The 143,466-nt window shown below is 47.6% G+C and overlaps 1 protein-coding gene and 3 long non-coding RNA genes across 7 annotated transcripts; 1 reads left to right on the forward strand and 3 right to left on the reverse strand.

The window, feature by feature from the left end:
• The first annotated feature begins 24,101 nt into the window (after window positions 1–24,101).
• LOC128341865 (uncharacterized) lies at window positions 24,102–37,842 on the forward strand. The gene is made up of 5 exons (XR_008314624.1): window positions 24,102–24,222; window positions 36,788–36,965; window positions 37,112–37,149; window positions 37,423–37,539; window positions 37,765–37,842. It is a non-coding gene; the product is annotated as an uncharacterized LOC128341865 (long non-coding RNA).
• Window positions 37,843–49,863: 12,021 nt separating this feature from the next.
• LOC128341906 (uncharacterized) lies at window positions 49,864–61,977 on the reverse strand. 2 transcript variants are annotated; one of them, XR_008314654.1, is made up of 8 exons: window positions 61,748–61,977; window positions 60,969–61,083; window positions 59,995–60,121; window positions 59,761–59,841; window positions 58,730–58,815; window positions 58,537–58,606; window positions 53,299–53,367; window positions 49,864–49,960 (listed from the first exon to the last, which is right to left on the reverse strand). It is a non-coding gene; the product is annotated as an uncharacterized LOC128341906 (long non-coding RNA). The 2 variants fall into 2 exon arrangements; XR_008314653.1 differs by having other exon boundaries at window positions 59,995–60,124.
• A 4,975-nt stretch (window positions 61,978–66,952) lies between these two features.
• Window positions 66,953–81,424, reverse strand: LOC128343705 (rap1 GTPase-activating protein 1-like). Its single transcript, XM_053293141.1, has 7 exons — window positions 81,405–81,424; window positions 80,138–80,267; window positions 79,735–79,890; window positions 71,418–71,573; window positions 67,258–67,361; window positions 67,109–67,116; window positions 66,953–67,005 (listed from the first exon to the last, which is right to left on the reverse strand). Exons 1-7 carry the CDS (start codon window positions 81,422–81,424, stop codon window positions 66,953–66,955), a joined length of 627 nt encoding a protein of 208 aa, XP_053149116.1.
• A 12,896-nt stretch (window positions 81,425–94,320) lies between these two features.
• Window positions 94,321–110,191, reverse strand: LOC128346660 (uncharacterized). 3 transcript variants are annotated; one of them, XR_008317112.1, is made up of 4 exons: window positions 109,927–110,191; window positions 108,168–108,327; window positions 98,903–98,945; window positions 94,321–95,248 (listed from the first exon to the last, which is right to left on the reverse strand). It is a non-coding gene; the product is annotated as an uncharacterized LOC128346660 (long non-coding RNA). The 3 variants fall into 3 exon arrangements; XR_008317113.1 differs by lacking the exon at window positions 109,927–110,191 and adding an exon at window positions 108,612–108,897; XR_008317111.1 differs by lacking the exon at window positions 109,927–110,191 and having other exon boundaries at window positions 108,168–108,559.
• Between the last annotated feature and the right edge of the window lie 33,275 nt (window positions 110,192–143,466).

The following is a 143,466-nucleotide window of genomic DNA, read 5'->3' on the forward strand; positions in this document are numbered from 1 at the left end:
AACTTTCGCTCTCCACCTGGAAGAGACATCCCAGTTCTCAGAGAAGTTGAAGGTCACCCCTTCAAACCTGCACATACACTTCACTCAAGCCATTTCCAGACTTCTCTTCCTTGGGTGTGCACCCAAACAGACCAACTCCAGTATCCATGAACTCATTCTTCTACCTGAATATTGGCCCCTCTAGATGCATTGCCTCCAAGCAGGTTCTGGAGTACAAGTCCTCCTGGCCCAGCCCCTGCTCTTGGGATCAGAACTGAATCCGAATCTATACGGATCTTTTGCATACTGGTTCTCAAGCTTGTGAATGGTAGCTGTATGTCACGTGTCATTCCTTCTTCCTGCTTTTCTGCTGCCTTCCACCTGTGAGGAGACGTGCTCAGCACCAATAGACCAGGTTCAGTACTACCCTCCTGCCCCTCTACATCTCCTCACCCCCTTCCATTTCTTCTCATTTCTGCATTGCAAGGTAGACAACTGGAGCACAAGTGGAGTAAGACTCACCTCAAGTCCTATACATTGCAATCTCTCAGACCCCACAATTACTCCCATGTCTGATACAGAGCTTTCCAGTGACTCCTCTTATGTGATTCGGCTGATGAGTTTCAGTTTGTGACTCCTGAGGATGTGGACACGCTGCTTGAAACGGTGCAGCTACCACCTCTTCTTCTGACCCTTGTTCGGCAAGGCTTATACTATCTCCAGCCAGTCATATATTTTTGTAAATCTATTTTTAAATGTATATACCACCTTTCATTCAAACAATCCCAAGGCGGTTCACACAGAAACATTAAAACAAGACTATACAAGTAAACAATTAAAATATTAAGCTAAAATATAAAAACATAAATATGATTTAAAATACAAGTATAAAATAACCATACAAAATACAAAGAAGCAGCAGTAGAGACAATTATATAAAAGCCTGGGTAAAAAGCCCAGATTTGACATGCTTTCTAAAAAATGTGATCAAGACTGAGGAGCGAATAGCCACAGGGAGAGCATTCCAGAGTCTGGGAGCAGCCACAGAGAAGGCCCTGTCCCGCGTGCAAGACAGCCGAGCCTCCCTCCTTGTCGGCAGCCCCAGAACAGAGTTTTGGAAGAAACTGATTATCTAGACCCATTTCAAACTGGCTTTGGGGAAGGCTATGGGGTGGAGAATGCCTTGGTCTGCCTAATGGATGATCTCCAATTGAGAATTGACAAAGGGAGTGTAACTCTGTTGATCCTTTCGGATCTCTTGGCGGCTTTTGATACGATCGACCACAGTATCCTTCTAGAGTGTCTGAGGGGGGTGGGCGTGGGATGCACTGCTTTGCAGTGGTTCCGTTCCGACCTCACAGGCAGATTCCACATGGTGTCCCTCAGAGACTGTTGCTTTTCAAAAACTGAACTTTCATATGGTGTTCCTCAGGGCTCCATATTAGATTAGGGATACAAGAAAGGCCCTGTTTTTTTCCCCTGCTGATCGCTGCTGGCTCTTTGCATGGGGCACCTGGTGAGAGGCAGCATGGAGAAGACAAGCGGCTGCCTCTCTGTGGTTGACTGCTGCACTATTCCGTCAGTAGCCTCCTCCCTCCTTCACTTCCACGGGGTCTCCTCCTCTCCAAGCATGGGAAGGAGAGCCCTGCTGTTCCCCAACAAGAGGTCCAGAGGGAAGCCAGGCAGCTGTTCAGAGCTTCCTTCCACTTGGGGCATCAGCTCTTGGCTTTGAGACTCAGAGGGAGGGAGGGAGGGAGGGAGGGAGAATCCTGCTGCTGCCTCTTCCGCCACCCTCTGCTGAATAATGCCACAGAATGCCACAGTCAGCGATGAAGAGGCAGAGTGAAGGCTAAGCAGCCACCGACCTGCTCCACGCTGCCTCCTGGCAGGCAAGTGACAGCATCGCCACACTCTGGAAAGAGCAGAGAGCAGTGGCCAGAGGGCAGAGCCAGCAAAGTGATGTGTGTCCCCTCAGGTGAGAATCAGTGTCAGGATTGCGCTGAAGGAAGGAGTCCCCGTGTCGGGCTGAAACAAGAGCACATCCCAGCAACCAAGGTGGCTCTCGGGATGAATGGCAGTGGGCGGAGGTGGAGGGGTCTGCTCTGAGGGTCCTGTGGTGGTTTTGCTTTCAACATGGTGGGGAAGAGAGTCCTCTGATTTCTCAGATCAACAGACATATGCACAGGAAGGGTGAGGTGTGGAGGAACTTCTATTACTACTACTATTGATATACCGCTTTTCGACACAAGTTTCCAAAGCAGTTTACGTGGAGTAAGAATAAAGGAATAAAGATGGCTCCCTGCCCCCAAAGGCTCACAGTCTACAGAGAAACCTAAGATTGACACCAGCCACCGCCACTGGAGGGTTACTGGGCAGGGGGTGGGCAGGGCCAACTGCTCCCCCGTGCAGCCTCTGCTCAATAAAGAGAATCAGCCCTTTGAAAAGGTGGCTCTTTGCTTGGTTGGCAGGGGAAGCCTCCAAGTCCTGAAGCAAGTCCAGTCAGCTTTTAGTAAGAGGAGGGATAGTTAGTCAGGGGGGAAGAGTTAGACAGGGAGGGAAATGGGGGAGAAGATGAGGAAAGACTTCTTCGCAATGTAAGTAGGATCTCATCACAGCTCTGCCTTTCTCCTTCTGTTCCTGGGCCAGGTCTGACTTGGGTCCCCTGCCCACCCAATTAGGACGGGCAACAGCTGTGAACACGCCTATTGTGACCTGCTTCACAGATGTCCCAATTATAAGGGAGAATTTGAATCCACTCCTCATTTAGCAGTTGGATGAGCTCAGAGAAGAAGTCTGGAGATGAGTGTTTTTTAAAGTCTAAGACAGCAAGGGTTTGTTTTAAAGAAGTTATAAACTTAGATAGAAAACCTGCACCCTGTACTAACTAGCTCATGGGGAGGGAGGGAGGGAGGGGAGGAAGGAACAGAGAGAACAAGGAAGAAGGGAGTGTACCAGGAGTGTCAGCCCATCAGATGAAACTCAGAGTAGAAATGGACAGAGCGAGAGAACAAGGGGACAGTCCTACTCTCTCTGCCTCTATTCCTAATCTATGAGTGCTGAGAATCCATGGTTATGGAGTCTCCAACACTCCTCCTCATCAATCTATGGGTCCCATCATCTCTCATCAAGTGTGAAGACGGTCTCTTGGCAGTGGCTTGGTTAGTCTATCTGCCACCACATTATCTGCTGGACAATCTTTTAGCTCCACAAACCCTTTCTCTTGGACTTCCTACCATCTTTCTTCCTGGAGGCAGCTCTCTGAGTGTCCATGTATTATTTTTGTGTAAAGAATCAATTTCTTCTTTTGCAGCTTCTCTCCAATTGTGACCTTCACTTACTGGTATTTCATCAATGTCATCAAACATGCAAGATTCTTGTGTCTTTCCTTTTTAGCAATATATGAGTCTATTCAATGGAATCCCTAAATTTCGTGGCCTCATTAAGTGCCTCATTTCTTGTTGAGTTACAATGTCTCCTTGTTCGAAACCCTTCATTGGCACAAAACTCACAATGAACTCTTCCTTTGGTTTGTCCTGTAGGGATGTGCATTAGGGGTGTGCAATTCGGGAATTCAGTGATTCAGTTCGGGACCCGAACCGAATCACCCCTGTTCTGTTTTGTGCCCGAATATGGGCCACCCGAATCACCCTTGATTGGGTTCGGATTTGGATTTAATCTGAATCTGAATCTGAATTGATTCGGGGGTAAAAAATGGTCCCGGGGGCAAAATTTTTGGGTGGGGTGGTAGTGCCCAATGGATGGAGTCTACCACCCCAATTTCAGGGGAATTGGGCAAAGGGCTGATTTTTGGGGAATTTTTGAAGTTTTAGTGACTTTGGGGCAGTTTGGGGGCATAGCATGGATTCTGGGCAAAAGGAGTGGGGTGGGGTGGTAGTGCCTAATGGGTGCAGGCTACCACCCCAATTTCAGGGGGATTGGGCAAAGGGGTGATTTTTGGGGAATTTCTGAAGTTTTCATGTCTTTGGGGCAGATTGGGGCAGAAAGTGGGGCCTGGGGCATAATAGTGGGGTGGGGTGGTATTGCCTAATGTTTGGAGGCTGCCACCCCAATTTCAGGGGGATTGGACAAAGGGCTGATTTTTTGGGAATATTTGAAGTTTTGGTGTCTTTGGGGCAGATTTGGGGCAGAAAGTGGATCTGCCCCAAAGGAGTGGGGTGGGCTGGTAGATAGTGCCTAATGGGTGGAGGCTACCACCCATCCCCAATTTGAGAGTGATTGGGCAGAGGGGTGAATTTTGGTGAATTTCTGAGGTTTGTCTTCATAAGGTGAAGTGTGCTAAATTGATTACTTCCTCATATTCATAGTAGTAGAGAGTGTGAAAAAGTGAAAGTGGGGTCATGAGAGTTGTCTAATTGAAAAAAATCTCATTTGCTATGATAGAATGAGAATTCACACCTCAGAAGCGGTGAGTGGGATCTTTAAAAGAGAGGAGAGCAGGTCCCTTCCTGCTTTCCGCTGCCACATGCAGCTTCCTGCTGTGAATCAAATCACTATTGGCCTCAGTGGTGCTTTTTGAGGTCCAATCGAATGGACTCTGATTTGAATCCAATCGATTTGTTGATTTGTGTTGTCATTTTGTTTGCCTATCATCACAAAATCTGATTGGTCTTCTGGCAGTGATTTCCGATTGGCTGGTGATCTCCTTGCTTCTTGGTTGGCTAGTTATGATTCCAATCCATTGTTGGCATGGGTAACTGTGCCCCCATTGGCTGGTGGGAGGGAATATTAGGCAGGTACTAGGACTGTCAGGAAAGTTGGGAGCAGAGGTGCTCTTCCCTCCCACCTTCCGCTGCCTGCATTTTAACTTCTTCTTCTTCTTGCCACTGCTCTATTTGGAAGATGCTGTTTAACTCTCGTCTTCCGGGGATCACTTTCGGTTTTGCATGTCTTTAAAGTTAGGGTCTCCCTCTCCTCACAGCTTCAGCTCCTCTCCAGCTTTGCATATGTGTAAGATTTGTTTCTGAGCTGATGTATTTACAATACAACCATCTGCTGAAGTTGTGAGAGCAGAGCCCGTGTTTCCCTCTTCTTTCTGGTGGTGTGAATTTGCGGGTGGGCTTTAAGCCCAAGGAAATAACAAGAGACACCACTCAGGACACCACTCATGGTGTAAAAATTCTCATCAGTTTGTTTAGAGGAAAGTGCAGGGAGCGGGGAGGAAAATGCCAAACAAGCAGGAAGAATAGATGCTTCTTTCTATGTTGACTCTGATCTCCCTTTGCTTCTCAGTTCTTTTTTTCAGCCTCTGTTTCTGCTGTGTGTGTGCAGCTTCTCCTTTTCAAATGAGGAAATTATTTTAGGGGTGGAGGGTGTAAAAACAATTGCATTCAGCTAATTTAAGTGCCAGGACTCTCAGTGCAAAATATGGTATGTGCAGGTCAGTGGGAAGTATCGTCTTCATAATTTTTTTCTTTAAAAACAACAACAACCCTTTGGTTTAGTCACATTTATTGCAACACTGCAAGAGAAGAGTGAAGCATCTCGAACTTCTTGCCTGCATTTCTGAATGGTGGGTCTGCTTTCCCACCCAGCCCCCCAAGCTGCATGAAAACACAATTAAAAATCCCACGCTCTTCTCCATCCGCCCTCCAAAAACACACAAAAACACAGCCTTTTTTTTTACATCTTTACATTCTTGCAAATTCAGTTGCTTAAATATTGGATTCTTTAGAGACGGGGGCGGGGGGAGTGCGTAAAGAAATATGTGAGACGGGACTATGTTATGTTGTGTGTTGAAATGTCTCTGCTAATGCATATTTGCATAAATATACTTGTTTTATTTTATTACATTCTTGTGAGTTCAGTTGCTATTTGTGCCCTCAAGACCCCATGTGTTAAAAATACCGTGTGTGTCTCTCTGTGTGTGTGTCTGTGTCTGTGTGTGCGTGTGTAAGGGGATGATGCTTAACTTCCAGAGGGGGAGGGCTCCAAAGGCCTTTAATTCAAAATTATCCAAAGGTGCAGCACTGGTTGGGAGGTTATCTCAGGGAGATGATCAAAATATCAATATGATCAAAAGCTGAGTTGGTGCATACGCTGTAGCACCAAACCCAGTGTGAGTCCCAGAGACTGGACTGCAATCCCTGTGTGATCTGGCAGTTAAGCTGGGCACTGAGTAGCATTTGGGGCTTCATGGTCTGAAAGGCAGATGTTGAAAGACCTCCTTTCTTTGCCTTGGAAGATTCTCACTGCTCAACTCATCATAGGAACTTTCCAGATATTTACTTCAATTCCTTTACGTAACATTTCTGCATGGCTGAGCATCCATCCATCTTTCTGTTTCCTTTCCACTTGACCAATCTTTTTCCAAACAAAAAAGTGGGTTTTCACTTCATCACCTCATCACCAAAGGCCCAAATGCAGGGATAGAAAAAGACCAGGAGCCTTGACCACCATGCATTTATCTACCATTAGAAGTAGCAAGAGAAGGGTACCTCCCTTACAAATACAAATAAATAAAAGGAGAATGATATGGAGATGAGGAGACAGGGGGCGTGTCCACTGACTGTGGGGCAGCCATCTCAGTGGTGGTGGGAAACCGAAGAAGTAATGTTGGCAGGTCAATGGGTCGTTACAGGGGATGAAAGCGCTGGGAGAGATCCTCAGGAGATTTGGTGCAGGGTGCTATCAGTATGCTGATGACACCCAAATCTATATCTCCATGTTGGCATCATTGGGAGAGGGCATAACCTCCCTAAATGCCTGTCTGGAGTCGGTAATGGGCTGGATGAGGGATAACAAACTGAGACTGAATCCAGATAAGATGGAGGTACTCATTGTGTGGGGTCAAAATTTGAGAGACGATTTTGATCTGCCTGTTCTGGATGGGGTCACACTTCCTTAGAAGGAACAGGTACACAGTCTAGGGGTGCTTCTGAATCCAAGTCTCTCTCTGGCGTCCCAGGTTGAGGCAGCGGCCAGAAGTGCCTTCTGTCAGCTTCAGGTGATACGCCAGCTGCGCCCATTTCTTGAGATAGACGACCTCAAAACAGTGGTACATCTGCTGGTAACCTCCAGACTGGATTATTGCAATGCACTCTATGTGGGGCTGCCCTTGTACGTAGTCCGGAAACTACAGTTGGTCCAGAATGTGGCAGCCAGGCTCATCTCTGGGTCATCTAGGAGAGACCATATTACTCCTGTATTGAAGGAGTTATACTGGCTGCCAATATGTTTCCAGGCAAAATACAAGGTGCTGGTCATAACCTATAAAGCCCTAAACAGCTTGGGCCCTGGGTATTTAAGAGAACATCTTCTTCGTCATGAAGCCCACCACCCATTGAGATTATCAGGAGAGGTCTGTCTGCTTTTGCCACCGGCTCGTCTGGTGGCTATTCAGGGACGGGCATTCTCTGTTGCTGCCCCGAGGCTTTGGAATGCATTCCCTAGTGAAATAGGAGCATCCCCATCTCTGACAATTTTTAAAAAGTTTTTAAAGACACATCTGTCCAACCAGGCATTTAACTGATATTGTTTTAATTGTTTTAATGTTGTCTTTAGAATATTCTTTTAAAATTTGTTTTTCAATTGCTGTGTTTTAAATTTTGTTTTGTTTTCTTTTGTTCTTTGTTTTGTTTTTTTTAAACTAATGTTTTATCTTTGTTTTTAATCTGGTTGTAAACCGCCCAGAGACGTAAGTTTTGGGCGGTATAGAAATATGTTAAATAAAAACAAACAAACAAACACATATATATAAGACCCTAGGTTCAGGTGAGTACCTAGCTTACATCATAGGAATGCAGGAATGCTGGGCCCAGGTCATGTGATACATCTCTGAAATTGCCCGACATGCCCAGTATGAGTTTTAAATTGGTTTAGCATTGGTATGTGATAGTAGAGTATCATGTATCATGTATCATGTATCATGTATAGGTTGCACACCCTTAATTGCTCCAAGGGTGCAATCATACAGAGCAGCCGTAGTGCACATTTGGAGGGGGCAGAAATGGGGTGTGTGACCACTCTACAAACATGCCCCACCATCCTTGACCAGCTGGAATTAGTTTCATTGCTCTGAATTGCTCCGTCTTGCTTCTGTGAAAAAAATGCCATCTTGTGCCTTTTTCAGGACACAGACTGGCCAGTGTGACCTCTTTAAGAAGATGAATAGGAAAGAGTTTTGTGAACACACGACACGTTATTGTGATGAACTAAGATATTATTCTCTTATCAACAGACCACAAGTTTTAAGAAAAAATTCTTCAAAGTCAGAATTTTTATGCATACATGATAAATTGAAAGCATTACCCCCCCCCCCCGCCATGCACGAAGCTGACGGCAAACATGCTGGGAAGCGGGGGAGGGCGAGGAAGCTGGGAGGATGGCTGCCCATGACTGGGCCAGAATGGCCTGACAAGCCATTGCCTGGCTGCAGCCAGGAGCTAGTGGATAGAGATGTGCACAGAAACTCCAGGCCCGGTTCGGTTGGAGTCCGACTCGAACCTGACTGGACCAGTTCAGTCCAGCACCCCCTCGAACCCCCCCCCCCCGTTCGGTCTGGCCCGGCGGGGTTCTTTTCTTTTTTTTTAAGTGGGGGAAAAATGTTTTGGGCCCATAGTTTGGGATGTTGCCCAAAATTGTGGCGGCTGCACATGCACAAATGGTCTCTGTGAGTCCCTGGGCTATGCTAGGCCCCACAGAGGCCATTTTCGCATGTGTGGCAGCCACCATTTTCACCACCACGCCAAACTACAGAGGCTCGAATGGGCTCAAGAACCAGGTGAATGGGTCGGAGAGGGAGGAGGCCAGCGGGGGAAGGGGGAACCTCCGTGGACACTGCCCCCCAACAGTGCCCCAAAGAACTCCCCCAAAGGGTAAAAAGATTTAAAAAAGGGGGAGTTCACTTTTTTAAAAAAATCACGAACCCCTCGAACTGTCGGGGTTTGGTCTGATGTTAGACCGAAGGGGGGTGATTCGGTTCGACCCCAAACTGTCAAACTGAACAGGTTCGACATCGAACTGGTTCAGGGTCGAACCTGTTTGCACATCCCTACTAGTTGGCCCTTCCCCTCTGCAGAGACCCTGGGGGATGATAGAGAAAGAGGAAATGGAGTCCTGTAAGGCAGCCCCTTTAAGGACTAACAGGCAGGATGGGAATGGAAGGAAGGGGAGGGGCTAAGAGGGGTGGCGGCTGACCCTGGGAACAGCTATAATGGGCTTGAAGCCAGTGATGAGGAAGCCAGGGGAGATGGAGGGTGGCTTCCTGTATGGGCTCCCGGGGAAGAGCAAGGCCTTTCCTCTCCCTGGCAGATGGAGGAGAAACAGGGTGCTTGGAAGCCCCTCCCCATCCCTCTGAGGCCTGGATGCCCAGGGATGGTGATGCTAGTGAGGAGGAAATGCCACAATTGGATTTGCCTTTTTCACACCTGCTGCACACTGAGCTGACACTTTCCATTTCACAAAACACCCAGGATCCCTCTCCTGTTCATTCACCAACAGATAAGACCCCCAGCAGGGTATATGTCAAGCTGGAGTGTTTTGCCCATAAATACCTATTCAGGATAAAAGATGAAAGCATTTGATGCCGGATATTTCACCTGCTGGTACTGATGTGAATTCGATTCGTCCCTGGGTCCGCCTTTTTGCCAATCAAACAGACCCAGTGGGAATACATTAGAGGCAATTTTATTGCACTGCAGTTGCAACAGGTAATCAGAGGGCTTTACGCTCTCAAACTAATTACAAATTGGTTATAGGTGCATCTTACATTTATACAGACAATCTGAATGATGCTGACACCCCAGACATAGTATACATGGCAACAAAATGGTGGACTAAGTATCTAGTACATAAGAACATAAGAACATAAGAACAGCTCTGCTGGATCAGGTTCAAGGCCCATCTAGTCCAGCATCCTGTTTCGCACAGTGGCCCACCAGATGCCGCTGGAAGCCACAGGCAGGAGTTGAGGGCGTGCCCTCTCTCCTGCCATTACTCCCCTGCAACTGGTACTCAGAGGCACACTCTTGAGGCTGGAGGTGGCCCACAGCCCTCGGACTAGTAGCCATTGATAGACCTCTCCTCCATGAAGGCATCCAAACCCCTCTTAAAGCCATCCAGGTTGTTGGCCATCACCACATCCTGTGGCAGAGAGTTCCACAAGTGGATCACGCGTTGTGTGAAAAAGTACTTCCATTTGTTGGTCCTAGACCTCCTGGCAATCAATTTCATAGAGTGACCCCTGGTTCTAGTGTTGTGTGAGAGGGAAAAGAATCTCTCTCTCTCTCCACTTTCTCCACGCCATGCATGATTTTATAGACCTCTATCATGTCTCACCGCAGTCGTCTTTTTTCTAAACTAAAAAGCCCCAGGTGTTGTAGCCTTGCCTCGTAAGAAAGGTGCTCTAGGCCCCTGATCATCTTGGTTGCCCTCTTCTGTACCTTCTCCAGTTCAACAATGTCCTTTTGAAGATGTGGTGACCAGAATTGCACGCAGTACTCCAAGTGTGGTCGCACCATAGTTTTGTATAAGGGCATTATAATGTTAGCTGTTTTATTTTCAGTCCCCTTCCTAATGATCCCTAGCATGGAATTTGCCTTTTTCACAGCTGCCGCACATTGAATAGACATTTTCAACGAGCTGTCAACCACAACCCCAAGATCCCTTTCCTGGTCCGTCACCGACAGCTCAGATCCCATCAGCATATACTTGAAGTTGGGGTTTTTCGTCCCAATGTGCATCACTTTACACTTGCTAACATTGAACCGCATTTGCCATTTTGTCGCCCACTCCCCCAGTTTGGAGAGATCTAGTGATGTGCGGTTCGGTCCGGATCCGGATCGGTTCGTCCCGAACCGGTCCGGATCCGGCGGTTCGATCCCGGACCGAATCGGGCCCTTCTGGGACCGATCCGGACCGAATCCGAGTCGGTTCGGCTCCGAACCGGCTCGGGTTTCCCGAACCGGTTCGGGAGTTCAATTGAGTCTCTGGAGTGTCCCTTTAAAGTTTGAAGTGTGTCCTCCATTTTGTGGCTCATTCCTGAAACTTTTGCTCCTAGCATCCATTTTGTGATGCTATTTTCAGGCATTGTATTGGCTGCGCTATTGATCCTTTGATTGGCCAGAATGAGTCCTTTGGTCTGGTAGGCTGCTTGGCTGTTGCACTGTTGAGAGCTGGCACCCTGTTGGCCGTGGGGGAGTGCAAAGGTGGGGGCTCCCAAAGGAGGGAATTTCAAACCTATATAAACCCAAGCCTCTTCTCTGGAAACTTCTCTTGGCTGCAGTTGTGGGATCATCTCTGAGACCTTGCTTGCTCTTTTGCTGCTGGTGTCTGCTGTGAGTCCCTGCTGACTGTGTGTCACATTAGTGTGTGTCTGTCTCTCTGCTCTCTGTGTGTGTTGTTGTGTGCCACCTTGTCCATCTGCCCTCTGTCTGTCTCTGTCCAAACCTCTTTAATACTTTCCCCTCAACTTTTTCCAACTTTTCCTGTTGTGTGTTTTCTGTTCTCTTCACCCTTTCTCTCTCAACCCTTCTTCCAAAGTTTTGGCTTTCCCTCCTTCCCCCCCCCCCCACCCCCCTCTTCTGCATTGCTTTCCTGTTTTTGTGCCTTGCCTGACTTTTGTTCCACTTTTTGAGTTGCATTCAATTATTGCTTCTGTGTAAATTTATATATTTGCTGATTTTGGTTTTTAATTAATAGCTATTGTTATTGCTGGCTGCCTGTCTGAGTTGTGTTTCTGAGGATTTAGTTTATATTATTGCTGCAATTTGATTCCTTGTGTTCTGATTTTGATTGTTAATTTGTTCCCCTCTGGCCCTGCTCCTAGCTTCCCCCCTCCCTCCCTCCCTCCCACCCAGATAAGATTGTTTCCCTCCTGTGCTGCTGCCTGTTGAGCCTTGCATTCTTTGGATTTCTTTGTGGAATTAGGTTCTGGTTTTGGTTTTGCTCCCTGTGTGTGTCACCCACTCCCCCAGTCCCTCCCCCTGGTAGTTGTAAACCCCCCCCCCCCCACCCTGAGACTTTCTGGCTGCCCTTTGGTTTCCTTTTTTTTACTTTGTGTATAGATTGTTTGGATTCAAATTTGATTGTTCCCCTGTGGTCCTGCTCCTAGCTTCCCCCCTCCCTCCCCTCCAGAAACCCACTCCCCCCACTGCCACCTCCTCCTCCACTCCTGCCCTGCCTGCCCCCCTCCCACCCAGACTGAGTGTTGTTCCCCATCCTCCCTGGTGCTGCTGCTGCTGCCTGTTGAGTCCTGTCTTAGTTACTTTGGTTTTTTGTGTGAAATCAATTAGCTTCTTTTGGTTCTGGTTTTGCTGTGTGTGTGTCCCATTCCTCCCTGCTGGTTGTTGTTGGTTCCTCTCCCCCCCCCCCCAGACTTTCTGCCCATTGTTCCCAGGTGTTGTTTTTTTTTTTTACCCCAGGCCCCCTGCCACAGACTAGCCCCCAACCACACACACCCTCTCTGCTCCCCCCACCCCACCTCTTTTCCTCCTTGCCCCCGACTCTCTCCACTCACCCCAGGCCCCCTGCCACACACTAGCCCCAACCACACACACCCTCTCTGCTCCCCCACCCCACCTCTTTTCCTCCTTGCCCCCGACTCTCTCCACTTACCCCAGGCCCCCTGCCACACACTAGCCCCCAACCACACACACCCTCTCTGCTCCCCCCACCCCACCTCTTTTCCTCCTTGCCCCCGACTCTCTCCACTTACCCCAGGCCCCCTGCCACACACTAGCCCCCAACCACACACACCCTCTCTGCTCCCCCCACCCCACCTCTTTTCCTCCTTGCCCCTGACTCTCTCCACTTACCCCAGGCCCCCTACCACACACTAGCCCCCAACCACACACACCCTCTCTGCTCCCCCCACCCCACCTCTTTTTCTCCTTGCCCCCGACTCTCTCCACTTACCCCAGGCCCCCTGCCACACACTAGCCCCAACCACACACACCCTCTCTGCTCCCCCCACCCCACCTCTTTTCCTCCTTGCCCCCGACTCTCTCCACTTACCCCAGGCCCCCTGCCACACACTAGCCCCAACCACACACACCCTCTCTGCTCCCCCCACCCCACCTCTTTTCCTCCTTGCCCCCGACTCTCTCCACTTACCCCAGGCCCCCTGCCACACACTAGCCCCAACCACACACACCCTCTCTGCTCCCCCCACCTCTTTGGACCGCTGCTACTGCTGTGTCCTCCCCCCACACCTGAATCCCCCCTCCCTGCTGCGCTGCGCTTCTCCTCTCTCCTCTTTCTCTCTATCATCTCTCTTTCTCCTCTCTCTCTCTTTCTTTTCTCTCTCTCTCCTCTCTTTCTCTTTGTCCCTGCCCCCCCTCTCTTTTCTCTCTCTCTTAGTCTTTTCTCTCTCTGCTCCCCTTCACTTTCCACCTCCTCTCCCACAGCTGCAGCCACACACAGTAGCCTACCCACCTGGCGGCTGCCATCGGTTTTTTTTTCTTTTTATAGTTTTTGGTTGATTTTGTCTCTGCTTGGGGGTGAGTTGAGCGACACAAACAGTGTTGTCTCCTCACTTCTGCCCCTCCATCGTTGTTGAACTACCCCGGTTGCCTGTGTGCCTCGTGCGGCCGCCCTGCTGTGTCTCAGCCCAGGGTGGCTGGCTGGCGGCGGCGAATCCGTGACCAGCAGTGAGCGGCAGGAGAAGGACCGGAAGAAGAGGGGTTAGTGCGTGTGCGATTGTGCACCTTTTGTTGCCCCTTTCTCTCCCTAGCTGGCGGTTTTAAATAGGGACACCCCTATTCTGAAATGCATTTGGGTGTGGGGAGGAGGGAGGGAACCTTGGAGAGGAGATGTACTGTTGTAAAACTTGTGTCTTCATGCCCATGCCCAGTAAAGAAATTGCTGCTGTGTGTTGCGTTGCATTGCATGCGTCTTGCAGGTGGTTTTTGAACAGGTGCCTTCCAGAGTGCTTCCTTGCCTCTGGGGCAGTCTGAGTGGGGTCCAGGGTTCTGATGCGATGCTGCCACTGCTGGGCCCATGCCATGCCAGAGTGCTTCCTTGCCTCTGGGGCAGTCTGAGTGGGGTCCTGGCTGGTCTCTGATGCTGCCACTACATGCTGGGCCCATGCCATGCCAGAGTGCTTCCTTGCCTCTGGGGCAGTCTGAGTGGGGTCCTGGCTGGGCTCTGATGCTGCCACTACATGCTGGGCCCATGCCATGCCAGAGTGCTTCCTTGCCTCTGGGGCAGTCTGAGTGGGGTCCTGGCTGGGCTCTGATGCTGCCACTACATGCTGGGCCAATACACACGCATGATGATGATCATGATGTTCAATCCATGAGGCTGCCATCAAGTGTTTGCTGCTGCTTGCTTGCCATGGCATTGGGCAGGCAGAGTCACAGAGTGGGTGGGTTCAACCTCTGTGTTGGTGTGACTGGGTTCTGGTTTTGGTTGTGTGCAATTTAGAGTCACTAAATAGGCTGCATTGAGTTTGAACCACCCCCCAGAACCCACACTTTGTGTTCCAGTTCACTAAATAAGGGTTTCCTCCTTTGATCTGCAGGTTCCCAAGCGTTGACTGCATCCCTCCCCCACCCCCGGTAGGTGCTGTGCCCTCCCCCCATCCACTCCCCCCCCCAAAAAAGCTAAAAACTTGCCACCCACACCACAACTACTCCACCCAACTGCCCGTGCCACCCTCCCACACCGGGGTTCCACCCTTTAACCCCCTATTTTTCTAAAAAAAACCCCTCCCAGACCCATCTCCCCAATTGGCTTGGTGGTTGACTCCCAAATTCAAAAAGGACACCCTCCCCCTCACTTCGATTGGCTTCCCCCCCCATATCAAAAAGTCTTCCTTTCCCCCCCATTGGCTTCCTTTTTTCAAAACAAACTTCCCCCCCGCCGCCTCCAAATCAGCTGCCTTTTTTTTGGCCCCTAAGCCCCTCCAATTTATTTTTTTGACCCTGTCTGGCCTTCCTCCTAAAGTCTCCCTCCTTCTGACCTAGCAGCATGTCTGAGCGCCGTGTGGCGGGCAGGGCTCGCTCAAGGCTGGCAGGCAGAGGTGGGAGAGGCCAGGTGCGGGGTGCGCCTGCGGCACGGGGAGGGAGAGGACGCGGGGAGCCTGAGGACACCCCAGTTCTCCCCATTGGAGAATTCTTTGCTCCGGCCCCATCTTTGGTGCGCAGGATTCAGTTCCCCACGCCTGCTGCCGCCAATCGCGGCAGAGGCAGAGGCACCGTTAGGGCTGTGGCGGGTCCCTCCTCGCCGGCGGCACCAGGTGCTGCTGAGCTACCGCCAGTTGTTGAGGTGGAGGAGACTGTGGAGTTGGAAGAGCAGGTAGAGGGCGGTGAGGACCGTGCGGCTGGCAGCGATGCAGCCAGGTTCTCCCTCCCTCTGGGGCCCCTTCCCCCTATCCTTTCGCCGCTCAGTGGGGCCCCCCCTCGTGAAGCCCGACACTCTGGTGGGGAGCGGTCTGGCGAGGTGGTGGAGGAGAGGCCTGCCTCTCCGATGCCAGTTCAGCCGGGCCCTTCCTCCGCTGTGGAGGGCGGAAGGGGCGGGTTGGGTGGCAGCAGTGGGCAGGCAGCGGCGGCCGCCCCCCCCCCTAGGACTGCAGCCACCCTGCGAGAAACGGCCTAGGACGGCGCCCAGGGCGCAGGAGGCCAAGGGCAGTGGTGCATGGGTGCATTTTGAGGTTCCTCAAGATGACCCATTCCACGCCCGCTGTGTCCACTGCAGGATGCTTGTCAGCCGTGGAAGGGACCCTGCGCACCTGGGTACGACGCCTATGTGGAGACACCTAGAGCGTCACCACCCAGGTCTCAGGGGACAGGCTGGCAGCGCTAGTGCGCCTTGTGCATCTGCCACTAGGGCGGGCAGCGGCAGTGTGCCAGCCAGCAGGCAGGCTACACTGCCCGTCCAGCGGTGGACGCAGTCCTCGGGCAGCCAGCGTATTGTTCGCGTGGACCATCATCACCTCACCCGCCTCATAGGGGAGATGATTTCCACCGATGACCAGCCGTTTCAGGTGGTCGAGAACAACGGCTTCCGCCGTATTCTCCAATACCTGGCTCCCGAATACGTCATCCCCTCAAGGACGACGTTCAGCCGGAACGTGGTCCCCTCCCTGTACCGCCGGTGCAGGGAGCTCGTGTCGGCCGAGCTGCGTGCAGCTCCGGCCGGGACAAGCGTGCATTTCACGACTGACCTCTGGACCAGTGTCAGTGGGATGCACGCTTCTTTCCTGGCCCTCACTGCCCACTGGTGGGGACCGGAGAGTGAGGGGACCTCCGCGGGCGATGCTTCCGGGTCCGGCGCGGCTCCCGATGCACTACGGCACAGGTGGGCCGTCCTGCACGTGGAGACGATGGACACGAGGCACACCGCGGAGGAGGTGGCGGCCGTACTCGACCGCCAGATAGAGGAGTGGATTGGCGGGTGTCCACACCTCTCCCGCGGCTTCATTGTCACCGACAATGGAGCCAACGTTACCGCCGCTGTCGAGACAGTCATGGACTGTGTGAACATACGGTGTATGGCACACACGCTCCATCTGACCGTCAGGGACGCCCTTGGCCTTAAGGAGCTGAGGGCGTCCCAGGAGAAGGGGGCCCGCCCCATCGCAGGTGCTGTTGCTGCCACGGCCACGCTTGTGGATAAGTCCCGCAAGCTGGCCGCCCACTTCCACCGCAGCGAGAAGTCCAGGAGACTGCTTCGCCAGAAGCAGGATGACCTTGGCCTTCCTCGCCATCTCATCCCTACGGATGTGGAGACGCGGTGGAACTCCACCTTCCTCCTGTTCCAGCGCCTGTTGGAGCAGGAGAGAGCCCTTGTCGCCCTGGCGAGGGACGAGTCCTTGGATGTCTGCGACTTCTCGAACGCAGAGTGGAAGCAGATGTCCGAGGCGGTGTCGGCACTCGAGCCCTTCCAGCTTGCCACGAAGGGCTTGTGTGGCGACACCACTCCCTTGAGCCAGGCGCTGCCCACAGCTGTTGGTCTCGAGAAGCTGATGGGTGGACTCCATATCTCTCTGACCACGCCAGAGGGTCGTGCTCTGGCTGGGAGGCTGAGGTCTGGGGTTGACAAGCGGCTCGTTGATGTGCTGGGAGACAGGGAGGAGTATGTCCTCGCTTGTCTCTGTCACCCAGCCCTCAAGGGCAATGCCGTGAGTGCCGACGACTTGCCCAGGTGGAAGGGCATCCTGGTCGAGAAGGTTAGGGAGGAGGAGGCCGCTAGGGCCCGCAGAGACCAGGGTGTTGGTAGTGGTGCGGGGGCAGCCCTCGCGGCCCAACCCGCACCCAGCAGCAGCATGGGCGGCCAGCCGGCGTCAGCTTCCCCTTCCCCTCCCTCTTCCCAGTCCAGCAGCGCGGCATCCCAGGCGGCGCCATCGCAGCAGCCATTTGCTACCGACTCGAGATCCGCCCAGTGGTTTCAGCGGTTCTGCTATGGCGCCATGCCTGGTATGCGGGAGGCTCGACCTGCCAGGCCCCCCTCCAGTGCTGAGCAATGCGTTGCGCAGTACTTGGAGGAGCCTGTGGAGGGAGACGGCGTGGACTGCGCACAGTTCTGGGCGAGCCGCCGCCAAGTCTGGCCGGACCTGGCGGTGGTGGCTGTGCGCCTCCTCTCCTGCCCCCCAACCAGTGTCCAGAGCGAGCGGGTGTTTTCACGTGCCGGGGACGTGGTGACACCCTCTCGCTCCCGCTTGGACCCTGGTCTGGTGGAGCAGCTGGTCTTCCTTAAGGTGAACCTCCCCTTGTTGGGCTACCCCAAGCTTGAGTTTGAGACGGGCGAGTGATTACCGTGGGTTGCCCCATGGTTGGTCACCTGCCTGGCTCGACCTCTGCTTATCCCTACCCTCCCCCCTTCCACCTCTAGCTGAGCTGACGTGACAGATGCTGAGCCGTGCCAGCCAGTCGCAGCGTGTAGTGTGCCCACACAGAGATGCAGTTGTAGTAGTAGTTGTAGTGCTGCGACTGGCCAGATGTTTACAATGCCCACGCCCACCTAAAAAGAAACCCAATGCTGACCAGCACAGGCCCTTTATCTATCCACCTGTCAGCATTTGGGGACCTGGCGTGGGCACGGCACACCCCCCCAAAGTAGCACAGCCCACGGAGTACTAGACTTAGCGGCAGCGGCGGGTATACGTTCAAAAATGCAGTGTAGATATGTAAATACTGTATGTAAATAAACATGTAAATAATTTTTTCTTTAAAAACCCCATGTCAAAATCAAGCCTCAAAATTATGCAAAAGAAAGAAAAAAAGGTGACAAAGGGAGAACAAAATGATGAATGCCAAATGAATTGATTTTATTGAAAATGTCACCAGAAATCATGTGTGGGGGGCTTGGTTTACATGGAGAAAATGATTGGGTGATTTTTTGAAATGAGACGAATGAATTATTATCATCTTATGTTCATCTTGATTGTGGTCACTGTTGATGTTGGCTGATGGCAAAAAACCCAAAACCATCAGAATAGCAATGAACTGGCTGCCAACACAACATATTGATTGATAACTGTGCAGGGGGGGAATTGGGTCTGTGTGTGTGTGTGTGTGTGGTGCAGGCTCAGTCTGTCTCTTCCTGTTGTGTGTCTGTCTGTCTGTCTGTCTGTGTGAATGGATGCCTAGCACTGTCTCTGTGTGTGGATGCTTTCTGTGTGTAGTGTGGTGTGTGTCTGTCTACATGTTTTTTTCCTCCCCCCTCCAACTCCCTCCATCCTTCCCCTCTCATCCTCTCCCCTTCCTCTTCACCACCTTCCATCCTCCCTCCCTTCCAGCCCACCACCGCCTCAACTGCCCCCAACCCCGGTCTGGCAGATGATGAGAGTCTGGTCTCTCCCACCGAAGCACACACGTGAGCACGTGTGTGCACAAATATGTGGCTGACCAACTCTGAGCCGGACCCTCCCCCCTTCAATCCCCTCTACATCCCTCTCCCCCTCCCCTTTCCTCCCCCCTGCCTCCCAGCCTCCCTCCCTGCCTCCCTCCCCCCTCCTAGCTAGCAGCGCACACATACACACACAAAACACCTGTGGTGGCAAACACCACCAGCACACATGCACTCACACTGGTGCCACCACCTCTGCCTTGGGCCTCTGTGTCCTTGAGCAGATATGTGGTGGTGGACCAGAGAAGCATTTCTTTCCAGCAAGGCAAAAGGCATGCACTCACTGCACACACACACACACACACACACACGAAGAGGTGAAGACGAGAAGAGGCAACTTCTAGAACCAGCAGCAGCAGGTGAGTGTCGTGTAATTGTGTTGCTTCCCAAGGCCACTGCCCATGCTCAATGCTCAGTCTGCTGAAACTAAAGAACTAGCTACAGTCACCCTTCCTCACATGCAGCTCAGCTCAGCTCAGCTCAGCTGCACAGCACACTGACTAACTAGACACTACAGCTGGTGGTAGAAAAAACAGAAGTCTAGATTCTAGAAGATGTCCTGGTGGATTTTAAACTTTCAAATCTGTGCTAGGATTGCCTCGCCCGCCTCCTCCTCCTCCTCCTCCTCCTCCTGCCTGTAATTGTGCCCTCTCCCCTTGCAGTTGCGCCGTCGTGATGGGTTGGTGATGTGCGTGCGCCGTCTACTTGTTAGCTCTCTCCTCCTCATGTTGGCTGGGCTTGCCAGGCACTGGCTGGCAGCAGCTGTTGGCTGTGTGCTAGGCTCAGGCTGTGGCGCGCGTGACTGGACTGGGAATGTTATTGTAGCGGCAACACTGGCTGTGGTGGTAGCAGTAGTAGCTGTTGTTGTTGCTGGGCTGGTGGCTGCTGGCCTGTGCTGACTCTGCGCACTTGGTCTGGTCTGGTCTGGTCATTGGGATGCAGATGTAGGGTGTGTGTGCATCATCCATGGGGAGCATCAGAGCAGAGCAGAGCAGGTTGGCTGGCTTCTGTCTGTCGGGCCTAGTCAGTGGCAGGCACTGAGTGAGGCGGTGGTTCCTTTGGGCATCACGTCACCCATCATGCGGAGCAGCAGGTCTGCTGCTCTGCTGCTCCGCCTCCTGCTTCTTCTCTGTGTGTGCTGCTCTTGTGCTTAGTGTGCTGCTCCGCTGCTGCTGCTGTGCTGGCAGGCAGCACAGCTGTGGCCTTTTTGTTAGATCAGAGAGTGGGTGTTGTCTCTCTGAGTGTCCTCCTCTTACTTGCTTGGATAGGAGTGGTGGTAGTAGGTAGGCATTAAGATGGACTGACTAGGTGTTACGTGTTAGGGCGCCCAGAGAGAGGCGCCAAAAAGATGGGGTGGCAATTGTTGGGTTGCTCCTAGTATTATTGGTGAATTTCTGAAGAAAAATTTTTTTTCCATTGGCTAGAATGGGGGTTCGGGGCTGCCCCAGACCCGCCTCTGTGGGGTGGCAGCACCCCCAAAGTGGGTCCGGGGCCATGGCAAAAATGCCCTCAGTCCCTCCCAGCAATCCCCGTAGAGATAGGAGTGATGGTTCTGTTGTTTTTCTGAGGTGTTCTGAGTGAGTGTGGATTCTGTGATAGCAAATGAGAGTGGATTCATGGTGTCTCATTGGAAATCTCATAAGCTATCATAGAATCTACACTCAGAATACCTCAGAAAAACAACAGAACCATCACTCCTATCTCTACGGGGATTGCTGGGAGGGACTGAGGGCATTTTTGCCATGGCCCCGGACCCACTTTGGGGGTGCTGCCACCCCACAGAGGTGGGTCTGGGGCAGACCCGAACCCCCATTCTAGCCAATGGAAAAAAAATTTTTCTTCAGAAATTCACCAATAATACTAGGAGCCACCAATTGCCTTGGGATTTTTGGGGTGGAGGACACCCATGGGTGGCTACCACCCACCCCAGCTTTTTTGCCCCTAAGGGCTCCACATTGTGAGTTATGGGCAAAAATTTATTTTTTGAAAAAAATTTGTAAAAAATCAGAGGAAGGTCCAATCGACTTGAAATTTGGGTGGCAGGTAGAACACAATGTCCCCTTCAAAACCAGCCACTTTTTGTGATCCGAACCGGTTCGGTTCGGATCCGAACCGGTTCGAAACCGAACCGGACCGGGGGGGTGGTCTGGCAAAACCAAAACCGAACCACCCCGGTCCGGTCCGGACCCGGTTCGGACCCGAACCGAACCGGGAGAACCGGTTTTATGCACATCCCTAGAGAGATCCTTTTGGAGCTGCTCACAATCCGTTTGGGATTTCACTACCCGGAAGAGTTTGGTATCATCTGCAAATTTGGCCACATCGCTGCTTACCCCTGCTTCTAGATCATTTATGAATAAATTAAAAACCACCGTTCCAATTACAGATCCCTGGGGGACCCCACTTCTTACTTCCCTCCATTGTGAAATTCTCCATTTATACCTACCCTCTGTTTTCTGTCTTGCAACCAGTTAGCAATCCACACATGTACTTGTCCCTTTATTCCATGACTGCTAAGTTTCCTCAGGAGTCTTTGATGAGGAACTTTGTCAAAAGCTTTTTGGAAGTCCAGGTAGACTATGTCAACTGGATCACCTTGATCCACATACTTGTTGACACTCTCAAAGAAGTCCAAAAGGTTGGTGAGGCAAGATTTACCTTTGCGGAAGCCATGCTGGCTCACTCCCAGCAGGGCCTGTTCTTCTAGGTGCTTTACAATTTTATCCTTGAGGATGCTTTCCATCAATTTGCCTGGAACGGACGTTAGGCTAACCAGCCTGTAATTTCCCGGATCGCCCCTGGATCCCTTTTTGAAAATCGGTGTTACATTTGCTACTCTCCAGTCCTCTGGTACAGAGCCCGATTTAAGGGATAAGTTAAATATGTTAGCAAGGAGGTCGGCAATTTCACATTTGAGTTCTTTGAGGACTCTTGGATGGATGCCATCTGGCCCTGGTGACTTGTTAGCTTTCAGTTTTTCCAGACAGTTTAGAACATCATCCCTTGTCACTTCTATCAGACTCAGCTCTCTAGCCTCCATCCCTAAAAAGCCTGGTTCAGGAACAGGTATATGCTCAGTATCCTCTGCTGTGAAGACAGACGCAAAGAACTCATTCAGTTTCTCTGCAACCTCCATATCCTCCTTAATAATCCCTTTCACTCCCTCATTGTCTAATGGCCCAACCGCCTCCCTGGCAGGTTTCCTGCTTCTGATGTACTTAAAGAAATTTTGTTATTCCCCTTGATACTTTTGGCTAAATGTTCCTCAAACTCTCTTTTTGCCTCCCTTATTGTCACCTTGCATTTCTTTTGCCAGAGTTTGTGTTCCTTTCTGTTCTTTTTGTTTGGACAGGCCTTCCAATTTCGGAAGGAAGTCTTTTTCCCTTTTATGGCTTCCTTGACGGTACCCGTTAGCCATGCTGGCATCCTCCTGGACTTAGTGGTACCTTTCCTCCTTTTGGGTATACAATCTAACTGGGCTTCTAGTATTGTGGTTTTGAGTAAACGCCATGCACTCTGGAGCGAAGTGACTCTCCTGATTTCCCCCCTCAGCTTTCTTTTCACCATACTCCTCATTTTGGAGAAGTTTCCTCTTTTGAAATTTAAAATGTCTTTGTTTGACAGCCTTGGTGATTCTCTCCCCACATGTATGCTGAATTTGATGGCACTGTGGTCACTGTTCCCTAAAGGGTCGATGACAGTGACATCACGCACCAGGTCCTGGGTGTCACTCAGAATTAGATCCAAGGTCACCTTCTCTCTGGTCGGTTCCATGACCAACTGTTGACCAACTGTTCGAAGGCACAGTACGCATGCGAGTGATTCATTGTTCATCTGGTGATCACTCCTTTTTGGTTACATCCTGTTTTCTAAACTGTCAGCAAAGAACAGTGAGAATCCTGTGAGAACCAAGTTTCTTTAGATACATTTTAGTGGAGAGAGATATGACGTTGATCATGTGAGGCCTTGATGGCTCTGAGCTGGGGTTACTTTAAGTTAGAATTAGGTTTTCTAAGTAAAATGGAGTTGCTTTGGTTTTCTAAAACACATCAGTACCTTTCTAGGACAACCTTATTTCACTTCTGGGTTGAATGCAAAAGAACTTCTTATTTTTGGGGAAGAACTGCTTGCATAAATTTCATAATATATTATCAAATGTCAATATAGTCACTAAGAACGAGTTACAAAAAAGGTTGATAGAGAGTTGGTCTGAGGAGGAGAGCTGGTCTTGTGGTAGTGAGCATGAATCGTCCCCTTGGCTATGCAGGTCCACCTTGGGTGACTGCATGTGAGCATTGTAAGATACCCCCCTTAGGAGATGGGCCCATCGTTGAGTGGAAGAAGAGCACCTGCAGGCTTGCATGCAGAAGGCCCCAGGGACACACGCCCTGGCAGCATCTCTGGTACGGCTGAGAGAGGACCCCCCACCCCGGCCTGCCTAAAACACTGGAGAGCCACTGCCCGTCAGTGTAGACAATATTGAGCTGGGGGGACCAATGGTCTGACTCAGTATAAGGCAGCTTCCTATGTTCCTAAGGGGAAATACCATGCTTGAGTGTTTTCAAGTTAGGAACTTAATACTACATTTGGAAAGCTCTAAGATTTTGGGTAGAAAACCAATGGATTTTTAGAACTTATCAAAAACAATATCTTCTGTTCTAAAGGCTTAACATCTATTCTCTGTGAAAATAGATGGAACCAAACAGGCCGCAATTACATGAAAAAGTGGGAGTTGGATTTCAATACAGTTTTTTGGGATCAGAATGCTGGGGTGGGAGGTGGAATCAATGCTATCTTAAATCATGATCTTTGGATATTAGAGAAGTAAATGCAAAGCTTTTGAGAGCCAGTGTGGTGTAGTGGTTAGAGTGCAGGACTAGGACCAGGGAGACCCAAGTTCAAGTCCCCATTCAGCCATGAAACTAGCTGGGTGACTCTGGGCCAGTCACTTCTCTCTCAGCCTAACCTACTTCTCAGGGTTGTTGTGAAAGAGAAACTCAAGTATGTAGTACATCGCTCTGGGCTCCTTGGAGGAAGAGTGGGATATAAATGTAAAATAATAATAATAAATTAATTATTATTATTATTATTATTATTATTATTATTATTATTAATCAGAGGCAGGACTCGGCCTCACTTAGAGGAACTGTTGGGAGGGTGGGCCTGCCCTACAAAGGGAAGAAAGCCCGGGAAGTTCCAGTCCAAGGGACCAATCCAGAGGGCTGGGCTGGGTTTTCTGGCCCCACTCCTTTCTGGAGCAGAGGGAGCTTTGCTAGGCTGCTGCTGGTTCAGGTCTGTCCCAGGAGGGCCCTGAGGAAGCCGCAGGCTGAGCTGCTGGGGATTTGGGAAGGCCGTAGCCTGTGAGTAATAAGGACCAGTGCGAAGCTCGACGTGTTAGGAGGACGGTGGCTTTTCTTTTCTGTCATTGCTTGGAGTGTGAGTTGCCATGGAATGAAATCTCTCTCTTGCAATCTGCTGTGTGAAAAGACACTTGTTCTTATGACATACCTTTCCCTTTCAATCTGATCATAAGTCCTTGTTACTGAAGTGTGCTACTCTTCATGTTGGGTCTGTCACACGCCTTTGGAGGCCTAGGACTGCTCAGCCTTTGGGGGGAGGATTGGTTTGTGTGTAGTTGTGTGTTGTGTTTTTCCCCTCCCAGGTTGAAAAGGGGTATGTGAGCAGCCTGTGTGATTTGAAAGCCAGCCAGTTTATGTGTGTGTGCTCTCCTTACATTCCCAGCTTCCTCCTGTCCCTGGTCTGGAACTCGTGCATGTGTGTGTGTGTGTGTGAGAGAGAGAGATCCCCACCACACACACACTTCTTGTTGAAGCCTCTGTCTCTGTGTGCATGATGTGTGTGATTTACCATGTAGTGGCTGGTGTGTTGGGTTTACTTTGAAGACTATTGCTTATTGCTCTAATCTGGTGGTCTCTGTGTTCTTAGAAATCCTCTTGACTTGACAGTAATGGCAGGGAGAAACCTTTCTGGCCTCCTGTCTTTGGTTGGTTGGCTTCCCATACAGTGCTGCTTCCGGACAGTATATGACTCTAGATGTGTTTGGAAGATAGTTTGTCTTTCCCAATGGAGAGACTATTTTAAGAGCATAAGAACAGCCCGGCTGGATCAGGCCCAAGGCCCATCTAGTAGAGCATCCTGTTTTGCACAGTGGCCCGCCAGATGCCGCTGGAAGCCACAGGCAGGAGTTGAGGGCGTGCCCTCCCTCCTGCCATTACTCCCCTGCAACTGAGGCTGGAGGTGGCCTTTAGCCCTCTGACTAGTAGCCAATGATAGACCTCTCCTCCATAAAGTTATCCAAACCCCTCTTAAAGCCATCCAGGTTGTTGGCTGTCACCACATCTCGTGGCAGAGAATTCCACAAGTTGATTATGCATTGTATGAAAAAGTACTTCCGTTTGCTGGTCCTAAATTTCCTGGCAATCAATTTCATGGGATGACCCCTGGTTCTAGTGTTATGGGAGAGGGAGAAGAATTTCTCTCTCTCCACTTTCTCCATACCATGCATGATTTTATAGACCTCTATCATGTCTCCTGGGAGTCATCTTTTTTCTAAACTAAAAAGCCCCACCAGGTGTTCTAGCTTTGCATCATAAGAAGGGTGCTCTAGGCCACTGATCATCTTGGTTGCCCTCTTCTGCTCCTTTTCCACTTCTACAATGTCCTTTTTTAGATGTGGTGACCAGAATTGCATGCAGCACTCTGGGTGTGGCTGCATAATATTATAATGCCCTTTTGTATTAGGGCATTATAATATTAGCAGTGTTATTTTCAATCCCCTCCCTAATGATCCCTAGCATTGAATTGGCCTTTTTCACAGCTACCACACATTGAGTCAACACTTTCAACAAGCTGTCCACCACGACCCCAAGATCCCTCTCCTGGTCAGTCACCAACAGCTCATATCCCATCAGTGTATACTTGAATTTGGGGTTTTTCGTCCCAATGTGCATCACTTCACACTTGCCAACACTGAACTGCATTTGCCATTTTGTCGACCACTCACCCAGTTTGAAGAGATCCTTTTGGAGCTCCTCACAATCAGTTTTGGATTTCACTACCCAAAAGTTTGGCATCATCTGCAAATCTGGCCACCTCGCTGCTTACCCCTGCTTTTCTCTTCTCTCACAACAGCCCTGTGAGATGAGAGTGTTCCCTCCTCCCTCCTGTATTTATTCAAATAGAAGATGATTCCAAAGTTAAGACAACCCCCTTGAAAAATACAGTTATAAAAGGAACAGGTGTCTAAATTTAAGACACACACACACACGGGATGTGCACGTAACCACGAAGGCACGGTCCAGCGCTGGCGGGGGTCTCCCTTTAAAGGCGGGGGGTTGCACTTACCTCTCCCGCCGCTTTTCCCCTGCTGTCGCTCTGTTTTTTGGAAACGATTTTGGGGCAGCAGCATTCCTCCCTGCTGCCCCTGCTCCCATTGTTAGCTGGAAATACCGGAAGTATCAAGCGCCCATGTACTTCTGGTATTTCCGGCTAACAACGGGGAAGGAAGGAATGCTGCCGCCCAAAAATTGTTTCCAAAACCCGGAGCACCAGTGGAGGAAAAGCGGTGGGAGGGGTAAGTGCAAACCGCTGCCCTTAAAGAACCACCCCCCGCCAGCACCGGATTGCCGGACCAGGCCAAGTTCGAACCAGTTCAGAGGCCTCTGTCATGGCCTCCAGATCAGTTCAGGTAAATGTGTTTGCTTGTTTTTCAAATGCAGGTTCCCTCCATCTTTCTTCTAAATTTTTATCAGGCATCCAATAGCATACAAAATCCTGTACATGTAAATTAAGAGACCCTGCTAACTGAACAAGAAAAATCTTTTAAAGTTGTGATTCTCTCTAATATATTTTATATTATAGAGGGAGATAATATCGGGGAGAGCATCTGACTCTATCCAGCCCCAGCACAGCATCTGTCCAGTGGCTGTTGTGGGTGTCTATCACATATTTCTTTTTAGAGTGTGAGCCCTTTTGAGACAGAGAATCATCTATTTATCCACTATTTATTTTTTCTATGTAAACAACTTTGAGAATGCTGATTGGAAAATGGTATATACAGTAAATGTTCACTGTAGTGTTAGCTGTGAGTTTGTGGCTTGGTCTCCCATACTCCAAAATTACTACTTCCCCATACCTACCAGAACACTGAAGGGTTTATAAAATTCAGAACTGGTAGACACTCCATCCTAACACACAAAATCGGCACCTCAGACATTTAACTATTTTTAATTACCTTACATTATTTTATTTATTTATTTATTTATTTATTTATTTATTTATCAGATTTATATACCACCCAAACTTTCGTCTCTGGGTGGTTAACATAAAATAATTAAAACACATATAAAAAGTTAAAACAATTTAAAATCAACCACAAAATTAAAACTGACACATTTTTAAAAGCTGAGAAAGCTTGGGTGAAAAGATGGATTTTCAGATTTATTTTTTTTAATTGCCAGAGATGGGGAGGATCGTATCTTAGTAGGGAGCGCATTCCACAATCTCGGGGCAGCAACCGAGAAGGCCCGTCTCTGTGTAGCCACCAGATGAGTTGGTGGTAACTGGAGACGGACCTCCTCAAATGACCTCATTGGGCGGTGGGAATACCTGAGGGACCGCCTGCTTCCAAGGGTTGCTGCCCGCTTGACGAGGTCATCTGAGGGGGCTCTGCTCCAGGTGCCGACAATGAGGGAGGCTCAGTTGTTGTGCACGCGGGACAGGGCCTTCTCTGTTGCTGCCCCCAGACTCTGGAATGCTCTCCCGGTGGCTGTTCACTCCTCGGTCTCCATCACAGCTTTTAGAAAGCATGTTAAATCCTGGCTTTTTACCCAGGCTTTTATTTGATTGACTCTGCTGCTGCTCTTTGTACTCTGTATTGCTTTTATGATTTTGTTTTAAATTTTTAGCTTGATAGTTTAATTGTGTCTTTCTTACAATCTCTTAAAAATTTTTTTGCTGTAAACCGCCTTGGGGTTGTTTTAATGAAAGGCGGTATATAAATTTAACAATAAAATAAATAAATAAATAAATAAATAGTGGAGAAGAAGCACTCTTAAATACTCTCTCTTAAATAAAAATTAGATAATAAGACATTCTCTTAAATAAAATGTAAGTGTCATTGTTCTCAGTGGGAGGACTACCTAGTCAGCCAATACAGCTTTTAGGCAACTTGAGTCCTGTGTAGTGTTTTGTCCTAAGCACTGCACAAAAGGCAAATTGTGGCATCTTCTTTGGCATAAAGAATGTATCAGCTAGTAGAAGAACCCCGGTTGCTATTGGCGCTTCCAGAAGCTAATCTTTTTATGCAATCCATAGTAGATCCTGGGACGGCCCCATGTACAGAATAGATGGCTACTAGAATCGTATAGCTACTTATCTATAGATCTATACAGAATAGATGGCTAGTTATCAGTGGCTACTAGTCTGGAGGCTATAGGCCACCTCCAGCCTCAGAGGCAAGATGCCTCTAAATACCAGTTGCAGGGGAGCAACAGCAAGAGAGAGGGCATGCCCTCACCTCTTGCCTGTGGCTTCTCAGAGGCAACTGGTGGGCCACTGTGTGAAACAGGATGCTAAACTAGCTAGGCCTGATCCCACAGGGCATGTTCTTATGAGTGAGTTTGGGTAGACTGAGGTGGGGGACGGGGGGCGGGATTCTGTAACTTGCAAGTGGTTCCTGCTACACAGAACCTGATGCCTGGAAGTTACCAAAATACGTTTTAATATTTTATTAAAATGTACTGAATGAAATAAACAATAAGACATAAAAATGTATGGATTTTAACTATATACAAACTGGGTGGGGAAAAGGTTTTTAACTATATAAGAATGGGGGGGGGGTTGCGCCAGAGCAACATTGGCCAAGGGTGCCACAACCCCTTGAGCTGGCACTGCATCTCTCCACGCACAGGGTTGTCCAAGGCGGTGGAGGGAAGGGAAGGCAGGAAGGCAAGAGGCGCCCGTGCCGGAGAAGGATGGGGATATTTTATATGCCCTTTTGGATATCAATAACACTGAATTTTGTTTGTATATTTTTAACGTGATGCATTGTTCAGATTACTGTTCATTTTAAATGAGCAAATGAAACATGTTGTTGTTGTTATTGAAATCCCACCATACTACAGCCCTGACAAAAATAGTTAAGCTTGGGGAAGAAGCTTCCTTTGGAACCCACAGAAGGAGAGGAGAGCTGATCTTGTGGTAGCAAGCATGAATTGCCCCTTTGTATTTCACAAAGCTGAGACTGTTGGATGATTTGGTCCTGCTGCACTTTACACCTTGTAGCTGTAGTCTCCTGTCCTCTGTTAAGCTGCTGCTGTACTATATTACACATGTCCTTAATGTTCGTCTGCAGCAGAGACATGGGGCCAGGAGCAGGAGAGGAAGGCAGCGAGGGATCCATTTAAAAATCTTGTCTCCAGGCCCACTCCAACCTTGGTATGCCCCTGTATATAAAATAAATGAATACGGCACTAAGTTTGAGATATTAATAACAGCAATAGAACGAAAAATACACTGAGCTTTTCAGTTAAGGCTGCAATTCTGTACACACTTACTTGATTGAAAATCTGATTGAAACCCTAAGCAGGCATGCATCAAATGGATTGCACTATAAATCCAAAAACTTTAAACATTACAATACACAGATAGCCAATCAATCACTCAATCAGCCTTTAGTACGGTCATAGACGAGTATAAAGTATAAGGGTGATTACATGATAAAAATGGGAGTAGATAAAAAGTGTGTGGTACTTAAGGTACATATTAATACTAAAACTACTAAAAATAGTAGAAAGTACACCAGAAGCATGAGGGCATAAAAGCCTGAAAATACCCTGAATACTCCCGCTGAATAAAGGCCTGAATACCCCTGTTAACTGGGCAAAGAGCCACGTTTGACTGTGGTGATTCTCTTTATTTAGCAGGGGGAGAGTAACTGGCCCTATCCACCCCCCAGCACAGTATTTCCAGTGACTGTTGCTGCTGTCTATCTTATGTTTCTTTTTAGATTGTGAGCCCTTTGGGGACAGGGAGCCATCTTATTGATTTGTTATTTCTCTGTGTAAACCTCCCTGAGCCATTTTTGGAAGGGCGATATAGAAATCGAATGATTGAATGCATGAATGAAAAGTAATAAAAGGCATGGGGGGGGGGGGATAAAATGGATGTAAAAAGATTAAAAGACATGAGAAGACAGAAATACATAAAAGCCTAAGTATTAAAACTGGTATTCTATACCATTTGCATGGTATATGGTGCATGTTGTTCTGTTGATTGATTGATTAATTGATTGATTGATCTTAATCAAGTTTGATTGATCTGACATCAAGTTGGTGTCAACCCTTCTCAACCACATGGTATTCTATACCATTTTAGTAATAACCTTTGCATTTAGTTCTCTAATATCCAACGATAATGTTTTAAGATAGCATTGATTCCATCCCCCACCCCAGCATTCTGATCCCAAAACTGTATTGAAATCCAACTCCCACCTTTTCATGGAATTGTGGCCTTTTTGGTTCCATATATGGATATATGTTTTTAAGAGAGAATAGATGTTAAGTAGGGTTGTGCATTTTGTTTTTTTGTTTGGTTTGGTTTTTGGAACGAATCCAAAACACCCCAATTTTGTTCTTTGTTCGAAATTGCAAAATCTGAATCCGAAATGTTTTGGATTTTAAAAAATGGCCCCAGAGAAAAACTAGTGGGTGTGGGTGGTAGTGCCCAATGGGTGGAAACTACCACCTAAATTTCAGAGGAATTGGGCAAAGGGCTGGTTTTTGGTGAATTTTTGAAGTATAGGATTTTTCCCATAAGGAAGAATGGAGGTTTTAGCAAAAGTATAGCTTGATGTTGGGGGGAAAGGGGTGGCCCAGAGCAGAGTAGGGTGGGTGGTAGTGTCCAGTGGGGGCTAGGAAGCTGCCAGAATTATTTCAAAGGAATTGGGCAGAAGACTGATTTTTAAAGATGTAATGGAGTTTGCGTGTCTGTGAAGTTCTTCCCCATAGGGAATGATGGACCTCCATAATTCCTGCCCCATAACTGCACTTGGGGGGCCCAGGTAGCCCAGAGCAAGTGGTGGTGTAGAGCACATAGGGTGCCAACCACCCCCATGGGTTGCTAACCCATGGGGTACTGGGTTCTGTTGTTTCTGAGATGTTTTGAGTGTAGATTCAGATTCTCTGGTAGCATATGAGAGTGAATTCATGGTTTGTCATTGAAAATCTCATATGCTATCAGAGAATCTACACTCAGAACACCTCAGAAACAACAGAACCCAGCACCCCATGGGTTAGCAACCCATGGGGGTGGTTGGCACCCTATGTGCACTACACCACCACTCACTTCCGGCCACCCCTGTGCCCCCCAGGTGGCGTTATGGGTCTGCTGAAACCTCCATTATTCCCTAGGTGGAGGGGAACCTTAAAGAAGCGTAAACTTCCAACAATTCCTAAGAAATCAGCCCTTTGCCCTATTCCTTTGGAATCTGGGTTGTGGCAGGCACCCCTTGGGGCACTGCCACCCAGCCCACTGTTTTGCCCCTCAGGCCCACTTTCTGCCCTGAATCTGCCCCAAAGACATTTCAACTTCATAAATTCTTTAAAAATCAGCCCTTTCCCCAATTCCTTTGGAATCTGGGTGGCAGTAGACACCCATTGGGGCACTACCACCTGAACCACTCTTCTGCCCATAAAGCCCCCTTTCTGCCCCCAATCCACCCCAAATAACATCAACATCACACATCAATAACAGCAGAGATTTGGGAAAAATCAGGCAGATTTCCAAAGGTCATGCACATCCACATCCCCCCGCCGCCCGAAATGCAATTGATCTACACACAACAATGTGAAGCAACAACAACGAAATGCACACTGCCCCACTGGCCAATGAGAGTAAATGCACACTGCCCCACTAGCCAATGAGGGTAAAATTTACCCTTAAATTTGCTTAAAAGGAATAAGGAGGCAATTGCCAGCAGATCAGCCTGTGCTTTCGCTGGCCAATCTGCGGGCTGGAAGGGCTGGAAATTCAAACAGATGTCAAAACTCAAAATGGAGACTGAAGGAGAAAGACTTTCTGCGATTGCAAAATGGAGTTCCAAAACAGCCGAAACAACAAAATGTTTTGTATCCAAAACAGGGATGTTTTGTTTTGGCTACAAAATTTTCTCTTTTGAGCACTGGGTGTTTTGTTTTGGCTACAAAACAGCCAAAATGGCCTGTTTTGTGCACAAAACATTTTGTATCCAAAACAAAACACACATCCCTAATGTTAAGCCTTTAGAACAGAAAAAAATATTGTTTTTTATAAGTTCTAACAATCTTTTGGTTTTCTACCCAACATCTTAGAACTTTTCAAATTTAGTATTGTAAAGCTCAGTAAGTATTGTCTACACCAGGGCTGCTCAACTTCGGCACTGCAGCTGTTTTTGGACCACAGCTCCCATCATCCAGCCACAGTGGCCAGTAGTGAGGGATGATAGGAGTTGTACGCCAACGTCTTCAGGAGGACCAAAGTTGAGCAGCCTTGGTCTACACTGATGGGCAGTAGCTCTCCAAGGTTTTAGGCAGGGCGATGGTGGGGGAATGTACCTGGGGCCTTCTGCAGGCAAGCCTGCAGATGCTCTTCCACTCAACTATGTCCCCATCTTCTATGGGGAGTATCTTACAATGCTCACATGCAGTCACCCAAGGTGGACCTGCAGAGCAAACAGGATAATCCATGCTCACTACCACAAGACCAGCTCTCCTCCTCAGACCACCTCCCTATTACCGTTTTTCCCCTAACATGTCCTTAGTGACTATATTGACATTGATGAATATATTATGAAATCTACGCAAGCAGTACAGTAGTAGTAGCAGTCTTTGAAATAAAACCATTTTGATCAGGATGTTTTTAATAAGCAGTCAAGCCATGCTTCTTCATTGCTAAAATAGATGTCAGTAATTTTGGATCTTGATTTAAGAGCGAAACTGGTCTATCAGATCCTCCAAAGGATTCGTATCTGTTATATGGATTACAACAATCCTAGCCTCAGACCAGGAGTGAGAGAGGCTATCAGTTCTTAATATTCATTAATTAGCTGACCTAATGTAAAAAAAAAAAAAAGTCTGCCGCACATGTGCAGATGCCTCTGCGAGGCCCTGGGCCGTGCCAGGACTTGCGGAAGCCATATGTGCATGTGCGGCGGTGGACAAAATGGCCCCTGTGCCAACATACGGAGGCCCGAACAGGCCAAAAAATGCGGTAGGCCACAGTGGTGCTGACCAAGGTCGGTGGGGGGAGGAGGAACTTTCATGGGTCTCCCCGTGGCCTAGAGGAAGCCCCCCGAAGGGACTAAAGATTTTTTTTAAAAATAATTTTTTTAAAAAAAATCGCGAACTCCCTGAACCGTCGGTGGGGTTTGGTCCAAGGTCGGACCGAACCAGGGAGAAGGGGGGTTTGATTTGACCACGGAACCATTGGACCGAAGCCCTTTCGAACTGTTCGCACATCCCTAAACTAGATCTGGACTGGACATAACCTTCTGAAATTTGACCACGGAACCATTGGACCGAAGCCCTTTCGAACTGTTCGCACATCTCTAAACTAGATATGGACTGGACATAACCTTCTGAAACTAGATATGAAATGGACATAACCTTCTGAAATTTCTTGCAAAAATCTGATGGTAACTCATCCCTACTTTGCTAAGCTTTGTATTTGAGAGCCAGCATGGTATAGTGGTTAGAGTGCTGGACTAGGACCGGGGAGACCCGAGTTCAAATCCCCATTCAGCCATGAAACTAGCTGGGTGACTCTGGGCCAGTCACTTCTCTCTCAGCCTAACCTACTTCACAGGGATGTTGTGAAAGAGAAACTTAAGTATGTAGTACATCGCTCTGGGCTCCTTGGAGGAAGAGCGGGATATAAATGTAAAATAATAATAATAAGCTGATTCAGAAAAACTACTAGAAGAATATAAATGTTCATGATAAGTAGCAAATTGATTGGAAATATCATCTGACAGACAAAATATTTGATTTCGTTCTTGCAATCTTGAGTCCATTTCTGTATTTAATCCTCTAACTAACTGTGATTAATTTGCGGGATTTATGTATGAGAGCTCTTTTATATGTTTCATATGTTGTAGAACTATATATTTGTATATATATATATTTGAAAAGTCAATGATTTATAAAAAATATATAAAAACCTTCATTAGGCTCTGTTCCTATTCACCATAACATGCCATGTGCTCACAAAAGCCTCCATTGTCTGAGTGCAGAATTTGAGGTTTTCTCCTAAATGTTTGCAACATTAACAATATTTGCATGTGTTTACTGATATCAGTGTGAGTTGTTTCAAGGGGAATATTTCTCTCTTTTTCCTTGCATTTGGAAAAAGTCGATCCGATTCCCTTTGCTTTCACACCGCATATGTATGCATATGCATGGATTGTACAATGCAGGTGTCTGTTTTTAGGTCTCTGACTAAAGCCTCTTTCTCCAGCTGAGATATAGCTTGGGAGTTGTCTTGATGACCTCATCTTCTGTGCCACAGCTTTGATAACTCTCTCTGTACGAGCACAGTCTTGCAGCTTTGCCTTTTTCTTTCTCACAGTCTACTTCAAATAGGCCATTCACCCAAAGAGACTGTGAGGCGCTCCAAAAGGCTCTCTCCAGACTGTGGGAGTCGGTGACAAAATGGCCAATGTGGTTCAGTGTAAGCAAGTGAAACGTGATGCATATTGGGGCAAAAACCCCAAACTTCACATATATGCGGACAGGGTCTGAGCAGTCGGTGTCTGACCAGGATTGAGATCTGGGTTTTTGGTGGACAGCTCATTGCAAGTGTCGACTTAGTGTGCGGCAGCTGTGAAAAAGGCAAATTCCATGCTAGGGATCATTGGGAAGGGGACTAAAAATTAAAATGCTAATATTATAATGCCCTTATACAAATCTATATAATACCCTTATACCATAGTACATACAGTTCTGGTCACTGTATCTTAAGAAGGACATTGTAGAACTGGAAAAGGTGCAGAAAAGGGCAACCAAGATGATCAGGGGCCTGGAGCATCTTCTCTCTGAGGCATGACTACAATATCTGGGGCTTTTTAGTTTGGAAAAGAGCAGCTATGGGATGATATGGTAGAGGTTTATCAAATTATGCATGGAGTAGAGAGAGTGAAAGTTTTATCCCTCTCTCACAACACTAGGGGCCATCCTGTGAAACTGAGGGCCAGGAAAATGAAAGGACGTATTTTTCCGCACATAGCACATAATTAACCTATGGAATTCTCTGCCACTGGATGTAGTGACGGCCACCAGCTAGGATGGCTTTAAAAGGGACTTAGAGAAAATCATGGAGGACATGTCTATCAATGACTACTAATCTGGTGGCTATAGGCCACCTCCAGCCTCAAAGGCAGGATGCCTCCAAATATCACTCTCAGAGGAGTAACAAGAAGAGACAGGGCATGCACATACCTCTTGCCTGTGGGCTTTTTGGAGGCATCTGGTGGGCTACTGTGTGAAACAAGATGCTGGAGTAGATAGACCTTGGCCTGATCCAGCGGGGCTGTTCTTCTGGAGTCCATTCATAAGCAATTCCTTTCCAGTTATAACCAAACAATGCTTTCCCTTGAACATTTCAGAGCCTTTCTCAGTAGCATAAGTACTGTCAAGTGACTGACATTAAACTGGCTTCGGGTAGGGTACCATATAAGCGTCTTCAACTCTTAGTTTAATGGTTTCTCCATTTCTCCCAGTTCCCAGTGCAACGTTGCAGGCCCTCTGCCTTCTGCAAATACTTGTGTTCCCTTTTCTAGATCAGGGGTTCCGAACCAGTGGTACTTCACATGTTGCTGAACTACAGATCCCATCATCCCTAGCTGCAATTTATTGTGGCTAAGAATGATGGGAGTGGTAGTTCAGCAACATCTGGAGTATGTTGAGATATGGTGAAACTCCACCTTTCTCTGGCTCCAGCGCCTACAGAAGCAAGAGGTGGACACATCCATGCCCTGGCAAGGAACTGGGCTTGGGAGTATGCCAACAGTCCAACACAGACAGGAAGCTCATTTCCGAGCTTGTCTTGACACTTGAGCCGTTCCTTCTTGCAATGAGCAGCTTGTGTGACGAGGCGGCTGCTCTTCTCCTGGAGAAGATGATGAGTGTGCTCCAGCCCTCCCTGACCACTGGGGAAGCACCTGCCCCCCTGGCAGGTCAGTTGAGGACTGGAGTGGTGGCATGGCTCAGCAGCAAGTTGGGTCAATTGGCAGAGAATGGTTTGGCCTGCCGATGTGACCCAACTGTGAAGGGCAACACCCAGGTGGAGGGCCCTCCGGGTTCAAGAGGTTAGGCAGGCAGAGGAGAGGAGGCTGGGTCTGAACCAGGAGGAGGGTGCTGGAGTGCCTACTTCTAGTGTGCAGTCCATACCCAGCAGCAGTGTCATCTCCACTTCCTAGTCCAGCAGCATGGTGTCCCTGGCAGCGCCAATGCAGCCGGCACATCAGTGGTAGCTGGAAGTGAAAAGCGACTCCTGTTTAAGTTACTGTTCTTCACTTCATCTTGTGGCAGCATACTCCAAAAACCCATCCCAAACATGATGCACGATGGTGCACCTCTCTCATGCCCCCCATTCTTTTCTTCTTTCTAAACGAAAAGGTCCCAGTTGCCTCCACCTTTTCCCTTCCGGGAAGGAGCTACACCCCTGAGCTCTTTCATGGTCCTTTCCTATACCTGTCCAAGCTCTAACATAAGCTTGGTGAGTTGGGTTGAGCAGAACTGCACACAATGTTCCAAAGGTCTCTGCACCAATGTATTTTGGTGGCTGTCTCTACTTAATTCCTCAGCCAGAAAGAAGACAATGCAATACCTGGAAACCTATTAGGCTGCCCCGGCTGTTCTGCAACCCTTCCCTGTCCCATTGGCTCCCTCTCCTCCAAATGTGTGCTTAAAGGTCTCTTTTTCACCTTCTCCCTGCTCTCTTCTAGGCTGCGAAGGGTCTGCAGTTGCTGCAGGGAACTGTGGAAAGCCTCCCCCACAGGTGACTCTAAGCCCCCCAGACAGAGGTTCTGGAAGAGGAGGAACTGGATTGAGCTGGCTCCTCTTCCAACTGTGGCTCCTCCTCCAAATCCAAAGGGGGCCAGACGTCTTCGGGAGTCACCATCGGTGAGGAGGTGCCCCAGGCTCCTGGGGAATGGTTGGGACTGGGGGTGACACTTTGGGGCGGATGGGACAGCTAGTGCTTAGCAGACTGGCAGATTTGTGGGCCTTAATTTAAAATGTGTGGGCCTGAATTTCTTCTTCCCTTCCAGACTTGAGCACTGCAGCGCAGAAAAGAGATAGAGCCAAGGTAAGCTATCATTGAGTAAAGGGCCTTCCTCCACAGAGCCCAGGTCATTGCTGTGAGAGGCATTTGCCCCACAGGGGATCTGGGAGCACCCACCCTCTGCTGTGATCCCTTTCCCAGTTCTGCAATCTCCCTGAGAAGCAGCAGAATAACCCATGGAGGGGGTGGGGTCCCAAGAACTTGAAGCAACCCACGCAGTAAGGGTGTCTGGTCCATTTCCAGGAAGCCACAGAGAAGTCCTTCCATCACTAACAGCTCAATGCTTCTAATTTTCAGATCATCCGCTGGTGGAAATATTTGCTGGATTCCATAGTGGAGAAAGTACAAGATGCTGAATCAAGGGGCATTGATACACTGTAATTCAGCAAGGCGGAGGCTGTTGATGCCATTTTGGTGAGTGAGATGCAGCAGAGAATGACCAAGAGCAGGCTCAGTCTAAACCTGACTTCCAAGACTGTGTGTTTGGGGCATCATCTTGTTTGTTTGTTTGTTGTTCTATTTATTTTTTCTCTAAGTAAACTTTTGTTGAAAAACAGTGTGAAAATGTTGTTGTGGGAGCTGTCCCAATGAAGTCCATGGGTACTGATCAACTCTTTTTTGCTCTTTACCTTCTCCCAGGAGCTAATGGAGAACATAACAATACATCCGGACCCTGGCTCCCTCTTACGAAGAGCCATGGACACCGTCACGTTGCTCAGGTAGACGCATAGTCATCAGGGATTAAATAGGAGGGGGTTGTATCAGAAAAGGGCAGTGGCAAACTAGACGAGATCTGTAACTGGATCTGCCCTTTTAAAAAAGATGGCAATTAATTCTAAGGGGTTGGGTAAAATCTTTTTAAGTTATAAGGCTAGAGGTAGATAAGGCTAGAAGTAGCCTTATCTGCATCAGGGCCTCCCCAGGCCTGGATTTGTCATTTTTGAAAAAAGAGGAGAAACCATCACAGACCAACCGTTTTGACGCTTGCTTAGTTGCCCTGTTCCTCTTCTCTACATGAGCTTCCCTTGACTGAGTCACCAGCCCTGCTCACACTATGCAATCTTATATTTCCCCCCCCTTCCAGCAAAATCAAGCCGGCTTTGCCGCAAAAACTGAAGTTGGCAGTGCTGCACGTGGCGGTGTCTGGGGCCAATTACCTGGAGCCAGGGACCCAGGTAAATTCTCATTGAGCTTTTTCCTCCTGCGGCACAGACTCCTGCTGCTTCTACTCCTGGGGCCCTTGCAATGGTTTGACTGCCTGCAGAGGTTCTTCCTTACATTTCTGAGATATAATGTGTAAGCTCTTCTTCCGGGATAATTGTGAGTGGCCTTTCCTACTTCCAAATATCCTGGTTCTTTCTCGGCCCAACTGGAATCAAACACGATACTGCCGTAAGCATGAGTGCTTTTTCAGTATTGTGTTCTTAAGACAGGTTGTCTCTCCTACTCATGACCGATCTTCTCTTTTCCCCCTAGAATGAGACCTTTGAAAGTCTCCTGAGGATGATCCGGGGGTTTCTGGAGGAGGCCCCCACAGTCTCCAACTTAAACAGCATCTTGAAGGTAAGTGCAATTTAATGTGCAATGTGCAATTTAATGTGTAATGTGCCCTATTCGGACATTAGGCAGTACATGTGTATAGGTGTCTGAACACTTGGACGTGATTTTGTGTGCATGACTGTAGTTGCATTCCTTTAAAAAGTGAACCTGGGTAGAGGCCCCTCCAAGGCATGGTCCAGATGGGAAGTGTCTAGCAGTGCCTGTCTTCCACAGCCTGTATGTATAGCTGTCCCTGTGTACACTTCTGCACCTGTGCACTGTCCACTCGTTGTCCGAGTGTTGAACATCAGGTGTCAATGGGGCTTCTGTCTTCATCCTTTCAGACATCTGCACCTGGTCTGACAGAAGGAAGCAGCAGACCCCATTCTCTTTGTTGATTTAGAGTATTTCTAGGCCACTTCCCAATTAGAAGCAAACTGGCTGAGAAGAAGGAGAAAAACATCAGTCCAATAAACAACCCTTCACAAATATTTAAGATCTTTTAAACTTAATTTTGGGGGATGTTTGTACAGGAATAGATCACCCTTAAACTTGTTTGGGCCATCAGTCAATGGATATTCCTGTAATGGGGCAAATTCCTTCCGGGCTTAGCTCTCAGTAGCATGGCAAGGGATTATTTAGGTCAGTGCAGTGACTGAGCTGCTCTTTCAACCCACAGGAGCTCTCGCGGTACATCAGTGCCAAGGAGCCCCAACTGAAGGCTCTGGGCCAGGAAGCCTGCAGGTGCATTTTGAGCCATGCTGCCAGCCTGCCAGGTTTTGATGTAAGTACCCCTCTGTGGACATGGTTTGGCTCTTCTTCAAAATCCTCCGGGACCCCTGTCAGGTTCCAGGTTCAGAAGAAGACCTCCTATTGGTCTCTGGTCACACGGGGGCTGCCTGGCAGCACACCTGCTGCAGAAGGGCTGTTTCCATTGGGGCTCACCCAATGCCCCTTGGGACAGCAGCAGTGGCAGGAGGAACAGCAGAGAGCTGGGTTCCCCCTGTGTCTCTTCTGGCTGCCCAGTGCCCCAGAGAGCCACACTCCAGCTTTGGTAATCCTCAACTTTGCACCCAACTGTATCATCTTTTTGGTACTCATAGACACGGAAAAAGAAGTCCACATATTTAATAAATAAAATGCATCTCGATTTCTACAGCTCAAGACACTGAAGTATCCTTTCGCCATAAGGATAAAGAGCAGCATCCAAGGTAACTTGGGCTATTTCCAGGGAAGGGGGGGGGGGCAGAACTGTATCCCTGTAGACCCTCCTTCATTTATTCAACATGCATGAGTCCCTCCTTACTTCTTATCAAAGTCAATTCAAATAAGAAAATCAAGTCTTTTCTCTTCTCTTCAGATGATCTTGTCTTGGAAGACTTTAACGAGGAAGAGGAGTTTGGTAAATATATGAGAATCAGAAAGGAGAGAGTGGGAATGATTGAATAGCCATTGGATATAAGCCAGAGACTTCATGTTTTGTTTTCTGTTTTGTTTTGTAGGATGAGAGATATGTTTTTCAAATGAGATGTGCAGAAGAAAAAGAAATTGTGTCCACAGCACAACAGCTAAACAAAGGTTGGTGCAGGGAATTGTCCAAGATGTGTTCTCCAGTTGACTGTATCTTGTAAATGTGGTTTTTACAACTTTTACAACCCGTCCAGAGAGTTTCAAAAATCAAAATCTATCACAGAGAGGTAGAAAGAAGCAGCTTTTTAAAGGGAATCTCTTCCCCTCCAGATTCGTTTAGCCCCTTCCTTACTGATCTTCAAATCTCTATTGAAGACTTTTCTTTTTCACCAGGCTTTTGCCCTGCTTTTTGTTAGTTACTTTAGTTTTTAATTCAGGATGTAATTTTTAATGTTGTCTTGCTTGCATAGTTTTGTGCACCACCTGGAGTCTTCGGAGTGGGCGGTATATCAAATGTTTCTAATAAATAAATAAATAACAAATAGACAGAAATCTTCCCCTGTCTTTCAGATGTACCCTGATGAGGTCTCTCTCGATGCTGCCAAATTCAAGGAAAAAGCCACGACACGGCTGCATCAAGTGATGAATATCTGTATGTGAAATAGCCTTTAAAATTGCTTGCTGTTGGGGACAGGGGGGTCGACATTTTTCTAATTGGTTCTTGCATCTCTTCAAATCCACTAGAGACTTCTCTCTCAAACTGGTACAGAGGATACATGTGCAGAGGTGACAAATTCAGATGTAGCATCTTCAAGATCTAATAATAACACCAGAATTAATAAGTGAAAGAGCAAAGAAAATTAAAAATTGGACTGCTCCAGGCGACGATGAACTGCATGGCTTTTGGCTTAAACACCTAACAAGCCTTCATAAACCACCATCAAAACAGTTCAATCACATTTTGCAGGTGGTGATATTGAACAATGGCTAACAACTGGGAAAACTCATCTCATCATGAAAGACCCAGCAAAAGGTACAGTCCCAAGTAATTATAGACCGATAACCTGCCTGCCAACCATGTTCAAATTATTAACTGGAATAATAGCAGATGAAGTGATGCAACACTTATTAACTGACAAACAGCTTCCAGTTGAACAGAAAGGAAATTGCCCGAACACCAGAGGCACAAAAGACGAGCTGCTGATTGACAAAATGATTTTAGAAAATTGCAAGAGAAGAAAAACAAATCTAAGTGTTGCATAGATTGACTACAAGAAAGCCTTCGACTCCTTGCCTCACACATGGGTACTAAAATGTTTAGAAACAACTGGTGTCAGCCTAAACAATCAGATATTTATTTAAAAAGCAATGAGCATGTGGAGTACACAGTTAACAATCAGTAGAATTAGAAGAGGCATTTTCCAAGGGGATTCACTATCCCCTCTCTTGTTTGTAATCGCCATGACCCTACTTTCACAAATACTAAACAAAACAGGCCTTGGATACCAAACATCTAAAACATCAAGTCAAATCAACCATCTGCTGTACATCGATGATCTGAAGTTGTATGGAAAGTCCCAGTCAGAAATCAAATCACTGCTAAATACTGTCTGTATATTCAGTAGCAATATAGCATTGGAGTTTGGACTAGACAAGTGTGCTGCATTAATAATGAACAGAGGAAAAATAAGAAAAACAGAAGGAATAGAACTGCCCAATGGAAGCAACATCAAGAACCTGGAAGAGAAAGAACATTACAAATACTTGGGCATTTTCCAGGCTGAAAACATTGCACACACTGAAGTTAAAAGAAAAATTGGAACTGAACACATCAGGAGAGTTAGAAAAATCCTCAAGTCTAAACTCAATGGCGGGAACACCATACAAACCATACACTCCTGGGCTTTACCTGTTATCAGATACACTGCAGGAATAATAGACTGGACCCAGGCAGAGCTAGAGACGCTAGATCGTAAGACCAGGAAAATCATGACCATCAATCATGCTCTGCACCCCCGCAGTGATGTCGATAGGTTATACCTCCCTCGCAGCTCAGGTGGAAGAGGAATTCTGCAAGTCCATCAAACAGTAGCGGAGGAGAAAAGAGGCCTTGAAGAATATATCAAGGACAGTGAAGAAGATGCACTTCAAATGGTCAATAATGAGAAACTATTCAATACCAATGAAACAAAGCAGGCCTACAAGAAAGAACAAGTCAAGAACTGAGCAGAAAAATGGAGAAATAAGCCCCTGCATGGCCAATATGTGCACAATATAAGTGGAAAATCAGACATCACCAAGACCTGGCAATGGCTTAAGAATGGCAACTTGAAGAAAGAAACAGAGGGTTTAATACTGGCTGCACAGGAACAGGTACTAAGAACAAATGCAATAAGAGCAAAAGTAGAAAAATCAACAACAAACAGCAAGTGCCACCTTTGTAAAGAAGCAGATGCAACAGTGGACCACCTAATCAGCTGTTGTAAAAAGATCGCACAGACTGACTACAAACAAAGGCATGACAAGGTAGCAGGCATGATACACTGGAACATCTGCAAAAAATACAAGCTACCTGTAGCCAAAGATTGGTGGGACCATAAAATTGAAAAAGTTGTAGAAAATGAAGATGCAAAAAAAAAATTATGGGACTTCCGACTACAAACAGACAAACATCTGCCACACAATACACCAGATATAACTGTAGTCGAGAAGAAAGAAAAACAAGTCAAAATAATCGACATAGCTATACCAGGGGATAGCAGAATAGAAGAAAAAGAAATAGAAAAAAATCACCAAATACAAAGATCTACAAATTGAAATGGAAAGGCTGTGGCAGAAAAAGACCAAAATAATCCCAGTGGCAATTGGCGCCCTGGGTGCAGTTCCAAAAGACCTTGAAGAGCACCTCAACATCATAGGGGCCACAGAAATCACCATCAGCCAATTACAAAAAGCAGCTTTATTGGGAACAGCCTACTGTATATACTTGAGTATAAGCCGATCTGAATATAAGCCGAGGTACCTAATTTTACCTAAGAAACCAAAAAACTGATTGACTTGAGTATAAGTCTAGGGTGGGAAATGCAGCAGCTACTGGTGAGTTTCAATAATCAAAACAAATGCCAATAAAATTACATTAATTGAGACATCAGTGGGGTATATTGTGACCAGTATCTACTTTATTTCAGGGGGACATTTTAGCATGGACAGATAGATGACTCGAGTATAAGCCGATGCTGATTTTTTCAGCACATTTTGTGACGATATCTATAAAAACAGCAACAACATTGACAATAAAATTCAGCCATCCCAGGTCCTTGGGAAGGACTCGATGTCTGGATAAAACAAACCAGTTAATAACAACTGTCTGACTGTGTAAATAAATAAATAAATAAATAAATATTTCAGCCCTTTTATTGCACCTATTAACTGAACATTAAAATTAAAACAGGGACAGGGATCCAGGCACGGCTTTCTCACTTCCCTACTGCTATTCATCATCATTTCTAGCTCCACACTAGATCTTAAGTCAAGAAGAAGAAGAAGAAGAAGAAGAACAACAACTCTTAACTCACTGGCCAGCACTGACTTGTCACTGACAACACTGAAAAGTCAGCAACTTTTCTCTCAGCCTAACCCGCCTCACAGGCTTGTTGTGAGGATAAATAAGGTTACCATATACACTGCCCCTTGGAGGAAGAGTGGGATATAAATTTACACATCTACGAAAAGACATATCAAATCACATGTCATGAACATTGATGTTGAGTTTCATCATTAATAATATGAATGTTTCATTGCTCTCCTTTTCACAAATGTTCCATCTGTGAGAATCCATCTGGCCATTTGTCTTTCAAACGACAAATTTCCACCATGGTTCTATTTCCCTGGTACACCACTGCAATGAGGATTGTATTTCTACATAAAAACATAAGAACCGCCCTGCTGGGTCAGGCCCAAGGAGGCCCATCTAGTCCAGCATCCTGTTTCACACAGTGGCCACAATCCTACAAAGCTATGTGTGGGAAATTATTTGTTTCTGCAGCTGAACACAGCTTTGAATTTCCTCCCACTTCCCCACAGCAACAACCCCCTATGCTCCACAAATCATCTTCTGAGCAGCAGGAGCAAACAGAACAGTCCACTTATTTTGCTTGGGCTAACTCTCTGCCTCCCCACATCCAACAATCCTCTTGCTTCCCTGAACACAATAGAAAAAAACAGTCCACTGGTGTTGCTGACTCCCCCCCCCCCCGCCACACTCCTCCCAACTCCCCACAATATGAATATGTCACATATTTATATACTGCTTTTCAGCAAAAGTTCCCAAAGCGGTTTACATAGATATATAAATAAATAAGATGGCTCACAAAAAGACACCCCCCTTTTTGAGTAGCAGCAAACAGAAAGAAGCGTCCACTTAAGTTGCTTTAGCTGCCCCCCTTTCCCAAGTCCATTGCCTTTCCACCTCCCCACATCCAGCAAACCTCCCCACCCCCACCCCATCGCCCCTGCAATTGCCTGAGAGCAGCAGCAGAAAACATAAAGAGACAAGTCCACTGTCCAGAAGATCACTGAAAATCGGGCTGGGCTCCTCTAGCCCGGTTTTCAGTGATCGTCAGAATAGCTTCAAAGGAGTGTGCATGTAGTCATATTATATTTATAATTTAGTTGATGCTAAAGCATTACATTCCTCTTTGAAAGCTAAGGATTAATCTGTGGCTCAAAAACTGACAGATATGAAAGCTGCTGTGATCACGTACATCCCTCAAACATACACATGAAGTGCCGTTTGAGAATGGATCCCTTAACCTGGGCTGGGGCTCCCACTCACTGAAGGTCTTTGAGCAGAGACTGGATCGTCAGCTGTGCTGGGGATTCTCTAGCTCCGGATTCCCTGCATCATGCAGGAGATTGGCCTAGGTGGCCCAGGCCGACAAGGCCCCCTCAAACGCCCCCATTCTACACTCACTCCAGACAGAATCGATGCTTCTCCTTTGGTTTCGAATATCTGAAGGCAGGTCTCCTGATCTTCTTCTGTGTGCCTGATTGGTCTCTTTGTATTATGATACCCCTTCCTTTAGTAGGATGCTTTTTGAATTTTCGGTTCCAAGTCAACCTCATTGCTAAACTGCTGTTTTTTCAAAATGTACCTTCTCATTTATTCTTCAGAGGAATCGTAAACGTAGACCCAACCTTTTTCCGGCAAGCTCAGGTTTCAGGGCAGGGTGCCCCCTCTCCTCCTGTGCCAAGGACACAGCTGCTGGATGGAACAAACCCTGCTGGATGGAACTTCTGATAAAACAAATGCAGACATCGACAGGTTGACCCATGGAAGTCTACAGCATCATCAGGCCCAGATCTGTCACTTGTTTTGAGGCTCTAGGCCCCATTGTGTGCAATCCAAGGTCAGCATCAGGACCAGATCAGGCACTGGGTGGAAGAAGGAGGAGCTACCACTGAAGATTTTACCCCATTTACTGATGGGGAGGATGGAAGGAGCTCCTGGCTGCCACCCATTGGGAGCCCAGAGAGCCATCGCGGTCAGTACAGGGCTTTGCCTCAGGGTCCACTCCAACCTGGCGCTGGCACTGTTGCAATCCCATTATGCTTTAGCACTTTGATGTGCTAAAGCATAATGGAACCCTGCTGGATGGAACAAACCATTCCTGCTGGATGGAACAAAGTGTGGAACTGGCAGCAGCGTTGCCAGTGACATATAATACAGCTAGTATAATTATTTGATTAAAAGTGATTGTCCATGTTGTAGTTCTGTAGTATAACTGAATGAAGTATTGATGTTGATAAGGGGAATTGGTCCCACTTGAAAGGTTGTTGGTATGATTTACTTCTGTCCAAAACAAAAGGTAAAAGGAATTGGGGGGGGGGGTGTATGTGAAAGAATGCATGAGTGAGCAAAATACATACCAGCCCCAAAGACAGAATAAATGTTGGGGAGAAATGCAGATGGCCCCAAGAAGGGCCAGGGAAGACCGGAATGAAATGCCGAAGGCAGCAGGAAAGGAGTTGCTCAAACAAGGACTATGGTCAGTCCAAGAGATAAGAACGGAGGCCAATACAGAACATCATATAGCTTCAAAGACAGGTAACCCTTGCTTCAAGGACAGGCAACCCTTTTTAAAGCCAGGCATCAACAGATGCTTCCCCAGAGAAGCATCGAAGATCGTGGGGCCCACAGCTTCTTCCAACACCCCATTTTAAAGACTGAACACCTTTTAAATGGGGCTGGTGAGTATGTATGTATGTGTGTGTGTGTGTGTGAGTGAATGGACTATACTTTAGCTAATGTTTAGGATGTAACAATAAACTGATGAACTAAATCCAGCTGTTGTCCGGGATCTGTTTTCTTTTTGGGACTTGTATTAGCCTTATCCGAAGCAATACTCCTAATTAAAGGTGACCCCCTTAAATATTGGTCACACCAGGGATGCCACGCTGTTGGACTGGGAAGAGGAGGGGGCGACGACCTACCTATACTGGTGCTCGGTGTGGAACATGCACTAGATGTAGGTGCATTAGCACCCTCCCCCTGGTTATTTAGCCTCCTCTGCTTTGCTTCACTAATGCACTCAACCAGGGTTGATGGCATTGCCCGTCATAGTTGGGTCAACACAGGCAGGCCAAAGTATGGTCTTCTGAGTCACTCAGTTTGTTGCATAGCTACTCCACCCACCCAGTGCTCAGCCAACCTGCCAGGGCTTTGCCCTCCCTAATGGTCAGGGAGGTCTGGAGTTCTCTCATCACGTTCTTAAGGAGAAGTGTGGTGGGCAGAGCCTGTCTAAGTGGTATTGCCTCAGTACACTCTTTGTGGCAAACAGTCAGGAGTGCCAAGACTGGCCCAGACATGAGTTTCCACTCCAAGTTGGAAAGGTCTCTCTCTCTCACACACACACCCCACGATTCTTTGCCAGGTTGTGGATGGCCACCTCTTGCTTTACCATGTGCTGGAGCAAGAGAAGGGTGGAGATCCCCCAGTTCTGAAGATCCCCAGGGATGAGGTGTCAAGGGAGGTCAAGCTCACGCTGCTGCTCACAGAGTATGCGCCTGCCCTTCTCACTGCAGTGATAATAGGTTGCAATCTTGCAGCACTTCTCCACAAGTGCAGCTGTGGAAGCAGAAGGACCACTAGGCTTGCTTCCCTGTTCCTTGGCCTCCTTGACCTCCTTGAGGCCCAGGGCATCTGATACCACCAAGTGCGGAGTGTGGGCCATACAGTGTATGGACACAGACTGCAGCTGGGAGACTGCCTTGGAGCCACTGTGAGTGACAATGAAGACGCGCCCAAGGTTTGGCTTCCCAGTTAGCCATTCCTCAGTGTGTTGACTGATGATGGCCACCAGCTTATCAGCCCTGTGTGTCATACCCATTGCCTGCACATGCAGCACAGCCCACCTGGGCCATGCTGTATGCGAGGGGCTGGCCACAGCAGCAGCACCAGATGTCCCTAGCGAGCAGTGAGGAACAGGAAACCAGTCTGCATTCCACTGAGGCTAGTCCAGGTCAGTTGTAAAATGCACACTGGGGCTGGGCCCTCTTGCCTCCAGTAGCCCCGACAAGAGCTCCCTGCATGCTCGGTACAGGGACAGGACTGAAGATGGTTCTTGAGGAGATCTGATCATCTGGGGCGAGTAGCTAGCGTGAGCTGACATTCTCCACAATCCTCAATGGTCTGGGTGATGAGACCTGGGTCTGGATGACCAGGAAGCTTGCCCGATCATGAGTGTGCCGACTGCTTGGCAGGCAATGTCCCCTGCTTCTCAGCAACTGGGGCACAGCCCTTGGCAGAGCTCATCAAAGGCACACAAATAGGTTGCTAGCACTGTCAGTAGCAGAAAGGACACCAGGGTGATGCCACAAGATGTGTCACCGTGTCGAGGACGTCCCCAGATGCTTGACCACCTCCCCACTGCTGACTTGTGCCTTGTAGTGGACACAAGAAGCACGGTTTGGGGCACTTGGAGAGATGTCAAAGTGCTTCCACACAATGCTGGCAGCAGTCATCTTGAAGCCCTCCGTGATGGCAGTTTTACTGGGTCTGCCGGCTGCCCAGAAAACTTCTTGGAAAACGTTCTGTGGTTGCAGAACTTGATCTAAATCTTCTTTATCATCACAACCCAATGAAAATAGTTGAAGGCCTCTCTGCTTGTCTTTAGAATATCAGATTTGATCCTGGAAATGGGAAAGGAATGGTGAGATGCAAATGATCTATGAGGACTTACCCTCTTTATCTTCTTGAACCATGCATCTTGAAGATGTTGATTAGAAATGAGGTTATCAGTAAAAATAAGAGAGGGGGCTGTGGGGATTGGGGGTCGCGCAGCCCCTGGGAGTTCCAGGATGACCCACACAAGTGTGGGAGGTTTCTTTCAGCCTCCTGGCGGGGGTCTCCTCATGTGTTGCCGTGGCGCAGAGCCGTGCCGTGGCAACACACAATCCAATAGATGGGCTTAGCGGAGCACTTGCTCCACTAACCTTGTCTAAGGGGAGGGCTCCGTCAGCGGGTTACCCGCTTTGAGGACACTGGGCTCGCCTGGTGGTTCTCACGCTCGCCAAAAGTTGGGCTAGGCTCCCTTAGCCCACTTTTTTTGCAATCGTAAGAATCACCTCATTGTCTTAGAAGTAGAGGGTTAATCACTGGAGGTTGTGTGTTAGGTTCCCACACACCAAAAAAGACTAATAATGGGGGGGGGGCATAAATAAGAGAAATAAAGTACTCTACCTTGCTCTCCAGGTCTCCAGCAATGCCCACCCAAACCCCCCATTTCCACACACAAAATAGCTCTGCCCTGTAAAATAGTGGCCGGAAATGCCATCGGAAGTAATTTCTGGGTCATTTCTTGCCCCTCAAAATGACGAATTGGTGGATTTTAGTCTATTTTTGTACTACAGTTAAAGAAACCTTGTCTCTAAGACCCGTTCGCAGATATGTGGATCTGGGGTTGTTGAAACCGCGGATCATGAGGACCATCTGGGAACTCTTTTTTTTAGTCCTATGTGAAACTGTGCTGAGTTCTTAGGTCTTATCATTGTGAGGTATTCTGCAGCTGCAGTTCACAAAATGAGAGTGTAAAAGATTTTGAAGTTATTTGGGGGGTACTGAAACTAGTGGTTGACTTTCTTTTGCTATCCATGCCCCAAGTACTTCCTCAGTACTTCCTCAGCAGGGACACAAGCTACTTTGTGTTGGTGTTTGAGTTAAAATCAGGGATTGGGTGGTTGAGCACCTTCCTTTCGGTTTAGGAGATCCCCAGTTTTACTCCTCACCTACAGTCAACCCCACAGAGGTCTTCAGACCTTATCTCAACCAATTTCTAGCTGGATGGTTCAGATTATGAAGTTAGGTTTGAGGATTGCAACAAGTAGTATGAAGTTGGATTGCAACAATTATTGGGGTTAGAAGGTGCCTATTCTGGAAGGACGGGGGAAATTCCCCTTCAGATTCAAATGCCTGCCTCAGATTCAAATGATTGAAGTGAGCATTAGGAGCTCCCAGGGCCCATATTTCTGAAGGAAATATGAACTGCAGCAACACCTCTAGATGAAAAGCATCTTTTGGTTGTGACAACTCTGCTTTGACTGAACTCCCATATTTTGTTTGCATCTTGATGACAGTTTGAAGCAGCAGACAATCTGAATGGAATCTGTTAAATCTTTCAGACGCACAGATAATCCAGGTACTTGCTTAATTTTTATTCAATGCACAGCTTTTATTTTTATAGACAAAGTCCACATACTTTTCTCCAGCAAACATCGATTGAGAAAATCTCTCTCTCTCTCTCTCTCTCTCTCTCGGATAGGTATGTTGCTTTTAATTGTAATGGAATGTACAAACTAACAACATTTCTTAACTGACATTTTCTTCAACCTATAAAAGAATGGATTTATCGTATAAGTTGAAATTAGGTCATATGGTACATCACAAGTGTTGTTTTCCTGGTTTTCTTGCTTTTAAAATTTTATTGGTTTTTGCAATATCTTAAATATTGACTTCCCACTCACCAGTCTGTGCGATTCATTCAGTATACAAGTCAACCATTGCTATAATAATTGAAAACATATATCCTAAACATTACAAACTCAATTTTACTCTACCCGACCTGCTATTATTACTACATTTCAAACCCTGCTGAAAAATCAATATTAGAGAAATAGTTCTTTAAGTATAGTAAGAATGGTTTCCAATCTTCTTTAAAACATTCCAGGTTTTCATCCCTTATCAGTACTGTAAGTTTTGCCATCTCAGCATATTCCAAAATTTTTATCAGCCAATCTTCTTTGGAGGGCATTTCATTGTTCTTCCATTTCTGCGCATATACTATTCTAGCCGCCGTGGTTGCATACATAACAATTGTTAAATTTCTTCTGGAAAACTCTCCTTGCGTTATTACCAGCAGGAAGGATTTTGGTTTCTTAGGAAATGTCATTTAAAAAATTTCCTTCAACTCATTATATATTATATCCCAGAAAGCCTTTGCCTTCCCACAAGACCACCACATATGAAAAAAGGTTCTTTCACAGTGTCCACATTTCCAGCATTTGTTTGGAACATTTTTATACATGAACGCTAATTTTTGGCGTGTTAAATACCACCTGTACATCATCTTATAATAATTTTCTTTTAAAGTATAACATGCGGTAAACTTTAAATCCATTTTCCATAATTTCCCCCAAGCTGCCATATCTATATTATGACCCACATCTTGAGCCCATTTTATCATAGTCATTTTAACCACTTCATCTCTTGTCTCCTCCAGAAGCAGCAGCTTGTACATCTTAGAAACTAATTTTTCATCATTTTCACACAGCTCCTTCTCAAATCTTGACATTTGATCCTCAAATCCAACTTTAAGATCCTTCTTATAGATTTCATTTAACTGATGATACTGAAACCAGATTTTGTACTTCAGTTAGGGTTTTTTTTACTTACAGCCCTTTTCTTGGAAACATAACAAATCCCTATAGGTACCCCATTCAGGTTGCATATTGATCTCTTTACGTGCTAAAGCTTCAATTGGAGATAGCCATCATGGAGTTTTACATTCCAACCATTTTTTGTATTTTACCCACACTCTCATTAGACTCCTTCTCACATAGTGATTAAGAAAATCTTTATGCACTTTACTTTTATCATACCACAGATATGAATGCCATCCAAACCTTCTATCAAATCCTTTGATTGAGAAAATCTCATTCATATAGCAGTCATTTGGAACACAGTCTTGAACACAGACATGGATAACATGGAATAAATAGTTAGTAGCTCAAGTTTCTCTTCTTTGGAGTAAAGACTTGGCAAACCTCTCCAAAAACATGCTAGTTATACTTTCGTTTATGCTCATGTTCCACTACATCTGTGCTTTGCTTCCTGTTTTTAAAAAGAGAAAAAACTCATTTTCTCAAAGAAAATGTTTAATTTTTCCTTCTTTATTTCTCATACTGATAGCCTGCTCTTCCTCTAAGGACTTCAGTGCAGAATACAGGGTTATTCAACTTTATCCTCACAACAATGCTGCAAGAGAAATTAGACTGCAAGGAAGAGAAATTGACCAGGGTGCTTTCCAGATGACACACTACAACAGTGTCACTACTGTCTGTTAAGTGTGCTTCCGTACTGCCTGTGTTTCAACACTGCAAACCCTGTGCTGTCAGAAAGGTGCCATTCACATTTCTCATGACATCTTTAGGATTTTATCCTTCTGTTTTAGTCCTACAACGTTGCATGTGCATCACAAATAAATAGCTGTATTTTCCCGTTGTAGGAGGGTTGCGCAAGCTATTTTCATTTTTAAAATGATCCTGAAGCTGAAGCATTTTACTGCTGAACAGAGTGTCATCTGGAAAGCTCCCAGGGCATTTTCCAGATTACCCACTGAACAGCGGTAGTTGACTTCAGCTTAGCAAAATCGTTTTGAACTCGTAAATAGAGGTTGTTGTGCAAACTCAACACCAGGGGGAGCAGTCTTTTCTAGCTTGCATGAAACTTTTGCATCGGGAAAATACAGCTATCTATTTACAAGGTTGTAGCGCTGTATTGCAAAGAGAAAACCTGAAAGAAAGCATTGGAAATGTGGACGGCACCGTGCTGACGTGCAGGGACTGCGATGTAGAAACCCAGGCAGTGCGGAAGGACAATTAATGGCCATGGAGTTACACTGTTGTAGTGTCCAGTCTGGAAAGCATCCGGGAGGCTTTTTAGACAGCAGGCCTTACCACGAGGCTTTACTGCAAGTTTGGGGCATAACGGATATGCCGATGCAAGAAGAGGATTTTTTCACCCTGGACATCAACCGGGCTAGGTTCCAATATGGAGGGAAACCCCTGAATGGTGTGTGAAGTGCTCTCTGAAATTTTTCAGGCACTTTGGGTTAATTGGGCCGATATGTGGCCGCACACTAACCCTCCCAAAGTGAAGATGCTCCCTGAAAAAGCTCTTGCTGAAGCTGACTCAGCAAGCAACTTGATAGAGCAGCAACTTAAACCAGGTCAATTTGATCCAGGTTAATCACTCTTGCCACTATACCTGACACCAACCCGATGGCATACATTCCATTAATATATATTTTAGGGGCATAATTGGATTGTCTGTGGATTGTTGCTTCATTTTCTGAATCTAGCTAACTCCGTTTGTGCTGTTTGTAAATATATGGCAGTGCCAGGAGTATTTCCTGCATTCCCAAGAGTAGAATGCAGTCGTTCAGGAATGTCGGCCCAGTAATGCAATGAAATGAAGATGCAGAGACAGTCACAAGCTTTGCAGGCTCCCACGCATAGCTGGCTCAAAATTCACCAAATACTTTAAAATTGCTTCCCTTGTAAACACAAAACCATCTTATGTAGATTTAACGAAGTCTTTATTCAGAAACAACTCCATTTTCTCCTTCTCCTTTCCCTCCTTTTTGTTCCTGACCGCCCCCCCCCAACACTCCCGCAGGATCCCCACTTGGACAAACGTCTAGTTAACAAAACATAACCTTGACTAGATAGAATCCAAAAGATAGTGAGCGTTCTTATTCCACTAGATTCTAAACATCAAGTATTGGACCATTAGGATTAACTGGGAAGAAAACAAGAGGTACAGATTATTTTTCTTTTGCTTGTGACAGCTAGGAGTTTAGGAGCTCAATGCTGGAAACAAAAAGCAACTCCAATTATTAAATAATGGGAAAATAATGGCTAGGGTATTATCAACTTCTTGAAATTTACCTCTTATGTAGAAGGGTGGATAAGAAGGAATAACAATAATCTCAATGTTGTGAATAGATTTCTCTTGAACTGTAATATAAGCAGAAATATGATGAATTATAGATAGAAAGAAAGGATGACATATTAAGTGGGGTAGTCATATATTTCTGGTAGTAGAATATTGAGACCTATATTGTTTCAATTTTGTAATGTTTTCTATTCTTTTCTATTTCACAATAATGGAACACATGAAATTAATCAAGCTGACATACACAGCAAGGAGTCACCAGTGCTGTTGGGAATTCCCTCTGGTAGGAGAAACCCTTATTCACGATAGCAGAGTGCACAGAGGCACAACACAGCGGAATTTGCTTAGGCATGCATGTATGCTGAGAGTAAAATAACTTGGAGCTAGTTCATAGTTTCAACCAATATCAGGAGTATTTATTAGAGAACTCCATTCTAGTTAGGAAAGTGAAGAGATAGGATCTCTATCTCTCTAGCTGGATGCAGATGGATTCTGCATCTCTGCACACATGGTGCAGGGAGAGAGGAGTTTGCATGTTGCAAGGGAGAAGGAAGGGCGAGAAGAAGTGACAAGGCAGGCAGGTAGGAAGTGTCCCTGAGAGTAGCAATCTCCATTCCAAAGGGATAGTGTCAGAGCAGTAGAATAGAACAATATCGGACCTCTGAAAAGTATACAGTGTACTGTGCTTGATTGGCCAGCAAACTCGCCTGACCTGACCCCATAGAGAATCTATGGGGCATTGCCAAGAGAAGGATGAGAGACATGAGACCAAAGAATGCAGAAGAGCTGAAGGCCGCTAATGAAGCATTCTGGTCTTCCATAACACCTCATCAGTGCCACAGGCTGATAGCATCCATGCCACGCCGCATTGCGGCAGTAATTGCTGCAAAAGGGGCCCAAACCAAGTACTGAATACATATGCATGCTTATACTTTTCAGAGGTCCGATATTGTTCTGTTCTACAATCCTTGTCTTCTTGGTTCCATGTAATATTCTAATTTTCTGGGATTGTGGATTTGGGGTTTTCATGAGCTGTACGCCATGATCATCACAATTATAACAAATTAAGGCTTGACTTATCTCGCTTTGCATGTAATGCGTCTGTCTCATATATCAGTTTCACCTTTTAATTTGCATTACTGAAATTAGTGGACTTTTGCACGATATTCTAATTTTCTGAGTTTCACCTGTATATATGTATGTACAGTGAAATTCCATAGATCTGAGGAGTCCCATGAATTATGAAATGGAACACACACCCCAGCTATCATATGCTGGGCAGTGTATGGGTGACATTGTGTGCTCTTGACCCTTGTCCTTCATGGCTAATGCAGCTGCCAGGGAGGGGTAGGTAGATGGTTGGAGGTGATTATCAATGCCTCATTAAGGGAGGGCAAGATGCCATCATGCCTCAAGGAGATGATGGTGAAACCATTATTAAAAAAGCCCTCCCTTGATTCCTCCAACCTGAACAACTATAGACTGGTCTCTAATCTGCCCTTTTTGGGCAAGGTGATAGAGTGTGTGGTGGTGTTCCAGCTGCAGAGGGTCTTAGATGATACGGATTATCTGGACCCTTTTCAATCTGGCTTTCGCCCCGGATATGGGACTGAGACTGCCTTGGTCGCTCTAGTGGATAACCTACGCCGGGAACTAGACAGGGGGAGTGCGTCCCTGTTAGTTCTGCTGGACCTCTCTGCGGCATTCGATACCATCTACCATGGTATCCTTCTGGGCTGCCTCTCGAGTATGGGAATCGGAGGTACTGTGTTGCAGTGGTTCCGGTCCTTTCTTGGGGGGAGGGTCCAGAAGGTGGTGATGGGGGACTACTGCTCGGCCCCGTGGCCGTTGGCCTGTGGGGTCCCGCAGGGTTCAGTCTTATCCCCCATGCTGTTTAACATCTACATGAACCCGCTGGGAGAGGTCATCCGGGGACTTGGACGGAGTTGTCAGCAATATGCGGATGACACTCAGCAATATCTCTCCTTGTCACCTGATCCTAGGGTGGCGGTGGATGTCCTGAATCAGGGTCTGGAGGCCATGATGGGTTGGATGTGGGCTAATAAACTGAAATTGAATCCAGACAAGACGGAGGTAATGTTGGTCATTAGGAGAGCCAATCGGGATGAGGAGATTTTACCGGTTCTGGATGGAGTTGTCCTCCCCTTGAATGGAACAAGTACGCAGCTTGGGGGTATTACTGGACCTGGCTCTGCTTTTGGAAGCTCAAGTGGAGGCGGTGGCCAGGGGTTCCTTTGCACGGCTTCGGCTAGTGCACTAGCTGCGTCCCTTTCTCGAGAAGGCAGATCTGGCCACAGTTACCCATGCCTTAGTCACGTCAAGGCTGGATTACTGTAACGTGCTCTACGTGGGGCTGCCTTGAAGAACATCCGGAAACTGCAGCTAGTGCAAAATGCGGCAGCTAGGGTTTTATCCGGAGCTGCCCAGTGGGAGCACATCACACCCATTTTGAAAGAGCTGCCCTGGCAACCAGTTTGTTTCCGGGTCCAATTCAAGGTGCTGGTTTTGACCTTTAAAGCCCTAAATGGTTTGGGCCCGGGATACCTGAGGGACCGCCTGCTCCCAAGGGTTGCTGCCCGCTTGACGAGATCATCTGAGGGGGCTCTGCTCCGGGTGCCGACAATGAGGGAGACACTGTTGTCATGCACGCTGGACAGGGCCTTCTCTGTTGCTGCCCCCAGACTCTGGAATGCTCTCCCTGTGGCTATTCGCTCCTCAGTTTCCATCACAGCTTTTAGGAAAAAAAAGTCAAATCTTGCCTTTTTGCCCAGGCATTTATTTGATTCTCTGCTGCTGCTCCTTATAATCCTTATTGCTTTTATGCTTTTTGTTTAAATTTTTTAATTGGATTTAATATCCCCCCCCCCACTGATTATTTTAATTGTGTCTTTTTTACCATCTTGTGTTAAAAAACTTTTTGCTGTAAACTGCCTTGGGATTGCTTTAATGAAAGGCAGTATATAAATTTAACAATAACATAAAATAAATAAATATGCACATGTATTTATACTGCATAATGCAGCACCTGTTGGAGCAGGCCTTCTTACAAATCGGGTATAATCTTTGGAGTGATAAGGTTTTCAGTACTCAGTTTTTGAGGCCTGGAGTCTGAAGAGTGAATTTGGGACACAGACATTGCCTTCCTGAGAAGGCTTAGTTGGGTACAAGAGTCCTTCCATGTTGGATCATGGACACTTACTTTAGCTGTAATAAGGTTAGACAGAAAAAGCCCTCCCCTCTTGGAGATTACACCAGACAGCACTGCAGCAGAGAAGCCAGAAAGTGACCTCTCAGTTACCAGCAGCCTCCGTAAAGAATCCAGACTTGTCAACGTGTGTGGCGGGAGTAAAAAAGCACTCAGGTGACCAGCTGAGGAAGCTATACATGAATCATTTTTAAAATTTATTTTAAGCCCAAAATAGATTCATTATTTATTCATTATTATTTATTTATTTGATTTCTATACCGCCCTTCCAAAAATGGCTCAGGGCGGTTTACACAGAGAAATAACAACTCAATAAGATGGATCCCTGTCCCTAAAGGGCTCACAATCTAAAAAGAAACATAAGAGAGACAGCAGCAACAGTCACTGGAAGTACTGTGCTGGGGGGTGGATAGGGCCAGTTACTCTCCCCCTGCTAAATAAAGAAAATCACCATGTTAAAAGGTGCCTCTTTGCCAAGTTAGCAGGGGTAACAAGTGGGGCAAGTGGTTTCTGTAGAGATCTGTGTGGGCTTTTTAGCCAGGCTGAAAGAATCCCCTTCCACGGGGTTTTTCCTACAAGGAAAATGACGTTGCTCAGAGGCTCCCCAGAATGCTCATCCCATTGGAGGGAACACCCTTTGGTGCTGGAGGAGGAGGAGGAGGAAGAGACTGTGGGTAGAAAGTAAGGAAGAACAACAACATGGCACTTACTATGAATGCAGCTGGGAGGCCAATTCACACACTCACTCTGGGCTGATACACAAGTCAGCAATAAACACTCAGGTCATTTGGACTGTTTGCAGGGATGCACCAATCCCATCACATGGCAAGTTTGGTCACCAGGGCCAAACTAGACGTGATTTTAAGCATCTTGTTTGCGTGGTGGTTTGTTTACTGAATAGCAGTTGCGCAAGCCTGCAACTTGGATTGGGATCATGATAAAAGGTAAAATCCCAATCCCTGCATACCACAACCCCATTCTGGACACCGGCCCCTGTGACTGCTATTTACCAAATGTCATGCAGAGCCAAGCAGCCTGTTAGCTGCATGTGGGCATATGAATCAATTGCTTGATATTCAGAGAGTAGAAAGATGGTGGAAGGATTTCAGAATCAACACTGTGGGTTCAATTGGGGCTGATCCTGCAAAGCAGAAAGCACTGCCTGTTAGGGCACAAGCAGCTAAGTGATGAGGTAAGTGATGGACTAAGTGATGGACCCTAAGTGATGAGGGTCCGGTGGGCTGGGTTTCCTGTATCATCCTGATCTATGGAGCCCACACAATAGCCTGGCATCCATTGTGCTGCAAGACGCTCTGCTTGTCTCTTGCAAAGCCAGACCGAAAAATCAATATTGTGCCAGATCAGGAAGTATTCAGGGGTCAAAGAGCACATTGCCTGGAAAATGAGTTACAGATCAAAGAAGCTGCAGAGTGCCATTCGAAAGCCTCCCTAGCCTTGGCTGCCCCTCTCCTGACCTCAACACCTTACACTTCCCTAAACACACTGGGAAACTGACAAAAGGGTGCAACCAACCTTAATGACAGGAGACAGAAAGCAGCAAAGGCAGACACACACAAAACTAGCCAGTGAGCAGAGAGATGATTCAGAAAAGCAGCAAGCCACAGCAACACAGAGAGACGGAGTGGGGAAGGGCATCGTAAGGAACAGAGATTTGGGGGAGAATTTAGCCAAGAGGTTCACCGAGCCTGTTAGAAGCATGCAGGAGACACCGTGAGAGAATGGTGCTGGGTAGGGAACAGAGCATATTCATCTTCTCTAGATATGGCCCACATAGTGTGGCAAGAGGGTCAAGGAAAAGGGATTGGGAAGTGCTGTGGGGCAAAGGAGAACACAGACCCAAAGAAGTTTTACTTTGGATTCCAGCCCACATTTTTCTACCAGGTTGTGTAGGAATGGCAGAGTCCCTTTCCCTTCCGTCATCTTTTCCCCACATGCCCTTATTCCCTTACCCTAGGGCACCAAGGCCCCCTAGGGTGTGGATTACCTGTGCGTTACCCAGCATGCACTGAGACACCCCTCCAGCGATGATATCACACACAGCACAAAATGGAGGCCTGTGGAACAAGGAAGTGGCAGTTTCTTAAAAATTCTTCCCCTTGCCCCTGGTTTCCTAGATATGAAGAACCCACGAATCACCTCCCTGCCTCCTGAATGTCATGGAAAAAACGGAAACATACTGGGCTGTAATGCTGAGCATCCACTTTGCCACCTTTCCCCTTCTCCATGGAGCCTGCACCGCTGCCGCAAGGGAGCAGACGAGTAACTGAAAAGGAACCAAGGGTTTAAAAAAAGCAGGTTTTTAAATCAACCTATTTTGGGAGCTTTAGATTCATCCTTTTCCCAACTGTGACACTGAATCATAATCACCTGCTAACTAAATTTGCCCAAGACAGTCCCAATCTTCTGGTACTACTCCCTGGAAAATTGCTGACCCTATTTATCTTTTATGGGGTAATTCAAGAGGTGTTGCTATTTTAAGGTTTCAGTCGCCTCCCTAAATGTCGGAGGTTGAAGGGAGAATCGGGATTACATCATGCCAATAGGCCAGGACACCCATGGGTCTTTCCCAGGCTGGTATCCTCCTTCCATCAGGGCAGCAAGGTTCCCATATGATTCAAATCTTCTTGTGCAATATAAACATTCCTGTCATCATTGTAGTGTCATGAGGCCTGCCATGACTTTGCACATCAACAACACTGCCAGAGTAATGTATGAGTTGACCTGAACAATCTGTTGAAGTTTGTTTAAATTGAAATATCAACATTATTCAATTAACAAATCATAGCATTGATAACCATTCATAAGCATGTACAGAATCTTGGACTTTCCCATTCCAATGCTGGACAAACAATGTCCATTTAGACACAAATTTATCCATTGTATCTGGATGGCTTTAAGAGGGGTTTGGATAACTTCATGGAGGAGAGGTCTATCAATGGCTACTAGTCAGAGGGCTATGGGCCACCTCCAGCCTCAAAGGCAGGATGCCTCTGAGTACCAGTTGCATGGGAGTAACAGCAAGAGAGAGGGCATGCCCTCAACTCCTGCCTGTGGCTTCCAGCGGCATCTGGTGGGCCACTGTGTGAAACAGGATGCTGGACTAGATGGGCCTTGGGCCTGATCCAGCAGGGCTGTTCTTATGTTCTTATCCTTGCCCCTGGAATGTACAGTCTGACCAAGAACACACAAGAATTCCTGCTGTTTTTACCTGGTGAGCTGGTACTGCTGGGTGTACAGACATTATCGTCCAACCACGCACTCTGAGCCAGCGTGTCCTGCTTCTGGGGACCTTCAAGGGAACACATCAACTCTTGCACAAAAGAAATGGGAAAGAGGCCCCCATCACTAGATGTTAAGAGGGAGCTTTTAGGGTTGCTGTATCTACTCAGTTGAGACAGGGGAATTACTAGAGTGAAAGGGGCTCAGAAGACCCCACACTGACCGCCTCAATCTCCTCCTCCTCAGACGTTCCATTTTCACTCACTCTTCTGCAACAGCTCCTCACATTGGATGAGGAGTGGGACAGGGGCTGCATCACACAATATTCGGATGTCTGGCTGGAGGGGATTCTGCTGAAAGAACAGAAGCCCCAGTCACCCCCCTTGTAATAACACAGGATCAAAAAATGTTACATTCCCTTATAACAACGTAGGGATATGCAGAATGGATCATGGTCGGAACATTCTGACTGGGAACCAGCCATTTCAAGTGTTCCGAGCTCAGAGCAGAGTGCCTTCAAATGAGCTCAGAACAGAAGAACTCGAGCTCAAAACATTCAAGCAAAATGGCACTCTTCTGGCCTCTGCACACACATGGCAGCCATTTTTGTGGTCAGCACCACCATTTTGGAGTTGAAAATGGTGCTCGGAGCGTTCTGACTCAAAACAGGGTCATTCTGTCGGAACAACTGACACGACTGGTTGTTCTGACAGAACTTTCCAGGAATTTTGCATTCCATTCCGAGCTTGGGACAGAATGCAAAATCCATTTCACGCACATCCCTACAACAAAGCTTTCCTGTTGTATATAGATCTTAAAGTCTATTCTGTGAGAACAGAACTGCTCAAGCCTCTAGCTACTATGCTCAATGGCTGACATGGTGCGCAGCTTACCACCTCCATAAGGAGGATCCACTGTGGGGCTCTGCAGCCTTGAGAGGAAGTGCCAACTGGGGAAACCTGTGGAAACATAGCTTCTGCAGTTGCTGCCTCAGGGCAACCTTGGAGCTTCCTTTGAAGTCTGCGACTGCAAGAGCCCCACAACGCATCCTTACAGAGGTTGGTGGGCTGCACATCATGTCAGCCAATGTCTTCTGTATTGGTAGGTAGCAACACGGTAGGGATGACCAATTTTTCTATGCTCTACTGAAACCTTTTCCAGCCTCTCCCTTCACAGCAATATTTTGTCGGAACTCACTTGCACTTCCTGTTAGGGAATTCTGGGGAACTGGGACTGGAGGAACCATCTGACTTGAGGTCAAAGAAGGGTCCTGGACTCTCCAGTACCTTCTGTATTCTTTCAGCAACGTCTGCTAAGGAGAAATGAGAAAGAGTTTACTACACAGAGCCAGGAGTCCTTCCAAAAGAGCTAACAATTTCTATAAGGCTCATCAGCAGACGCTCCTCCAGCCCAGGCTGTGTAGGGACCATTTAGATTCTCCAGAAGCTCAAGGCCAGAGAAATTACTCCCCTTTTCACTAGTTTGACTAGTAATCTCAAGGATTCTTGACCCTTTTCTGTAGCAAACAGCACAATTTTCTATAATTATTCCTTGCACTACAAACATCGCAGCACTTTCCAGTTCTCTGCTTGTGAGACACCACAATTTTGATACGGGCTAATCTGTCAGAAGAGCCACATAGTCGGACTTCCGGTTGGATAGCTAATGAGGCTGCACGCTTCCCGACAGGGGAGACCGAGGAGGAGCAATTTAAGGGGGGTTTGAGGCTTCATAACCACCACCCCCATGCCACCCTGGATTAAAGGGTTTGGATCAAGATCTCCCACAGATTCCCCCTGAGCCGGCTCCTTAATTTAGAGCTGTGTTGAAGAGCGCAGTTCTGTTTTAAGTAGAGCGGTGGGGGCTGGGAGACATCAAGCTCACTCCTCCATCGGAAATCCTTTCGACTGAAGCTGGTTGGCATCTAATCTCTACGGTTTGGATTTAATTAATTACTTAAAGTTCAAGAAGCTCACCTCTCAGCGTGATTAAGGATAACTTGCTGGAATCGCACCTGCTTTTGTTGGAAGGACTTCACAGAACTCAAGCCGTTGCTGTAAGTGTTCTGACTATAAATCAAGGAGGGAAATTCAATCTTCTTACTAAATGCTGGGATTCAAGAACTGAACTGATGTCTAAAAGCTTTAAAGCTTTAAAAAAAACCTATATTAGTGGGAATTACTATTGCTTTTCCCCCCCACTGCTGTTTGAGAAAGTCTATGAAAGAAGCGTTTTGCTGTTTGCTATTGAATATGTCTATCATCAAGTCAGCCAATTAAAAAAAGAAGGCGTTCCACTCTACCGTGAGAAAATTAAACTGGCAGTGATGAGATATATGAGTTGTGGTGTGGAGCTTACAAGGCCCGAAAATTGGGAAACAAGAATATAAACTAAGAGCCTTTGAGGATGATGCTGTGTTCTTTTTAGAAAATCCATTGGACAAGATTGGAAGACTCTTGGAAAAAATACAACAATTTGGCCAATTGGCTGGGTTTTATATAAATAAGACTAAAACGAAGGTCTTGACTAAAAATATGGATCAGAAATCTAAGGATAGATTCTCTGAAATAAGTGAGTTGAAATTGGAGAAGAAAATTAAATGTCTGGGGGTTTGGCTGACAAATAATAATTCTTTGTTGTTCTCAAATAATTATATTAAAATATGGAATACAGTGAAAACTGATTTACAAAGATGGTCTGATATGAATTTGTCTTTAATGGGAAGAATTGCAGTGGTGAAAATGAATGTCTTGCCTAAAATGTTATTTCTTTTTCAGACTATTCCTATAATCAATACTTTAACTTGTTTTAAGCAATGGCAGAAGGACATAACTAAATTTGTTTGGCAAGGGAAAAGATCAAGAATTAATTTTAAGAATTTAACAGATGCAAAGGAAAGAGGTGGTCTTACCCTACCAGACATAAGGTTGTATTTTGATGCTGTTTGTTTGACCTGGTTGAAAAAATGGATAACATTAAGAAATCCTAGAATACTTGATTTGGAAGGATTTGATAGAAGGTTTGGATGGCATTCATATTTGTGGTATGAAAAAAGTAAAATACATAAAGACTTTCTGAATCACTATGTAAGAAGGAGTCTAATGAGGGTATGGGTAAAATATTAAAAATGGCTGGAACCTAAAACTCCGCTATGGGTATCTCTGATTGAAGCTTTAGCACGTAAAGAGGTAAATATCCAATCACAATGGGGTACTTAGAGGGATCTGTTATATTTTCAAGGAAAGGGCTGTAAGTTAAAAAGTATAATTGAAGTACAAAATTTGGTTAGTGATTGGTTTCAGTACCATCAGCTAAACGAAGTTTATAAGAAGGATCTTAAAGTTGGATTTGAGGATCAGATGTTGAGATTTGAGAAGGAGCTGTGTGAAAATGATGAAAAATTAGTTTCTAAAATGTATAAGCTCTTGCTTTTGGAGGAGACAAGAGACGAAGTGGTTAAAATGACTATGGTAAAATGGGCCCAAGATGTGGGGTGCAATATAGAAATGGCAGCCTGGGAAAAATTATGGAAAACTGATTTAAAGTTCACTGCATGTTATGTTTTAAAAGAAAATTATTATAAAATGATGTATAGGTGGTATTTGACACCTAAAAAAATGGCATTAATGTATAAAAATGTTTCAAACAAATGTTGGAAATGTGGACACTCTGAAGGAACCTTTTTTCATATGTGGTGGTCTTGTAGGAAGGCTAAGGCCTTTTGGGACATGATATATAATGAATTAAAGAAAATATTTAAAACGACATTTCCTAAGAAGCCAGAATCCTTCCTGCTGGGAATAACACAAGGAGTGTTTTCTAAAACTAACTTAACATTCTTTAAGTATGCTACCACGGCGGCCAGAATAATATATGCACAGAAATGGAAGAGCAATGAACTGCCTTCAAAAGAAGATTGGCTGATACAAATTTTGGAATATGCGGAGATGGCAAAACTTACAGTATTGATAAGAGACCAAAATTTGGAATGCTTTAAAGAAGATTGGAAACCATTTTTATTGTATTTAAAGAACTATTTTGTAAAATATTGATTTTACCACAGGGTTTGAAATTTAGTAATATTAGCAGGTTGAGTAGATCAAAATTGTGTTTGTAAAGTTTAAATCTATGTTTTGAATTATTATTATAGCAAGGGTTAACTCTATAGTTGGTGATTCACGAGGAGGTGTGAGCGGGAAGTCCTTATTTGTTTAATGTGTTGTGATTGATTATTCTTAAAATTAATAAAAATTTAATTTTTTAAAAAAAGAAGAAGAAGAGCCACATAGTCACATTTCCTCTCTGCAATTATGTGTTTAGTGGTACCATAGAGAGAGGAAACCTGACTGGTAGGGAAGAGGGTTGTTGTTGTTTTGTTTAAAGGTCATTTAAATCTCTCTTGGCTTTGTCCGTTTGTTCTTTCCAATTAAGCTGAAGAAGGGCAAATGCACTCTAGTCGTTAGGAGTATGCCAGAAATTGTTACATGTAGCCAGAAATTTGGCTTTGTACTGCTCCCCATTCTCATGGACAGTCAGACAAGACACAAGTTTGACATAATACAAGGTGGATCCGATTTAGATATTCCAGCCCTCATGACTGTAAGGAGAAGGGATGGACACACACACACACACACACACACACACACACACACACAGAGACGTACTTTCTTTGCAACTAAAACTGAGCATTACTCTTGGAGAGCAAGGCAGGCCAGCTGCTGCAACTTTGGTTTGTAGACTCCACTGTCACAGTGGAGGGTCAAATTAGAAGTGATGCAAGAGAAATCTCTGTTACTTTAATGCTGCCGAGTGGGGAAGCTGGTCTTGTGGTAGCAAGCAAGACTTCTCCCCTTAGCCAAGCAGGGTCCGCCCTGGTTGCATCTGAATGGGAGACTTGATGTGTGAGCACTGTAAGATATTCCCCTCCGGGGATGGAGCCACTCTGGGAAGAGGAGAAGGTTTCAAGTTCCCTCCCTGGCTTCTCCAAGACAGGGCTGAGAGAGATTCCTGCCTGCAACCTTGGAGGAGCCACTGCCAGTCTGTGAAGACACTACTGAGTAAGCTAGATAGGCCAATGGTCTGACTCAGTATATGGCAGCTTCCTATGTTCCTAATTTAAATTTGACCAGAGCAGTAGCACTGAGGGAGCCGGAGGTGATTAACGCCTTCCCTACAGGCCCTTTGCTTGATCAAAAACATTCTATCCAGTTGGTTTTCTTCTGGCTGGGAAAGATACAGTGGCCGACATCCCCACTAATGAAGTACGCACACTTCAAGAGACTGCGGGGCCATGACAGGAGCCCTTACACAAGTCCCAGCCAGCAATGCGTTTCCAATCTTGCAGAGCCCTTCTGGAGTGTGCGGAGTGCTCTGGATTCTAAGGGCTCTGGATCAACAGGGTGCGTGCAGGAGGAAAGGGGGGAACTCTTCAAGGGCTCCCAACCTGCCCTTCAGTCCCTTGAAGCACACACACACACTTTGTTAGTCAGGATGTCAGCTGGTGATCTGAGATGCTGGGAGAAAGTAAGGAGGAGCAGAATTAAGAATGGGGAAATAGCCCACGGGGAAAGGGCTAAACACCCCTTCTTCCCCCTGCTGCTGCTCTCATCAAACTTGGAGTTTACACTTAGTTCAAAATAAAAAACTGAAACAGATGCTGCATGTGTCTTCAATGTCTTATCTAGTTTGCTCCACAGACTCTAGCTATTCTTATGTGATGTTCACACTATGTGTTGTTCACATAATGAAAATAAATATGTGGTGGTGGTGGGACTTGGAAGGCCATATAATGCCTGATTTTTGCTATTTTGTTACTGCCCATGTAACAGGAATCTTAATTTACTTCTGTCGCTCTTGGAGCAAATGAAAAAACCTCCATTTTTGCCCATAGGTGGGGCAAAGGGATGACAACACACTTTTGGGAAGGGACTGTGAGTAAAATAAGGGTCATTCTGCCCCTGCTTACTATTACTGAGTATACTCTTAAACCCTAATCCATGAGATGACAGACGTATGACAGAGAAAGGGGGCAAGTTTCAGGAGCACAGTGTGGTGTTGAACTGCTGTACAAGTTCTTTCTAAAAACTCCTGAGACCCTTCCAAAGCTGTTTGCAGTGCAGCAAATGGGGCTATTATTAAGTCAGAATATCACTTTTCCCTGGCACACACACAAAAGACTCTTACAATCGCAGCTGCAAACTTTGGAAAAGCCTCTTTACTTAGCATAGCGTGCTTCAATCTCACCAGAAACTTTTGTTATTTTATAATTTGAAAGTAACAATCCCATTCTGGTCAGCTGCAAAAAGGAAAGGTCAAATTTTGCCACAAATTATAATACAGATTATCTATGTCCTTCTTCCCGTCATAAAACTCAAAATCCCTTCACCATTTGAGAAAATTTGATTCTTTGGACTTATCTTCCACTTTTGCATCATTTTCCATCTCCTAGGATGAAAACATGTAATAGGCGGTTGTTTTTCATCCAAAAAGAAGGTGGTACAATCGTTATGATTGCCCATGACATGCACTGTCATTTTGCCACTGTTTGACCAGAGAAGACAGTGGGATAAAAGAGAAGAGCATGGAAGATTATGGGGAATGATCTTCTATTGGTACCACCTTCACCTCTCTTACGAACTATTCAGTGTTCCCTCTAACAGGGATTCCCAGAGGTTGTTGACTACAACTCCCATAATCCCCAAGCAGAAACTGTCACAGCTGGGGATTCTGGGAGTTGTACTCAACAACCGCTGGGAATCCCTGTTAGAAGGAACACTGGAACCATTGCCTTCTCTTCAGCCCCAGCCATTTGTTCCCCTCTCTCTCCCCCAAATCCAGACTCTCAGTTCCACCTGGTGCCATCTTATCCTATTTTATCTAGAACTGGTTTTCTAGGGTGTTGTTTTTTTTCATGTCATCAATTTGGAAACAAGATCACACAATACTAACAACTCTCTCCGGTTATTGCTCTATTCCCCCCCCCCCATTTTAATATACAGAAAAGCTAGCCAAGTCAGAGAACTCCTAAACATGTAAATAGCAAAAACCTGCACAAAAAGTGCCACATGCAAGTTTCAAATAATTGACTACAGAAATTAAAACTGGACACATCACCTCCCCCAAATGCCCAGTGATTAAGATGCATACAAAGGGGGAGAGACCCGTTTCCCAGGGGTGATGTGTCACCAGCGAGTGGCAATCGGGAGCTGGTGCCTCTTCCGGTTGGCCTGAAGCTCTTGGGGGAAAGAGGGGGCCGACACAGCACACAGCTCACAACAGTGAGTGAAGGTTATGACTAAAAAGGATGAAGCCCCTCAGTTTAAAAAATGTCACCTCACTTCGGGCTCTGCAATGGCAAGCGCCGATGACCACTCATTCTAGTAACAGCTCTCACAGAAAGAGGTTCGCACAACCCAGAGAGCTGCCATCATCACCCCCCGCCCAGGAGCCCCCGTTCTAGCCTTCCCTTTCCCTCGCACAGCCATACCTCTTCTCCTCTTGGATGTTCTCAATGCCAATGGCACTACTGCGTCTCCCATTGAAGCGGCTGCCCCGGTTGCGCGACGGGCTTCTCCCAGGCAGGGCAAAGGACTAGAGGGAGGAAAGGAAGGGAAGGAAACAAAGACAAGAGCTGGAAGAGGAAGACTAGGGGGAGGCCTGGAGTCCAGGCCCTGTCCTTGTACTGCTGTTCAGTGCCAACAGATCCAGCCCTGTCCAGTCTCACAAGGTACCAGGTGAGCAGGATGAGGGAGCGGCCAAGGGTTGACAGAACAGGAAAGGAGAAAGGGAAGAATCTCGAGAAAGAGGAGCACACTAACGACAGAAGGGAACAAACTTCAGTAGACAGAACTCCATAAGTATGGGGGTGGGAGAGTGACAGTAGCACAAACAAGGGGAGATATAGATCCAGGGAAGAGAACACACAGAAAGGTAGATGCACAGATCCCCAGAGGGCCAAGTGGGACACTCTGAGAGATGTGTAGTTGTGGCTGAAAATGGCACCCTGGTGTCAAGCTCCACCTTCCTGCCTAAAATTCACGAGAACTTCCTGAGACACGTTTCCTTCTCTGCCATAGCCAGAAGCCAATGAAGTGAAGCAGGGATGCGGAACGTGGGATGTCATGATGTAATGGCAGGAACAGTTCTACTCGGCAAGACTAAGGTGGGGGTGGAACTAGGTGTGTGAGGGCCAGTGTGTGTGGAGTACCTGAACATTTGCTATAATCGTCTAGTTTGGTCCAGAGGATAAGAAAAAAGAAAAGGCGCAGCACATCCCATTGCCTTAAATCAATGTTAATCAAGGATGGCTGCAGACTGCTAGATGTTGGTGTAATCTGTATGAGGGTACACTTAAGCGTATGGTTTGGTTCTATCCAGTTATTGTGCCATTTTGGCTTGAAATTAATACGGTAGTTAATATGACATTGCAATTATCATTGCCTTTAAGGATGTTCACATATTGTTGGGGTACATCCCCAGCATATAGAATCTAGAACTATATCAAGAACTGTGGATTCTTTGCACTTGGGGTGTTGCCAAAAGGATTATAATACAACACTGGAAGGACAAATTCACTCCTGAATTGCTACTTTGGATTACTGGTATGTGTTCTCTGTCAGCATTTGAACGGGTCTTTTTTCATCGGCAAGGCAAAGGAGAATTTTCAGCGACCTGGCTGAACTTTAATTAACTGTTTATGCTTTGAAATATAAGATATATATTCTTGAAGAAGGCGATCCCCCCTCCCCCTCCCCCACTTTTCTCCTGCATTGGTTGTATCTTACTATGTTTAAGCTATGTTTATGGGTTTTTTCTCCCCGACCCCTTCCCCCCGCCATTATATTAACATGCATTATTATCATCATCCTTGACCATGTTTATGTACTGTAATCTCATTGCAAGAAAAGAAAGGAAAAGAAAATCAACTTGCCATTTCTCCTTTGGCTACTGCCCTTCTTGCACACGTGATATCGGCAACATAGAGGTCAGATGTGATTGAATGTTCTGGAGCCCTGAGGGCAGTGGTATCATGGCTTAAGACTAACTGTAAGCCACAGCCTCCGACCTAAGGAAAAGGTATTCTACAGCATGCACTCTACTACTAAAGGGAAGGACATGGTTCAGTGACAGAACACCGGTTTTGACTACAGTTCTCGGAGTCTTCAGGGACCATGCCTTGCTCAAATTAAGCCCTGTCTGAGAACAAATCCACACAGACAGGCTTTTCACATTCTGGTTGCTACTAAAGCCTCAAGCTGACTGGACTATCTCCAGAACAGCTTTTTCTTCACATGTAATTCAAGGCCAAAGTTGCAGGAGTAATTCAAGGCCAAAGATGCAGGAGTTCTGCAACTGGAACTCCAGATGACTTTTTCTCTTTCAAAAAGCAACTGCCAAGAGAGTGATTTGGAGCAGAGCTGTGGCAAGGTGGGACAAACTGTTAGGCGACCCCTTGTGCAGTTCTGTTCCAAATCACGCCACCCACCCAATTGTGGCTTTTTGAAAAAGATGTTAGGATTCCTGTCCTTCCAAAGCCTTGCCTGTGCAAGAGAGGAAATGCTCACTTGTCTCATTAGAAACCATCCCAAACAAGCTCAGCCCAAATCTGATCAAGCAACAGTTACATGAATGCCAAGTGAAAGAACAGCTGCCAATGTAGCATCTCCAGCTATTCTAGCTTCTAGACAGACACCACTTCATCACACTTCGCAGTCAGTGAGTCATTGAACAGACTGGCCCTGCTATGCAAACAATACCCATTGCAGATACAATATCCTCAGCAAATTGCCTGCTGTAAGTGGGGAAAACCCTGAGAAATTTTGCTACTCTTATAGAAATGTTTACTTCCCTCAGAACTCCTCAGACAGTTTCTCCCAGAAAATTTCACTTTCAAGAAATACGGTGGCCAAGGTCAACTCCAGGTCTGGGGGTGGCCTCAACACGTGAGCACTGAAGGGAGTGGGGTGGGGGGAGATTGGGGGTGGCAGCAAACATCCCTATTCTTCTCAAGTTTGCTCATTGCATGGGAGACTTCTTTACCAATTCTGGACTCTTAACAGGACAATTTAATGCTGCTGAAAGGCAGCTATACCCACAACCTGATGAAGCACTGACATTACATTTTTAATGCAGGTGTTTTGTCTACCTGGATTCCGGGTGTCATTTCTTACTCAGCAGCACTAAATATTCTGAGCTATATGTTTTATGCAGGGGCCCATGTAAGAACAGATAGCCCTAAAATTCTAGAAACATTATCAAAACTCTTACTTCTCTCAAAATTCTTCAGATATTAGGTTTGGTAGGGGGGTTTTGCCCAAGCGCAAGCCTCCAAATGAGTTTCAAAATTTCACTTTACTATGTAAGATATATATGGGGGCTTAATCAATCGTCAATATATATTCAGAACCACCAAGCCTACAGCAAGCATCATTAGTTAGCATGGGTAGCCCTTCATAAGCTTTAAGCATAGGATATCTTGGCTGTAGGAAAAGGGGAATTAAGCAAAGCCATTGATATCGATGTGCTACTAGTAGTTACAGGGCGTAAATGGGAGAAAGAATGACAGACCTATCAGCAAAAACAATTGGTTGTCAGCACAAAAATATAGAGGGTGCTTGATTCATGTTGGGAGAGGATATATTGTAATGTTGAATAAAGGTAAAATGTGCCGTCAAGTCAATTTCGACTCCTGGCGCCCACAGAGCCCTGTGGTTTTCTTTGGTAGAATACAGAAGAGGTTTACCATTGCCACCTCCCACGCAGTATGAGATGATGCCTTTCAGCATTTTTCCTATATCGCTGCTGCCTGATATAGTGGAGATTCGAACCAGCAACCTTCGGCTTGTTAGTCAAGCATTTCCCCACTGCACCACTTAAGGTAGACGAATATCTATTTGTAATAGCCTATCACAGACTAAAATGGATTCTGTTTCCTACAGAAAGGAGGATTTTCTGAAAGTGGGTGGAGTATACAAGTACTGTCCACTGTAACCTACCACAGGCAACGGTCAATTGACTCTGGGTGTACTGTCTGTCTGAATTATGTTTGCGATTTTTATGGTTGTCTAATCTACATTTGCAATTGCTGTTTTGAAGTTGATAAGATAGAAATAAACTTTTAAACTTGATTTCTTGAGTTTGTATTCCATTCCTGAAGCAGTGGACAATTCCAACCCAACAGCCAAGGTCTGGTCAGGCAAGGCTGAGATGGAAAATTAACTTCAATAAATATATTAAACTAAATTCCTACATCTGCATTTAGGGAAAGAATTACTTTGCATAGATTGAATGTGAAGAATCAATGCCCCAAAAGGTCCGCAAGCAGCCGAGAGAGTTCTTGCTCGCCATGCTCAAGGAGGGAGGGGTCTCTAAAGTTTACAATATTCAACCCCATAGAAGTGAAGCATTCCCCATTCCTCAAGTTGTGTGTCAAAGTCAGAATCAGCACATAAATGATTCGGGTCCAGACAGAGGGGAAATAAGATGGGGAAATGAACACAGAGATGAACCCTGCTGCACTTAACGCAAACATGGAGCAACCAAGAGCTGATAATGTCAACAGAGTAGCAGGTCCAGGGGAATGAGGGGAGGGGACACTGAAGACCTGGTACTCTCCACACTGTGACCCCCACCTCCCCAATACCTTACCGCAGCAATGGCCTTGGGGCCCTCGGCGACACTCTGGTTGAGAGCAAGACCAGCAGTAGCCGGGCGGCTGGGCAGAGTGGATGGCGAATGCTGCTGCTGCTTCCTCATGGCTATTCCCATGGTATCCAGGCTCTGGCTACGGCCCCGGATCACCCGCTGGAGAGAGGGCAACAGGGAGACAGACACAGACAGGTTCACAGACACACAGAAGGACATCATGAAGAGCACCACAAGACAGCAGAGGGTAGTGGGGAGGGAGGCCGAGGGAACTAAGGTTACATCGCCAAGACTAAGGTTACATCGCCGAGGGAACTAAGGTTACATCGCCAAGACTCAGGCAGAGAAGGTACTGCTTTCTGAACCTCCTTGGACAGAAGCTACTTGGACTGATCTAATCCAGATCATCCTTAGCAGTGTTGCCAAAGTCTTTGTTCTCAGTCTCCTGCAAATAAGAGATACTCACCAACATAATTCCAATTCTCCAAAAACCCAACATCTTCCACTGCTATCTAGAGCCACCAGCACCAGTTGAGAGAGTAGGCTCTCATTACTGTAATGAAGATATTCCATCAAAAATAGAATCAAGGTTTTCCATCTAGAGTCAAAAAGGTGATGACTTCCCAGGGCATCCTTCACACAGCAAGCTTGACTGCAAACTCCAAGTTGTTCCAAAAAACTGATACAAAAAGTGGATTTTTTAACCTGGGATATAAATTGGGCTACGCTCTAATACACAGTGAAAACCCCGAATTGTGTGTGAAGTGCTCCCTGATAGCTTGTAGGGACTTCGGGATAAATCTGCCCGATATGTGAACGCACACCCTCCATTCCGGAGGAGATGTGCGTTCAGCTACAGGGCTTTAAAAGCCCTGTGTGAAAAATGCCCAGGCCCCTCAGAATCGTTCTACATGACCTGGTCTGCACATAAAGCAGAATGAGGAAGTGGGCTGCAGATGGAGCAATCACATTGTTGAATGCGCAGTGTAGCAGAGCGTGCTTTTTACTTGCAGAAAGTTTGTTTAAGGTGAAGGAGGATTCAAAAATCGCATCTTGCAGCCTCAAGTTATACAGGCCCAAGTCTTTCAGCCTTCTAAGTAGAGAGAACCCCTACCTTCTGAGAAATTTAAGTAGAACCTCAATTTTCCAGTTGATTTTATATTCACAATAACGGGTGCCATATGATGGAAGAAGGGTTGTGTGTATAAGGCTGTGAGAAAGCGAGACTAATTCTAGGCAAAAAACAGCAGCAAAGACTGAGCAGCAAAGGCAACTGGGCCCTCTCCTCTCTACCCTCCTTCTTGAGCTTCTTCCCCGCTCTCCTCGCCCCATACCCCTGCCTGTGTTTTGCGTACCTCCAGGGGTGTTGAGAAACAGGCAACTCTGTCATCTCAGGATTCTATATTCTGCTGGTTGTGGAAACCAGGCCCACACCATGCAAAATAAGGTGACAGAACTGATGTGGCAGAATTATGCCACTTTAAACTGCAGGTGGAGGATTGCATGTCTGAATGCGGCCCACCCCACAGCAAACAAAACAAAACCCGAACCATGCATGCGCACTTATAGGATATAGGGCAGTAAAAGTAAAGTTCAGCACAACCCTTGCCCTGTGACTCTAGTATACTAGATAGAGGGAGGTGGTTCTGTTTTGTTAAGTGAAAAGTCATTCAAATCTTCACCTGCCACAGAAGTCATGCAGTCCAGAATCTTACCAGCTGTAGAGCCCTTTCCTGCTTGTACCCCAGTTCTAAGCACATTTGTGGTTCAGTCTCCTTGCTTTGAATGGAATCTGCTTTCAAGTGAAAATGCCCTTAGGACTGAAACTTTAGCCATGGACTATCATGTACAGCACAAGCAGAAAGCAGAGTCAGTGATTATCCATAAGGGCCATCAATAAGCACCAGACCTGAGTGGGACAGATCTTCTACAAAGGAGAGAAGAATTCAGGATGTGTCTATATTGCAAAAAGCCCCAAGACGGAGAGCACTAAACAGCGGCAGGTTACAGGATGTGCTGTTGACTGCAGCACCTGTATCACAAGAGCAGAGGTCACAAAGAGCTTGTGGCCAGCCTCCTTGGTTTTTGTCAGCCCTGAGTTTCGCTAAACAGGGTAGCCAGCTTGGGAACTAATCTGGTGCCATTGGGAAGAGGTGCCTCTTTCCTCAGATAGACATTTCACACGTTACAGGATCAATAATCTCATGCACTGGACAGGTTCCATTCTCACTCCAGGGGGGAAACAATTACATTTCTAAGGGTTCCCTGGGGAAATGAATATCAAACCCATTTAAGTCAGTGGCGTTGATATGGTCTGCCACTAGATTCAGTGCCCCCGCATTCCCCACATTCTACAGTGGTGCATCCCAACAACTGATACCCTGAATGAGGGTATTGATTATGCTTTTTTTCTCTCCAGATCAGAGGCAGGGAAAGAGTCCATCATAGAAACAGACCCTTTGCCCTGAGCTGCTTCCCATCCTCATTTTCTTAGTGAAAAGCCAGTAATGCAGATTGCCTCATTGATTCTTGCCTGATCCCTTTCCCTAGCTAGAGCTAAGCAGAAATATCAGCATCTCCTGCAGAAGTACCACAGGGTCTGATGGAGCTTGTTGAGGGGTTTAAAATGTACTCTCTAGATTAGGGCTGCAGCCTTCCAGCTGTTGGAGTACAACTCTCATCATCCCTGACTACTGGCCACTGTGGCTAGGGATGATGGGAATTGTAGTCCAACAGCAGCTGGAGGGCAGGAAGTTGTCTGGCCCTGGTCTAGATATGTGCTATGGACACGCCTGCAGTAGGAGGGCCTACTCAGAGCGCCACAATTCTGTGCAAGTACAGACAAGCTGCTAAGATCTGGTACTGGCAGGAATTCAGCATCCTGATCATCTCTGTGAACAGAAAAGCAGGTTTCAGAGCCTTAGAGCTGGCCAGATCAGTCAAGCAGGCAATGCCTACTCATGAGATACCCAAAGCCAGGCTAGGTAGAGGGAACGGGGGCAGAGTTGTCAGTAGAATGCTCGTGGGCTAGGAAAGGGGGCTCCAATGCCTTGCATGGCTCAGTGCTTCTAGCAAAATCAGAACAAAATTGTGCAGAATACGGGAATACATACTTCACTTTTGTAATGTACACATATTGCATAAGATGGGTTTCCTTAGGATAGGACATTTTTTTGGCTTTTCTATTGCAAAGTATCTGCATTCCTTCCTACATCACTGTTTTCGGGATGATTATAACATTGTGGGAAACATAGCCATTGGGTGACTGGGCTACAAGTCTTGCTGTAAGTTTGGTCATCTTGATTACTGTGTATGTGTCTATCCTCATAAGAACATAAGAACAGCCCTGCTGGATCAAGCCCAAGGCCCCTATCTAGTCCAGCATCCTGTTTCACAGAGTGGCCCACCAAACGCCTCTGAGAAGTCCACAGGCAAGAGATGAAGGCATGCCCTTTCTCCTTCTGTTGCTCCCCTGCAACTGGTATTTAGAGGCATTTCGCCTCTGAGGCTAGAGGTGGCTTATAGCCCTCAGACCAGTAGCCGTCGATAGCCCTCACCTCCCTGGATTTATCTAAGCCCCTTTAAAGCCATCTAAGCTAGTGGCCATCACCACGTCCCATGGCAGAGGATTCCATAGATTAATTATGTGCTGTGTAAAAAAAGTACCTCCTTTTGTTGGTCCTAAATTTATCAGCATTCAGTTTCATGGGATGACCCCTCATTCTAGTGCAGTGAGAGAGGGATAATTATTATTGTGTCTAACCAAGGAGTCAGGGATCTAAACAGCAGAAGGATGTTTAATGTTCCATCTGTAAGTCTCTCTCCAGTCCATGGAATGCAATAGCCATCAGAATTGGAAAGGCGATACCTTCTAACTGTTGCCAGGGCACAGAGAAAACAATTTGGAACCAGTTTACAGTTTGAATCCCGGGCACTTTCCAGATTAGACCCTGCAACGGGGTCACGGCGTATCTCTGAAGTGTGCTTCCACACTTCCTGCGTCGTGACACGGCAGTCCCTATGCGGACAGGAGGGTGCCTGCCGTTCACATTTCCAGTGGCTTGTTTTGAATTTAATCACTGCGATATAGTGCTATGACGTCGCATATCCGGTTTAAGAAAGTTGCTGTTTTTTCAGGTTGTTAATTTCTGCAAGACTGCTCTCCCTGCTGTTTACATTCCGAATACAACTTGCTGAACAGAGGCATTTTGCTGCTGTTGAGCAGCTAGTTTGGAAAGCGCCCAGGAGAAACAGGATGATAAATTGGCTGAAGCATTTTGGGACACACAGGCTCTCTCTGAGGTTCTGGCTGAGGGTTACTGGATCTGCTGTTGCTATAAGAACATTCGTTTGCTTTCATAATACTCTGCTTGCATTTTTGTAAATGAAGCAATTACTGCCAAGACAAGAGAAGTCTCCTGTGTTCTTTTTCATCCAAAGGAAATTAAACCCTTTAGTGCTGCCCCTGAAACTCTGCACCTTTTGGGGGAGTGCCAAATGATTGCCAACCATCATGAAAAAGCAGGAGTTGCATGCTTCAGGGCATTACATCATTTCCTGTCCAATATTCTCATTTCTTTCAAGCTCCTGCCTTTTACACTCCAGAAATCATCAAGAATAACAGATATGTGATCCCATCCCCGAGGCAAGGCACTCAGACAGTAGTGGCATCTGACCTCATCATGACTAGCAGGTAGGCTGCTTCCTGCCAAAACAATGGAGCCGATTTCTTCTTCCCCCATGCTGCTATTTAGAAGACTTGGCTGCTATCTCCTCTTAAAGTAAAGTTGTGCCATTGAGTCAGTGTCGACTCTTGGCAACCACAGAGCCCTGCGGTTTTCTTTGGTAGAATACAGGAGGGGTTTACCATTGCCTTCTCCCAGCAGTATGAGATGATCCCTTTCAGCATCTTCCTATATCGCTGCTGCCCAGTATAGGAGTTTCCCATTATCTGGGAAATATACCAGCAGGGATTCAACCCAACAACCTCTTGCTCCCTAGGCAAGTTACTTCCCCACTGGACCATTAGGTTACTCCCTACTTGATTCTTTTCCTGGCTCAGTTAGCTCCCTCAGCTCCATCACCCTTGCATTGCAGTCTGGCTCACAGCGCTCTCAAGTCCAGGTGGAGCAGCAGGGCCAGCAGGAGAGGTAGCGAGAGAAGGAGGAGCAGACTAGAACACGCTCGTAAGAACAGCACCCCTCCTCCCACTGATGCTCCCCCTCCCTCCCTTTAATCTAGATCCGTGGTTCCCAGCCTGGGTTCTTCCAGATGTTGCTGAACTACAACTCCCATCATTCCCAGCTACTCCCATGCTGGGAGTTTAGTTCAACAACATCTGGAGGGACCCAGGTTGGGAACCACTGATCTAGTTCCTAATTTTTTGGTGTTGGTCTTGCAAAACCATTGTGTCCCTCCCTGTGCCAGGGGCAGCTGGGGCCTCCAAAATGTGGGGGTGCTACAAGCCACTCCCACACCTCCATCCACTTCTCTCTACCCACTAAAAGCTCCTCTTGCCTGTTCCACCAACAGTACTGACAGCTGGATCAAGCCTCCATGGGCAGAGGCAGTATGCTGCTGAATACCAAATGCTGGGGACAAACCAAAAGGGAGGGCTGTTTCCCCACCTGCCTGTCTGTGTGCAATTGGTTAGTCACTGCCGGTAACAGCTGGAGGATCAGTCTTTAAAAAAACACAAAAAACTTAAGGGCAGAGAGAATGAATATTAGGTGTCCCCACCCCACCCCGCACCCCTTTAAGGTGATAGTTCTGTGGTATTTGGTATTCAGCAGTTGGTCTTCTGAAGAATACTGTCTCTGCCCATGGAGGCTTGATTTAGCTGCCATTGCTTATGGCTGGAACAGGAGCTTTCTGCAGGAGAAGTTGCAACTGCCATGAGGGGCTTGTAAGTATGAAAAAATCATCTCTCTTCTTCAAGGATGCTTTTGACTTCCTCTTACCAAGCTTCTCTTTTCGGATGAAAGAGAAGCTTGGAATATAGAGGAATATCTACAACTACCGGGAGGGACTAGAAACCTCTCTTTCTTGCTGAAGTAAAGATTACTCGCAGAGTCTGCCCAGAAGCATCTGGAGAGAAGGAACTCGGTCCCCACAGACCTTTGTCCTCAGATCTTCGGCCAGTGGAAGGAAGCCCCACAAGCATTTCTCCAGTCCTGGGCAGGGGCAGCTCCATCGAAGCCTGGGAAAGCAAGATGGAAACTGCCCAGGGGATGTCAAGGAAAGTCAGGTGGTGCCGTCGAGTCCGTGTCGACTCCAGGAGACCACAGAGCCCTGTGGTTGTCTTGGGGAGAATACAGGAGGGGTTGGCCATTGCCATCTCCCGCGCAGTGTGAGATGATGCCTTTCAGCACCTCCCTATATCTCTGCTGCCCAATACAGGTGTTTCCCATAATAGTCTTGGAAACATACCAGTGGGGATTCGAAACAGCAACCTCGTGCTCCCTAGGCACGTTACTTCCCTGCTGCGTCATTAGGTGGCTGCAAGGTGATGTGACAAGTTACAAACTTGGATGTGCCCAAAGGCTGTGGATGTGCCCAGCTCCAGGACACAACACTTTAGTTGACAACTGCGGCTGCTGCAAAGGTTCTTCTTGTGGACTCCCCCAGCATTGTACAAAACAGGGTATGAAATCCTCCGGCCTTGATCCCATTCACGCTTGCAACAAGTTCCATGCAAATCCTCCCGCTCACAATGAGGCACTTTGCCTGGGGTTATCATGGCATTTCTGTGACATGATAGGCAAGGGCTGGGGTCCTGCTTCCCATACCATGCACCCCAAAAACCTGTGCTGCCTGCTCCTGGACTGTAGTGGGAGTCAGCAACCAATGAAACCGGACTAATTTGCTTACATCATGGCATGTGTGATACTTATATACCACTTTTCAACAAAAGTTTCCAAAGCGGTTTACACAGAGAAATAATAATAATATAAAATGGCTTATTTGTGGTTTACTAGGCAGTGCTCTAAAAATGCCTTGATAACTCTAAAGAGATCAGAGCAGCTGCATTTCTCTTCACCAGGGAACTCCTTCAGGTCATTCTCACAACCTGTGAGCAGGGCAGGGAGGGTGCGGTCGGGGGGAGGCAGGATCGATCTGACCTTTTCCCCAGATGATCTTTACTGTTTCCCGGACTGCACAACTCACAGGCCCACACATGCCGTGCTGCTCGTGGCAGTATAGCCATCTGGAGGCCTGGGGAACACAGCCTGGCCTCCAGAAACCCCTCAATGCATTGCGCAAGGAGCCAGGCGCATTGGGGGCATTTCCACCCCAGGCAGCCCCAGCAGACACATGACCAGGGTACCAGTCTACCCCGAGAATAGCCCCAGGACAGAAATTCGGCTACCCGGCAGGGCAGCGCCAAGATCGGCTCTGACCGCCGGTGCTCCACACAAGCAGCTCTATCCAGGCTGCTCGTGGGAACAGCCTCCTTAGCTTTTTCGAAGAGATCGCAGACCAGAGTGGCAAAACACCTCGGCAACCTCAGCCTCCCACTCTTGTTCCTTCCAGGATTTGTGCTGGGTGCTTATGCAGCACTAAGAAACTAACCGGCCTGCCATTATCCAGGTTCTTGTCCCCAAACAAGAATGGGTCACATTATCACCAATCAGAGTCAGCGTTACCAGTGTGATCACAGAAGTCAATTCGGTACTTATTTAAGGATACCAGAGGACAACAAGCAGCACCCTGTGCATTGGTGGAGAATGGCACACACATGATACACTGGCCATCCTTAACAAAATACACAGAACCAGTGAGCACGAAAGGCTTTACTTCCACATCTTTTAAGCAATGACAAAGCAATCTGATCCCTGCCTCTTGAGGGACAAAGTGCAACTTAGATTAAGACCCTGTTATGCAGGCACGTGACTGCCGCTCCCTGCTGCTAATACAGCAGAAGAGCCCCACCGTGGCCAGTAGGTGCCCTGGTGAGCTGCAGCAATGTCTGGGAAGTGGAATCCTTCCCGCGCTTTCCCATGGACTCCTCACTTTCCAGTGCTCCCTGCGTGCCTTCCCAGATGCCACTGGAGTTTGCCAGAGCATCCAGCGGCATCTTTAAGGGTCTCCACCACTGCGGGGAACAGCACAACATTGTGAGCAGGTGGGCAATGGGGATAGTCACTTCGGAAGGGTTCTTTGACTTTGGCCCGGAGGATTATCTGACTTTGGCTACTTGGAGCCAAATATTTACACAGGCCTAGTGGCCAGGAGCAAGGAGCTAAGGCAACGGAAAAAGTTCAGAGATGCAGCAGGTGCTACTTTTGAACTGTTTATGGCTCCCAGGTGTGCATTTTACCTTGTAGAGAGTCTCCCCAAGGGCATGGTGATGAAGCTGCACTACCACATAGGCATGCAGGAAATTGGAGGCAATCATGTCAGGGACAAAGGGAGTATTTTCATCCTGGAAGACAATGGCCACAATATCGTTCCCAATGTGGCGCTTCTGCTGAAGCTGGAAGGAAGCACACAAGAGAGGGAGTTATTCTTCCAAACAGCAAATAGCCCAACATGGCCTACTTAACCCCACCGGCCTCCCATCTCAGTTGAAAACCTGAATCCATTCTAAAGCCCAATCCCAGCATGCTCCATCAACACTAAAATATCTATATGTCACTACCAGTCTAGATGCTCATACATCACTCTCTCTTCCACCCCGTCCACAGTTTGCAGCTCCCTAAGCGCCACGAAGCATCAGGTACCTGCTGGGCATCTCCCTCTGTGAAGGGTAGCTTTGTAGAGACATGGAACATGATCTCCTTGCCCCGGAAATTGGTGTAGACAGACTCTGTTCCTGTCTGGCCTCTCGTAACATCCAAGCCACCTCGGAATCTGAGCAGATCAGTCCCACATATTTCAGGAAAGGTGGGGGGTGGGGCGAGGCAGAGCGGGGGAAGAGGAGAAAAAGAAGGGAAGAGTGAAAAGAAGCACTTTATTCAGAGATAGAAATACAAGTCAAGTGAGGGCACATTTTGTAAAATGCACGTCTACCAATTCTTCATAATGCTTCTGCAAGACTAAAGTTCTTGTTGGAAGTGAAGGACCTTGCGCTGTCTCATGTCTCAATGACATAGGAGGACAGACTAGTGGGTCAGAGGGCTAGAGAGGTCAAGACATTGGTCATCCTTTCTCTACTGCTCTGACATTATCCCTTTGGTATGGAGATTGCTACTCTCAGGGATTGACTTCCTGCCTGCCTGGCTGGCCACTTCCTCTTCCTTCTCTTTCCTTTCTTTTTCCTTGCAACATGCAATGCAAGCTCCTCTCTCCCTGCACTATGTATGCAGAGATGTAGAATCCATCTGCATCCAGCTATCTAGATAGAGTAGAGATACTATCTCTCCACTTTACTATCTAGAATGGAATTCACTAATAAATGCTCCATATATTGATCTGAAACTATGAACTGGCTCCAGGTTATTTTACTCTTAGCATACACGCATGCCTGGGCAGACTCCGCTGTGTTGTGCCTCTGTGCACTCTGCTATATTAGGAGAGTATCTCTTACCAGAGAGAATTCCCAACAGTTCTTTCATTCTGAGGTATAACTGGGAATGCATTTGAGCACCCAAGTAAGTTGTGGGAGAGCATAATTCAGAATAACATGCCCTCATAATGGCAAATAAAAGGGATGGCTCTCTAAATCCAGAGTTGGGAAATAAAATGTGATCCAAGTTGCCATTTAAGATATAGATGAAAACTTGATAGTCCACTGTGCTGCAGAGGGCAGTGGACTACGGTTTTCATCTATATGTTAGATTCCAGAGCATTTAGCCAAGAAGGCGATAGCAATACAAAATGGAGCCCCTAAAGAAATATGGTTCTAAACAGCATAAGGAGAAGCAAGGATGGCATGTCTAGACTCCCATCCAGACACGTCTTGGGAAGACAGAATTGCACATCCAGTCTGTAGTGCTCTGGCAAGGCAGGGATACTGACCAAAAAAACCCAAAAATGGGTTTTTCTCACAGCAGAGATTTCTCTGCCATTGTCCAGGAGGGGAGGTTCCATTTGGGTCAGCAGCATGTCTACATCTTCTCCCTTTTCATTTGGAAATCAATCTGGCTAAGGCACAAGAGGGCAGGTGTGTGTGCAGCCACCTAGACCTGGTTTGCACAACATAAGGCCCGGGGGCCGGATTCGGCCTGTAGGGACTATTTTACTGGCCCCCAGGTATCCTGCAGCAACATAGGAGCTGAAAACTGCCTTATAGCGCCATCCTATGCATGGTTTCTCAGAAATATGTTCCATGGTGTACCCAGTGAGGCTTACTCCCTCCCATGTAAGCATGCCTAGCATTGCAGCCTGAAAGCAATGACAATTTAGGGAGAGGAGAGGACTTGGCATTTATTTTGGGCCGGTGTGCACTCCAGGGGCCCCACTGACTGAGCAGGGACAGGACCTATTTTCTGGCCACTATTTCTTGGTTAAAACTATGGGTCTGTTGACAGGGGGAATAGGTCCACAAGTAACTAACGATATTTTTAATTTTAAGGTAATAATGTGCTAAAAATTGACCTCGGCCCTTGCATGCCAAGTTGTGTATGGTTCTGGCCCACTAGGGCATTTGAGTTGTGCAGCCCTGACCTAGACTCTTATGACTTGCAGCATCTTCCAACTTCTTCCTTCCCCCCTAGTTCATCCACATACACGCTCCTGCACGCAGAGTGTTGCATATTTGTTTTTGGAAATATTTACAAGCTAACTACTCAGTACTCTGAGTAGGGCTGGCCCTATCATACACAGCACCTTTGAGGAGAGAGGAGTGCTTTTGGCATGCACACGCACACATATACACACACCCACCCCTCAGGTTGGTCTTTCAGTGTTGCCAAGTTGTGCAGCTTGTGCAAACTCAGCTCTTTGCACTTGCTTAAAGTTGACACCCTGGGCAACCAGTTGCCTTGCCCACCCCTAAGGCCGGTCCTGGTTCCAGTTCAGAAAGGTCTGGACCGGGCCATCTAGTGCCTGCCTGGACACACATGGTAGCACTAAGCCCATCACATCTAGCAGCTGCTGAGAGCTGGAGGTTCTCCAAGCTGATGATTAATAAATCAATTGAGAATGAAGGGCCATTTAGGTTTGTGTCACTTGCTACATAGGAACATAGGAAGCTGCTATATACCGAGTCAGACCATTGACCTATCTAGCTTCAGTATTGTCTTCACAGACTGGCAGCAGCTTCTCCAAGGTTGCAGGCAGGAATCTCTCTTTCAGCCCTATCTTGAAGAAGCCAGGGAGGGAACTTAGAAGTTGGAACCTTGTGCTCTTCCCAGAGCACCTCCATCCCCTGAGGGGAATATCTTACAGTGCTCACACTTCTAGTCTGCCATTCATATGCAACCAGGGCAGACCCTGCTTAGCTAACGGGATAAGTCATGCTTGCTACCACAAGACCAGCTCTCCTCTCCTCTCTCCTTGTTCTTTCACACTTCTCTGCTTCACACATTGGTGCTTCACGATTTAAGATTTAAGCAATCTAACTGAAAAAACAAGCAGAGTTCCGAGAATGATGATCTGTTGTAGATCATGGTTTTGTTTGCTCCACTTGCGACTACAGGTACGCTTGTGACAATAAAAGATCTTCCTGTGCTGCCCGTCTTCTTTTATTTTGCCTGATCAACAGAGATGGATTTTGGGACAAGTTATTTCACTTTAACGAGTATTGTTATAACACTTTGACCGTTTTAAAGAACTTCTCCCAGTGACCCTACAACAACCACCCTCCGTCAGATTCCTGTTATTAAAGCAGAACTTTAAAAGAACCGCGCTTTCTCCGGTTTCTGTGTCAAACTGCGGGTGGCATTTGCAAGCAGAGGAAGTGTGTGATATTCAGCCCTGAGCAGGAGGGTTGCCCTGAGCAGGAGAGTTCAGCCTCTTAGGAGGCCAACCAGTAAGTCCATATCTCAACTTAGCTATGACTGAGAATTTCTGAGTTCACAGCCCATGCTTTTAGGGCCATGTTTGTGTGTGTGTCAATGTAATGCGCCGTATGGCCCCGCAATTGTTGTTGTTGTTTTAAAAGTTAACACAGTATCTGACAGGGTGCCCAGAATCAGGACAGTGATGTCCAGCAAGGGGATACGTAACCATTTCCCTTCACGCTACAGTCCCAGTGAAGATCATCCACCTGAAGCCAATGGGAACTTCTTTCCCAGGGCGAAGAGCAGCCTTAGGGAGGGCCTGATCTGGATGGGAACTGTGGCAGCGGCAAAGAGTTCAGCCCTGTCCCACACACCATGGCCCCAGGCCAGACTGCCCTTCCCAGCTGTACAGCTGGCACACAAGGGTTAATCGCATGCTTGTTCTCACATTCATTTATTTACCATACTTATATACCACCAAAAACTCACGTCGCTACACGTAGTTCGGCCCTTAGTTCACTGCCTGCTATGCCCCCTTCCCTCAGCCTCCTTGCCTGTGGGCTGCCTGTCCTTTAGCTTCCTTATCTCCTCAGACCTGTCCCCTGTTTTTAGCCATCCCCCAGGTGAGGCTTTAATTTTTCTGGGCTGGGCTGAAAATTGCTCAGACAGACAGTGCTGGAGGCATCAATGCAAAAGTAGTGACCCGCGGAAGTCCTGCAGCTGGATTCTGTCCCCAAGGAGATCTAAGAACTCTAAGATGCCTAGAGACCAACAGATTGGAAGAGGTCAGTCTACATACCCCTACTAAAGAAAAGAGACTTAACAGATTGCGAAGACCATCGCGCAATATCCTTAATAGCACATGCTAACAAAATAATGCTCAGGATCATCCAATGCAGAATAGAGCCCTACGTAGAAAGGGAAATGCTGGATGTTCAAGCTGGTTTCAGAAAAGGCTGAGGAACAAGAGACATCATTGCTGAAGCACCCTGGATAACTGAGAAAGCCAAAGAATACCAGAAAGAACTCAATATGTGCTTTATTGACTACAGAAAAGCCTTTGATTGCATCGACTGAGAGAAGCTGGATTGGAAGAAGATGAGTGTGGTTGTTTGTTTGTTTGTTTGATTGATTTATATACCGCCCTTCCAAAATGGCTCAGGGCAGTTCACAACATGATAAAAACAATTAAAACAAATTAACAATTCAAATCAAACTATTAAAACACAATAAAACCAATAAAACAGCTAAAAGCCCTGAAAATCAGGGCAACAGTTTAAAACAGTTTAAAACAGTTAATCCTTTAAAACTCTGGAAGGCCAAGCCAAACAGGTAGGTTTTAAGGGCTCTCTTGAAGGACAGCAAAGATCTCAAATTACAAATTTCTGCTGGGAGTGCATTCCATAGCCCAGGAGCGGCTACAGAGAAGGCCTGCCTCTGCGTCGCCACCAGACAACTGGAGACAGCAACTGGAGACGGACCTCCTCAGATGACCTTAATGTGCGGTGGGGATCATGTAGAAGAAGGCGCTCTCTTAGATAACTTGGACCTAAGCCATTCAGGGCTTTAAAGGTAATAACCAGCACTTTGTATTTTGCCCGGAAACGTATCGGCAGCCAGTGTAGCTGTTTCAAAACAGGCATCATATGGTCTCTCCGGGTTGCCCCAGAGACCAATCTGTTTTAAAGTTGGAGGAAGAAACATCAATAACCTGCACTACGCTGATGACACCACCCTGATAGCTGAGAATGATCTGCAAGCTCTAGTAATGGAAGTCAAGGAGCACAGTGAAAAAAATGGGACTGCAACTAAATGTAAAGAAGACTAAACTAATGACAACAGGTACAGCAACCAACCTCAGAATTGACAATGAAGACATTGAAGTGGTAGATAGCTTCTGCCTTTTAGGATCGACCGTCAACAGTAAAGGATCCAGCAGTCAAGAAATATGCCGCAGACTAGCACTTGGTAGGGTTGCAATGAAGCCCGTGGAAAGGATATTTAGATGCCATGACGTGTCTACACCTACAAAGATTAGAATTGTTCGGACCGTGGTTTTTCCCGTGACACTCTATGGATGTGAAAGCTGGACTTTGAAGAAGCAAGACAGAAAAAGCATTGACGCTTTTGAACTTTGGTGCTGGAGAAGACTTTTGAGGATACCATGGACAGCCAGGAAAACAAACAAATGGATCATAGAATCAATCAATCCAGAATTTCCACTCGAGGCACAAATGACCAGGCTCAAACTATCATACTTTGGACACATTGTGCAAAGACCCAGCTCCCTAGAGAAGTACATAATGCTGGGGAAAGTTGAAGGAAAGAGAAGAGGACGACTAGCAGCAAGGCGGATGGACTCGATGACAACAGCAATGAATGTGTTGGAAATTCTCTGTGGTGAGAGAATCCCTTTCTCATTATAGCAGAGTGCACAGAGGCACAGCACAGCGGAATTTAGTTAGGCATGCGTGTATGCTGAGAGTAAAGTAACTTGGAGCCAATTCATAGTTTCAAATCAATATATAAGGCATTTATTAAGGAACTCTATTCTAGATAGGAAAGTGAGGAGTTAGGATCTCTGATCTATCTATCTAGCTGGATGCAGATGGATTCTGCATCTTCTCTGCACACATGGTGCAGGGAGAGAGGCTTGCCATGTTGCAAGGTAGAAGGGCTGTTAGGGGAGAGAGAGAGAGAGAGAGAGAGAGGAAGCTAGTCCCTGAGATTAGCAATCTACATATCCAAAGGAATAGTGTCAGAGCAGTAGAGAAGGGATGACCAATGTCTTGACCCTCTAGTCCTCTGACTCACTAGTCTATCCTCCACTGTCTGAGACAAGAGACAGTGCAAAGTCCTTAACTTCCAACAGAATGCACCACTGAGAGACCTTAAAGGCCAAGTTGAAGACAGATCATCCTGGAGAGAACTATCTATGTCATCACTAAGAGTCGACACTGACTTGATGGCACTTAATCAATCAATCACCATATATTAATCAGAGGAATCGAAGCTAAGTTTCCAAAACTTACAGATGCAATAAGGAGAAGTGAAATTGCAAAACTTGCTGTGTTCCCTACAATCTTTGCACCCAGGGCTTCAATGTTAGCAATGCAGCATCTCCATCTCTATATAAACATATCAGCTGAAAAGAAGCAATGAATGTTAGCCACTGGCTAACATCAGGGGCTCAAGGAACACTTGGGCGGCCAGAGGATGTAGTCCTGCCAGTGGCTCCTCAGCCCCTGTGAGGCAGGGAAAGGAGCTAATTGTCAGGAAATCAAGGAAACTAGCCAACCCGCACAGAGCATCTGTGTGCTCTTTGGGGCTGGCTGTTCCTCCCTCCCTCCTGCCCCACTCTCCCTCTCCCTCCCCCCTATGTCCCACACTCTTGCCTCCTCCCCTTCCTCCTACTCCTCCCCTCCCTCCTGCCCCACTCTCTTGCCCCTCCCTCTCACACCACTCTCTTGCCCCCTGCCTCCCCCTCCCACCCCTCTCACTCACCCTCCTGCCCTCCCTCCCTCCCTCCCACTCTCTCTTGTCCTCCGTCCCCCTCCCACCCATCTCCCCTGCCCTCCCACCCCTCTCTCCTCCTCCTGCCCCAGTCTCTCCTGCCCTCCCTCCCCTCCCACCCCCTCTCCCCCTCCTGCCCCAGTCTCTCCTGCCAAAGTCTCTCCTGCCCTCCCTCCCCTCCCCCTGCTCTTCTCTCCTGCCCCACTCTCCTCCCTGCTCCAACCTCTCCTGCCCTCCCTTCTGCCCTCCTCCCTCCTCATCCTACCCTCCCTCCTGCCCTTCCCCTCTCCCCCCTGCCCCACCCTCTCCTGCCCTCCATCCCTCTCCCCCCTGCTCCCCTCTCCTGCCCTCCCCCTCTCCCCCTGCCCCTCTCCCCCTGCCCCACCCTCTCCTGCCCTCCCCCTTCTTTCTGGATTGCCTGTAGGAGTTGGCGATAGAGGGCACTGCTTTGCAGTGGTTTTGCTCCTGCCATTCCAGATGGTGGAGCTTGGTGGTGGTTGCTCTTTGAAATGGGAAGTATTGTATGGAGCCCCTCAGGGCTTCATTCTGTCACCTATGCTTTCTAACATCTACATGAAACTGCTGGGTGAGGTCTTCAGGAGATTTGGTGCAGGGTGTTATCAGTATTCTGATGACACCCAAATCTATTTCTCCTTATCAGTCGTCATCATCATCATCATCATCATCATCATCATCATCAGGGAATGGCATTAACTCCCTAAATGGGTACCTATGGGCAGTAATGGGGTGGGTGAGAGATAACAAATTGAAGCTGAATCCAAGCAAGATGGAGGTGCTCATTGTGGGGGATTGGAATCTGAGAGATGAGTTAGATCTTCCTGTGCTGGATGGGGTTACCCTCCCCTAGAAAGGACAGGTATGCAGCTTGGGAGTGCTCTTGGATCCAGGCCTCATCCTGGTATCTCAGGCGGAGGCTATGGCCAGGAGTGCTGTCCATCAACTTGGGCTGATTCGACAGCTGTGTCCATTCCTTGAAGAGAATGATCTCAAAACAGTGATGTACCTAGTGTAAGGCCCAATCCGGTCAATTTTATATTGAATTAGCGCATAGATAGGTTAGCCATATTGTATTAGATAGATGCTTAACTTGAGTCTGTTTGCTCGACACAGTTTAGGCCTTGATCTTGGCATGAACCCGTGAGTGAACGCCAAGTTCCCCTGTTCCAGCAAATTTTCCATGCTGTCAAGAGCAGCCCCCATCTAGAGCTTCTGTCTAAAACTGGAGAAAATCGGCCTGTCGGCTCGGGCACACTTCCTCATTTTTCAGTACCTCAGATCAAAAGTACGCCAAGGCTCGGTGTTCCATTTGAAGGGGGGTCACTTGGCCCACGCCTTGTTCCTTTTCCACATCTCGCCTAGACAATGATATTAAATGTCAAATGGAACAGGTTAGCCGAGGGTCATGAATGGTCAAGACCCCTTCTTCATCCAATCACTATTAGATGCGTAGGTGGGAAAGGAGAGGATACTTAAAACCCTAATTTGAGGATAGAAAAAAGGGGCTCTCTCCCTCAGGGAGGGTGGCTCAGGCATGGCACACAGGAGGAGGAAAGGAGGAAGTTGATCCGATCAATCAATTTGACGGCACCAAGCATCTAGCAAAAAGAGGAACAAGTCGAGGTTCCCTTGGGGTATAGTATATTGTGACCGCAAGGGTCTGGCGGATCTGTCAGTGTCTCTAGGCTGTTAGTTTTGTGACTGCTTTGTGTGAGAGAAGTAATTTTACTGCATGCTGTATGCTGTGATTCATCTGAATATTGGTAAGAAAATAAATCTGTTTTGATTAAATATAATCTCTTCACTTCTCCTCGTGTCTTCTTGGGTCTTGGGATTCTTGGCAGCCAGTACCATCAGAAAGGACCCACGTCTATGAATGTGGGGATTTTTGGAGCCCTCATTTATTCCTGGTTGCAGGAGTTTTGGGGGAGTCAAAAATCTCTTACACTCGTACGAAAAATTCAGTTAGTTCAAAATGCGGCAGCCAGACTGGTCTCTGGGGTAACCTGGAGAGACCAGATTATGCCTGTTTTTAAAGAGTTGCACTGGTTGCTGATATGTTTCCGGGCAAAATACAAAGTGCCAGTTATTACCTTTAAAGCCCTGAAGGGCTTGGGTCTGGGTTACATTAGAGAGTGCTTTCTTCTGTACGATCCCTATCTCACGATGAGGTCATCTGGAAAGTTCCATCTCCTGTTGCCACCGGTACGTCTGGTGGCGACTCAGAACCGGGCCTTCTCTGCAGCTGCTCCTGGCCTATGGAATGCACTCCCAGCAGATAGCCACAATTTAGGCTCGCTGTTGGCCTTTAAGAGGGCCCTGAAAACTTGTTTGGCCTGGTCTTCCAAGGTTTTTAAATTGTTTGGGCGTGTTTTAATTGATTTTAAATGCTTTTGAATTGTTTTTATATTGTTTTAAGTACTGTGTTTTAGATGGTGTTTTATGTCTTTTTAAATTTGTTGTGCACCACCCAGAGCCTTTGGATGGGGTGGTCTATAAATGTAGTGTATAATACAAAATTTAAAAAGCATTGATCTAGTTTTCTCCATGTGCAGATTCTTTGCTGTTTAAGAAGATATGATTGATCAGAAAAGCTCTTTCCACATTCCAGACATTTATATGGCTTTTCTGTGTGTACACATTGATTGATAATTAAAATAATTAAAATGTTCACATTCCATGCATTTATACTGCCTCTTGTGTGCATTCTCCAATGGGCATTAAAGTCTGGTGTGCGATTCAAGCTTTTCTCACACACTGGGTAGACACTCCTTTTCATTCCTATTTGTTTTGCTTGCTGAACTGGAATTTCATGAAAGTTGTCCCCCTGGCAAGCCATGGATTTCCCCCTTCACATCTCTGGTTTCCTTCTGGCTTTTGGAGTTTCTCTTGATTGCTGAATTGCCTTCCACCTTTTGAAGCTGGTTTCTGTCTGACGATATTGCGTGCAATCTGTTATCATTCTTGCTGTCCCACCCACTGGTTGCCAGAGAAGCTACATTCCCCCAATTCTCCTCTCTGTGTAGGACTTCTTGGCCTGCTTTTAGCAAAGCTGGGTCCTCCTCAGTGAAATGCAAAACCATCTACTTCAAGGGTATTGGATCCTGAGCTGGCTGCACAGCAGCTGTTTTTGTGCACCTCCAAAGAAGAGATGTCATTCCATTACCCAGTGAGGTCTGGTCTGCTGAGAATGAAGAGACCCCAGATTTTGATTCCAATTTTAAAAGGCCTGCTGCACAGGAGCAATGGTATCCTTTTAAACATTATTCTAATGACTTCCATCTGCTGGACTTTGAAAAAATGGAACAGGAGTCATTCCATGAAACTGATTGGCATACGATTTAGGACAGACAAAAGGACTTACAGGTGCACCCCATTATCCACAGATAGCGGCGTATTGCGGCAATGGGAATCCGGGGCTTAGGTTCCTGGAGGCTGGGGAAAGGGCAAAAATGGCAGGAAATGAGGGGAAATAGCAAAAGTAAGTGCCCTATCAAAGTCTCCAGCCTTCCAGGAAAACCGCCACCCCCACCCTCCGCTAGTCCCAAATTGGCCATTTGTCTTCTTTTTTAAAAAGAGCCACAAAATGGCTCCTACTCCCAAAATGGCAGCCGGAAATGACTTTGGGGATCATTTCCAGCCACCCTGGACATGCAAAATAAACCCGTTCTTCACCTTTTTTCCCTGCGTAAGCCGAGGTCGGCTGTCAATGACTTGACAGCAGAGACACGAAAGCATGGGTGTTGGATCTGCAGATAGAGAGGTTTCCCTGTATTCATGCACACAGCAGCACTTAATCAGTCTTTGGAATTTGCTGCCACAAGGTGTATTGATGGTCTCTAGTTTAGATGGCTTTAAAACAGGATTAGACAAATTCATGGAGGACACATCTATCCGTGGATATTGGTCTTGAAGGCATACCTCCCTTCTTCCACTGTTTCTCCCCACAACTGCCATTCAGCACCCTACTGAGCCTAGAGATAGCATATAGCCTCTCCCTCCTGCTTGTAGACTTCTGGTTGGTCATGGTGGGCAACAGGATGCTGGGCTAGATAGCAGGGCCAAATTAATCAGCACTGATTTGATTTGGGGATCACCTTGGTGCTTCAGATGTGTTCTCAATTCAGTTTGATGCTTCAGGGGAGCAATCCAATTTGCTTTGGCCCTGTTTGATGGAATCACTTCAACTCGAGCCTAAGCTTTGGCCTGCCTCCCTTCACCCTCACTACTCCCCAAAGCCCTGCACATTCCACAGGACTTCTTTCATCCTATGCTTGCTACGTGGCGTCTTCTTTCAGTCTTGAATGAATACCAAAACAGACCACCTCTTCAGAGCTTGGAGCAACATGTATGGGCTTCTCAGATGATCCAGGTACTAATCAGGACCCAAGCAGAAGAATTGGTGCAGCGTCGTGGTTCCAACCACAAGCTAAAAACCCTTGGCTGCAGTGTTCCCTCTAAGAGAGATTTCCAGATGTTGACAGCTCCCAGAATCCTCAGCTGCAATGGCTTTTGCTTGGGGATTCTGGGAGTTGTAGTCAACAACATCTGGGAATCCCTCTTCTAGGGAACACTGCTTGGTTCCAATCTCCACTCAGTCATGAAGCAGACCTTTGGCAGCCCATTGTCCACTAGCCATGGCTCCCCCAACTGGCAATATACTAAACTATCTTACAGGGCTATTGTAGGTATACAACATTAGATGGATAAGATGGGCAAATGTTTTTACTTTTATTCCCCCACCCCCACCTCCGGCTTTCCTCCAAGGATCCCAGAGCAGAGTACATGTTATGTCTGTCCTCACAATGAGCCTGGAAGGTACACCCACTGAATTTCACAGCTGCATAGGAATTTAAACTTTGTCTCCCTATTCCTAGTCCAAAACCCTAAGACCTACACCACACTGGCTCTCAACACTGAAAAATATGCACAATATCACATCTGAAGGTGCCTCCGTACTTTTATGGGCATGGAGAGAGTGCAGAATTGGAGACACTGAAGTCTGAAGCTACCTCGCACATGTGCTCTACCACCCAACTAACTTTCAAGAGCTTCTTCACTAATTGTGGTATTAAATTTAGGCTTACAGGTACGAATGTCATTATGTGCACTTGCTCTGGAGTAAGTTATTAGTCAGTAGTAATTGCCATAGAGACAAAATCATCTCCACTAATGGTGGAATGAAATGAGTGAGTGGATGTGTTTTTCCTTTCCACCTATTGAAGGCACTCTCCAGACTAGAGCCATAAATGCTCCCTGATGGCAGACACACACCATCTATGGAAACCATGTGCTATTTTATACCAATAGACCTCGCCCATTCTGGTCTTCCGTTTTTGAAAGAGAGAATTGTTACAGAAAGCGGCAAGTAATTCTCAGGGAAGCTTTAGAGGGGATTTTGCTGCACTCTGCTTTATCCAGAGAATCCAGTATAATTGTAGGAGCAGCAGCAGGCAAAGGCTAGTTAGGTTAAATAGATCAGATTATGAGAGAGATTGTCACGGTCTGGTCTCAACCAGCCCCATGATTTGACCAGCTTTACTGCTGCTGACCCCAAGTGGAATTCCTTATGTTTCCTGGCTGTCTCCACTTGGCAGCCCATCAGCCTTCCGTCTCTCACTCAATCTAGGCAGGGTGGTGTGGCATTTAAGCCTGGGGTGGAGAACACAGACAGAGACGACACCAGAATTTAATCAAGAGGTGAAATCTTTACTTGAGAGGGAAAAATACCAATTTGAACGTAGCTTTTGCAATGTTTAACAACCATAAGAGCAAAAAAGAAGAAGAAGAAGAAAATGAGATAAGCCCATCCAGCAATTATCGGACACTCCACGCTGGCCCTAAGAGGCACCTCACCAGCAGCTCTTCGTCAGCCCACTTGGCTTCCCTGCAAGCCTGGCTCTCTCTCTCTCTGCTCAGCGCTGCCTTGTCTGGTTCTGCTGCTATCTGTTCCTCCAGCTGCTCCAAGAGCAATCCAGCTCCTCTGTGTGATCTTCAGCTCTTCTTTGCGATTCAGCTCCTCCAACTGCTCTCCTGCTCCATAAACTGCTCCAACCTCCCCTTTGAATCCCTGGAACTCTGCCCACCTCCTGAGGGCGCTTTCCAGATTAAACCCTACAACAGTGTCACTCCAGATCTGCTCAGAGTGCTTCCATACTTCCTGTGTTGTGACACCACAATCCCTGCATAATTTCAGAGTGTAATCTGGAAAGCGCCCTGCATTAGCCAATCAGGGCAAACACAAACCAGAACTTAGGGGGGGGGTGGGGCAGGGATGAACACCAGCCAGAAAGACAACCCTGGGGTAGAGAAAAGGTCAAGGTTTCATCTACTCCAGCAACGCAAGTGGGGAATGGACAGCCATTTTAAATATAAATCAAAATAAAGACCAAGCAAACCTACAACATGGAGTTTTTGGCCCCATTCTCCACAGAAGTCAAGGAGAATATTGTGGGGACTGTGTCAAATGCTTTGCAGAAATCAAGGCACACTTTGTCCACAGCATCCCTGTCCTCTACCAAACTAGTAACTCTGTTAAAAGAGGAGGAGAGATTACTCCAGTGTGACAAATTCATGCTGGCACCTACTAAACACCAGATTCTCTTTTTGCTGTGCTCACAGACAGACTGCTGACAATACTTGAAACATTCAGCAAAATCACTGAGTAACCTTTTCCTGGATTGTATCACTTCAAGCTGCAGATGTGTGATTTGTGCATCCCTCCCCACAGAAGATCCCTGCACATCGAAAAATAGCTCTGAAGGGAAAGGGTTAGACTGAACCAAGAGTGCACATCACCCTTAACCAATTGAGCAGTTTCCCCTGCATTTTATCACACCACCTGCCAACTCCTGGCAACCACAGAGCCATGTGGTTGTCTTTGGTAGAATTGGGAAGGGGTTGACCATTGCCATCTCCCGGCAGTATGAGATGATGCCTTTCAGCATCTTCCCATATCACTGCTGCCCGATATCGGTGTTTCCCATAGACTGGGAAATAGCGGGGATTTGAACCAGCAGCCTCTTGCTCCCTAGGCAAGTTACTTCCCCACTGTGCCTCTAATAGCCCATACCTATCCACAAAATAAAATTAATGAGGTGCTCCTTAAGCTTTTTCTCTGTTTGCACCCCTGAGTTGAACACTTGTTCCCAACATGCTATTTTTTTAAAAAAAACTATTATGAGGGAGAGCATTTAAAAACCCTACCTTCCACTTGCAGCCTGAAGTGATACAGTCTATGCAGAGCTTTGCCACTTGATTGTGTGAGTATGAACCAGACTCCCATTTGTGGAGTTGGAGGAGCAGAAGACCTGGCTAGAGCAGAAGGAGCAACTCATGCTTCTCCTGAATTTCGGATTCTGCCTCTTTGTAAAGCTTGCCTTTGTGGATCTATAGCTCACACTCAATGCTACTTGAGACTGTCTTGCAAGCGTTCTGCCATGAAGTCCCTTTGCACCCACACCCAGAAATAAACGACAGCACACAGGAAATGGGTTGAAACTAGGGCCATCACTTTATTGACTCATTTTAGCAGAGAACTAGAGTGTAGCTGGGGGAAATCGCACCTGCCACCAATGGGGTGGGGCACTACATCCCCTCCTCGGACCTGCCATGGTGACCAAGGGGCTACACTATTTAGCGGCACCACTCCTAACATCCGCCAGATCAGAAATCCCTTCCAGTGCAACAGTGCAGAGTAGGCAAAAAACCAGCCACCTCCAGGCCAATCCGGGTGGATGGGGAAAATTCCTACTCGGCCCCAAATGGCGACCGGCTAGTCCCACACTGTCACCTGAGGGGGGTGAGTGGATGCCAAGGTGTCCCTGCAGAAGGCCAAGAGAGGGCGGGGATCGCTTTCACTAGCGCACCCTCTGCCCCCCTGCTTGGCCTTACAGAATGGTTCACTGTGGGGTCCAGCCTTGTTTCTTGCACCCTGCCAGGACTGGACATGACATTTGCACCCCGCACTGGATGCAGAGCCAGGGGAAGGGGTGGGGTGGGGACCCAGACTCGGAATCAAGAGATGGGACAGAGGGAACGGGTGCAAACCTGGGCTGCAACTTCAGTAACTAGTTTGAAGGGAGCTCTGTAAACTAAGGTGTGGATTCCACTCCTGGGGTGAAGTCGTTTCCCGGGAAACTATGCCCCCTCTTTGCAAAAGCCTCATGACCTTGAGTGTACACGAGGCTTTTGCAAACCTAGTCAAAAAGGGAATGGGCATCTGTTGTGGGGTTGCTCTCCTCAGCCTCTTCCTGCCTTCTCTAGGGCCCACCATTCCGCTCAGCCACCGGAGAGATTTGTCATTGTGTCAATGCATATTTACCCGGCCGAGGCAACCCTCAGCACTCGCGTTGATAACAGTGCATCAGAAGCAGGATGGGATCCTTTGTTAGATGTTGAAAGGGAAGCTCTTCTTTGCTGGTATAGCGGAGAGAGAAGAAAAAGGAAACAAATGTGAGCTACTTAAGTGGTGTTTTCTTCATGACCCTCTGTTTCAACTGCCTGGTTTTCATGTTGATTTGTTTATCCGCCCCCCCCCCCCCCCCAACAAGCCATTGCTCAAAACGTGATGGTTCTCTTCATAAGAAGATCTGGATTTACATCAGGGGACTGTATTTGTTATTGCAGGTGTGGCCAGCCTGAGGTTTTCTAGCTGTTGTTGAACTCCCATCAACTCATGCCACAATACAAGGTGGCTGGGGGTGATTGGAGGACAGCTTCTATCATCCCCAGCCAAGCTTTATGGCAGGGGGTGATGGGAGCTGTAGTCCTGAACAAGAGAAGCTGGGGATGATGGGAGTTGTAATCCAACAAGAGCTGGGGAGCGTCGGGCAATCTCTAGCCTCTCGGCTTCCTCTGTGCCATTTCTCTTGCTTTTGGATGTCTGCTCTGTAGAGAATCAGTTTGCTGCCCTGCCCCCTCTTGACACCACAACTCCACCCGGCCAGAGCCTAAATGCTGTGAATAGATAGCCCCACCCGCTGCCCCACCAAACCACACATTTATTTTATTTAGCATATTTAGCATGAGGGCTCAAGTGGCAGCTACAGCAAACAAGCAGCAGAAACATGAAACATGTGGAAAGAGACTACTATGGAAACATCTGTCGAGCTGGTCCAAGAGAAATCAAAGGGCAGCAGAGGGATCCAATAGGCTGTACAAAAATTTAAAGAAACCATTTAAGAGAGAGGCAATTTAAAAGTACAAAAATTTCACATACAAAACTTCTGGGGGACATTGCCCAAATAAAGTTGAAGGGCCCCGAATACAGTTCCAGGGGAAACAAGAAAAGGGAACGAAGGACAGACACAAGAATTGAAATAAAATAAGACAAAATGAGAAAGGAAATAATACTGGGTACAACCTTGGTTCATGAGTTAGCGAAGTCCTGTCCCACTCCTGAGAAAACAACTGGAAAAGCCTTGTGGGGTCCGGCAGGAGGGGGGGGGAGCGCCAAGCCTTGTGGGGTCCGGCAGGAGGGGGGGGAGCGCCAAGCCTTGTGGGGTCCGGCAGGAGGGGGGGGGAGCGCCAAGCCTTGTGGGGTCCGGCAGGAGGGGGGGGGAGCGCCAAGCCTTGTGGGGTCCGGCAGGAGGGGGGGGCGCGCCAAGCCTCGTGGGGTCCGGCAAGAGGGGGGGGGGAACGCCAAGGCTCGTGGGGTCCGGCAAGAGGGGGGGGGGAACGCCAAGCCTCGTGGGGTCCGGCAAGAGGGGGGGGGGAACGCCAAGCCTCGTGGGGTCCGGCAAGAGGGGGGGGGGGACGCCAAGCCTCGTGGGGTCCGGCAAGAGGGGGGGGGGACGCCAAGCCTCGTGGGGTCCGGCAAGAGGGGGGGGGGGACGCCAAGCCTCGTGGGGTCCGGCAAGAGGGGGGGGGGACGCCAAGCCTCGTGGGGTCCGGCAAGAGGGGGGGGGGAACGCCAAGCCTCGTGGGGTCCGGCAAGAGGGGGGGGGGGAACGCCAAGCCTCGTGGGGTCCGGCAAGAGGGGGGGGGGAACGCCAAGCCTCGTGGGGTCCGGCAAGAGGGGGGGGGAACGCCAAGCCTCGTGGGGTCCGGCAAGAGGGGGGGGGGAACAAACGGGCGAATGGCCCTCCAGGAATGGGTGGCAGTTTAATGTATGTTAAAACATTTACTTACCTAAAACAGCAGGATTCTGAATTTATTTCATGAACCTGAATTTTAACATCAAGTCATTTGGGAGGCAGGAGGAAAGAACCAACGGGCAGCCGGCCCTCCAGGAATGGGTGGCAGTTTAATATATGTTAAACATTTACTTACCTAAAACAGCAGGATTCTGAATTTACGTCGTGACCCTGAGTTTTAACATCAAATCATTTGGGGTAATAGCATCTTAAATTCAGATCAATGTGTTACTTTAATGGCCTTCCCTTATTCGCCCTTAGTTTCAACCTTCCTATTTTCATGTTGATTTCTTTATCCAGCCCCCTTATACAAGCTGTTGCCCAAACCCTGATGCTTTCTTTCACGATGCTTTTCACCATGGATTTGCATCAGGGAACTATATTTGTTATCACTGTGTTGGATTACAACTCCCACCATACTACAACTTCTACCATCCCCAGCCACCTGTTTTGATGGGTGTGATCATCTGTAGTCTCAACACAGCAGCTGGGGATGATGCGAGTTCTAGTCCAACAGCAGCTGCTGAGCTACAGGTGGGTCATCCCTAGCTTCTTGGCTAATTGCTGTGAATAGCTATCCCTCCCCACCCCTCTAGTGCTTCAAGTGGCAGCTATTGCAAGGATTCAGAAGCAAGATGAAAGTGTCATGTCTGTGCAAGCAGATCTCTATGGAAATCTCTCTTGAGCACGTCTTGGGAGAAACCAAGAGGTAGTAGAGGGATCCGATGGGCTGTACACAACCCTGCGTTGTTTTAACCAAGAGTCTTTTCAATATGAAATATATAAATGTTTTTAAAATAAAGCATAAGCATCAACTTTAAAATATTTGTAACTTCTAATATAACTTCTGTGTAATCTAACTTCTGACTTTTCAGGGCTCTTACAAGGACCCTTCCATTCCAAACATGCATGATTCCCTTTTGATCAACAAGACATGCAATATTCCTGCAAGGTTTTGTAGCTGAGGATGATGGGAATTCTAGTCCCAAAACATCTGGGGACCCAATTTTAAGAACCCTTGGCTTCTGGAATTTATATCTGCCCTTACTGCCGGGACCTCCAAATATGCAATTCTTCTATCCTCACAATAGTCCTGTAAAGTAGGTCAGGCTGAAGAGAATGACTGGAAATAGAAGTTGGACTACAACTCCCATCATACCTGACTGTTAAGAACCTAACAGCCCTGCTGGATCAGACCCAAGGCCTATCTAATCCAGCATGCTGTTTCCCCATAGGGGCTCACTGGATGCCTCTGGGAAGCCAACAGACAAGAGATTCTCAAACTTGGTCCCAGATGTTGTTGGGCTGCAACTCCCATCAAGGGAAGGGATTCAATCAGAAAAATAAATCCATGCATCACTGGTCCCTCTTTACCAATTATTGACATTAAAAAAGTGTTCACAAGTATATGTGCGAGTGTACCTCTATACTATCTATATCTGTACTTGGGATGGTTGTGTGTGCCTCTGCAGACATCTCTCCCGTGGGAAATTATTCTCAAGGCTTAGCTTAAATCTGCTTCCTCATAACTGCAGTCAACTTGGGGGGCAAATAGAATCAGTCTGGGTGTCGGGGGGGCGGGACTTGCAGATCCCTTGCAGACTCAATGTGACGATCACAGCAGAATCTTTGCATTTTAGAGTGGGAAGGCTCCTTGGAGATCATCGTTATCTGGCTTCTGTCTGAAAACCATCAGCAAAGAGGAGCCCAGGACTCCATGAGGTGACCTTGGCAACCCTTCTCCCATTTGGGAAAGCATTCCTACTGCCTAGCCTAAACCTGCATTCTCGTATTGGCAGCGTTCAGTGCTGCGCTCAGTAGCAACAGAGAGGAAGTACGCTCCTTTTTCAACACCTTGGATATCTGTGGACTGCTGTCTTTTCCTATGTAGCTCTCTGACAGTCTGGCCTCTGGAGGTGGTAGGAGTCAGACTTACCTCTCCATCTTCTGGGAAGACAAATTCAAGAGGTTCTTCAACACTGTGAAATAGAGAAAGATTTTTTATGCTTTGCTAATCTCTTAGGAGCTACTCAATGGCACAGCAGGGAAATGACATGACTGCCAGAGGTTGCTGGTTCAAATCCCTGGTGGTATGTTTCCCAGACTATGGGGAACACCTATATGGGGCAGCAGCAGGAAGGTGCTGAAAGGCATCATCTCGTACTGCATGGGAGATGGTAATGGTAAACCACTCCTGGTCACTAGGAGTCGATACCGACTCGACGGCACAGTCTACCTTTACCTTTGATCTCTTAGGATTTGCTACAATCTCCATATACACAGAGGAGTGCTAGACAAGGCAGGGGAGTTTTATGAAAGCAAGTAGTTTTAAGAAAATAAAGTTTAGCAATTAGCTACTTAACTTGACTCAATTAGCAGCTACCCCAGCTAACTGAGCAAAGAGACACCTTTTTAAGTGCTGATGCTCTGATATTTATATACCGATGGCATTTGTAAGGTAAAGTGTGCCGTCAAGTCAGTTTTGACTCCTGGCGCCCACAGAGCCCTGTGGTTTTCTTTGGGTTGACCACTGCAGGGGGCAAGCAACAGGTCCCATCCAACCCCAGCAAAGCATCCCTCCAGTGGCTGTTGCTGGCTTCTGTCTTAGGGTTCTTTTTCGATTGTGAGCCCTTTGGGACAGGGATCCATCTTTATTTTTATTTCTCTGTGTAAATCGCTTGGGGAACTTCTGTTGAAAAGCAGTATATGAATATCCATTGTCATTTGGTGAGGCTTGATGTTTAGCAAATTTGAGATGGCTTTTGTATGTTTTCTTTATCTGAAAAATAGATTGGTGGGAGTGTTCTGAGCCCGATCTATACTGTCTGTAAATACTCTTCAATTGTTTACTTAGTGTCCTACAGCATGAGTCAAACCAATGATTAGTTGCTCTCTTACAATGAGCATATGAAGACTGTAACTTGCTCAGACATGAGAACTTTTGTATAAGAGCATCTTCTCATACTCTGGATATCAATCAGGCTGCACTCTAACGAGCAGTGGAAAAACCTGAATTGCGTGTGAACTGCTCCCCAATAACTTGTAGGGACTTCAGGATAAATCTGGCCAACATGTGAATGCAGCACCTCCATTCCAGAGGAGGTGTGTGTTAAAGGGCTTTAAAAGCCTCATGTGAAAAACCTCCTGGAATCAAACTTGACTGAATTTGTTCAAGAATTCTGAGAAAACAAACATAGGCTCACCCTGCATGGTTGAAAGTCTCCTTTGCTAATCTGCAGCGAGGAGGCCATTTTAATAATTAGTGTTTCTGGTGTGTTCTAGGCATTAAAAGTAGCACAAATATATAGTACTCAATGTCTATCACTATATACTGTGAAGTGTGCGTGTGTGTATTCAGTGAAATGTATTTCCAGGCAGCATACTTATTTTGAAATATCAGACTTAATCCTTGGGGGCCTGGGATGTGTGGAGGCCCTGGACTTTGAGGGGCTGGGGGCCCATTTTAAAATCTCATCTCTGGGCCCATTCCAACCTTGCTATGCCCCTGGTGGTCACTACACAAAACTTTCTGCACAACACCTGCACAGAAGAAACTTCCATGTAGAAAATGTGTCTCTTGTAAATTGACCCTGAATTTTCCATCCATGACTGGGATATCTGAGAGTTAGAGTCAATAATAAAAGAACAGCACACTGCTTGTGACAGGAAGGGGCAAATGACAATGATTTCTTAGTCTGGCAGGGGCTGGTTTTGGCCCTGCCAGAACTTGGCTGTCTGCTCCTGTTGCAAATGCAAATTCCTCTGTCTCGTGTGGCAAACTAATGTATCCTCCTCCCTCCTGGTGCCAAAGTAAGCACTAGTGTGGTGAATACACATATACCCCATCATGAGCCAACAGTCATCACAAGACAAAGGCTGGCAGGAATCATTCACTGGTTTATAGACACCCCACCACCACCACCACCAACACCTTCTTCTTCCCCTATTTTGCTAGTGGCTATTTGGGCAGGTGATCCTCTAGGACAAAATCACGGGGTTTTTTTTTGTTTTTTTAAAGCATGAGATGAGACCGAAAATGAAACTTGGAATCCTCACATAACTCCTGACTGCTGTTCTAAGTCTTTTACAGAGATGGCTCATGTTTTCAGGTTTTGATCAACAACCATGTCTAGATGGTACAGTGTTCTACTCTAGATGGTACAGTGTTCCTTTTAACAGGCATTTCCAGATATTGTTGACTACAAGTCCCATCATCCCTGTTTGGACAGGAGTGCAATTTCAGTGCTTGCCCTAGGCACTATTTCCCCTAGATATGCCCCTAGTTCTAGGCCCCTGATTGTCTTGGTTGCCCTCTTCTGCACCTTTTCCAGTTCGACAATGTCCTTCTTAAAAGACGGTGACCAGAACTGTGCGCAGTACTCCAAATCTGGCCACACCATAGATTTGTATAAGGGCATTATAATACTAACATTTTTATTTTCCGTCCCCTTCCTTATGGTCCCTAGCACAGAATTGGCCTTTTTTCACAGCTGTCGCACACTGAGGACACTTTCAATGAGCTGTCCACCATGACCTCAAGCTCTCTCTCCTGGTCAGCCACTGACAGCTCAGACCCCATCAGTGTATATGTCAAGTTGGGGTTTTTAAAATACCAATATGCATCACTTTACACTTGCTTACATTGAACCACATTTGACATTTTGTCGCCCACTCACCCAGTTTGGAGAGATCCTTTTGGAGCTCTTCACAATCTGTTTTGCATTTCACTACACTAAATCGTTGAGTGTCATCTGAAAATTTGGCCACTTAGCTGCTTACCCCAATTTCTAAATCATTTATGAACAAGTTGAATAACACTGGTCCCAGTACAGATCTCTGGGGGACCCCACTTCACACTTCCCTCTATTGTGAAAACTGCCCATTTATTCCTGCCTTCTGTTACCAGACCACATATGAACCTGTTCTCATTCAGCAAGGCCTAGTCTTCTATTTGTTTAACAATTTTGTCCTTAAGTATGCTTTCCATCAATTTACCTGGCACAGAAGTTAAGCTAAGCAGCCTGTAGTTTCAGAGCCTGATTGTAGGGAGAAATTATGTATTTTTGCTAGGACCAAAGACTCTCTTTATACCTTGAATCTCAAGACAGGATAAATACTCAATGGGTGGGGTGTATTTGAACATAGAAGGACTGTATTTCAGGATCTCTATGGAACTCCTAATGCCCTCTCCTCCCTCCAATAAAGCAAGCCACAAAGGGAGGGGCTGATTTGGATGACATTTGTAGTGTGCAGGAGGGGTATAATGCTTCCCCTCAAATCCATAGCCCTAATGCTAATTGCTACCAGAATTTGTTAGCTGTTGAAGGGGAAATGCCCATAAGCTTTCCTTTCCGTGATGAATACTGAGATCTAAGCTGGTAATTGGCACAAGAGCAGAAGACTGGATCCCCATCCCTCTGCACCCTGGCCCCTATCCAAATCCACACATCCTGCAGCTACAGAGAGGTGGGCTGGTCATGTGGTAGCAAGCATGACTTGTCCCCTTAGCTAAGCAGGGTCTACCCTGGTTGCATATGAATGGGAGACTTGATGTGTGAGCACTGCAAGATATTCCCTTCAGGGGATGAAGCTGCTCTGGGAAGAGCAGAAGGTTTCAAGTTCCCTCCCTGGCTTCTCCAAGATAGGGCTGAGAGAGAGTCCTGCCTGCAACCTTGGAGAAGCCACTGCCAGTCTGTGTAGACCATAGTGAGAGAGATGGATCTATGGTCTGACTCAGTATATGGCAGCTTCTTCTGTTCCTACATTTAAAAAAGAAAAGAAAATGATGCTGGGAGTTCTAGTCACTATTGCACTGTTTTGCTAAAATGGAAATAAAAGTGGGGAAATAATGAAGACACTGGCTAAATAAGAGACAATCGAGCACTAATCATCCACCATGATGACTAGACGAGCAACAAAATTGGCTGAACTACCAGAAGTCCACAGCAACAACTACAATGTCAAATATTTCTATATCACTTTTCAACAAGAGCAACAAGGGTTTTAAAGGAACCCTTGCTAACTTGGCAAGGAGGCACCTTTTACCGTGGTGATTCTCTTTATTTAGCAGGGGGAGAGTAACAGGCCCTATTCACCCCCCGCACAGTACTTCCAGTGACTGTTGCTGGTGTGTGTCTTATGTTTCTTTTTAGAATGTGAGCCCTTTGGGGACAGGGAGCCATCTTATTTGTTGGTTATTTCTCTTTGTAAACCACCCTGAGCCATTTTTGGAAGGGCAGTATAGAAATTGAATTATTATTGTTATTATTATTATTACATAGAAAAAAGGAAAAAGATGGTTGCCTTTCCCCAAAGGGCTCAAAATCTTAAAAAAAATCTTAACACAACAACAACATATGGCTCGTTCACAGAATAGTCTGAATCTAGGTTTAATGTGGGTTACCAGCATTAGTGTGATTGCATGAACCCATGTCAAGGTGGGAATCTCAGGTTAACACCTTGGTTCACACAATCACTTCAATGCTGGTAACCCACATTAAACCTAGCTTCAAATGACTGTGTAAACCAGGCCATAGTGGTTTACTACTATGGAGGGGTGTTATGCTGGAATTGGATAGGAAGAATTGCTCCACCCACTGCTCAATATGACCAAGTCACCTCTTGAAAAGGTGGTGCCTCTTTCCTCAGTTAGCAGGGGCAGCAACATACTAGGGATGTGCACAAACCAAGATGTGCAGAGGCCATGTGTGTGCTGCTTGTGCTGCTGCACCGCTGCGCCAGGGCGACTGGGGGGAGCGCCATCGCAGTAGGAAGCAGCATGGAGAGGTGGAGGAATAGGCAGACACCTGCTCTCTCCTCCCTTTTAAAGGGGCCAAAACGGTGCTGTGAATCTGTGCACAGATCTTGATTCATCCACATCCCTACAAGTAGGGATGGGCCCGGAACGGTCCGGACCTTGGCGTTCCGGTTCAGGTGGGGGGGTAGCTTTAAGAGCGGCGGGAGGGCTTACTTACCCCTCCCGACTCTTTCCCGCTCTGGCGCCGTAATGTTACGAGTAATTGGGGTGGCAGGATACCTCCCTGCCGCCCCTTCCCCGCTGTTGCTGTAAAACTCCCAGGAGTCCTTTGCGCGCGTGCACGTCACAGAGACGTGAAGCGCGCGCACAATGTGCGCGTGTGCATGCAAAGGACTCCTGGGAGTTTTACAGCAACAGCGGGGAAGGGGCGGCAGGGAGGTATCCTGCCGCCCCAATTACTACTAAACTTACGGCGCCAGAGCGGGAAAGAGGCGGGAGTAGTAAGTAAGCCCTCCCGCCGCTCTTAAAGCTACCCCCACCCCAGTTCCAGACCGCAGTTTGGCGGTTCCGTGCACATCCCTACCTACAAGATACCTCCATTTTAAAAGATTAAACCTCAAAGGGAGGAGCAGGTGAGCAACCCCAACCCAAGAAGCTCCCTACACCTTGCCCTGGTGTGGACAGAACATAGTGGGATAAACCAGTGCAAGGACTGCTAGGTATAGGGCCCTAGTCTTGTCTCCCCGTGCCATTCCTTGCATAAGCTAACGCAAACTCGCATGAAAAAAACCTCCCAGCTAGAGATAGCCCTAATCAGAAAAGCCCTTGTTTCCGAGGAGAAAATCGGCCTCGCTTCTCCCTCAGAAAAGCTGTGCAGGCTGACAGGAGAACCCCCAAATAAGCTGTGGGAGATTCCTGCTTGGTTCCTAGTGTCCAGTCATGGCCTAGAGAAGTACCACATTTCTGACATGTAAATGAAGTTTCACTTCAGTCCCTTTACATTGTACCCTAACTACGGTGGAGGTCTGCAGATAAAGCATTGAGCTAAGGCATTCTTCTTATCCCCCCTCCCATCTCTCTGTTGCTATTGTTTTACAAATGCAACTGTCAGGATTTCTAGGCAAGAACATATCTTTGGATGGGTCTAAGAGCAGTGTCCAGAGCATCCTTAGGGATGTAGCAATGTGCAGGAAGTAGTGCAGAGCCCACCATCTCCATGGGGATATCCTAATTTTCAACACAATCAAAGATGCATGGATTCTCCACATTCCATTGTGATCTGGGTAAGTGCCAGTTTCTGCATCATAGGTACTGTATTCACTAGCCCTGTACAGGTCTTATATAAGCATGGATGCTGTACCCAGCTACAGCATTCTCCAGTAGCACACCTCATCCTCACACTGACGTGTTCTTTAGCCCACACAATCTGTGACTATAGTATCTGAATGTTGTACTCATGGATAGTATGGGGATGGAGTATGGACGTGAGGGACAGAGCATATTCTAGAGCAGGGATTCTCAACGTTGGGTCTCCAGATGTTATTGGACTTCAACTCCCATAATCCCCAGGCCCAGTGGCCTTTGGCTGGGGATTATGGGAGTTGAAGTCCAATAACATCTGGGGACCCAATGTTGAGAATCTCTGCTCTAGAGGATGCTGTACTTGGTTTCAGTACATCTAGCACTGAAACCAGTACTAGTATTGAAACCAGTACATCTTGGTTTCAGCATCTACGGTTGATGTAACACCTGAACAGGACTACTGCACAGGGTTTATCTGAGCCAGGCCGTGCAATCCCTGTCTGGGACCAAAATGAGCAGGTGTGGGGAAGAGATGCTCTGGAGGCCCATGGGAGTTGCAGGGAGGGAAGGAGAATCGTGTGGAGTGTCTCTTGTTTCAATCTGCAAATCAACCCTATAGGGTAGGTAAGTCCCTCTGGCAGATGGGAAGCCTGAGGCCCTGGGGTTTTCCTGATAGAGGCAGCATCCAGTGGGGGCTGTCAGACTGCTAGTGCAGCCTCTTGGCCCTGTGCTACTCCAGTCTCCACGTTATGAAGAGGGCCTTGGTAAAAAGGAACAGGATGTTTTCTAGCCTCTCTTAATCTTAATACAGAGAGAGAGAGATTGACCTCTTTTCTTGGAACAATGGGTAAGTGTCTGCTGCCTATTCTTCTCTTTATGAAGATCTTTGTCTGAAGTTTAGAATTTGTGTGCACACTTCTTTCAGTTTGTGATTGGTCAAGATTAAGATTATGGAGTATGGAGAAGGCAAAGAGGACAGTGCAATATAGACAGTGCCATATATTTCTATGGCAGGGTAAAGTGTGCCGTCAAGTCAATTTTGACTACTGGCGCCCACAGAGCCCTGTGGTTTTCTTTGGGTTTACCATTGCAGGGGGCAAGCAACAGGCCCCATCCAACCCAGGCACAGCATCCCTCCAGTGGCTGTTGCTGGTGTCTGCCTTAGGTTTCTTTTTCGATTGTGAGCCCTTTGGGGACAGGGATCCATCTTTATTTTTATTTCTCTTTGTAAATCGCTTTGGGAACTGCTGTTGAAAAGCAATATATGAATATCCATCGTCGTATTTTTACATGATGATTATTATCCTCACAACCATCAGAGATGTAGTTTGGGCTGAGAGACAAGCATGTGGGCCCACAGTCACACACAGTGGCTTTCATGGCTGAGTGGGGGATTCAAACTCACGCCTCCCTGAGTCATACGCCAGTTGTCTTGTGGTAAACAGACACAACACAATCAGCACACCAAATGTGGGGTTTTACATTTCACAATTTTGTGTTTAATTCTGCTTTTCCAAGGTCAGTTTGCAGAAAAGAGGACATAAACGTGTGTCTTGATGGGCTGCTCCTGTTCCTCAGTGCTAACATTCCTGCTATGATGATTCTGAACAGGCTGAGATTAATTTTAAAAATCAAAGTAACAAAAAAGGGAAATTCTTACTGAATCAGGAGTCAGTTTTACAGTGAATCTGTAAATTAAGTATGGGAGAGGAGGAGGTGTCACAGCAATAATGGGCTATAACTGCTGGGTAATTAACTGTATCTGCATTTCTAAGCAGATTAAAAGTTCAGCTCTCATTTGCCAATGAGGCTGCTGGGAAAATTATTTGGAGAATGTTTTCCAAATATTTTAATGCTCAGTAGGAATTACTCACAATTTCCTATTCCCACCCCCAGCCCCCGTGAGAATATACTGAGAAAACAGAATATTTAGGGCATATTCACCTCAAGCCTACCTTGGCACACAAATTGAGAGGCAGGCACAGGGAACCAAGGAGACACACAGGAATTCAAAAATGAAAACACAAAGCCAGGCAGTAAGTGATACTGAGTCCTTCTAGCCTGGTACATCAGTTAGGCAAGTCCTTCCTTTTCTGCTCCTGGGACACTGACTGGAGATGCTCCCCTCTGCCCCTGTCCTCCTGGGATTCTGGGGGGTGAGGGGGCACAGCCCCCCTGCCCTTACTGACCAGCCCCCCCTGCTCACGGGGCCCATTCACTGCTACTGAGCATTGCGATCTGGCCCTTGTCTTCCACACAGCTGCAGGGACCAGGCCTTCCTGCATTCCCCTCCACACACTCGACTTCTGCAGCACTTTCCCCAAATCCAGTCCCAGGACCGCCTGCTAGCTGCCACCTCCTTCCAGTTTGCTGCATTTCAGTCAACTTTGTGCAAGATTTTTAAAATGTATTTTACTTAAATGGCACAGAGACATTAAGAGAGGCTAAAAATCTATCAGGAAAACCCCAGGGCCTCAGGCTTCCCATCTGCCGGAGGAGACTTGCCTACCCTATAGGGCTGATTTGCAGATTGAAACAAGAGACACTCCACACGATTCTCCTTCCCTCCCTGCAACTCCCCACGGGCCTCAGGGGCATCTCTTCCCCACACCTGCTCATTTGGGGTCCAGACTGGGATTGCACGGCCTGGCGCAGATGAGCCCCACACCACCTACCCCAGTGACAGCTGGTTTAACTTTGGGGCCTACCTCCCCTGGGCCTCAGGGGCCATCTTGGAGCACTTGCTGGGGGAAAGAGCCCCAGATGCTCTCAGCATAGAACAGAGCCATGGGGAGAAGGCAAGCCTCCTTTCCCCAATCTTTGGAGAGATTCCTTGGAAGAGACCAGGAACGCAGCATCACAGCCCAGCAGTGCTTGCCCCACAACCCAAACACAGCAGAGTTTTCCATGTTTCCCCCCACAGAATTCAGAGACACAAAGAGCACCTACTTTCTCTAAGACGGACCCAGCTTCTTCCCAAAGCCCTCTCTGTAACTAGGAGAGCTACTAGGACCGGCTGACCAGGAGTCTGGATGACTCATCTGGAAGTCCCTGCTTTGGATCTGGCCTCAGAAGACTTCAGGCAAACCCCGAATGCCTCAGTTATCCCATCTGTGATATGGAACCAACAAGACTCGCCTACCTTACAGGACTGTAGTATGGATCAGGAGACACAGCTATCAGGATCCTCCATTGCTTGCTTCGCCTTCATTCTTTTCCGATTCCCACTCCTTCTCCTGGGCACTTTTACTTTGGCACAGGCCCAGCTCAGGGAAGGCTGCTAGGCCAAGTGGAGACCAGGCCTAAAAAGAGGAGAGGAAGACAGTTTGGACAAGGACCAGAGAACTCCTGCAGAAAGGAATAACAGGGAAAGACAAAGGCCCCAGGAGATAAGCCAGCAGAGCCTGGATGCTGGACAGACAGAGACTCAAACATTAGGAAACACAGCTAAACATGCTCTTGTAGCAAGGGCCATCTAGACTCAGCAGGGCTTAAATGGGGGCCTGCAGGTCTCCACCCTGTAGCTGGTCTCTCCAGCCCTTATTGGGTGCAGCTGGTTCAGGCTCTACTGTTCAAGAATCCAGACCTTTCTTGATTATGCCCTCATCACAGTCAGCTGTTTCCTTGCAGGATCCTGCATTCTCCTTGTGCAGCTTGACCTTCCTCCAGGTAGACAGAAGAAAAGACATAGGAACATAGAACATAGGAAACTGCCATATACTGAGTCAGACCATTGGTCTATCTAGCTCAGTAATGTCTTCACAGACTGGCAGTGGCTTCTGCAAGGTTGCAGGCAGGACTCTCTCTCAGCCCTATCTTGGAGATGCCAGGGAGGGAACTTGAAACCTTCTGCTCTTCCCAGAGCGGCTCCATCCCCTGAGGGGAATATCTTGCAGTGCTCACACATCAAGTCTCCCATTCAGATGCAACCAGGGTCAACCCTGCTTAGCTAAAGGGACAAGTCATGCTTGCCTCCACAAGACCAGCTCTCCTCTTGTGCCCCCAAATCTTTCACGGTCCAGCTTTGGTATCTCTTTTTCTTTTGACATAAAGAAAAATCAGATACATCCAGATGTGTAAGCACTTAACCCGCAGTTCCCGGGTCTGAATGACGTGCAGAGGTGTGTCTGAACAAGACCAGACCCCTCCCTCTCATGCAGGGAGGAGGGACCATGTGATCTCGTCACTCTTTCCAGTCACACTCACGATGCACAATTAGTACAAAGGTTGAGATGCCATTTTTAACTAAAAGGAGTTAACATTGCAAAAGGAATGAGAAGAGAGTTCCCTGTCCCAGAGGGGCTCACGGTCCAAGCAGCAGCTCCAGAGAGACGCCAGCAGTAGCCTCAGAAGGATGCTATGCTGAGTTGATTAGGGGCAGTTGCTCCCTGCCCCCCACCCCGAAATATAAGCGAGGCACCACTTTAAAAAATGTTTTGCTCAGTTAGCAGGGAGGGAAGCCAAGCTGTGTGTCACAAGAAGGCCCGAAGAGGTTTCCGTGTCCCAAAAGGAACTGCGACTTCGTCCAAAGGTCCCTCTTGGCCCAGGGAGCAGGGCCGTTTCCCAAACTGTGTGGCACAAGAGGAGGACCCCCCCCCCATTGGCTCCCTGTTCCCAAGGGCCACATGATTGGAAAAGAGACACAAGGGAGGCCCTGGAAAGGGCGCTGTGCCATGCTGAAGAGGGACAACTGCTCTCCCCCTGCTCAAAAGAAGAGTCTCTACTTTAAAAAGTGCCTCGCTTGGCCCAGTGGACCAAGGTCTAGCTAACAGCCGGATAAAGGAAATTCTACAGAAACCCCCTATGTCTCCTCCAAAGGAAACAGAGGAAAGCCAGGGCTACCCTTGAAACTCCTCGCCACTTGATGAAACGGTTCACAGCACAGAAGAGAAGCCCCTTACCCTCCATCATGATCTCTATCCTGCACCTGGCCCGATGCTGAAGGCGCCCAGGAGAGAAAGGCCTGCTGGTGTCCTTGAAGCCCTTAACTGCATCATCTGGAGATCAACCTTTCTGCTAATCCCGGCAGAGGAAAGCAGAGGTGAGAAGGAAGCAGCTCCTCTCCCAGCTCCTCTCTCTCACTCAGTGATGGGAACGGCTCCAGGAATGGCAGAAATCAACCCCTTTTGCTCCCACCAGAAACTTCTGAGCAGCTGACAGTTGAGAGAAGGCAGTTGGTAATATCACAGAGAGTGATGTCACAAAGAGCAAACAGGGTTCAACAAAAAATCAGCGAGGCACAGTTATAGACCACTTCTCAAAAGAACTGACCACCCACAGGTTTAAAATAGAAATAAAAATATGTTATTGAATTCAAAAGAGAGGCTTGACTTGTATCTAAAGAAACACACATGACATTTCCACATGACACAGATCACGCAAGATGTTTCACGTGTCTGGCCACTAATACAGCATTACTGTCTAAAGTCCGATTCCGACATTATGCGGTACGAGTGTACAGATGTCTGTACACTTGTTTGTGTGAATGGCTGTGCCTGTGTTTATTTTAAAAGTAAACCTGGCCAGGATATAGGCCAGAGAACAATTTGTTATGGGGCAGCTAACAAATAAAGTTTGTTTGTTTGTTATTAGTAGTAGTAGTAGTGGTATTTCCTTCAAATCTGTTTCCTATTATGGTACAGATAGGAAGTGTGCTTCTGTACTGCACTCAGCATAACATGTGAATGACTGTCCTGTGTACAGAACTTTACCTGTGTACATTGTACACTCGTCGTATGAGTGTTGAACATAACATGTGAATGGGCCTTAAGTGTATGTGCTTAACTGACTAGATGCTTATTATTAGAGGAGACGGGGAAAGAAAGCAAGGGATGTCTGGGTTAAGTGGGGGGACATTAAAGTAAGAAGAGCTGGTGAGGACCACTCGGTGGGAAAGGAAGGTGCATAGGAAGGATCACGTCAATAGCTCAAGTCCTTTCCATGTCTCATATGGATGAAGGTGGGGGGACAAAGGAGATGGGGGTCTCCTTCCTTCAGGGGAAGGGAGCAAATATTCACCCAAAGAGCTTGTGGAACACCAAAGCGGAATTGGGCTGGATGTCAGTATCCACCCTAAATTACACCCTGAAGCATCCTTGGATAAGGACACCGACATTGCCACTGAGGGGCCCTCAGATGTGGAGAACCCCTACACAATCCCCAACAGGGCTTCAGATGAGACATCCTTGGGTCATGTCATGCAGGAATCCAAACCATCAGCCTTCCGGGATCTCCCCACATTCTGTGAATCCCCTGACAGACCCCACCCCCATCCCACCCCTGCTCAGGGGGCAAGGACACATCCCGGCAGAGGCGTAACTAGGGAAAACGGTGCATGGGGCAAGCACTGAAATTGCGCCCCCCCTGCCGCGCCCCCCATTGCGCCCCCAACATACTGTGCATACGTTTGCCCACCATAAGCAGATTCCTACATCAGATGCCAACATGCAGTATATACTCCTATGTTGTGGAGGAGGAGAGCTGGTCTTGTGGTAGCAAGCATGACTGGTCCCCTTAGCTAAGCAGGGTCCACCCTGGTTTGCATTTGAATGGGAGACTAGAAGTGTGAGCACTGTAAGATATTCCCCTCAGGGGATGGAGCCACTCTGGGAAGAGCATCTAGGTCCCAAGTTCCCTCCATGGCAGCATCTCCAAGATAGGGCTGCAAGAGACTCCTGCCTGCAACCTTGGAGAAGCCGCTGCCAGACTGGGTAGGCAATACTGAGCTAGATAGACCAATGGTCTGACTCAGTATATGGCAGCTTCCTATGTTCCTAAATACTACTGCAGCACACACACAAGACACCTGTCCCATCCTGACACTCAGCCAACTTCCATAATCAAGATCCTACACACACACACACATACACACACACACACACACCACAACTGCCTACTCCTAGATTTACAAGGAATACAAGCCACACCTAATGGCACAGCAGGGAAGTAACTTGCCTAGGGAGCAAAAGGTTGCGGGTTCAAATGTAAACACCTATATCAGGCAGCAGTGATATAGGAAGATGCTGAAAGGCAACATTTCATACCACGTGGAAGGAGACAATGGTAAACTGCTCCTGTATTCTACCAAAGAAAACCACAGGATTCTGTGGTTGCCAGGAATCAAAACCAACTTGATAGCACAACAAGCCACACCAGGGCTACCAACTTTCCAATAAGCCTCTGTACCCCCCCCGCTTCTCAGTGTTCCAACAAGCCAGCAGCCAAGTAAGGTACAGAAACATCATATTGCATTTGACTTAAAGCAAACATTTATAGTCACTTACATTAGAAGGCTTGCTACTAAGCGCTGGTTGCTTGCTTGTGCCTACAGTTCTTCCAGTCAGCTCAGCAGAGATGCTATTATCATTTTTTGAGAGAAAACGGCGGGGGGGGGAGCCACTCTTTGGCACCCCCCATGTGACCCGCCAGGGTGGCGCCTGGGGCACGTGCCCCCCCTGTCCCCCTATAGTTACACCCCTGCATCCCGGCATGGCCAACAGAGAGGTGCCACCATCCCTACTGCAGCCCCAAGAGCAACAATGCCACCAGACCCAGGCCGATCTGCAGCAATGGAAAAGAAGCACCCAACTGGCAGCATAGCATCTCCCTCAGGAGAGACCAACTTGTGAGGAAGGGGTCTTCTCAAGAGCAACAGAAGAGCCTGAACTAGCTGCACCCAATAAGGGCTGAAGAGACCAGCTACAGGGTGGAGACCTGCAGGCCCCTATTTAAGCCCTGCTGAATCTCAAGATGACCCTAGCATGTTTAGCTGTGTTTTCTAATGTCTGAGTCTGTGTCCAGCATCCCAGCTCTGCTGGCTTATCTCCTGGGGCCTTTGTCTTTTCCTGTTATTCCTTTCTGCAAGAGTTCTCTGGTCCTTGTCCAAACTGTATTCCTGTCCTCTTTTTAGGCCTGATCTCCATTTGGACTAGCAGCCTTCCCTGAACTGGGCCTGTGCAGTGAGTTGCTGACTGAACACTGCATGACCTAGTGAAGACAGGACACTGGGTCTGTTGGGAGAAAATGAAAAAAGCTTGGGAAACATTTAAGGAACTAGATGTAAAAATGCCCAGAAAGAAGAGTGAGAAGAGGAAGAGAATGAAGGTGAGTAGAATACTGGGTCCCTGGGGAATTGTTGAGAGGCAATGGAGAATCCTGAGCTTTGTGTCTTGTTGCAACTCATACAACAGCCCTGTAGGGTAGGTGAGTCTCATTGGCCCTATATCACAGATGGGATGACTCAGGCACTGGGGTATGCCTAAGCTCTCCTTATGCCTTTTGTGGAAGAGACAATATATGAAGTAGGGACTTCCCAATGGGAAATGCCACAGTGACTCTCCCAGTGACAGGTGATGATAAGGTGTATCTTAAGTGCTATTTTTCTTTTTGAATTCTGCGAAGAAAACATGGAAAGCTTTGTGTGTTTTGATAGTGGGGCAAGCACGTCTGGGCTGTGATGCTGCATTCCTGATCTCCTTCAAGGAATCTCTCTAAGGAGGCCCATGATGGCTGGCCACACAGGAGCATTCATAGCATACCTGGAGCCCTGGAGTGGGCCAAACCTGGGAAAGGTGGCGGGTGGAGGAGCTCACCTGACTATTCTATGCTGAGTGCATTTGGCGCTCTTGTTCTCAGGAGGTGCGAAAAAATGGCTCCTCGGGCCCAGGTGAGGCAGGCCCCAAAGGTTAAACCAGTTGTTAGTGGGGTAGGTGGTTTGGGGTTCATCTGGGCCAGGCTGTGCAACCCCAGACAGGCTTTTGATCTTGCTTGATTTGGGGCTGTGTTGTGTGGAATCCGATTGAATCGTTTGGAAGTCTTGTATATTATTGCATAAGTCTATATACACGGATGTTATGAAGAGGTTTGGAGAGAAGAGGTTGCAGAGGAGCTCTGTACTGACAGCAGTGCTGGATGATAGTCTTGACATCGCATCTTTGATTGTACACACCATTTTATTCGTGGGATTAATCTGCACATAACTGGGTGAGTCATGATAGCTACTGTTTTACCAGTGGGCAGGCAGGATCACAGTGTGACTTGCTCAAGACCACCCGTGAGTTTATGGCTGAGCACAGATGTCAGCCGGGGTCCAGATCAACACTGCTGCCCCACCCCACCCCACCCCCATTACATTTATACCCCACTCTTCCTCCCTGAGGGTAGCGTTCTCCATGTTATCCTTGCAACAGCCTTCTGAGGTAGGCTAGGCGGAGAATAGTGACTGGCCCACGGCCACCCAGTGTCTTTCATGGCTGAAAGAGAATCTGAAGCCAGGAGAGGTGGCTCAGTCATGCATTATGAGAGGCTGTCTCCACAGGAGCACCAATGGCCATAGGGCTGGATTTGGGGCTTGCTCCTGCTCTCAGTTTACAATCCTGCTGGAGGCTCAGCACTTGATTAGACAAGAGGACATCTGGAACTTGGTGATGCTAGCACCAAGCCCTCTTTATTTCATGCCGAGACATTGAAGAGCTGGCAACAGACCTTTATGACCAATTCAGGTTTTCTGTTAGGCGACAACTCCAGAAGAGCATTCCTTCCGTGACTGGCACTAGCTTCTCCCTTGTGCTTCTTTTTAGATTGCGAGCTCTTTGGGGAACAGGGGGCCACTTTCTTCTCCTTTTTGTATGTAAACCACTTTGAGAACAGTTGCCTTGAAACATGACATATAAATAAGATAAGTAGTTGTTTGCTTCTGTATTCCATTTCTCAACATCCTTCCTTCACAGAGGGGGGAAGCGCCAGTTGGACTTCGAAGGAGACCCTGACCTGGATGAAGCCAGCTCAGTTTTGAACAATATCATGGCTTGGGTTGCCCTCCGAGCAACTTGAGTTGCCCCACGTAACGTCATGGGCTAGCGAAGATCTCTAAACTGCACAGGCGTGCATCTCAGTTGCTTCAAGACAACGTCCCTCCCCTCTCGCTGCCACTCCTCAGCCACCATTAGAGTCTTTGGTTTGGTTTTTTAATGGAGCTTTGGTGGGGTGGGCCCCCCAAAGGAAGTTTTGGGGAGCCTCGCGTGGGGGTGGGGGCTCGTGGCTGGGCGGTCTGGATGCCCAAATTACCTTGGTGTGTCCCTAGAAGGATCTGCTCTGCTGCTAACACCAGACATGGATCTCCTGACCAATGACCCGTTTAAGCATTGCCACCAAGTAGACTTGTGTGTTCTAGACCGAATCTACCGCAATAGCCTTCCAACCTTCCGTTGCAAAAGCAAACTTCTTTCAAGGTAGTAAAGCCTATAGGCGTGGGGAGGAGTCCACAGAAGCTATCATTTTCCTTTCGCTATCACAAGAAATCTGACTTTGTGATTAGTTCACTTCAAGGTTGTTTCACACGTTCAGTACAAAACAACAACAGCAACCAAAAGAGCAATGGGAACAGACAAAATGTGATCAAAAATGCATCCAAGATAGATAGATCTCTGTCTTAACATGTGGTTATGAAATGTCTTGGTTTGACGTCCGGTCACAACATAGCTATGCATCTTATTGATCTTATTAGCAAGGCGCCAAAAGGAAGCTACCCACACCAGTTACGGAGTAGAGTGCAGAGTTGAGTTGTTGCCATTATGTGAAGAACACGCATGGAGATTGTTGTACAATCTAAATGAAAAAGATGTATTGGTGAAGTACATTTAGAGAGGAAAAACCTAGTCCTATCTATCAGCTACATACTGAATAGGAAGGGGGAGAGAGATGTTTCCATCTACTCTCTAAGAGGAAAGGAAGAGGACTGACTCTTGACTGGAAATAGCTGAGGAGTCGAAGCAGGGACCATAGAGTAGAGGCAAGCAGGGACAGGTAAGGAGACCCTCAATAACTACCTCTACTCCCAATACCCCAAGTGGTCATTAGGAAAGCTGGTGCAAAAGCTCGATGCACTGGAACTATATCTCCAACTCGAAGAGTAGTAGCTTCTTTACAGTAAGTGCAATTTCTTACCTAATTCCAAAAGAGCATGGGAGTCTCTTGTGCAGAGTTGAATCTCTCTCTCTCTCTCTCTCTCTCTCTCTCTCTCTCTCTCTCTCTCTCTCTCTCTCTTTCTTTCCATCAAAGTTTCATGGTCAGCATCAAAACTTCCATATGATCTAGAAAGCTGGGCTTTGGAACATGTTCATGACCATCTAACTAGCGTGGGACAAGTTTACCCTGTAGCAGAGGCCCGTACAGAGCAAGCCAGGCTGCACATGGGATATCTCAAGCTGTTTGATGTGGCTTGTCATGCACAGAAATCACGCTTGATGTGGAAGAGGGGAGTGGACTTCAATGTTCTAATCAAAGAGCTGCATCTGAGCTGGCACAATACAAGCGCCAGTGGCTATTCTCTTAGAATGAGCCAGCCCTATTGGTATCCCAGGTATATTTTGGTGTACTTAAGCTTTGCCCATATATGGCAAAGCTTTCCTGCAAGCAAATCAGAGTGTGAGAAGTCAGACCAGATACTGGTGGTCACCAGGGAGCTGTTGCTGAAAACGGCCTCCAAGGATCTGATCAACAGCTTGTTGCTAACACTTAGAAGCATTGTGTACAACATGACAATTGAACTGCGATTTACAATGTGGTTGCTGCATTGTAATTTCACCGAGTACACATGCGCAAACCCAGTGAAGGTCATTCACTTCAAGGAGGCTGTTGTTGGGCTTTGATTATTTAGCAAAGCACCAAGGAAGCTACCAGGCATTGGAGAAGATCCTTTATCTTCTGCTTCTGGTGGAGAAGGAATGCCCCTTCTGGTTGTGGCACAGATTCTTCGGCTTCACGGACTGGCTCTTGCATCGTGAGACATCTTGCCTCTTTCACCTGGATCTCTGGCACAAGTTCTGGCACATCATCCCTAGTTGGCCCTTGTCTCTCATCAAAAGACACCACATTGCAGATCCGGACCTCTCCATTTGTACGATCAGAGGTTCTCTATCCCTTTAGGCCAGGCGAATATCTAACCAACACTCCCAGTTCACAGTTGCGATTGAGTTTGCTTCTCCTGGCCTTTGGGACATATGCATAAGCTTTCGATCCAAACATTTTGACATGCTTTAGAGAGGGTTTCTGCCCAAGCTATCATTCAGATGTTGTCTTGTCTATTGCTTTGGCTGGCAATCTGAGTTGCAAGGACTTAGGAACACATGGGAAGCTGCCATAGACCGAGTCAGACCAAAGGTCCATCTAGCTCAGTATTGTCTGCACAGACTGGCAGCGGCTTCTCCAAGGTTGGGAGAAGGTTGGGGTCCACCCTGGTTGCATATGAATGGGAGGCTAGCACTGTAAGAGATTCCTCTTAGGGGATGGAGCTGCTCTCGGAAGAGCGGAAGGTTCCAAGTCCCCTCCCTGGCTTCTCCAAGATAGGACTGAGAGAGATTGCTGCCTGCAACCTTGGAGAAGTCGCTGCCAGTCTGTGTAGACAATACTGAGCTAGATGGACCAATGGTCTGACTCAGGAGATGGCAGCTTCCTATGTTTCTATGACATCAGAATGATTAGCTCCAAAGGACACTGTGACTCTGTCTGTGCAGAAAAGCTGGGTCTCACCCCTTGATTAAGTCAGCAACACTGACCCCTTGTGGCAGCTTCTCTGCATGACTCCACTTTAAAGTCCTTCCTAAAGCCATTTCTCCCAAGCTCATTTATCACATGGATTTGCCTAAGTGCTAGTCTTTTAGGCCATATGGTCAAACAGTTCTTGTGTTTGCATGAGGCTGCAAGCCTGGCCTGTTCAGTTACACAGTTCAATTGAAAAAGCACATCTTTATGCATATAGGCTGTCATCATGAAATCATCCTTCTTAGCTGATGTAGCAAACTTTGTCCTGCAAAGTCACTTTGCAACTTTGATTGACTCCACCTCCCACAGAGGTCAAGTTACTCTCCATATCAGGGGCTAAGAGGCCATCTTGGATCAAAATCTTTTCCATTTCCCCATCCAATTGCTTACTAGACAGTTCAGCAGTTCCTCTCCTGGCTGAATAACTATTGTTCCCATCAGCAAACCAAACAGCAACTTTGTCATTTTTGTCTAAATCTATCAACAGTTGAGGGGAATTCAGAATATTTGGGGGTAGTGCCTGAATCAATAACAAAACTCTTCCTCTCATTTCTGGTTGCTACATTGAAAGACTTGTCTTTTTGAGTCAGTCACTCAGTCTCTCTCTCTCTCTCTCTCTCTCTCTCTCTCTCTCTCTCTCTCTCTCTCTCTCTCTCCCCCCTCCCCCCCGTTCTTTCAATCCAACCTGCTGTTTGCTTCTCTGTCTGTGAAAAACAGGTATCCTCCTTTCTATTGTATAGACAGACTGTCAGTCATCTCTGGAGCTATGCTGACCAGGTTTTCCTCCTCTAGGTTTCTTTCTGCAGTTGCCGCCTTTAGGATCTGAGCAATGAGCGTTCAAGCCTGGAGCATGTGCCTTTCCTGAGAGAAGTCCACCATCAAGTGTGTCATGTTGTCACTCACGTTGGGGTTCAAAGGCAGGCTGGAAGCTGGTGCCATTGTGACACTGAAGAGCAGACATCAGGAAACAGACTTCCCCAAGTCTTCAAACGTCATCAGGCAATGGCTATGCTGTTCACCATAATATCAGTTGTCAGCTCTACAGCCCTATGAAAGCAATGTAGCTGCAGCTTATAGCAGCGAGCAATGTTGGTATCCAAGCAGTTGTGGAAAGCTAAACAACACTTGAGATTGACCCTCATGGTTGCCCACTGGACCTTTTTCGGACAGGGAACTCCCTCTACTTGTAAACCTCATGAGCTGGTGAGGACTCAGCCGTTAAGAGTTCAGAAAACTTTCGCTCTCCACCTGAAAGAGACATCCCACTTCTCAGAGAAGTTGAAGGTCACCCCTTCAAACCTGCACATACACTTCACTCAAGCCATTTCCAGACTTCTCTTCCTTGGGTCTGCACCCAAACGGACCAACACCAGCATCCATGAACTCATTCTTCTACCTGAATATTGGCCCCTCCAGCTATGACTGATGCATTGCCTCCAAGCAGGTTTTGAAGTATGACTCCAGAGGCAGCATGGAGAAGACAAGCGGCTGCCTCTCTGTGGTTGACTGCTGCACTATTACGTCAGTAGCCTCCTCCCTCCTTCACTTCCACGGGGTCTCCTCCTCTCCAAGCATGGGAAGGAGAGCCCTGCTGTTCCCCAAACAAGAGGGTCCAGAGGGAAGCCAGGCAGCTGCTCAGAGCTTCCTTCCACTTGGGGCATCAGCTCTTGGCTTTGAGACTCGGAGGGAGGGAGGGAGGGAGAATCCTGCTGCTGCGTCTTCCGCCACCCTCCGCTGAATAATGCCAAAGTCAGCGATGAAGAGGCAGAGTGGAGAAGGCTAAGCAGCCACCGACCTGCTCCACGCTGCCTCCTGGCAGGCAAGTGACAGCATCGCCACACTCTGGAAAGAGCAGAGAGCAGTGGCCAGAGGGCAGAGCCAGCAAAGTGATGTGTGTCCCCTCAGGTGAGAATCAGTGTCAGGATTGCGCTGAAGGAAGGAGTCCCCGTGTCGGGCTGAAACAAGAGCACATCCCAGCAACCAAGGTGGCTCTCGGGATGAATGGCAGTGGGCGGAGGTGGAGGGGTCTGCTCTGAGGGGCCTGTGGTGGTGGTTTTGCTTTCAACATGGTGGGGAAGAGAGTCCTCTGATTTCTCAGATCAACAGACATGTGAACAGGAAGGGTGAGGTTTGGAAGAACTTCTACTACTACTACTACTACTACTATTGATATACCGCTTTTCGACACAAGTTTCCAAAGCAGTTTACGTGGAGTAAGAATAAAGGAATAAAGATGGCTCCCTGCCCCCAAAGGCTCACAATCTACAGAGAAAGCTAAGATTGACACCAGCAACCACCACTGGAGGGTTACTGGGCAGGGGGTGGGTAGGGCCAACTGCTCCCCCGTGCGGCCTCTGTTCAATAAAGAGAATCAGCCCTTTGAAAAGGTGCCTCTTTGCCCGCTTGGCAGGGGATGCCTCCAAGTCCTGAAGCAACCACTAGAGTCAAGAGGACCAGTGGCCATTGCTGAGGCTCATGACACATCCTCTTTTATGACACCTCCAGGGCTCAGCTGCTCTTTGTGGGTGAGTTAGGCGAGGAGGGAGGAGGCGAGGTGGAGAGGAGTTGGAGAGATAGCGAGAAAAGAGTGTTTTAGAGAGTCTGTTTCTGTTTCTTTATTTATCCATTTATTTATTTATCTATTTATCTATTTATCCATTTATTTATCCATTCAGTGTTATAGTTAGTGTTAGTGTTTGTTATTTTGTTGCTTGTTGTTTGTTGTTTGTTTGGGGTGGTTTTGGGAGGGGTCTAGGGGGGGAGGGAGGGACAGTCAGCTTTTAGTAAGAGGAGGGATAGTTAGTCAGGGGGGAAGAGTTAGACAGGGAGGGAAATGGGGGAGAAGACGAAGAAAGGCTTCCTTGCACGGTGAGTAGGATTCCATAACAGCTTTGCCTTGCTCCCTCTGTTCCCGGCCAGGTCTGACTAGAGACCCCCGCCTGCCTGCCTGCCTGCCCACCTGCCCGATTAGGAAGGGCACCAGCGCTGAAGATGCCTACTGTGACGTGCTTCACGGAGGTCCCGATTGTAGGGGGGAATAATTGAATCAACCCCACTTTAGCAGAGCAACCCGATTAAATGAGCTCAGAGTAGAGGAGGAGGCTGGGTCGCAAGCAGGAGGAGGGGGCTGGAGCGCCTAGAGGAGGAAGCTGGTTCGCAAGCAGGAGGAGAGGGCTGGAGCGCCTAGGAGTGTGCAGTCCGGCACCAGCAGCACCACCTCTAAGTCCAGCTGCCTGGTGGCCCCTGCACTGCCTTCGGAGCCTGTAATTCTGCCTCCGTGTTCCACCCCTCCGCACCTTCGCCGGCCTTTTCTGCACCTTTCCCATCTCTAACATAACCTGGCTGAACTGGGCTGACCAGAACTGTACCCCATATGTCAAAGGTCTCCGCCCCAAAGCGTTGGCGCAGCTGTCTCCACCCAATTCCTCAGCCAGAAGGAGGACGGTGCACCACCTGGAAGCCTATTGGGCTTCCTATATTGCTGCCCCACCTTCTGTTCTGCACTCCTTCTCTGCCCCATTGGCCCCCTCTCCTGTCAATGTCTGCTTAAGGGTCGCATTCTCACCTTCTCCCTGCTCTCTTCTAGGTTGCGAAGAGCCTGCAGATGCTGCAGAAAGTTCTTTAAGACCTCCCCCACCAGTGACTCCGAAAAGGGCAAGCCCCCCAGAGGGAGGTTCTGGCCACGAAGCAAGCGGGTTGAGCCCAATCCGGCGCCACCTCCAACTCCCTCAGGGGTCACCCCGGCAGTCTCAGGAGTCACCATCGGTGAGGAGGTGCCCCAGGCTCCTGGGGAATGGTTGGGACTGGGGCTGACTCTTTGGGGAGTGTGGGACAGCTGGTGCTTGGGAGCCCGGGAGCCAGCCTGAATTCCAACAAAGGGAATTCACCTTGCTTAATTCCTCATGGGAATTCCTGAATCCCCCCTCCCTTCCCATTCTTCTTCCCTTCCAGGTTTGACAACTATCCAGGAGGAAGTGGACAGAGCTGAGGTAGGGAACCATTGAGGAGAACGCCTTCCTCCACAGAGCTCAGGACATTCCTGTGAGAGGCATTTGCCCCATCCAGGATCTGGGAGCACCCACTCTCTGCTCGGATCCTTTCCCCAGTTCTGCAGTCTCCCTGAGAAGCAGCAGCTGCAGAATATTCCATGGAGCGGGTGGTGTCCCCAGAAAGGACTTGAGAGCAGCCCACCAAGTCAGGGTGCCCGCTCCATTTCCAGGAAGGCACGGAGAGTCCTTCCATCACTAACAGTTCAGTGCTTCTAATTTTCAGGTCATCTACAGCTGCCAGTTTTTGACATCCGTCATCCAGGATGTTAAAGATGCCAAGTCGTCAGGCTCCAATATGCTTTCCTATAGTAAAGACGATGCCATGGAGGCCGTATTGGTGAGTGAGATGCGGCAGAGAATGGAAGGGAATGCCCAAGTGAGGGCTCAGTCCAAAGTGTGTGTTTGGGGATGGAGCTATCCCAAGGAAGTCCGTGGGTAGTGACCAACTCTCTTCTGCTCTTTGATCTCTGCCAGGAAATTATGGAGGATGTCAAGAAGCATCCGGACCCTGGGTTCCTGCTGAGGTTAAGCCTGGACGCCGTCACGGAACTCACGTATGCTTATAGCCCATGGGGATTAAATAGGAGGGGGTTGTGTCAGGAAAGGGCAGTGGCAAACCTGGCCAGATCTGTAACTGGATCTCCCCTTTCCCAAAAGATGGCCATTAATGTGAAGGTTTTTCTTTTAGAAAGAAATCTTCTTAAGTACTACGGCCTTTTGTGAATCAGGGCCTCCCCAGACGGGGAATGGTCATTTTTGAAAAAAAGAAGGGAAACCATCACAGACCTGTCGTCGTTTTTGACTCTTGCTGGGTTGCCATGTTCCTCTTCTCTAGAGGAGCTTCCATTGGCTGGATCACCAGCCCGCCTCACACTACGAAATCTCATCTTTCTCCCTCCAGCAAAATGAAGCTGCCTATGCCCTTCAATCTCAAGGCAGCAGTCCTCAACGTGGCGGTGTCCGGGCTGAACCAAGTGGACCCAGGGACCCAGGTAAATACTGTACTTCTTGGGCTTTTTTCTCTTGCGAAGAAAACGTGATACCGCTGTCAGTACCAGTGATTTTTCAATCTTGTATTCTCAAGACCGGTTGTGTCTCCTACTCATGACTGATCTTCTCTTTCCCCCCTCCAAGGAGAACATGGCATCCTTTAAGGATATGCTCAGGGGGCTGCTGGAGGAGGCCCCCTCTGTCTACAGCACCATTGGCATCTTGAAGGTAAGCGCAATGAAAGCCCTATTGGGATGTTAGGTAGTAGATGCGTGCAGGTGTCTGAACGCTGGTACGTGCATGACTGTAGTGGCATTTCTTTTCAAAGGGAAACTGGGCACGGGCCCCTCACAGAACTGGTACAGAGAGGGAGTGTCAGGCAGTGCCTGTATTCAACAGCATGTATGAATTGCATTCCCTGTGTCCAGATCTGCCCCTGTGCACGCTCCACTTGTGGTCCGAGTGTGCAACATAAGGTGTGAATGGGGCTTCTGTCTTCATCCTCTCTGACATCTGAACGTGGCCTGACAGAAAGAGGCAGCAGACCCCATCCTCTTGGTGTATTTAAGATACAAATAGGTCACTTCCTTATTAGAAGCCAACTGGCTGAGAAGACAGAGAAAACCATCACTCCCATAAGCAACTTTCAGAAATATTGAAGATCTTGTCAACTTTATTGGGGGCGGGGATGTTTATATGGAATTAGATCCTCCTTAGACTCCATTGGGACGCAACCAAGGGATGTTCCTGTAGTGGAACAAATTCCTACTGGGCTTAGCTCTCAGTAGCATGGCAAGGGATGATTTAGGCCAGTGCGATGACTCTGAGCTGCTGTTTCAACCCACAGGAGCTCCACAGGTATATTGAATCAGAGGAGCCCCGGCTGCAGGCTCTGGGCCGAGAAGCCTACGTCTACGTCCTGCAGCATGTGGCCAGACTGCCCAATGTGGAAGTAAGTACCCTGCTGTGGACATGGCTTGGCTCTGCTTCAGCATCCTCTGGGACCCCTTGTCAGCTTCCAGGTTCAGAAGAAGACCTCCCATTGGTCTCTGGTCACACGGGGGCTGCCTGGCAGCACACTTGCTGGAGAGGGGCTGTTTCCACTGGGGCTCACCGAGGAACAGGAGGAACAGGACAGAGCTGTCACCCGCCCCCACCCCATGTCTCTTCTGGCTGCCCAGTGCCCAGAAGAGCCACACTCCATCTTTGGGAATCCTCAACTTTGTACCCAACTGGGTCATCTTCAGTTCCTCACTGCTTTGGATATGGTGTCACGTTGACATGAAAGAAACATGTCTGTCTTAATTTCTACAGCTGACCACACACAAGGCTCTCTCCCGCATTGAAGATGACTTGATTCATCATTTGATTAAAAGCACCATCAAAGGTAATGCCAATTTCCAGGGAAGTGGGGCGGGCAGAACTGTCTCCTTGGAATCCCAGAATGGGCCTGGGTGACAAAGGTCATCATTCGTCCAAGGAGCCCCAGTTTTGCTCTGACCTCTCTGTGGCAGGCCTCCCAAGTGGGCATGTCTCAAACTCCCAACCCCTCTCACATGGGCAAACACGGTTCTTCTTGGGAAAGTCCTTGCAGCTAAAGTGCGAAGTCTGGAAGCCATGCTTGTCTTCCGCTTTGGCAAGCCCAGTGCAAAAAGTGACCCATTAGAACCTCCTCATTTATTCAACATGGACCTGTCCCTCCTTAGCTCTTCTCTTAGCCAATTGAAAGAAGAAAACCCAATCTTTTCTCTTCTCTTCCCTTCAGACGATCTTGTCCTGGAGGACTTCGACGAGGAGGAGGAGTTTGAGAATTGTATGAGTATCAGAATGGAGAGGGTAGGAGTGGCTGAATAGCCATTTGAGCCGGAGACTCAATCTTTGGTCTTTTTGTTTGGTTTTCTAGGCTGAGAGAGAACAACCACTCCAACAATAATAGAACTTGGTTACCCAGTGGCAGTAGATTCAGGACAGAAAGCTTTGCACAATGCATCTTTATGTTGCGGGATTCCCTTGGAGATTTCGGGAGTGCCACCAGCTTCGCTGAAGAATTACGCCAATTAATGGAAGATAGGTCTGTCGATAGACAGGTGAGCTCTGGGGAGCCCGGTGAAGGATTGCAGGTATCCCTCTGAGGGCTGGATGCTGAGGAAAAACAGAAGAAAGAACAGGGAAAGGCAGAGAAGACTTGCCCCAGCTTGTGGCCCATTTTATCCTCCGATGCAAATCTCTGGAAAAAAGATGCTTTCCCCCTGCTTAGTTTCCTATGTGCCGTGAGCTTTTGGAGTTGCTTCTTGTGAATGGGTTGGTTGGTGGGTTGGGTATTTGGGAAAGTCACTTCTGCTGTATTAGGTTGACTGGCCTGGATCATGTGACATTCTTTCTTTCTTTCATGACAGGCTAGAACTACTGATGGATGGGCTAACAGTCCAAATTCCAAAACAGACATCCCACTTCCTAGAGGAAAGGGCTCTCTCTCTCTCTCTCTCTCTCATTTTATTGAATGTAAATACAAATAGCTGTCTCTTTCTTTCAGGTTTGAGGTCATTCAGTAATAAGTCTCCCCCAATGCAAACTCTTTTGAGGGTTACAATTTTATGTTTTGTTCCCCCCCAGTGTTATGGTAGTGTTGCTTGTCAAAGTGAAAGTGGCTCTCATATGGAAACCCTGACACCTTCCGTGCACACGTAAGAAAAGGATCACTGGTTCGTGTTCCCATATGGAATTGTACACAAACATTGAATGCAGGTCTAAACCACCCAGGATCCACCAAGCCAAGTGTCGTCATATACGTTGGCCCACCCGGCCTCAATGAACCTCCTGTCTTGGCTGCTGTCTTTGACTCAGCAGATCCCCATTTCTGTCATCCTGATTCCATCCCTTCGGTCTTGTGTTCCAGACAGCAATTGTGTGTAGGATCTGTAGAGCTTTTGCTCAAATTCCAAGCACAGTGGTCTCACCCTACAGACACACCCTTCAGGTTACTCCTGAAATGGGAAACATCTTCTTTGGCTCTAATTTCATTTTATGACATTAGAAACCGGATAGATCCAATTTGGAAGTATTTATTTTTTATAATTTATTCTATTTCTATACCGCCCTTCCAAAAATGGCTCAGGGCGGTTTAAACAGAGAAATAATAAATCATTAAGATGGATCCCTGTCCCCAAAGGGCTGACAATCTAAAAAGAAACATAAGACAGACACCAGCAACTGTCACTGGAGATACTGTGCTGGGGGTGGATAGGGCCAGTTACTCTCCCCCGCTAAATAAAGAGAATCACCACGTTAATGGTACCTCTTTGCCAAGTTAGCAGGAGAAGCTCTATTACTTCTTATGTGAAAAATGTACATGATACAGAAACCCAAAATTGATGCAAAGCAAAGAATTCGTGGGACGGCAAAATCGTTTTTATTATGAACATTTTGCCTTTCCATGATCAAAATGATGTGGTCGCTAAGAGTTGACACCGACTTGACAGCACTCCATCCATCAATCACATGCGTGCCACAAAGAAGCAGTTCTTTTCTGCCCGCATTGCTTCTGCAAGCTCACGTTCAGCAGAGTTGTCTCGAGTTGTGAAAGGGTTAGTACATGACCCTCCTCCCTTGAATGAGTATTTGGATCCATCAGTTACCCACTCTGATATTTTAAACGAGATGTTTAAATGAAAACTCTCTTCATCCAACGGAACTAGACTCGACAGGTAGTGCAGAGCCTACTGTGGAGGTGTCCGGCAGCTCCTCTTGCACTGTGAAATTGGATCATTTTCCATTTGTGAGCACGGAGGATGTGGACAAGCTGCTTGGGAGACTTCACTTGACTACCTGTTTTCTTGATCCTTGCCCAATATGGCTTATACCATCTTGCAAGGAGGTGTTTGGAGAAGGTCTTGGAAGCATCATTAATGCTTCTCTGAGGAAGGGCAGGATGCCTCCTTGCCTCAGGAAGGCCATGATTAGACCACTGTTGAAGAAACCTGCATTGGATCCCATTCTAGGCCTGTCTCCAACCTCCCATGGTAGGGCAAGGGGACTGAGAGGGTAGTGCCATCTCAGCTCCAGGAGTCTTGGAAGAAGGAGATGATCTGGGCCCATTTCAAAATGGCTTCTGGGTGGGCTATGGGGTTGAGAAGGACTTGGTCCTTTTTTGGGTGATCTCCAATTGGGAATTGACAGGGGGAGTGTGAGCCTGTGGATCCTTGTGGATCTCTCAGCCGATCCTTCTGATATCAGTGAATCATGGCACCTACTGGAGCGCCTGAAGGGGTAGGGAGAGGGTTAGGGAGTGAGAGGCACCGCTTTGCATTGGCTCCACTCCTACTTCTCATGTAGGTCCCAGATGCTGTTGCTTGGAGATTGTTGCTCTTCCAAAGGAGAGCTATTGTATGGGGTTGCACAGGGCTCCATTCTATCTCCAATGCTTTTTAATATCTACATGGAACGGTGCGGGGAAATCGTCCGGGATTTGGAGCAGGGTGTTATCCATATACTGACACCCAAACCTCTTTCTCCATCTCAACTTCATTAGGAAATGGCCTAACTTCCCGAAAGACTTACCTGGAGTCCGTGATGAGCCGGATGAGGGAGAACAAACTGAGGCTGAATCCAAGGAAGACAAAGGTACTCATGGTGGGAAGTTGGGACATAGGAAGTGGCTTAGATCTGCCTGTTTTGGATGGAGTGACACTCCCAGAAAGAGCCCGTATGTAGTCTGGGAGTACTTCTGGACCCAAGCCTCTTCCTGGTCTCTCAGGTTGAGGCAGTGGCCAGGAGGGCTTTCTATCAGCTTAGGCTGATATGCCAGCTACGTCCATTCCTGGAGATAGACCAGCTGGAAACAGTGGCGCATATGCTAGTAACATCCTGCACTAGTGCCACGCACTGTACATTGGGCAGTTTTTGTCTGTAGTATGCAGAATGTATGTAGAATTCAGCAGCCAGGCTGGTTTCTGGGGCTTGGGCCTAAGATATTAAAGGAAATGCTACCTTCTTCATGAACCCTGCTGCTTCCTATTCAGATCATCTGGGGAGGTTTGGTTGCAGTTGCCACTGGTTCAGCTGGTGCTGACCCAAAACCGAGCCTTTTCTAGGGTTCCCCAGGACTTTGGAATGCGCATCTTAACTAAATCAAATGTTTCTATATTTATTTCTATTCTCAGCATTTTTCACCAACTACGAATGAAAAGATTCCTCAGCCAATGCACACGCTACACTGTGCTGCCAATAGAGTGTCGACCGTGAAGCTCGTCACTCCCACCCTGATATCTCTATTGCCTAAAGTCCACAAAAAAGTCTCAGTCATCAGCTCTGATTCCAAAAAAGCTGACTTGGGTATCTACAAACCTTAAGTCTGCACAGTGACTTCCGGGCCAAGACAGGGATCATTACCATCCCAACATAGACTCGAGAGACCGCTCCACTCCCAACAAGGGAGACCCCAGAGAAGTCACACCAAGATCACCCTCCGATCCTGAAGGTGACATCAACAAAGCACATATGGAGGATGATACCATCAACACTAGCTGGTCTTCTCAAGACCGGCCGCCTCCGGACCGAAAAGAGTCTCCTGCACCATACCAATGATCTAGAAGAGACCCTACGTGATACCAAGGCTCTCCGGTCCACAGGGAATCCCCTCACCATCTGTACTCTCCAAAACACTATCCCATAGGATTCGGCATATTGCTACTGAGAACCTCGACACTGGGACTACTCTCCATCTGATCATGCCTGATCGTTCCACTAACTTCTTCGACGACAGATCTGGCATTGGTGATAGAGGACTCTATCTTCACCCTTGCTCTTGGGCTCCACATCGAAACCAATATCCGGGGAGATTGGACCATCCAGACGCTCGGTCCCGATCACATTCTCCTCAGCACTGCCGGTCTTGGTCTCAGTCAAGAGATAAAAGAACTCAACCACCTAAGCAGCCGGACCTTGACCCTCTACCACCAAATTCCTGAACTGAAGAATCCGCCTCAGAGGAAGATGCTGAAACAGCTCTGGACATCGCATGGGGTTCCACACCTTCAGATCCAATTGGAGATCCCAGGCCTCTGTCTCCCTCGGAGTACCTGAAGCTCTTTCAGCACCTGGAGCGAAGAAAGGGAGGGCCAAACTGAATAGCATGCCCTACCATTTTTGAAAAATGCTGGAGCCCAACTTGCCCTCATACATACAAAAAAGGATATTCCCAAGGAGGTGTTAATTCTCTTGGAAGGGTCAATCATGTGGAGCTTTGACCTCAAGAGGATGGATGGCAGAAGAATGTTCTTCAGAGCTGTGTAGGGACCATTTTCAGCATTTTTTAAGTGCCAAAATGTCTTCAGAATCCGGTTACAGAATTCAGCTTCTTGAGTCTCAGCTTTCTGTCCCTCTTTGAAAGAAAAAGCCAATTTCTAGCCCCTGTGATTTTAGAAAGGTACGCAAATGGTTCTTAAGAGGATTTTGATACTGTTGAAAGACCCCTGGGCCTTGAATGCTGAAGGACCCTGCTAACGGGGCAAAGAGGCACCTTTTTAACATGGTGATTCTCTTCATTTAGCAGGGGGAGAGTAACTGGCCCTGGACACATTTCCAGTCTCCAGAGGCCACAACTTCATGGCTGTGTACCCTTCCCTTTCCATTCCTATAGTCAACAGAAGCACAATAGATTTGTTCAAAGTGAGAGAAATAATGGGAAGTGGTTTAATTTGCACCAGTTATCCCATCGCAGAACTCAACCTTGCCTGTTGCAGAATTTAGGCTGTCGGTGCACACACAGAGTTTAGGCTGACAGCATACACAGTGCTGTCTGCATGCAGTTCTTCCACATAGCAGCATCATAAGAAGTTGTGCTCCAGTTCATGGCAAGGCTTTTTTAAAAAATGCATTGCGTTAACCCTCCTCCCCTTTATCTTACATAGGTCCCTGTTTTCCAAATCCACACTCTGTTGGACCGAGTTCATACAACTCAGGGTACGTGTACCGTGTGAAGCCCTCAAGTACATCGAAGCCAACCATAGAAGATACCTGTGAAGGCATGAGACTGGAAGACCTCACTACCCAATGTACATCCCAATGGGATCTGGCCCATTGATGAAAGGGAAGACGTCATTCAACTCTACTGACCTGTCTATAAGACACAACAACCTCCAACAGGGATGTCCAACTCAGGGTCCGTGGGCTGGATCTATCCTGTGGCGCTCCACTGTCCAGCAGCCGAGCAAGTCCAGCTGATTCCTGCCGTGAGTGCCGCCACATTCCCTGTCTTCCCTCTCGCCAGCACCGCTGCAGCGACCGCTGAGCAGGGGCCAGGAAGTCCATCACCACCTCTTATCCAGCCCTTCTTTCCCCCATCAGGAAGTCATGGCCAGAAGAGGTTTTCCCTTTGGAGATGCTTTCTTCATTTTGCCCAACAGACCCAATAAAGGATGTATTAATTGTGGGATTTTGTTTTCAGTATCATACAAAAATTGGTGTCTTTCACATTTTCACACCAAGCAAGGACAATACACGATTTTCATGTTTTATTTTTCTTTCATATGTACTGTTTATTGTAAACCTCCCAGAGACATACGTTTCGGGTGGTACAGAAATACGTTCAATAAAATCAATCAATCAATACTGGAACTCTGATCCTGGAATCTTATTTTCTCTCTCTCTCGGAGTAGTTCTTCAAACTGGCCATCATGCAAGCACATCGCTTGGAGCATGTGCAGGCAAGGCGTCAGCCCGGGCACTGCTGCTTCCGCTCCTTCCATAAAGAGCAACTTTCAACACATTTAACGGGTGGGGAGCAGGCCGTGCCCTTTATTCCAGCTGCCCTGATTGATTGGGAAAGGAAGGATTGAGACTCATCAGCACAGGAAGTGCGGAAGAGTCAGATCAGGGGTCATAGAGTAGAGGCAGCTAGAATAGTTGAGGGAGACCCCCACTCACGACCTCTACTCCCAATGCAGATACAGGATCCATGGATAACTGGGTTTGAATTCAACCTGAGGACAACTTCAGCCATGCCCTTTTAATTCCACAATGCTCCCATGATATCTGTAAAGAAGATCCAAAGCAGGCCCAGGGAATGAATGAATGAAGGGGTTTCCTTTCATATCACCATCTCTGGGAGGGCTATAAAGGGTTCTGCTTTATAGGCAAACCATGGATCCTCCTCCTTCATGGCCAGGCGGCATGTTGTTGCTGGCCCTAAGAGACACAAAAATCTCCTGAGCATCCTGGAAAGGGTGCCAGACAAGGAGATATCAGGGAGGGTCTTAACTCTCTGTAAAACAGACAAGGGAGCAATACATGTTGGATGGTTTCAATCTCCCTCTAACCACAAGGGCAGATTCTATCTTCCCTAGGTATACTCTTTATTCTCTCTGCCTGCACAGCCGACGGGAGCAGGTCATACCTTGCTCGAAAGGAAGCTCTCAGATAGCACGGGTTCTCTAGACCGAATGGAGAATTGCACAGAAAAAGCAAGAGTGTGTTGCTGTGTTGAAGAATTGGTGGCTTTGGAGATTACAAACTTGGTCCGGGGGTGACCAGCTCCTGCCACATTCATCCTGAACTCTAACTTCAGCGAGGTGCGGTGAAGCATTGGCTGCTAGGTGCAATCCACCAGAGTGAGAAGCACAGAGACTTGCATAGACCAGCATGCCTACCAGGGGGAGGAGAAAGGTGTGTGGGTCTGCTGGCCCTCCCCTCCGCTCTGCTCTTTGGCAACACAGGCTTGCACATGTGGGCTTCTTGCATGTTACTGTGGATGACACTTGCACCAAACCATTCATGGTCTTCTCTTTCATCTCCCTGACGCACCTCAAGGCTGTCAGACAGATCAAGGAGAGGGACAGTACACACTTCTTTGCTTGTAACAACAGTTTCTAACTGAAGTTGAAGATTCCAGTATGAAAGGCTCTCTTCTAATGTGTTCCTTGGGATTCTCGCCACTGAGTTCTGCATGGTGTCAAGACATGCTGCTCTGTGCTGGATTGACACGTCTTCCTGATCGGTCTGTTGTATCTCATGTGGTAACAAATGTGGTCACATCTTCAAGAGAAGTGTAGTTTTGTATTCCACAGCAGAGCTAATAATAGCAACTTCCTTACAGTACGTTCAATTTCAAAAGGAGCACGGAAGTCTCCTGAGCAGAGACAAATGAAGAGGTTTATCTGTCCCTCCCTCCCTCTCGTAATGTCAAATACATCTCATGGACAGCATCAAAACTTCCATATGGCCTAGAAAGCTGGGCTTTGGAACATGTTGAAGACAATCTAACTAGCAGAAAAAACCAACGGTAGGATGTTGGTGCACTTGTTCCCAGGGTCGGTGCAAGACTCTTTTGCGCCCTAGGCAAACACATTGACACTCGACACTCTGCGCCCCCCTGAGGTCTGCACTCTGCTGCCTAGTTGGCCTAACGGTAGCACCGGCCCTGCTGGTTCCTCACAAGGGGGACACAGAACTGTAAGGCACTTGCATCTTGAGCTGAAGGTGCCTCCGATTAGAACACTCTTTGAAAGTGAAGATCCTTTTGACATGTAATCCTGAACCTGAGAGAAGGAAACCCTCCAATAGAGGCCAGGCTGCTTGCTTCTTGCCAGTGATGATGAGAACTTGCTGCATCTCTCTGTGTGCACTAGACAAAGGGATGGGCAGTGACTGACTGATGTTGAATACATGTTGTGGAGGAGGTGCCGACTGCTTTGGCTGCTAGCCCAACCAGAGTGGTCTCGCTTGGAGATCGGTCTCACCATGCCCCCAATCCCCCTTAGCAATGCCAGTCTCCAGTTGTGATGGTTTAGTTCCTGAAGGAACCAGCAGCCTCACCACCCACGGGCCGGTGAGCATGGTGGCAGCATGGTGTGGGATCACTTCAAGTTCTGCCTTAGTGACCATAGACATGCTTTCTGCACCTACTGAGTAGCAGGTACTGGGTAGTAGTGGGTAGTAGATACTGTCTGCACCTACATGGGTCAGCATGGGAAAGGAGACCAAGCGTCTTGGGACGATAGTGGTGCTGCTGCACCTGCGACCCCTTTCACCTGCAGGTCCATTCTCCTGCTGGCAGCAATGGGTCTGGCGTGCCCTCGGCTAGCAGCAGCAGCTGCTGCTGCTGCTCCCAAGCCTCCAGGATGCGAAGGGCACTTGCAATAGGGGGCTCCCACCACACAGGCCCTGCTCAGGCCCATAGCCAGCCTCAGTGTACAACCTGGGACACACCCTGGCTACGGGCCCCTGCTGCTCCCATGGCGCTCTTGCGGAGAAGCGCCACAAGATAGCCGGCCATTTCCACCGGGGTGAAAAGGCTCAGTGCATGCTGAAGGAGAGACAGCTTGAGCTGGACCTACCTGAACACCTGATCCCTCAGGAGGTTCCTACCCAGTGGAACTCTGACCTTCTTCTGCGGGATGGTTTGGTTGGGGGGTTTTCTGCTCCATGCTGTGCCTCAGGAGAGGCAAGGAGGTTTGATTCTGTAATGTCCTTTTCTCTGCACTGAGTGTAATGCTGTTCTCTTGTCGGTATAACGATCTGGTTTTGCTGGATCTCAGATCGACAAAAGCAGTACTTGGGTGCCTGCCTGCCTTCCTTCCTTCCTTCCTTCCTTCCTTCCTTCCTTCCTTCCTTCCTAGAGCTCTGGTTTGGTAGTCTGTGTGTGAGATGGTGTTGTGGGGAGAAAGGGACAGTGGCAGCTCAGCTCTATGTGTCTGTGTGTAATATTTCTTGGTGATTGCCGTGATGAGCTCTCTAGCTAGGGTTCCCTTTGAGGACGATCAGGAAGCTACAGCGGGTCCAGAATGCAGCGGCTCGCCTTCCCATGGGTGCCAGAAAATATGATGGGGTAACACCTCTCCTGCAGTCATTGCACTGGTTGCCTATTGGCTTCCAAGTTCAATTTAAGGTCCTGGTTCTGACCTTGAAAGTCTTGCAGGGCTTGGCGCCTGTCTACCTACAGACCCGCCTCTCCCTTTCCAGTTACATCCCTTCCGGTTAGATCGTCTCTAATGGCCCTTTAGTCGGTCCCTGATTTCCGAGAGGTTCGGGGCTCTAGGACCCGGGAAAGGGCCTTTTTGGGTGCTGCCCCACTTCTTTGGAACACTCTTCCCCTTCAGATCCGTCTAGCCCCTTCCTTACTGATCTTCAAATCTCTATTGAAGACTTTTCTTTTTCACCAGGCTTTTGCCCTGTACTTTAAATATTTGTTTTTTGTTAGTTACTTGAGTTTTTAATTTAAAACGTGATTTTTAATGTTGCCTTCTTTGTAAGTTTTTGTGCACTGCCCGGAGTCTTTGGAGTGGGCGCTAGATTAAATGTTTCAAATAAATAAATCAATAACTGGTTTCTGGGGGCACCAGAGAGAGTTGGGCATGATGGGTGCTACCCACCACTCAACCCATTTCCAATGTCTTCTTTGTGGTTTTATTGCTGCCTTACAGTTCTGTAACGCCAGCCCCCACCAACAGGCACAGTTACCATCCACATCCCCAGTCAGCTGGTGTGACTCCACAGACCAAGACATGGGTGACAGAGCATTTCTTCCTCCCCAAAGTTTTGCCAAGCAGCCAGGCTAGGTTTTGCCATTTGGCAGCAAGCCGGCTGTCTTACCGATGGATTATTGACTTGTGCTGTAACCAATCAATGGTAGCCAGCCTTCATTCCAAAAGACGGTGTCCCACCCTTCTCTGTTTCTTTTTCCATTCCAGGTCTGAGGACTGCAAAGCGAAAGAAAGAAAGAAAGAAAGAAAGAAAGAAAGAAAGAAAGAAAGAAAGAAAGAAAGAAAGAAAGAAAGAAAGAAAGAAAGAAAGAGGAGGTCAGGAACCATTGAGTAGAGGGCCTTCCTCCACCGAGCCCAGGACATTCCCCAACACTTGCTGGGTTGTCATGATGCTGTGCTCTAGATGAGCTTCCGTGGGCTGGATCACCAGCCCTCCTCACACGATGAGATCTAAGATTTCTTCCTCCAGCAAAATGAAGCCAGCTCTGCCAATTCATCTAATAGCAGCAGTCCTGCACGTGGCCGTGTCCAGAGTCAACCAGCTGCACCCAGGGACGCAGGGATATTCTTATTGAGCTTTTTTTCTCCTGCGCCACAAACTCCCGCTGCTTCCACTCCCGGGCTACTTGTCCCATTTGAGACCACTTGGGAATCTTTTCTATGTAAGGATGCCACAGTTTTGCTTTGTCCTAATATGTTCTATGAAGAAGGGAGAATTCAGTGTCAACTGAAAATCTCCCGGTTGGCCCCAACTGGAACCAGAAGCGAAGCCCTGTAGTGGTAACCAGTTCAGAAGATGGCGTTCCATCATTCCATCATTGGTTTCATTCAGAAAGACTGGCATGATGCTTTCTTCTCAAGTCAAGTCCCATGGTTGTCTTTTTCTAGAGTTACATGGCAAGCTCAAGAGTTTGGATATTATTCTGTAGGAAATGTAACTAAACTGGTTCAAGGTGTTTGAACTGGTTGCCAAAACACTTTGGAAAGTGAATATTTGACCCCACACTGAACGGGAGAGTTCCCAAAGAATGACCAAGTTTGAAATGGTGTGACTCCCTGCAGAGGTGGTTTCTTACTTTTCTGAGATTGAATGTATAAGCTCTTCTTCGGGGTTAATTGTGAGCACCCTTTCCCACTCCCATATGTCCTGGTGGTTTCTTGGCCCAACTGGAATGAAACACAATACCACGATAAGCATGAGTGCTTTTTCAATTCTGCATTCTCAAGACCGGTTGTCACTCATATACTCATGTCTGATCTTTTCTTCCCCCCCTAGAACGAGAACATTGAGGTGCTCCAGAGGATGATCAGGGCTTTGCTGGAGGAGGCCCCCTCTGTCTGGAACTTAATCAGCATCTTGAAGGTAAGTGCAATGAAAGCCCTATTCAGACAGTCGGTGGTACATGTGTGCAGGTGTCTGAATATTGGTAGGTGATTTTGTGTGCATGACTGTAGTTGCTTCGTTTTAAAAGTGAACCTGGGCACGGGCCCCTCACAGGCCTGGTCCAGCTAGGAAGTGTCATGCAGTGCCTGAAAACAGGACTGCCTTTTGGTTCCATGGTTTCCATTCACCCCTGAGCTCGTTCATGGTACTTCTCTGCAACTTTGCCAGCTCTAACATAATCTGGCTGAGCTGGGCTGATCAGAACTGCACCCCATATGTCAAAGGTCTCTGCCCCAAAGCGTTGGGGCAGCTGTCTCCACCCAATTCCTCAGCCAGAAGGAGGACGGTGCACCACCTGGAAGCCTATTGGGCTACCTGTATTGCTGCCCTCCTTCTGTTCTGCACTCCTTCCCTGCCCCATTGCCCCCCTCTCCTGCCAATGTCTGCTTAAGGGTCGCTTTCTCGCTTTCTCCCTGCTCTCTTCTAGGCTGCGAAGAGTCTGCCGTTGCTGCAGGCGGCTGTTGAAGACCTCCCCCGTCAGTGACTCCGCCAAGGGCAAGCCCCCCAGAGGGAGGTTCTTTAAACGGAAACACCGCGTTGAGCCTACTCCAGCACCACCTCCAACTCCCACAGGGGGCTCCCCGGCAGTATCAAGAGTCACCATCGATGAGCAGGTGCCTCAGGTTGGGACTGGGGCTGACTCTTTGGGGAAGGTGAGAGAGCTAGTGCTTGGGAACCTGGCAGACTTGTGGGTCTGAATGAAAAGGCCTTTGGTGAGAAGTCGCTTCCCTTTGGGAGATGCTAATCTCTCATTATTCATATATGCTGGCTGACTTGGGCTGTAACCTAGAACTGGTAGCCCGCCTTAATTCCAAGAAAGGAATCCCCGTTTTTCAATTCCAAATGGGAATCAAAGTCCTTAAACCCACCCACCCCCAACTCTTCTTCCCTTCCAGATCTGACTACTGGAGTAGAGAAAATGGAAAGAGCTGAGGTAGGGATCCATTCAGAAAAGGGCCTTCCTCCCTAGAGCCCAGGACAGTTCAGCAGTTCCTCTCCTGGCTGAATAACTATTATTCCCATCAGCAAACCAAACAGCAACTTTGTCATTTTTGTCTAAATCTATCAACAGTTGAGGGGAATTCAGAATATTTGGGGGTAGTGCCTGAGTCAATAACAAAACTATTCCTCTCATTTCTGGTTGCTACATTGAAAGACTTGTCTTTTTGAGTCAGTCTCTCTTTCTCTCTCTCGCTCTCGCTCTTGCTCTCTCTCTCTCTCCCCTGTTCTTTCAATCCAACCTGCTGTTTGCTTCTCTGTCTGTAAAAAACAGGTATCCTCCTTTCTATTGTATAGACAGACTGTCAGTCATCTCTGGAGCTATGCTGACCAGGTTTTCCTCCTCTAGGTTTCTTTCTGCAGTTGCCGCCTTTAGGATCTGGGCAATGAGCGTTCAAGCCTGGAGCATGTGCCTTTCCTGAGAGAAGTCCACCATCAAGTGTGTCATGTTGTCACTCACGTTGGGGTTCAAAGGCAGGTTGGAAGCTGGTGCCATTGTGACACTGAAGAGCAGACATCAGGAAACAGACTTCCCCAAGTCTTCAAACGTCATCAGGCAATGGCTATGCTGTTCACCATAATATCAGTTGTCAGCTCTACAGCCCTATGAAAGCAATGTAGCTGCAGCTTATAGCGGCGAGCAATGTTGGTATCCAAGCAGTTGTGGAAAGCTAAACAACACTTGAGATTGACCCTCATGGTTGTCCACTGGCCCTTTTTCGGACAGGGAACTCCCTCTACTTGTAAACCTCATGAGCTGGTGAGGACTCAGCCGTTAAGAGTTCAGAAAACTTTCGCTCTCCACCTGAAAGAGACATCCCACTTCTCAGAGAAGTTGAAGGTCACCCCTTCAAACCTGCACATACACTTCACTCAAGCCATTTCCAGACTTCTCTTCCTTGGGTCTGCACCCAAACGGACCAACACCAGCATCCATGAACTCATTCTTCTACCTGAATATTGGCCCCTCCAGCTATGACTGATGCATTGCCTCCAAGCAGGTTTTGAAGTATGACTCCAGAGGCAGCATGGAGAAGACAAGTGGCTGCCTCTCTGTGGTTGACTGCTGCACTATTACGTCAGTAGCCTCCTCCCTCCTTCACTTCCACGGGGTCTCCTCCTCTCCAAGCATGGGAAGGAGAGCTCTGCTGTTCCCCAAACAAGAGGGTCCAGAGGGAAGCCAGGCAGCTGTTCAGAGCTTCCTTCCACTTGGGGCATCAGCTCTTGGCTTTGAGACTCAGAGGGAGGGAGGGAGAATCCTGCTGCTGCGTCTTCCGCCACCCTCCGCTGAATAATGCCAAAGTCAGCGATGAAGAGGCAGAGTGGAGAAGGCTAAGCAGCCACCGACCTGCTCCACGCTGCCTCCTGGCAGGCAAGTGACAGCATCGCCACACTCTGGAAAGAGCAGAGAGCAGTGGCCAGAGGGCAGAGCCAGCAAAGTGATGTGTGTCCCCTCAGGTGAGAATCAGTGTCAGGATTGCGCTGAAGGAAGGAGTCCCCGTGTCGGGCTGAAACAAGAGCACATCCCAGCAACCAAGGTGGCTCTCGGGATGAATGGCAGTGGGCGGAGGTGGAGGGGTCTGCTCTGAGGGGCCTGTGGTGGTGGTTTTGCTTTCAACATGGTGGGGAAGAGAGTCCTCTGATTTCTCAGATCAACAGACATATGAACAGGAAGGGTGAGGTTTGGAAGAACTTCTACTACTACTACTATTGATATACCGCTTTTCGACACAAGTTTCCAAAGCAGTTTACGTGGAGTAAGAATAGAGGAATAAAGATGGCTCCCTGCCCCCAAAGGCTCACAATCTACAGAGAAAGCTAAGATTGACACCAGCAACCACCACTGGAGGGTTACTGGGCAGGGGGTGGGTAGGGCCAACTGCTCCCCCGTGCGGCCTCTGTTCAATAAAGAGAATCAGCCCTTTGAAAAGGTGCCTCTTTGCCTGCTTGGCAGGGGATGCCTCCAAGTCCTGATGCAACCACTAGAGGCAAGAGGACCAATGGCCATTGCTGAGGCTCATGACACATCCTCTTTTATGACACCTCCAGGGCTCAGCTGCTCTTTGTGGGTGAGTTAGGCGAGGAGGGAGGAGGTGAGGTGGAGAGGAGTTGGAAAGATAGCGAGGAAAAAGTGTATTAGAGAGTCTGTTTCTGTTTCTGTTTATCCATCTATTTATTCATCCATTTCTTTATTTATCCATTTATTTATTTATCTATTTATCCATTTATTTATCCATTCAGTGTTACAGTTAGTGTTAGTGTTTGTTATTTTGTTGCTTGTTGTTTGTTGTTTGTTTGGGGTGGTTTTGGGAGGGGTCTAGGGGGGAGGGGGGACAGTCAGCTTTTAGTAAGAGGAGGGATAGTTAGTCAGGGGGGAATAGTTAGACAGGGAGGGAAATGGGGGAGAAGACGAAGAAAGGCTTCTTTGCACGGTGAGTAGGATTCCATAACAGCTTTGCCTTGCTCCCTCTGTTCAGGGCCAGGTCTGACTAGAGACCCCCGCCTGCCTGCCTGCCCACCTGCCCGATTAGGAAGGGCACCAGCTCTGAAGATGCCTACTGTGACGTGTTTCACGGAGGTCCCAATTGTAGGGGGGAATAATTGAATCAACTCCTCCTTTAGCAGAGCTCCCGATTAAATGAGCTCAGAGTAGAGGAGGAGGCTGGGTCGCAAGCAGGAGGAGAGGGCTGGAGCGCCTAGGAGTGTGCAGTCCGGCACCAGCAGCACCACCTCTAAGTTCAGCTGCCTGGTGTCCCTGGCAGTGCCTTTGGAGCCTGTAATTCTGCCTCCGTGTTCCACCCCTCCGCTCTTTCGTGGCCCTTTTCTGCACCTTTCCCAGCTCTAACATAATCTGGCTGAGCTGGACTGACCAGAACTGCACCCCATTTGTCAAAGGTCTCAGCCCCAAAGCGTTGGAGCAGCTGTCTCCACCCAATTCCTCAGCCAGAAGGAGGACGGTGCACCACCTGGAAGCCTATTGGGCTTCCTATATTGCTGCCCCACCTTCTGTTCTGCACTCCTTCCCTGCCCCATTGGCCCCCTCTCCTGCAAATGTCTGTTTAAGGGTCGCATTCTCACCTTCTCCCTGCTCTCTTCTCGGTTGCGAAGAGTCTGCCTTTGCTTTAGGCAGATCTTTAAGTCCTCCCCCACCAGTGACTCCGAAAAGGGCAAGCCCCCCAGAGGGAGGTTCTGGCGACGTATTGAGCCAATTCCAGCGCCACCTCCAACTCCCTCAGGGGTCACTCTGGAAGTCTCGGGAGTCACCATCGGTGAGGAGGTGCCCCAGGCTCCTGGGGAATGGTTGGGACTGGGGCTGACTCTTTGGGGAGTGTGGGACAGCTGGTGCTTGGGAGCCCGGGAGCCAGCCTGAATTCCAACAAAGGGAATTCACCTTGCTTAATTCCTCATGGGAATTCCTGAATCCCCCCTCCCTTCCCATTCTTCTTCCTTTCCAGATCTGACTACTGCAGTGGAGAAAATGGACAGAGCTGAGGTAGGGAACCATTGAGTAGAGGGCCTTCCTCCACAGAGCCCAGGACATTTCTGTGATAGGCATTTGCCCCATCCGGGATCTGGGAGCACCCACTCTCTGCTTGGATCCTTTTCCCAGTTCTGCAGTCTCCCTGAGAAGCAGCAGCTGCAGAATATTCTATGGAGCGGGTGGTGTCCCCAGAAAGGACTTGAGAGCAGCCCACCAAGTCTGGGTGCCCACTCCATTTACAGGAAGGCACGGAGAGTCCTTCCATCACTAACAGTTCAGTGCTTCTAATTTTCAGGTCATCTACAGCTGCCAGTTTTTGTCATCTGTCATCCAGGATGTTAAAGATGCCAAGTCATCAGGCTCTAATATGCTTTCCTATAGTAAAGACGATGCCATGGAGGCCGTACTCGTGAATGAGATGTGGCAGGGAATGGAAGGGAATGCCCAAGCGAGGGCTCAGTCCAAAGTGTGTGTTTGGGGATGGAGCTATCCCAAGGAAGTCCGTGGGTAGTGACCAACTCTCTTCTGCTCTTTGATCTCTGCCAGGAAATTATGGAGGATGTCAAGAATCATCCAGACCCTGGGTTCCTGCTGCGGTTAAGCCTGGACGCCGTCACGGAACTCAGCTATACTTATAGCTCACAGGGATTCTATAGGAGGGGGTTGCGTCACGGAAGGGCAGGGGCAAACCAGGCAAGATCTGTAATTGGATCTCCCCTTTGAAAAAAGATAGCCATTAATTTTAAGGTTTTTGTTGTATGAAAAAATCTGGTTAAGTACTACGGCTTTTTGCGAATACGGACTCCACAGATCGGGATTGGTCTTTTGGGGGGAAAGAGGCGAAACCATCACAGACCAGTCATTGTTTTTTTACGCTTGCTGGGTTGCCATGTTCCTATTCTGTAGCGGAGCTTCCACTGGCTGGATCACCAGCCCTCCTCACACTACAAAATCTAATCTTTCTCCCTCCAGCAAAATGAAGCCGGCTATGGCATTCAATCTAAAGGCAGCAGTCCTGAACGTGGCGGTGTCTGGGATGAACCAGCTGTACCTGGGATTCAGCCTGAATTCCAACAAAGGGAATTCCCGTTGGTTAATTCCTCATGGGAACTCAAGTCCTGAATCCCCCCTCCCTTCCCATTCTTCTTCCCTTCCATGTCTGACAACTGTACTGGAGGAAGTGGACAGAGCTGAGTTAGGGAACCATTGAGTAGAGGGCCTTCCACCACAGAGCTCAGGACATTTCTGTGAGAGGCATTTCTTCCATCCGGGATCTGGGAGCACCCACTCTCTGCTCGGATCCTTTTCCCAGTTCTGCAGTCTCCCTGAGAAGCAGCAGCTGCAGAATATTCCATGGAGCGGGTGGTGTCCCCAGAAAGGACTTGAGAGCAGCCCACCAAGTCAGGGTGCCTGCTCCATTTCCAGGAAGGCACGGAGAGTCCTTCCATCACTAACAGTTCAGTGCTTCTAATTTTCAGGTCATCTACAGCTGCCAGTTTTTGTCATCCGTCATCCAGGATGTTAAAGACGCCAAGTCATCAGGCTCTAATATGCTTTCCTATAATAAAGACGACGCCATGGAGACCGTACTGGTGATTGAGATGCGGCAGAGAATGGAAGGGAATGCCCAAGCGAGGGCTCAGTCCAAAGTGTGTGTTTGGGGATGGAGCTATCCCAAGGAAGTCCGTGGGTAGTGACCAACTCTCTTCTGCTCTTTGATCTCTGCCAGGAAATTATGGAGGATGTCAAGAAGCATCCGGACCCTGGGTTCCTGCTGCAGTTAAGCCTGGACGCCGTCACGGAACTCACGTATGCTTATAGCCCACGGGGATTAAATAGGAGGGGGTTGCGTCAGGAAAGGGCAGTGGCAAACCTGGCCAGATCTGTAACTGGATCTCCCGTTTGCGAATCAGGGCCTCTCCAGGTAGGGATTGGTCATTTTTGAAAAAAAGAAGGGAAACCATCACAGACCTGTCGTCGTTTTTGACGCTTGCTGGGTTGCCATGTTCCTCTTCTCTAGAGGAGCTTCCATTGGCTGGATCACCAGCCCGCCTCACACTACGAAATCTCATCCAGCAAAATGAAGCTGCCTATGCCCTTCAATCTCAAGGCAGCAGTCCTCAACGTGGCGGTGTCCGGGCTGAACCAAGTGGACCCAGGGACCCAGGTAAATACTGTACTTCTTGGGCTTTTTTCTCTTGCGAAGAAAACGTGATACCACTGTCAGTACCAGTGATTTTTCAATCTTGTATTCTCAAGACCGGTTGTGTCTCCTACTCATGACTGAGCTTCTCTTTCCACCCTCGAAAGAGAACATGGCATCCTTTAAGGATATGCTCAGGGGGCTGCTGGAGGAGGCCCCCTCTGTCTACAGCATCATTGGCATCTTGAAGGTAAGCGCAATGAAAGCCCTATTGGGATGTTAGGTAGTAGATGCGTGCAGGTGTCTGAACGCTGGTACGTGCATGACTGTAGTGGCATTTCTTTTCAAAGTGAACCTGGGCACGGGCCCCTCACAGGCCTGGTACAGAGAGGGAGTGTCAAGCAATGCCTCTATTCAACAGCATGTATGAATTGCAGTCCCTGTGTCCAGACCTGCCCTGTGCACTCTCCACTTTTGGTCCGAGTGTGCAACATAAGATTTGAATGGGGCTTCTGTCTTCATCCTCTCCGACATCCAAACGTGGCCTGACAGAAAGAGGCAGCAGACCCCATCCTCTTGGTGTATTTAAGATACAAATAGGTCACTTCCTTATTAGAAGCCAACTGGCTGAGAAGACAGAGAAAACCATCACTCCCATAAGCAACTTTCAGAAATATTGAAGATCTTGTCAACTTTATTGGGGGGGGAGATGTTTATATGGAATTAGATCCTCCTTAGACTCCATTGGGACGCAACCAAGGGATGTTCCTGTAGTGGAACAAATTCCTTCCGGGCTTAGCTCTCAGTAGCATGGCAAGGGATGATTTAGGCCAGTGCGATGACTCTGAGCTGCTGTTTCAACCCACAGGAGCTCCACAGGTATATTGAATCAGAGGAGCCCCGGCTGCAGGCTCTGGGCCGAGAAGCCTACGTCTACGTCCTGCAGCATGTGGCCAGACTGCCCAATGTGGAAGTAAGTACCCTGCTGTGGACATGGCTTGGCTCTGCTTCAGCATCCTCTGGGACCCCTTGTCAGCTTCCAGGTTCAGAAGAAGACCTCCCATTGGTCTCTGGTCACACGGGGGCTGCCTGGCAGCACACTTGCTGGAGAGGGGCTGTTTCCACTGGGGCTCACCGAGGAACAGGAGGAACAGGACAGAGTTTTCACCCGCCCCCACCCCATGTCTCTTCTGGCTGCCCAGTGCCCAGAAGAGCCACACTCCATCTTTGGGAATCCTCAACTTTGTTCCCAACTGGGTCATCTTCAATTCTTCACTGTTTTGGATATGGTGTCACATTGACATGAAAGAAACATGTC

Source organism: Hemicordylus capensis, chromosome 2 (assembly GCF_027244095.1).
Source record: "Hemicordylus capensis ecotype Gifberg chromosome 2, rHemCap1.1.pri, whole genome shotgun sequence".
Lineage (NCBI taxonomy): Eukaryota > Metazoa > Chordata > Lepidosauria > Squamata > Cordylidae > Hemicordylus > Hemicordylus capensis.

What these genes read in the sequence shown, in the direction of transcription:
- LOC128343705 (XM_053293141.1), bottom strand. Translation starts at nt 81,424, where the DNA reads ATGGCAGAGAAATCTCTGCT. An exon ending in ATGGCAGAGAAATCTCTGCT is followed by an intron (nt 80,268 to 81,404) that starts GTGAGAAAAACC and finishes TGATCTGCTCAG; the next exon opens with ATTCCGAGGTGGCTTGGATG. An exon ending in TTGGGGAGACTCTCTACAAG is followed by an intron (nt 71,574 to 79,734) that starts GTAAAATGCACA and finishes CCCTCTCTCCAG; the next exon opens with CGGGTGATCCGGGGCCGTAG.